The following is a 121,896-nucleotide window of genomic DNA, read 5'->3' on the forward strand; positions in this document are numbered from 1 at the left end:
TGTTGGGCGACCCGCGCCTGCGAGGCGCCGAGTCCGATGCCAGCGCCGTCGGGGGCGGCAGCCTGGCAGCCCGACGCCCGGTGCAGGTGGCCGCCACCATCCTGGGCTCCACCACCAGCGCGTTCCTGGGCGTGCTGGCCGACGACCTGGTGCTTCAGGATCTGGCCCGCGGCCTGAGGAAGTCCAGTTCCTTCAGCAAGTTCCTGGGCGCCTCGCCCATGGCTCCGCGCAAGAAGGCCAAGGTCCGTGCGGGGCTGCCAGCCTTCGCGGACGCCGCTCGCCGCCCAGCCCCGGGGCTGTTGGCAGGCCTCGTGCCCAGCGTGCCACCCACCACCTGACGGCCGCCGGGGGCTTGGGCCTGGCCCAGTCCGAGGCCCCACTTGACACCGTGGCCCCTACCGGCACCCTTCCCAACTTGGTCCAGCAGGGCCCAGCCACGTTGTCCGCCTAGAGGGGCCTCCGCCCCCCGGGACTCGTGAGAACCTTCTCCACAGAAACCCACAGTCCGTTCCCGCCTATTTTGACTTCCGGGTCGAGGGTCAGGGGCAGCAGCTGGTCTGGTCCCTGAAGGCGGGAATTCCTGACTCCCCCTCCCCCGCGCGCCGGAAGTTGGCCAGGGTCGCGAGATGTCAGGCTGGCAACTTCCGGATTCGGAAGGTTTTTATTTTTGGTTTTTTTATTTTTCGGTAATGTGATGCTTTTATTGTGCTTTGCACATTAAAATGAGGTACAGTCACTTTCATAATTACCTTTCGGGATTCTATTTTTTCATTCTTAGGCCAAGTGCTCTTTCTCAATATTTTGCTAAGTAGTTTGGAATCCTACTTTCCAAAAAGAGCAATCTACAGGTCCGCTCCGGCCATTGCGGCCGCCTGGGGAGTGAATCAAGGGACAGATCTTCCTCTCTATGTATCTGACTTTCCAATAAAAAAATAAAATTCTTTTAAAAATAAATAAATGAAAGCGATCTGAAGGAAATTAGCCCCAGTCAACAAAACTCTTTTTAAGAAAATGTATCTACCTCATTTTAGGTAATCACAATTCTGTAAAAATCTTGAGCCCACAGAATAACCGTTGTGACCCCAACGAATGTAAAGAATTTAAATAATAGGAAACGAGCACATCTTGGGGCAGCGGTTCACAAGGAGAGGGAAGAGAGATTTTAGCCAAATTTGCTCTGCGGTGGACTTTGTGCTGTTTGGGCACTCATGGCTGTTTTGATCTGACATGAATTATGTAAACATCAGGAGTTGTGAATGGCCCCTGGGTGCTGTTTCCAAACCTGTGGTTTTTACACCTGAGCCTTGGTACCGCAAGTGGGTTGATCGAAGATTCAGTTTAACTCCCTGATTAAATAGTAGTGCACCCATCCAGAAGCGAGTGTTTCATGTGAAAGTTCTGCAGAGGCAAGAGGCACCTTACCCGAGCATTCCCAGCCAGCTGCTGCAGAGTCACCTGTGAGCAGCTCAGTGGGCTAGCCTGGCCTCTCTGCGCCTTGCTGCCCACGTGCACAGCTGGGTGGCTGTTGCTCAAATCACCCTGGTCCTGCACAATGTGGTTGTAACAGCTTTTTTTTTTTTTTTTATCTGTTTCAGAAATGTGAAAAGGTATTATTGGTTCAGCTAACATGTTTATTTCATGTGATAATCCTCTGCTTTTGCAAATTACGTTTGCATGTCATTAGTTCCACCAGTTTTTATTGCACAGGGTAATGGGGCTTCCCCTCCCTCCGGTATTATCAAGTGAGCTTGAAATTTATGAAATGTTTCAATTTAAGCAATGAAATAAACATCCCCTGTTTCTGTCTTAGTGACTTTACTTCCCTGCCAGTGTTTTCTGTTTTTCTTTTCTTACTGCATATTCTCCTCTTTCAAGCACTGGCATAAGGAAGGAGGCTGGAGTGAGCCACACCTGGAAACCCTAGCCGAGAAACTAGAGACATATAGGCCTGGCTCTGACCCTTCCTCAAAACTCCAGCTTGTCTGCATAAATTATTTTAAAATGCAAATGACATCTTCTGCTTCAGGGGAAAAATTGTGGGAGGCTATAATTATAGCCATGTGAGGAGCTGAAGATCCAGGAGACAGAATGAAATGCTAGAGATTTTCAGTGTGAAAGGGGCGGCCTGCTTGAGGCAGGACCACACGGTGTGCAGACGCAGGCGCGACCTGCCCTGAGTAAAATGTGCTCCAGCGAGGTGTGATGACAGTAACTGACCTCAAGGGCCAGCACAGTGCGAGCCTTTAGCCCAAGTGGCAGGTCAGTCAGCCTGCAGGCCAGGTGTTAGAAGCTGCTGTTAAGGGTTGGGCACTGTGGCATGCAAGTTCAGCTACTGCTTATGACACCTGCAAGCTACATTCAAGTCACCATCTTCGCTTTCCAGCCAGCTCTCTGTCAGCTCCTGCCACCTATATAACAGACAGGGATGGAGCTCCGTCGAGGCTTATGGCTGTTGCAGTCATTTGGAGAGTGAGCCTCCAAAAGCCAAGGGGTGGGTGATGCAGCTTTGGCTGTTGAGGATATTTCTGGAATGAAACAGTGGCTGGAAAAGTGACTCCCACTCCCCCTTCCCCTTTTTCCTCTCACTCTCTCTCCCTTCCGCCTCCTTCTAGGTCATTCTACCTTTCGAATAAATCTTTGCTCTATCCCTGGGTTCTGTGTGCGACGCCCCTTACTTAAAGCAGCAGCAGCCACATCTTTCAGGACCAACATCCTGGGCCCATCACAGAGACCTAAGCCCCTGCCATGATAAAGTGGAGCCTGCCCAAGACCCATATCCCCCCACTGTGTTTTTGGTCCTTTCCTTGAAGACACTGTTTGGCCATTCAAGATGGCCTCTGCCTTGGTGTGCCAGCTGCCACGCAGCGCCCCAAACTGGGGCCTGCAAAGCAGGAGTGGGTGGTCTTCTGGGAGAGACAGAGATCCAGACCTTGCCTAAGCTGGAGGTAAAGCTCCCACTATGGGGTCTTTATAATGACTTGCATTCACTTATGATTTGAGACAGTGTTAGTTCACTCCCTGAATGCCAGCCACGGCTGGCTGGCTGGCTGGCTGGCTGGCTATCCTATCGAGCTGGGTTGGAATGCAATCAAATTCTCCCGCGTTGGTGGCAGGAACCCAAATTCCTTCAGCTGTCACCTGCTGCCTCCCAGGAGGCTGCAGGCCACAGCCAGAGCAGGGCTGCGAACGCCGCACCCCCCTTTCCTGAACAGGGCTCTGGGGAGAGACTGCTGTGTAACACGTGCCCACCACCACCACCACCACCACCGGCCTTGGGCCTGAATTCCCTGAAGCGGGCACGCACCGACCGCAGGGCACTTTGTTCCTGACCCGGGATGCTCGGTACCGGCAGGATGTTCAAGCTGCGGTGTGGGGAACAGTGCTTTCCCTCTTCTGGTTCCAAGTCACAGTCGGAAGGTAAAAGGTACACTAATTACACCCGCGTTCCCGAACGCCGCGGGGGCGGCCGCGAGCCGCGGGGAGGAGGCTGCGCAGTTCTCCTGCCGGTTACCCGGCAACGCGCGATCCGGTAAAGGAGTTGGGGGAAGATGGAGGTGGAGGAGAAAAGGGGTGGCTGAAGGAGCTGGAGGGGGCACAAGCCCCTAATCAAGACATCCTTTCAATTCTGTTTTCCACCCCCTGCCCCTCCACCCCGCAAGGCTCTTTGTGACCCTACTGCCTGAGAAAGGGGCACCGGGAGGCCCTGCCCTGCCGTCCTCATCAGCCCACCAACAAGCAAGTGAGCCTCTCGCCCACTCACCCCCCCCCCAGCCCCCAGAATTTCTTTCCAGCGGAAGCGAAAAGCTCAGCTTCAACCGGGGCGCTGCTCGGCACGTGCGTGGGGCTTGTGCCGGGGGGTCCTGGCTGCAGCGAGGTGGGCCGCACGGACAGCAGTGCCCCCTGCTGGCAGTGCCTCGGACCCCCGGCCGGGCGAAGGTGCCCGCATGAACAGCTGTGAGGAGCTCGCCCTTGCTTGGGCTGGGGGCGATGGGCAGAGAATGACCTTTAAGGAAGTGGGCAGCGGCTCCCCGCAGGAGCCTCACCCTACTATTCAATCAGCTCAGAGCGATGCAAAGCCCTGCTAATCCGGAAGATAGCAGAGGCGCCCGGGCCCCTAACCCCAACACAGATCAGGACTGGAATGTGCCTGTTCTGCCAGTCAATTCCCACTGGCCGAAGGGACAACCCTCCGCGTGCCTCTGGGATGATCTTTAACTGGACAAGTAAGAGTGGCGGTGATTGCACGGGGCAGAAAGCCAGCAAAGTGCACTGTAAGGGAGTCGACCTGGGAGGCAGGCCTGGCCCGGGCACAGGACGCACAGAAGCTCAGCGCCCTGGAACCCGCTTCCAGGGGCGCAGCAGGAACCTCCTGAGCAATCTTTCTTAAAGGACACAATGCGGGCATTGTTCGATGCTCAGCAGCGCCACTGTCCCCACGAATGCTTCTCGCCTGAATGCCGCCAACGCTAATGCCCAACCAGTTGTATGTACTTGGTGACAGAACGTGTCAGGAAAGCAGTCCCTTCTCACTCTGGCACCCGCCGGTGTGACACATCCGCGTGCCTTTCACTGTGCCCAGCACCAGTGGAAACACTGCCCGTCTACAGGAGGGTGCTGCTCCCTGGTGTTTGCTGATGCAAGTACCCAAGCCCATTGTCTTATGTTTACCCAGGTACCCAGGGCTCATGCACAAATGGAGGAAGAAGGCCGCCTGTCTGCTAGTGCTCATCAGCCTTTGGGGGCACCCACCCACACCTTCCTGTCTAGGCCCTCTCCCACCCCAGTAGGGTCTCCTAAAGGGAGTAGCAATACACTCAAGGCTAGGTGTTCAAGTATATGTCGGACACCCATGGCAAGGCAGGACTCCCACATTCACTGCTGAAGCTGGACCTCTGGTCAAGACCAGCTCAGGTGACCTGCACCCTGCTGGTGGCCACAAGGTGGGCACCAAACGAGGGAGGGATCAGCAGGCCAGGGGGGCTGAGGGCCCCTCCCTCTTCCAGCCAGGCCCTCTTCCACCTGCAGACAGGACTGAAGCCTCCATATTGTCAACAAGGCCCCGCCCCCGGCTTCCCTTCTTGTGCCGCACACAACACCTCTCTGATCATTTTTATTGGAAAAGTAAACCACATTCCGCACCTGCACTGCTCCTCTGACTTCTGTCCCAGGAAAGAGGCAGGCAGCAGTTTCAAAGAATGATAAGTTAATTACCCAAAGACACACATCACTCGCCTGAGGATCCTGGGAAGCCCCATCTGGGTCCACCCCACCCCTAGAGGGAAAAAAAAAAACACCGAATATTCCTGCATTGCCCCAGCCCCATGGGGGAGAGGTGTGGCGGTGCTCCCCACACTGGAAGGTAACTAGACCAGGGGCCGGGGGGAGGGCGGTGGGTCCCAAGTATAGGTCCCAGAAAGCCAAGCCAGTCTGGGAGACAGGGGACAACGGCCAAGGTCTCTCCCGATGGCTTCCAGCTGGTCCTGAAGGAAGCGGATGCGCTCGTCCAGGCTGCGCTGCTGGGCCAGCACAGCAGCCTTGCCTGCCAGCAGGGCACGGTAGGAGCACAGGTGCTCAGCAGGCAGTGCCTGCTGTAGCAGTTCACGCAGGGCCCGCTCCCGCCGTGCCACGTGGTCCTTCAGCTCCTTGGCATCCTCTTGCTGCCGCTGCAGGAGCCGCAGGCGCTGCAGCACCGAGGCCTGGAAGGGGCAGGGAGAGTACCCGGTGATCACAGCCAGTGCCACTCAGATCTCCCACCCAGCACTCCCCCAATAGGAAGGCCCACCACCCCACCCGCCTTACATGCTCTTCAGGGTCGCCACTGGAGCCTGAACGGGACAGGGCACAGTGCACGCGGGCCAGGCGACTGCCCAGCAGCAGCAGCAGACCCAGCACACGCTCCAGGTCAGCCATGAACCGGCGGAAACGCTCAAGCTCCCGAGGAGCACAGGCCTGGCCCACCATGGCCTCCAGGGCCGCCTGGCTGCTGGCCCACTGGTCAGCCACCTGCTGCAGCCGCTCCTGCTCGGCGCGAAGTTCTTCAAGCATGCTTTGGAGGAGGTCAGCTAGCTCCGCCTGCAGGGAGGGTCCAGGACTTGTGGGCAGAGGTGCCTGGCTCTTGCCCTAGCAGTCTCTACCAGCTAGCCTCACTTCCCCCGGCACTCACTTTCTTGGCCTGAACACTGCTGTGGGGTGCAGGTAGGGCCTGGTCACAGAGCTGGTCAGGCACAGGTGGTGCCTCCTGCTGGGAGGCTGGCAGGAGCTCCATGAAGCAGATTTGATTGGACCTGGGGAGCGAGCCGGAGTGCCCTAAGTGATCCCTGCCACACCATGCAGGGGCTTAGAGCCACACACTCCCCATGCACCCCCCAAGTCCCTGGCGCCCCTCACTCACCCTGAGTCAGAAGCCTGCCGCTCAGTCTCCCCAGCTGTGGACCTCATGGCAGCCCAGATCTCAGCCACGGGGATCAGCCCATCCAGCAGGCCCAGGGGTGGCTCGGGGCTGGGCTGGGAGGCCAGAGTGTCGCTCAGAGAGGGATCCAGCCTGGCCAGCTCCTGAGCCAGCTCCTCGAGGCGCTGATTGGGCCATGTGGGCCCAGAACCAGGCCGGTCAATAGCCCAGGCTAGGGCACCATGCTGCTGATGAGGCCTTTGGGAATCACCGTCTCTGGGGCTGCCAGTGGGGAAGGGCTTGAGGGGATCACTCCCCACGGCTGCGGGGGGCTCCGGGGGCAATAGTTCAGGCATGTCACCAGCTGAGATGTCACCGTTTGCAGTCCCAGTGGTGCCATCGTCTGTGGTCCTGGGGACGTCCCTGGAGCAGTTCACCACTTGCTGGGACTCGTCTGCTCTTATAGGCTCTGGGCACAGGTGCAGGGAATGCTCTGCGGGAGCTGTCGCCAGGGCACTTCCATCCTGCTCATCAGAGGCACCAACCCTGGAAGCAGAAAGAGCTCAGGCCATATAGACAAGCAATGGCCTCCAAGGCCTGCCTACTGCCAGCCCAGGCCCTGGGCCCCAGGCTCCTCCTGAGAGAGGGTTCCTTGCCGTTCCCCTGTTCCCTCCAACCGCCAGCATTTCCCAGATGACCCTCACTCTGCTGGGAACCAAGGAGAGTTCACCTGGTTGAGAGCCGCTTAGGGCTGTGGTAGCCCAGAGGTGACGTCACTTTGACGAGCATGGCATCCTCCAGGAAGACCTCGTCATCGGGAAGGGAGGGGAGCTGGGAGGATGCAGCGCAGGTCTCCAAGTCAGCAGTGCTGCTGGGGCGCACCTCCACTGGAGAGGTGGCTGCAGGCTCCTTCTGAGGGGAGAACCTGGGGGCAGGGGCTTCGCACCCACCATGGTGACTGGGAAGGTTCTTCGAGCTACACCAGGGAGACAAGCAAGCTCAAGGTTTGCAAGAGGGAAGGCTGGCACCTGCTCCTTCCTGGAGCTGCGAAGGCTGCCTTGCCCAGCTTGGTCCCCAGGGTGGGTTCTGATCTCTTACCTGGAGACTGTAGTCTGAGACAGCAGCCTAGGGGTTTCTGCTCCTGGGGGAACAGTCTAGAAAGGTGGACAGCAGGAATCTTCAACATCCCACGAGCTCAGTCCCCAACCAACCCGTGTCCCTGTATCTACCATACCTGGATGACGGACATGGTCCCTCCTGGACCTCCCCAGGGACCCAAGACTTCGCCTGAAGTACTCCGACTGTGACTAGTAGGCCGGTAGGCCAGGGCCAGCTTCTGGGACCCCGAATCAGCTGGACCTTCTTGCTGCACCTCGGGTCGCCCAGTGCATGCAGTCAGCTCAGGCCCAGTGAGGTGGGCCTCACCTAAGCACTCCCTGGACGCCCCGCCGGCCCGTCCCAGGTGATCCAGCTTCCCGGGTTCCGAGAAGCACCACTTCCGCTGCTGGCTGGCAAGGCGCTCCGGAGTGGCGGGTCGCGGCGTGGAGGGAGCTGGCCAGCGTGGCCGCTCCGCCTCCCCACCAGGGTGGCTGAGCGAGGCGGAGCGCGAGTGGGCAGTGGGCGACTGTGCAGGGGCCGCGGGCCGCAGGCGGGCGGGCAGGCTCATGCGCAGCTCCTTGCGCTGGAAGGACGTCTCCCGCAGCACCCGCCGCTGCGCACCCTGCAGACGCTGGCGGTAGGCGGCCCGCGAGGCCGGTGGGCTGGGCGGCTCCACCGCACGCGCCGCGGCCTCCGCCTCGGCCGCCAGTGCATACAGCAGCGGCGTGGCCTGCCTGCTGAGAGGCCCTAGCGGCCCCTGCCCTTCCGGGGGTCGCAGCCCACTGCGCGCCGCAACTGCGGGTCGAGGCCGCGAGGCAGGGCGCAGGCCGGCATCGGGAGGGCTGGGGCCCGGGCTGCCCCACACCACTCGCACGTAGTCCCAGTCCAGGTAAGGGAGCGGACTGGGCCCGGGTGATGGTGTGCGTGGCTCGGGGCCGCCTGAGGCCGCGGAGAAAGAGCTATAGGCAGAGTCGGCGTGCGCAGATAGCCGCAGATCCAGGCTTCCAGTGGGTGAGGCTGGGGAGGCACGGTCATCCCCAGGGCTCAAGGTCTCCATCCGTGAGCAGATAAGTGCTGGAACTAGCAGGCTCCGAGGGCCCTAGAAAGACAGCAACCGGCTGGTGAGTTAGGATGGCCTGCTGGGCTCTGCACCACCAGTCAGGCCCAGCATTGTGGCTGAGTCACCACAGCCTGGGAAGTCAGCAAGACAAAGCCGCAAGGAGCAACTTTGCTGGGAGGGATCTTAGCAATGCACTGTTAGCAGAGCAGTGGGGCCTCTACCCTGCTGACCCCCTGCAGTGCCCAGGGCCTGCCCAGGCTGCTTCCTGGCAGCCCTGCCAGCTTCACCCTGGGATCTTGCCTTGGTAAACAATGGTGGAGGAACCTTTTGAAGTGCCAGAGTGCCAAGGAGGGGGTTGGTGGTGGCGAAGCTCCTCCCGCCCAGGGCCAGCTCTGCAGCCCACCCCCTCAGCCCCTGCAGCCTCGCAGGCATTTATTTCATCTACAGAGCTGCCTGGATGTTCACAGTGCTGCCCGCCTTTGGCAGGCAAGGACCCTGAGGTGCGGGAGGCGTTGTGGTGGGCCTGACTTGTGCGGGAGCTCACCGCTAAGCACCTGGAATCAGCAGCTGCGCACTTCTGCACTGGAACCGCTGTGAGAAAGTTGGCCTCTGTCTCCCTGCAGGTTCCAGAACAATGTGGGGGTGACCTGCTGCCACCTCCCCTTTTCGCTGCTTCTCCTACAGGACTCTGCTTAGAGGTCTGCTGGCCTTCTGAGATCTCCACCGGGCACAGAGCTTGTCCGGTTCGGTTCCAGCATCGCTGACCCTGGAAGGTCCTAGCTGGCCTGCCTGGGAGTCCCTCTGCCCACCCTCAGCCCTGGCCTGTCCAAGGTTGGGCTTCTATACACCAGTGTACACTCCATGCTGACCCAGCACTGGCATGTGGTGAGAAAGTGTTTGCTGGGTAGTAAGGGAAGGAAAAGACTTAGAGGGAGTGAGGCAGGGGTGGCATTTTGGGAGAGAGGGTGAAGGTTCCCCATCAGCTGCCACCCTCTGCCATCCCTATTAGTAATCTTTTCTGGGGAACAGGATGGGTCAGGCACCAGTTATGCATCCAACGTGGGGACAGACAGAGCAGGGAAGCACAGCGGGGAGATGGGGTCAGTGTGAGAGCAGCTGCGAGCGCCCCCTGACCTGTGGGGAGGATGGCATGCTCTCCCTAAGCTGCTTGCAGGACAGCATGGAAGGTGGGGACCAAAGGGCCCAGCCTCCTGGACCCTGGGGCTCGTGTCCATACAGTCCGGTTGTACCAGAAAGACAGAGCATTTCCTAAAAAGGAGAGGCGGTGGGACTGGTGCTGTGGCACAGCGAGCAAAGCCTCTGCTTGCAGAAGGGCAGACAGGCGTCCCTCCATTTCCAAAGCAACTCCCTGCTAATGCACTTGGGAAAACAGTAGGGCGTGGCTCAGGTCTCATAGGTTTTTTGTTTGTTTGTTTTTATTACAAAGTCAGATATACAGAGAGGAGGAAAGACAGAGAGGAAGATCTTCCGGTCTGATCATTCACTACCCAAGGGAGTGCAATGGCCGGTGCTGTGCTGATCCAAAGCCAGGTGCCAGGAACTTCCTCCAGGTCTCTCACATGGGTGCAGGGTCCCAAGGCCACAAGCAGGAAGGTGGATGGGAAGTGGAGCTGCTGGGACTAGAACCGTGTCCACATGGGATCCTGGGCATTCAAGGTGAGGACTTTAGCCGGTAGGCCACCGCCCAGAAGGGATTCATCTTGACCTCCCCTCCCCCAGGGCGGTGGCCCTTGCAGGAAGGCTGGGAGCCTCTGGAAAGTGTCCCTACTCTCCAGACTTCCAGAGAGCCAGTGAGCAGCAGCTCTGCAGGTCATCACCCAGGAGGGAGGTTGCCCATCTGCGCAGACACCAGCCTTCTCTGTCTAGGCCTTCTGGGCCTGCCCTTGGAGCACCTCTTCCCAGGCTGCCCGTGCTGGGTTGCCGCAGCTTCGGGCAGCAGTGACCAGAGACACAGATGCTTGGGAGACTTTGGAAAGCGTGGCTGTGAGTCACAGTAACCTCAGACAGCTGTCTCTTTATCTACCCTGACGTGTGTTAGGAATCCCAGCACAAAGAACCACAAGTTCTCAGACTGCTGTTGTGCACCTCCAGCCCTGCCCCCGCAGGGCACAGCTCACTGGACAGCAAGCCCTGGTGGCTGCAGGCTGCATGCCCTAGCCTTAGTGGGCCAGACTACAGCCCTTTGGAAAAGCTCTTTAGGGAACTGGCACCGTGGCACAGTGGATTAGGCAACAGGAGTTGCTGGGATCCTATATGAGTCCAGGTTGCTCCACACCCATCCAGCCATCCAAGCTCCCTGCTCAAGTGCCTGGGAAAGTAGTGGAGGAAGGCCAAGTGATGGGAAACCAGGTTGAAATTCCTGGCTTCAGTCTGACCCAACACTGACAGCTAATTGGGGAATGAGCCAGTAGATGGAAAGTTTCTGTCTCTAACTTTCAAACAAAAAATAGCTTAAAAAAAAAAAAAAAACCTCTGCAGGGGCAGCCTGGAGCCCCAGTTAACAAACCAGACGGGGGTGCTCAGGCTGGGGGTTGTGCTCCCCAGGCACCTGTCACTGCAGTGAAGGAGCAGCCAGGATGAGGAGACAAAGCTTAGGTTCAAACAGTCCAGAACTATGAGTCTGGCGAGAGAGCTGTGACCTGGGACTGGCGAGGGTTAGCCGTGTGCCCCTGACAAGCTGGGGGAGATGCAAGCCAGTTTCTGGTGGATAGCTTCCCCGCCCTCCAGGGCTCTAGGAGCACGGCCAGGTGTGAAATCTGGAGGGCAACAAGCAGCTTCAGATGCTGCGGAACCAGCTCGAACCTCCATCCAACCACCACTCACACCTGACCCCTCTGCGGGCGGTCCGGTTCCACTGCCCCACCCGCGGGGTCTTTTCGCATCCCTGGCCTCCCAGGGGAGCCATCCGGAATCTCAGCTCCTTATGAGCGGCTGGTTTGCGGGTTCCCGCGGACCGCGCAGAGGTGCGGGTCTGGCGGCGCTGGGCAGGGGCGCCCGCGGGTGGACGGACCGCGGCCGTGGGGCCTGAAGCTGCTGGAGCCGGGGGCGCGAGCCAGTAGAACGCCGCAGGCCTTGGCGACCGCAGGGGGCGGCAGAGTCGCGCGGAGCCCGGAGAGCGCGGGTGGCCGCGGACCCGCGCTTTTCTCGGCCTTTCCTGTTGAATTCACCGTCGGGGGAAGGAGGGCTCAGCACGGGAGGGAGGGTCTCGCCTCTCCCGCTGCTCCGCGACCGAAGGGTAGGAGCAGGGACACACGCTGGAAACCCCAGTGCGCGGTGGCCCCAAGCGGCTCCCCTGCAGCGGCGCCAGCTGGGTGGGTCGGTGTGGTCCCCCGGTCCCGCAGCAAGAGTAAAGGAGCGCACGGCGCAGTCACACTCGGCGGGGAGTCAGACCCCGGGCCGGACGGCACACCCGCCGCCCGGCTCCCCAGGGCGGCCCTTTTTCCTCCTCCCGGGAAGCGTGGACCCCGCCCTGCGCCCCGGCTCCCGACCCCGCCGCGTACCTGAGGCTCCAGCTGCAGCCGCGCTCCCGGGCGCCGCAGCCAAGTGGTGACATCAGAACCCACGGCTCCGGCTCCCGACCCCACCTCCAGACCCGGGCCGCCGCGGCAGGGGAGGCGCCACGTCCGACCCTAGGGGCGGGAGCGTCTGCCCGCCGGCCACCGGCGGGAGGCTGGGGGAGGGAGAGGTGCACCCTTTGTCTGCCCGCTGGGCACAAGCCCGTGGCCCCAGGCCTGAGAAGCAGGAGCGCCGGGGGTGGGAGGGCCGGCGGCCCCGGGGACCGCCCACCGGGGACCGCGCGCCTCCGCAGCGCGGGCCCGGGTCTCCGGAGGCCCTGACACCGCCCCTTCTCCGGAAAGTCCACGCTGGGAACTCGGGAACACCAGGTCTCTCTTTCCCTTTCCAATGCCACTAAGCCAGGATCCTCGCGCCCCTGGACCAACTTTCTTTCCAGACCCTCTCACTTCCCGAGCCTTCCCAGCTCCTGGAATCCCACCTCGGGCGTTTATCCCTGGTTCTTGCCGGCTTTTCTTCCCGTTTCTGCCGTGGTCCAGGGCTAAAGGCCCTGCCTGGGGGAAGGGAGTCTGCGGACTTGCGGGTTCACTCCGCTGGCCTGGGAGCGGCTCCTTTGAGACCTGCGCACAGGCCCCGCGGCTGGAATCTCTCGAGCCTTTCCCTCCCCCGACCTCCGAGCTCCAAAGACTGGCTCGGCTGTCTGTGCTGCTGTGCCCTGTCCCTTGCCCTGACACCAGGCTCGCTGCTTTCCAAAACCACGATCTGTAAGTCAGACCCTGTCGAGACCGGCGCCATTTCTGCAAGGATTTACAGGGGTCCCTCGCCGCGCTCCCCGAACCCCGCCCACTGGGTCCCTCTGTCCTGTGCTGCCCTTAATCACTCCCTGGATCTACTTGCCTGTGTGGCTGCCCTTCTGTCCCTAAAGGAAAAATGAAGGGCCACTCATACTCAGATGTATCTATTTCCTTTGCTTGTTTTGTCTTAGAGTATTGCCTCCTTGCTGACCTGTAAGATTTGTCTATACATTAAGGAATTCACACTTTCTCTGACATGTGGCATATGTTTTCCAAAGTTTGAGCCTTTTTATTTACGTACTTTCTGTTTTAAGATCTATTTATTTGAAAGGCAGAGTTAGAATCTTCCAGTCACAGGTTCACTGTCAAGCTAGTTGCAACAGCTAGAGGTCAGCTAGACAAAACCAGGAGCCAGGAGCACACGGGGTTGCATGGCTCTGAGCATTCGGCCTGTCTTCCATTGCTTTTCCATTAGCGGGGAGCTGAATTGGAAGTGGTGCAAGCAGGACTTGAACCAGCGCCCATAAGGGAGAACTTTACCTGCTATCCCACAATTCGGCCCCTATTATTTCCTTTTATTTGAAAAGCAGACAGATGTGGGGAGTAGGCCAGACTGTGTGGATGGCACCACTTGCCTTCCAGGTACTCATTAGCCACAAGCTGGAATCAGAGGTGGAGCCACAGGTTGAACCTAGAGACTCATAATGGCATGCAGGTATCTTAGCCACTCTACCAAGGAGCCAGCCTGTCTGGAAGATGTGCTAGCAAACCATTTCCAGAGACAGCAGCCCAAACTCTCCCCGCATGCACTTGCCAGCCTGGAACCAACTCTTTCCTAAGTCCAGCACAGGCAGTTGCTGTGTGCAACCCTGGGCATAGGCTGATGGGGGGAGGGGGGACTCCTCAGCAAGCAGGGGCCTGAGAGGGTTAGCTCAGAGGGCACTCCTAGGAGAGGGGGTTTCTGGGAGACCGCCTTACCCCTTTTAAGAGTGTGTGCACAGCAGATCCTCTCCAGGCTATGCTGTTGGGGTCAGACTTGGCTTCTGTTCTGGAGGACCAAGGCAGGAGCCTGGGGGACATGTGTCATCCTATGCTGGGACAGCAGCAAAGCAAAGCGTGAGGCTAGAAGCACACATGGCGTGTGTGGGGACATCTGAGTGGGGGTACACCGATGCTCGTGACCAGAGCCAACAGAGGCTGCGTCACCCAGTGTGTGAAGGGAAGAGATAAGACCAGGGCTCTGCAGAAAGAGATGGAAAATGCAGTGACAAACTCCAGCTTATTTTTGGTGTAAAAAAGGTTGAAATTCATATATATGAAGGATCTTCAACAACTCCATGGAAAATATGTACCAGGAAAAAGCTATGTGAGGGTTTCAGCAATTTTTTTTTTTTTTGGCATTGAAACAAACTCATCTTTCCCTTTTTTTTCAGAATTAAAAGATGAGTTTATTTTGGTGCATAAGTTTTTGAAACCCATGCATATAAAGGGGTCTTAAAAAGCTCATGAAAAACACATGGTATGGAAAAATAATGCATGCATTTCTTTCTTTTTTAAATACATACATTTTTAAATTAATTACATTGCATTATGTGACAAACTCATCTTTCAATTGTGTTTTCCATGACCTGCTGCAAGTGCCTTTGTCCGGTGTACTCAGTAGGGATGGGACAGCCTGGCGTTCTCAGCGAGTGCTGGCTGGAAGGGAAATGCTGCTTCAGTCCCTGGGACAGCTGGCCCTCCCGCAGCCTCCCCAGAGGCCTGGCCCATGAGGACCCTCACAGCTTTTCCCTGTACTTTCTTTTTGTGGCTACCTTCCTATACAGCCCGATCTTTGGCCAATTGCAGTGATTTAGTGCATAATGAAAAAGCTCAGAAGTTTGACTCCAAGGAATATTTACAAGTAGGCCTTGTGGGTACAAGCAGTGACTGGTGCTTTGTTGGATTTCCAAAAGATGCCAACTTGATCTTGCTCAGAGATGTACAGTCCGTGATGTGCTGGAACCAAAGACACAGTGTCTGTGACAGCTGTGTGGCTACTGCCTGGATCAAGGCTACGACTGCAGGTCCACTGGACACATATATGAAAGAGTGAAAAACTGGGTTGCGCTCTCAGCTCCTGTTGTTACAGGCGTGTGGGGGAGGGAAACAGCAGATGGAAAATCGCTCTTTTAAAATGTAAGCTCACATACATGAAAACCTTCCTCATTCTAACTGGTGTGCCTGGTTACACGCAGAGGGAGGAGGCTTTGTGCAGCACCTGCAGGGCGCAGGGTGTCTGGCCCTCATCACGGCCAATGCCTGAACACACTCGTGGGGGCAGGTTAGCAGCTCTCTCCACTCTGAGGGAAGTAGAGAAAATCAAGCAAGGACGTGACTTCTGAGTCTCCTAGCAAGATGAAGAGGGAGTACGGGCATGTTTATGAGCTGGAACAAACAGCATTTGCTTGCAAGTGGCACAGTTGGGTTCAGAGGCTGGCTCAGTGCCCAGCCCTGACTGCTGAAAGTGGCACAGGGACACACGGGAAGGTGTTGGCCTGCCTGGAGTATGGACAAACCGGTGCAGCAAGAAAAAGTGCAGGTTCCAAAGTCCAGCAGACTTAAATCTCAATGTCAGCAGCTATGTGACCCCAAAGATAGCCCAACCTTCCTGAAGCTCCACTTCCACCACTTCCACTGGGGAAGAAGGGGTTCTGTCCCACACCTGCCGGTAAAGCCCACAGCCTCACTGGGCACACTGGACGCCAGGCTCGTGCAGCCGTCGGTAAACTGTGCCAGTCACAGGGCACTCCCTCGGTTGGCTTCTCCTGTGAGCCTTGCACTAAGATGTCAGCCCCCCTTGATCTCTAAGGGTGGTTCTGATGTCAGGGGTCTCCCATGGCTTCTGTGATGGCTGTTGGTAGTAGCTCCTCTCGGAAGCTCCACGCTCACCACTCCCTCAGAGCAGCTTTGTTTTGGGGGGAGCCCCACAGAGAGCAGGTCTTGGGCGGGGGCATGGTGAGGGGGAAACACACAGCCACTTTTCCCACTGTGAAAGCCAGAGCAGCCAGTCGTCTTCATAAACAGCCCAGCAACCCAGCAGAGACCAGGCCAGAGACCTGGAAGGAAGTCATCGGACACTCCCTCCTGCTGGAATCCTGCTGCCCTCCCAGGAGTGACACACCCTGGCGTGCCTCCACCTCCTGCAGCCAGGGGTTCTCCAGAATTCCAGCATAGTCTGTCAACCCCAGCTCTGCCTGAGTCGGGCAGATCTCACGACTCCTGCCTGAAATGCAGACGTTTCTGATAAGGAGCCCCAGATGCCAGCATGCCAGCAGCAGGCTGACTGTGTGGAGCTGGGCCTTCCCTGGGAGGAGGGCAGCTCCGTGGAGGGGCTCAGGAAGGGGGTGTGCTCTGTGCCCTCTCTCGTGTTGGTGTGCACAATCTCACCACTGGTCACCAGGAAACAGATCAAGCAGGCCAGCTCCTGGGGCAAAGTTACATACGTGCTGTCCAAGTAAGAACTAGATTTCCCTTGATAAACACAGAATCAAAGGCAAGGACATGGGAAACAGGCTGCTTTTTCCTATTCCTGTACTGAGGAGGCCTGAGTCCTGAGAGGTTCACCCTTTCTGTTCACAGCAGCTGGGCCCAAACACTGAAGCCAGGCCCGGGTGCACCTGCCTGGAGAGCCACAGCCAGCCTCCCTCTCACAGGTGCTCCTCTCATTTGTTTCCCCTCCCTCACTAGCCAATGTTGAGCCTCACAACCTCTGAATCAAGCAGTACCTCCTCCAGGGAACCCTTCCTTGATTTTTCCATATAGAGTTTATTATTCCCTGTGCTCCCAAATGTGCTATAATGGAGATAAATGCGGCCATTTAACTGTCTGCCTGCCGTATTAGAACAGACAATGAGTGCTTGCAAGGAACAGTGCTGGGCTCAGAACAAATACAGGTAGAAGATTTGAACCGCAGAGACGACAGTGCTAAGCCCTTCATTCTGTCTGGTCCCAGGAGAGCCTTGGCCTCCAGGAGCCAGTGATGAGCACAGCCACCTGTGTGTGTGTGAGAGAGAGAGAGAGAGAAAGAAAGAGAGAGAGAGGGGGGCTGGGGGAGGGACACAGACAAGGCCATGCACCAAGCAGCCCTTGAATAATGTAGCAAGGCATTACCATGCACCTGTGTGTGAACTGGCCCCGACCAGGGCAGATGACTTGTGTCTGGGAGCCACTGTGGGGCTTAGCAGCTCTCGTCCCTCCACTGAAAGCTGTTGCCAGCAACCCCTCTCCAGCCTGGCATCAGACATTCTCCAAGAGCCTGGCTCTGTGCCCAGGGCAGACTCTGGGCCAGCCCTCCTCTGCCCCCGGAGACACTAAAGGCAGCTCAGGAGGGGCCCAGACTGGCCATTTCCTACGGATCTGCGCAACTCCTCTGCCCTTCCTCCTGTGGTCGTCTTAACAGAAAGGCATCACTTAGCACCCTTCCTTCCAGAACACATGGCCTGGCTCACTGGGGCACTGGCACAGCAGGGCACGGCAGGGCCCGCCTCAGCCTGCATTCCCACATCCTCTCCATGAGTTCTTGGGACTGGATTAACGACCTTCAATAGGAATGGCAGGGGGACCTGGGTCACAACTTTTCTGTGAACAAGGGCTCTTTTCAAAAACTCGGGAAATGCCTAAAAAGGATTAAAAATAAAGTCAAGCTTCAACCCCTCCCAGTGTTCCGGAAGTGCTGGGTACTTTTCCTGAGTTTGATTTGTCCTAATAAGCTTAGCTACAGTTCCACATCAAAAAGACAAACCATCCAATTCTTAAAAACAGGCTAAGGTTCTGAACAGCAATCTGAATTTTTCCCCAGGAAGATACGCAAATGGCCAAAAAGCACTTGGAAAAAACATTGAACATCAAGCGCAGATCACAGCAGAGCAGGAGAGGCCCCCCCAGGCGAGCAGGTGAAGCAGCCCCCAGCAGCCCCCTGGGTGCAGCAGCTCCAGTTCCTGGTTCCTTGCTTTGGCCTGGCCCAGCCTGAGCTGTCACCGGCATTTGGGGAGGGAGGCAGTGGATGGACGATCTCTTTGCCTTTCAAATACATAAAAACAAGGCAAGAATGTAATCATCTTTTTTTTTTTTTTTTTTTTTTTCGGTCTAAGTGATTTATTTGGCAGGCAGAATGACAGAGAGAAGGGTTCTGGAACTCTGTCAGAGCTGCCCCCATGGTGGCAGGAGCCCACACAGCAGGGCCACCCGCTGCTCCTTTCTCAAGCACATCAGCAGGGAACCAGATAGTAAGTGGAACTTCTGAGACTTCATTCAATACTCCGATATGAGAGGCCAGTGACATGGGTGTTGGTTTAACTAGCTGTGCCACAGCACCTGCACTCCCCACCCCACCCGAAACTTAAAACAATTACCCTTAATGGTGAATTAAAGTCTACTAGTTGCTTGCAGAGGAGACTCTAGCAGTAATACAAAAATAGTCTGTTTCAAAGCATACAGCATGCTGTGACCAGCTAGCCAATTTTGATGTACTAAAATCATGCTGTGAAAACCAAAGCACAAGGCCTGTCAAGTTGAGGCATATCCCAAACCCTGACACCATAGAGTACTTACGCGGTAGTCCTCGGCTTTGCGTCAGGAGGTTAAGAAGGGACAACAGCTAGGCCCGGACCTGTTGCTGGGCATGCCATTGGCTGTGTCCTGCCACTTCCTTTGCCTTGGATGGGGCAGATAAGGCCATGGCCTGAGGGGTGGACTCCAAGGGCAGCAGCAGCACAGGCAGGCTAGTCCCAAGGTTTTAACTGTTGTCACCTCTGCACTTCATGTCACCCATCCTCTGTGACTCGCCATGTATAAGGTGGGTCAGTAACAGAAAAGAAGCACATTTGGGGACTGGTGCCCAGAAACGTGCCATCAAAGGCCAGGAAGGAAGTGGATTCAACACCAAATACACAACCTGCACTTCTCCCAAGCTCCCTAAGCTCGACCTCGGGGTAGTGGCAGGTGCACACTAAAGGTGTATTTACTGATCTGAAAAGAACACTGACAGAGACCTCTCCCATCTTCCAGGTCACTCCCCAGTCTGGGCCAGGCTGAAGCCAGAGCCCAGAACGCAATTCTGGATTTCCATACGAATGGCCTAAGTACTTGGGCACTCACACAGTAACTTCCCACGTGTTGGAAGCTGACTAACAGGGACTCAAGCTGGCACTCTGATACGGTTGCTAGGGTTGTAAAGCAGCAGCTTAACCCACTGTGCCATGATGCCAGACCCCGCCCCGAAGGAGTTCAGAATGAAAGTCTATAAAGGAAACATTGCACCACCCACCAGAAACACAATGTGAGCCACAAATGTAGTTCTGAGTGATCTAACAGCCCCCACTTCAAAAGTGAAGGGAGGCGTGGGTGTTGTGGCATTGCAGGTTAAGCCACCATAAGCAGCACTAGCACATAGATGCCAGTTTGTGTCCTGGCTATTCCACTTGCAATTCAGCTCTCTGCTAATGGCCTTGGAAAGGCAGTAGAACGTGGCCCGAGTACTTGGGCCCCCACAACCACATGGGAGAGCTGGTGAAGCTGCTGGCTTAGGTCAGTCCCAGGCTGGCTGCTGTGGCCATCTAGGGAGTGAGCCAGCAGGTGGAATGTCTTTCTACTTCTCCTGCTCTTTGCACAATTCTTTCAAATAAATAAATCTTTAAAAAATTAAACAGGTAAAAATTTAAAATATATAGACATTGAATATGTCCAAATGGTTCAGATAAATCAAAATATCACCTTAACAAATAATTATGTTAGAGACTTTTCACTTTATTCAAATTTAAAAATCTGTTTAGAGGCGAGTGGCTGATCTTCATGGTTAAGATGCACATATCCCGCAACCTGGCGCGGATAGCCTGGTGGTTAAAGCCCTCATGTTGGGCTGGGATTCCATATGGGCGCCAGTTTGTCTCCCTGTGGCCCTGCTTCCCATCCAGATCCCTGCTTGTGGTCTGGGAAAGCAGTCGAGGATGGCCCAAAGCCTTGGGACCCTGCATCCATGTAGGAGATCTGGAGGAGGGTCCTGGCTCCTGGCTTTGGATCGGCTCAGCTCTGGCCATTGCAGCCACTTGGGAAGTGAAATCAGTGGATAAAAGATCTTTCTGCCTCTCTTCCTCTCTGTATATCTGACTTTCCAATAAAAATTAAAATAAATCTTAAAAAAAAAAGATGCATATATACTGGGGCTGGTGCTGTGGCATAGCAACATAAGCTTCCACCTGCAGTGCCCATATCTCCATAATGGGTGCTGGTTCGAGTCCTACCTGCTGCACTTCCCATCCAGCTCCCTGCTATTGTGTGTAGAGTAGCCAAAGATGGTTCAAGTCCTTGGGCCCCTGCATCCACATGGCAGACCTAGAAGAAACTCATGGCTCCTGATTGGCTCTGCTGTGGCTTGGGCCATCTGCATGGGAGACCTGGAAGAGCCTTCAGGCTCCTGGTTTCGGATTGGTGTAGCTCCAGCCGTTGCAGCTGCATGGGGAGTGAATCAGCAGACAGAAGATCTTCCTCTCTTTCTCTCTTCCTCTCTGTATATCTTACTTTCCAATAAAAATGAAAAACCAAATCTTTTTTTAAAATGTATGTATTTCACATCTGAGGATCAGGTTGGATACTGGGCTCCCGGTCCTGACTGCCTGGTACACAGGGGTACTGGCTGCAGTAGCTGAGTGCCTGCACCCAGGGGAGCCCTGGATGGCACTGCTGCCTTTAGGCGTCTGCCCAGCCAGGTGCTGCTGTGTGGGCCGGGATGGACGCCGAGCATCCGAGTTACTACAGATGTTAGCTGCGGCACTTGCCGATGGTCCAGCTGAGAAGTGTTGCTCTAAGCTCCTCCCCTGAGCTCCCTGGATCCTCAGGCCCCCTCTGCCACGATTGTGGGTGTTGTTGCCCCGTTCTGCAGAGCAGGGCCTGGGGCTCCTGAGAGCTTGGCTATCTGCTTGGAGTCATAGCCACAGTGCTTCCAGAACTTGTGTTTTTAACTCTTTTACTGCTCCTGGGGGCTGGTCTGCCTCTTCTCTGTTTTGCTCTCACTCACTCTAGTATGACGGTGGCAAGTGCTGCTCTGTTGGAATACTCTGTACTCCTTTCACATCTGGTTTTACTGGAGAATGAACTGGTGACATGGGTCCTTCAGACCCATGAAATGCTCAACCCAGGGCATCAATAGACAAAGAGCTCTTCATTTCCCATGGCCCTGCTACAGCCCTCTGCAAATATTTCACAAGCTGCCCATGGTCAAGGGCATGGTCACAATGGAAATTTGTGACGTTGGTCACTTTCTCCTGCACTCATGCAATGGCTTGCAAAGTTCACTGCACAGTTTCTCCAGGATGATGATGCAATGAAAGCTGGGCACGTTCACATCTCCTTTTGACTCAGTAGATTATGAACACCGTCCCTTCATTAAAGGGACAGGCAGACTCCGATTTCCTACATTTAGACAACTTCAGATTATTATTGTCAAGTGTTTTGGTCCTGTTAGGTAATAATACCTGATGAGGCACTTTTTCTTTACTTTAAAATTTTATTTAGTTGAGGAGGGAGGACAGAGAGAGCAGGAGAGGCAGGCAGACACATCTGCTGATTCATTCCCCAGATGCCCACAATGGCCAGCGTGGCACCAGGCCAGGCCAAAGCCCAGAGTTCTCCCATGAGGCTGACAGGCAGCCAGTGACCTGAGCCACTGCTGCTGCTTTCCAGGGCCTGCACTGACGGGAAGATCAAGTTAGGAGCTGCAACTGGCAACCCAATCTAGGTCCTCTGACGTGGGACATGGCTACCTTGACAGCTGGGCCAAGTGCCAGCTCCTAATGAAGTCCCTTTTAAGGTGAAATACGGAATCCAGGTACTCACCTTAGAGATGCCCTCTGCTTTCCTTACCCTAAAGACTGGCTGGGAGGAAACGGCGAGGGTTCAGGAAGCCCAGCAGATGAAGGGTACAAGGGATTACAATTTCCTGGAACCTTCCTCACCCACCATCTCTAAGCAGAGGTTTAAGCAAGGACTTGGTGCGGTGCCTGATCCCTATGGACCCAGAGGACTGAGCACATGCAGGTCTCTCCGGTCCCTCTCACCAACAGGAACGCAAATGAGCAGCAGAGACATCCACAGGGGCAACAAGCAGGGCGGGGAGGAAGGCAGTGAGACGTGGACCGCGGTTTAGAACTAGAGACCGGCTGAGAGTGCAGAGCAAGGAAAAACGCAGCCCAGACCTGCTGGGGACGAGCTGCTAGTAACAGACCAGCTGCAATGGGCGAAGACGCCATGGGGGTGCCTGCTGCAGCTGCAGGTGGCCACTGTACCCCCAGGATGTACCTCCTCCAGGGCAGCCTAGGAATCAGTCCCTTCCCAACTAGCAGAGCCTGGGAGCTGGTCCTGGGCCAGGGTTTCTGAGCACTCCGATCCCAGTGGAGGTGGTTGGTGGTGGGGGAGCAGTGGGGAGTCATTCAGGGCAAGTATACATGGTGAGTGATTTGCTCAAAGCCCTCTGCTTTGTTGGGCCCTAAACCCACTAGCAACCAAGTCTGTATCTTCACCCCTCTCTCTTTCCAACAGAAGACTAGATCATCCTTCTGTGGAGAAAGCAAAGGAAGCCTAGAGGTGCTCCAGGCGAAGGGTGTGCTAGGGAACACATCCCACCGAGTTTCTAACAGCTTCATGGGGCCTCGTGCTTACAAACGGGCAGTACACGGCTTTCTGCGGGAGCCTCTGACATGCCAGGGAAAGGCTGGAGCAAAACAACCAACTCCAGACGACACAATGCCAGACTTGAACAGATATGAGAAAACTCCGCAGAGCAGAGAGGCCCTCCTCCGACGAACACACGCAGTTGGGGAAATGCAGGCATCTCAACCTGACGGAAGAGCTTGCATTTCTTCTCTTGCTGGATGCTATTCAACAAGCTCACAGAGTTGACTCAAATGACCAGTAGGAAAGCCACAAAAATTGCAATAAGGGGAAAATGGTGGTGGGGGAGGAGGGTAAATGAGGAAAGAGGAAGGGGAAACCCTTGAGTCTATGGAACTGTATCATGAAAAATAAAAACTAAAAAAATTTTTTTTTTAAATTAGAAATTAGGAAAAAAATTTAAACTGTTCTTACCTATGGGGACTCCTCTGTACCACTATATCCCAAACTAGCACCACTCTCGTCTGAGCCAGGAAAACAGCCCCTCCCAAGTCTTCCTGCTTCAGAATACGCTGTGTTAACACTGCTGCGTAGGCAACTGAGGATTTAAAAACACCCACCCGATCTATCGGAAAGGTACACTTACAGAGAGAGAGACAAAGATCCCCCTTGGCGGGTCACTCCCTAAATGGCTGCCCTGACTGGGGCTAGGCCAGGCTGAAGCCAAGAGTTTCCTCCACGTTTCTCTAACGTGTGTTGAAGGGGCCCGAGAGCTTAAGTCATCTTTCCCTGCTTCCCTAGGCACGTTAGCAGGGACATGGACGGGAAGTGGAGCAGATGGGATTCAAATTGGTACTCCTTTGTGATGCTGGCACAATAGATGGTGGCCTAACCCACTGCACCACAGTGTTGGCCCCAAGAAAAATCTTCCTTAAAAAAAAAAGTTTCAACTCGGATGGATGTCTGGACTAGCATCTGAAATGTAGACTGAGTGCCCCATCTCCCACCAGAGACTGAGGGTTAGCTCCCAGCTCTGGCTCCTGACTCCTGGCGGATGAAGCAGGCCCTCAGGAGTAGCAGTGATGGCTCTAACAACTGGGTTCCTCCCATCAATCTAGACACCCGGATGGAGCTCCGAGTTTCTGCCCTGAGACTCGCTGCTGTTACAGGCATTTGAGTGTGAATCAACACACAGGAATCTTGCCTCTATAAAGAATAATAAAACAACAAAATCCACTCTAACAAGGCTCTGATTAAACATTCCCAGTGAGTGCCCGCTGACCTGGCAGAGGCCAATAAGGTTTTGTTTCCCTGGGTCTGTAACGACTGCTCCTTCCACCGCATTCCCATCCCAGCCACCCCTCCCTCCCATGTGTCACGCACATCCAGCTCTTTGTTCCTAGGACACAGGTCTGCTCCCGTAGAAGGCTGTTGGCTTGGTCTGTTATCGTCTGTCTCGGATGCCATAAGCCCCAACTACTGCACTGACCATGTTGGCCACCATTATCAACGATAAGACCACATGACACACAGCTGAAAAAGGGAAAAATGATTCAATCGTTGAGTAATGGCCCTTGAGAGATGTAAAAAGCGATCGGTCTACCTCCCCTGGGCCCAACTAGGTTTAAAAGTCAGAGATCTTATTCCATCAGGGATGGTCAGATGGCCAGTTGTAGTCCCAGCTGCTCTGCTTCTGATGCAGCTCCCCAGACAGCAGCCAGGCAGCGGAGGAGGGCCCAGAGAGCAGGCCTCAGTCTCCACGTGGGAGACCTGCATGGACTTTCCGTCCAGCCTGGCTGCTATGGCCACCGAGGGGATGAATTAGTAGATGGATGACCTCTCTGTGTATTTCAAGTAAATATATATTTTTAAGAATATTTTATTGGAGAGGCAGATTCACAGAGAGGAGAGACAGACAAAGATCTTCAGCCCACTGGTTCACTCCCCAAGTGACCTCAACAGCTGGAGCGGAGCCAATCTGAAGCCAGGAGCTTCTTCTGGGTCTCCCATGTGAGTGCAGAGTCCCAAGGCTTTGGGCCATCCTCGACTGCTTTCCCAGGCCACAGGCAGGGAGCTGGATGGGAAGTGGAGCAGCTGGTACACAAACCGGCACCCATATGGGATCCTGGCCCTTGCAAGGTGAGTACTTCAGCCACTAGGCTACTGCATTGGTGCCAGGATCCCATACGGGTGCCAGTTTGTATCCTGGCAGCAGTAGGAAAAACAGTAGAGGATGACCCAAAGTCTGGGGGCCCTGCACTTGCATGGGAGACCCAGAAGAAGCTCCTTGCTCCTGACTTCAGATTGGTGCAGCTCTGGTTGTTGCAACAACTTAGGGAGTGAATCAACAGACTGAAGATCTTCCTGTCTCTCCTCCTCTCTGTAAAATAAATCTTTTTTTTTTTTTAAAGATTTATTTTTATTATTTTTTCATTGGAAAGGCGGATATACAGAGAGGAGAGACAGAGAGGAAGATCTTCCGTCTGATGATTCACTCCCCAAGTGAGCGCAACGGCCAATGCTATGCCAATCCGAAGCCAGGAGCCTCTTCCGGGTCTCCCACACAGGTGCAGGGTCCCAAAGCTTTGGGCTGTCCTTGACTGCTTTCCCAGGCCACAGACAGGGAGCTGGATGGGAAGTGGGGCTGCCGGGATTAGAACCGGCGCCCATATGGGATCCTGGGCGTGCAAGGCGAGGACCTTTAACCACTTGCGCCACCGCGCCGGGCCCAAAAATAAATCTTTTTAAAAAAATCTTAAAAAAACCAAAATTCTTCTGGGTCTGTCACAATGGTTCAGTTGCTAAATACTCGCCTTGCATGAGCTGGAATTCTATATGGGCAATGGTTCATGTCCCGGATGCTCCATTTTCCTTCAAATTCCTTGCTTGTGGCCTGGGAAAGCAGCAGCGGATAGCCCAAAGCTTTCGGAATAGGCACAGTGGATCGAAGATCTTTCTCTCTGTATCTCCTTCTTTCTGTAGATTTGCCTTCCCAATAAAAAGAAATCTTTTTAAAAATTCTACTGTAAAAGATGTCAGTATTCAGCCTGCATATGTAGTAGCACATTGCAATCATCAGCTCCACAGAATGTTTTCCAGGGCCAAACTCCCTGATGGAACTTAAGGTGACCCATGAAATGTCCATTTCTGCTCTGTGATGGACTTCTCTCATTCTGAGAACAGCAAACTCTGTTCTCAGCCAAACAGTACCTGGCTTATAGTCAGTGTTAAATATTTATTCAATGAGCTAACTATTTCTGAGAAGGCGCAAATCACAAGCAAGCACAGGCTGTGAACTCCTAACACTCTCTTGGAGCATTGCAGCCCAGAAAGGCGCCAGCACCGAGGCCACGTCTGAACAACTGACGATTGCTCACAAAGCACCTGTCTCAGGAAGATGCCACGGGTACAGTTCTCCCTCATCCACATGCCTCACCACTCAGTGCCCTGACACAAACTGCATTCCACACTAAGATAGGGTAAACAAATACTCCACCCGCATACCTATATAATCCTATTTTTAAACAGATACTAAACGGGACCTGGTCTTATTTGCCATTTCCAAAAGTGACTGAGGTTTCACAGACAGAAGATGTTCGGTTTTCACATAGATTTTAGCAGGCTCAATTTCCAATCTCTTACGAAGCTGAGACCTTGTACCTTTTCACCCACAGTACTGGCTGGTCCCTAATTCCCTGTGGTGTTGCTCTTATTCTTCAGGGCATTACCAAGTGCAGTGACGGTGACCCCAACACAAGCAGAAACACTCCCTACAGTCCACCTCTTAATGGAGTCCGGAGGCCAAGATATTTTCTGAGAGAAACGCCATTCTTGTTTAACTTTCACTAGTTTGTTATAATAGCTTTATTTTTCTATTTCTGTTCATCTCGTATCTCACATATAACTTTATCATAGGCATTTGTAAACAAAGAAACAGTGTGTACTTAGCGGTAGCGTGAGCCAAAGAGCCAGGCTCCCACCAGTCTTGGGAATGCATCCCATGTGGATAAGGGGGGATGAGGGGATTGTGTGGGCCAGGAAGATTCACTGCTGAGCTCAGGATCTGCCAAGAGACCAAGGGCACGCGCATCCCAACCTGCAGCTCTTTTTCCCTTCTGTTTAGGGAACAGTTGATGCCTGAAGCAGTAAACTATTCTAATCCATTCTTTTGGTCAACCTATAGATCTAAGAAATATTTGGGGGACTGGTATCTCATAAAGAAAACTTTGAACATTTCAGGTTCACTTATCAGTTTTTTTGTTTGTCTTTAGATTTCTTTATTTTTATTGCAAAGTCAGATATAGAGAGAAGGAGAGACAGAGAAGAGGATCTTCCCTCCGATGATTCACTCCCCAAGCAGCCACAACGGTGAGAGCTGCACTGATCCGAAGCTAGGAGCCAGAAGCCTCTTCCGGGCCTCCCACATAGGCACAGGGTCCCAGAGCTTTGGGTCATCCTGGACTGCTTTCCCAGGCTATAAGCAGGGAGCTGGATGGGAAGTGGGGCTTCCAGGGCTAGAACCGGCACCCATATGGGATCCCAGCACATGCAAGGCAAGAACTTTAGCTGCTAGGTTACTGCGCCAGGCCCTTTTATCAGTGTTTTTAAGTAACAATTCACACTAGGTTGAAAATGCAAGTTGGCAGGCCCAGCATGGTAGCCTAGTGGCTAAAGTCCTCATCTTGCATATGCCAGGATCCCTTATGACTACCTGCTTGTGTCTTGGATGCTCCACTTCTCTCCCAGCTCTCTGCTTGTGGCCTGGGAAAGCAGAAGAAGACAGCCCGAAACCATGGGACCCTGCACCCATGTGGGAGACCCAGAAGAGGCTCCTGGCTTCAGATTGGCTCAGCTCCGGCCATTGTGGCCACTTGGGTAATGGACCAGCAGATGGAAGGTCTCTGTTTCTCATTCTTTATGTAAATTTGGCCTTCCAATGAAAAATATTTTTTAGATTTATTTTTATTGGACAGTTAGATATACAGAAAGAAGGAGAGACAGAGGAAGATCTTCCGTGCGTTGATTCATTCCCCAAGCGGTCACAACAGCCAGAAGCCTCTTTTGGGTCTCCCACACCGGTGCAGGATCCCAAGGCTTTGGGCCATCCTCGACTGCTTTCCCAGGCCACAAGCAGGGAGCTGAATGGGAAGTGGAGCTGCTAGGACTAGAACTGACGCCCATATGAGATCCCAGTGCATGCAAGGGAAAGACTTTAGCCATTAGGCTATCACACCAAGCACAGAAAAAAAATAAACCTTAAAAAGAAAAAAAAGGTAAATTGGCCAGCTAAGGTTTTGTAATACTTGTACCTTTCTTGTGGGACCTTGAATACTCTCTCCTTCACCCCATGAAAGAGCAGCTTTATCTGCCCCCGCACTGTCTACACAGAGCCTGAAACCAAGCGCTTGCCTGCCACGGCTCTTGAAACCCGCAGGTCTAGCAGGAGGTATTCAGGGTAACACGGGAGCTGATTTAAACCGATAAAAGAGCAGGAAATTGGGAGCTGAAGGAAAAGCAGCTCCTGACTTACCTCATTGTTTCTCCCGAGGTGAGCTGAGCTGCCCACTATCTCATCTGCTCTAAATACCGAAGCTCAATGTGCCCATTTAAGGCAGACGGCCTCGGCCTTGACTTTCCAGATTCCAATCACTCTTGTCCTTTCTCATCTATCTTCTGAAGTGACAGCTTTTGTAAGACGAACTCAAGGACAATAGGCTTCCTCTGGAGAGGGAGCTGCGGGACGGGCAGAGTCCCCTCTGCAGTGTGGAAGCCCATCTGTCCGGTCAAGCTCAGCAGGTGGGTCAGCCCTGGAACACTGACCCCCTCCTGGGATCTAGCATGCCAAGCCTGCTTCTCAGAGCAGCACGTCAGAACACCACGCCAGGGAGCACAGCTGAGAGCTCGCCTGTAATAACCACCAGTCATTCTGGGGGTCCTAATTTTGGTACTAATGTTTAACACCCACCAAAACTACCCCTTTGATGTTCTTTTTTCCAACCTTCAGATATCAGATGTGGTGCCTTCCATACTTAGTCACTGAATCACAATACAACCAATTCCTTATTCTGGCAGGAAAAAATAATTCATATGAAAACTTGCTTACAAAGATGCGTGCATGCAAATTCACTGAAATGTAATCAAAACACACTTTACATTTTCCACTGACTTTTTTTTTAAAGATTTTTTTTTTTTTTTTTTTTTTTTATCGCAAAGTCAGCTATACAGAGAGGAAAATCTTCAGTCCACTGATTTACTCAAGTGGCTGCAACTGCTGGAGCTGAGCCGATCCCAAGCCAGGAGCCAGGAGCTTCTTCCGGGTCTCCCACACGGGTTCAGGGTCCCAAGGCCTTGGGTCGTCCTTGACTGCTTTCCCAGGCCACAAGCAGGAAGCTAGATGAGAAGTGGAGCTGCCGGGATACAAACTAGTGCCCATATGGGATCCCGGGGCATGTTCAAGGCTAGGACTTTAGCCGCTAGGTTACTGCGCTGGGCTCTTCTGTTGACTTTTGAAGACTTCACAGACACATTACTTTTGTGTGTAAATCCATGTATAAAAGAATCCCTTCTATCAATATAGGTTTGATGACATCTATTTGAAAGCCATCACATGAGCTCAACTGCGCATCAGCACCAAGAACTGTGCCTTTACAATTCCAGGTGGCTTTTACCCTTAAGAATGGCACGAGATAGGGCTGGTGTGGCAGAACAGTGGGCTAATCCTCCACCTGTAGCATTGGCACCCCATATGGGCACTCTTTGAGTTCTGGCTGCTCCACTTTCAATCCAGCTCCCAGTAAATGACCTGGGAAAGCAGAAGAGGATGGCACCTGTACCCAAGTGAGAGACCTGAAGAGGCTCTCAGCTCTTGGCTTTTATCAATTCAGCTACAGTCATTGCAGCCCTCTGGGGAGTGAACCAGCAGAAAAAAGGGCCTCTTATCTCTTTCAAATAAGATAAGTCAATCTTAAGAAAAATATTTATTTAAAAGGCAGGGTTTTACAGAGAGAGGAGAAACAGAGAGGTCTTCCATCCTCTGGCTTACTCCCTAAAATGGCCAGAGCTGAGCTGAACTTGACCCAAAGCTGGAATTCAGGACTTCTTCCCAGCCTCTCACGTGGCTTCAGGGGACCAAGGACTTGGGTCATCCTCTGTTGCTTTCCCAGGTTGTTCGTAGGTAACTAATTCGAAGTAGAGCAGTCAGAACTGGAACTGGCACCCATATGGCGTGTTGGTGCTTACGAGCAGATTAGCCCAATATGTCACGTTGCCGGCCCCAATAAATCTTTTAAAAATGACAGGGGCCAGTGCAATGGGCTCAACCAGCTAATCCTCTATCTCCAAGCGCCTGCATCCCATGTGGGTGTCAGCCTGTGTCCCAGCTCCACCTCCCAGCCAGCTCCCTGCTTGCAGCCTACAAAAGCAGTCGAGGATGACCCAGAGCCTTGGGACCCTGCACCTGCATGAGAAGCCTGGAAGAAGCTCCTAGATTTGGATTCAGTCAATTGCAGCTTTTGTGGAAATTTAGGGAGTGAACCAGTGATGGAAGATCTTTGTTCCTTCTTCTCTCTGTAAATCTACCTTTCAAATGAAAATAAGTAAATCTTTAAAAATCTGATAGATGACAAAAATTCTTTGAATTATCAGTTATTGGGCCTGGCACGGTGGCTAAAGTCCTAGCCTTGAATACGCCAGGATCCCATATGGATGCCGCTTATAATCCTGGCAGCTATGCTTCCCATCCAGTTCCCTGACTGTGGCCTGGGAAAGCAGTCGAGGATGGCCCAAAGCCTTGGGATCCTGCACCCATGTGGGAGTCCTGGAAGAGGCTCCCGGCTCCTGGCTGGCTTCAGATTGGCTCAGCTCTGATCATTGTGGACACTTGAGGAGTAAACCATCGGATAGAGGAGCTGTTTCTCCTTTATGTATGTCTGACTTTCCAATAGAAAATATTTAAATAACAAATTAAAATATACCTCGAAAATCATAAAATATTGGTAGGATAAAAGATTATCTAAATAAGCGCCCAGCATAGTGGCCTAGAGGCTTAAGTCTTCACCTTGCACGCACTGGGATCCCATATGGGCTGCAGTTCTTGTCCTGGCAGCCTCATTTTCCATCCAGTTCCCTGCTTGTGGCCTGGGAAAGCAGTCGAGGACGGCCCAAAGCTTTGGGATTCTACACCTGTGTGGGAGACCTGGAAGAAGCTCCTGGCTTCGGACTGGCTCAGCTCCAGCTGTGGTGGCCGCTTGGGGAGTGAACCATCAGAAGAATATCTTCCTCTCTCTCCTCTCTGTATATCTGACTTTCCAATAAAAATATATATATTTTTAAAGATTTATTTTTTATTTTCATTACAAAGTCAGATATATGGAGAGGAGGAGAGACAGAGAGGACTATCTTCCATCCAATGATTCACTCTCTAAGTGACCGCAACGGCTGGTGCTGTGCCAATCTGGAGCCAGGAGCCAGGAACTTCTTCTAGGTTTCCCATGCGGGTGCAGGGCCCCAAGGCCTTGGACCATCCTCGACTGCTTTCCCACACCACAAGCAGGGAGCTGGATGGGAAGTGGAGCTGCTGGGATTAGAACCGGTGCCCATATGGGATCCTGGGGCATGTTCAAGGCGAGGACTTTAGCCGCTAGCCCATGGCGCTGGGCTGCCCCCACCAAAAAAAATATATGTATATATTTATTTAAAAATTACATAAGTGGGCCCGGCGTGGTGGCGCAAGTGGTTAAAGTCCTCGCCTTGCACGCCCGGGATCCCATATGGGCTGCAGTTCTAATCCCGGCAGCCCCACTTCCCATCCAGCTCCCTGCCTGTGGCCCGGGAAAGCAGTCGAGGATGGCCCAAAGCTTTGGGACCCTGCACCCGCGTGGGAGACCCAGAAGAGGCTCCTGGCTTTGGATCGGCATAGTATTGGCAGTTGCGCTCACTTGGGGAGTGAATCATTGGAAGGAAGATCTTCCTCTCTGTCTCTCTCTGTATATCCGCCTTTCCAATAAAACATAATAAAAAAATAAATCTTTAAAAAAAATTACATAAGTAAGAGGAACAAGCCCATGTTCTTTACTGGAAGACTCAGCAATGTTAACATAGCAAATATGCCCTAACTACTCAGTTTCAACAATTTCTGTCAGTATCCCAGCGAATATCTTTGCAGAAATTGACCAACTACTTCCCAAACTGACATGGCAAACAAAGAGATCATGAACAACATTCATCTGAAACATGAAGGATTCCTAGACCTCAAAACAAAACAAACAAAAAAACCCCCAATAATCCAGCAAGTCAAAGGATCCTGACAGACACCTCCGCATAGAAACACAAGTGGCTAGGGTAGGCGTTGTGGCGTGGCAGGTCAAGTGGGTGACTGGGCACTCCTGCGATCTAAACCCGAGTGTTGACTAGTGCCTCAGCCTCCCCTTGCAATCGCACCCTGCTAGTGTGGCAGGCAAGGCAGAGTGTGGCTCCAGGCATTCTGTCCCTGACCTCAGATGGAGTTCCTGCCTTGTGGCATTGACCTCGTGCAGCCCTAGTTATTGCTGGCATTTAGGCAGTAAACCTCTGCATTAAAAACCTTTCTCGTCCCTTCTCCCTAGTTCTCTGGCCTTCTGCCTTTGAAGTCAATCCACCTCTCCACAGATACAAATGGTTGACTAACTCACTGAAAGAAAGCACACTGTTCCTCCGCCCTGAACAGGCACCAGTATCCGTATGATACCAGTTCAAATTCTGGCTGCTCCAGCCCAGTCCAGCTCCCTGCTTAGGCCAACTTGTGCTGCTTTCCCAGGCCCTAAGTCCACATGGGAGACTGTGGATTAGCTCAGCTTTGGCAGTTGTGTCCACATGGGACGTGAACAAGCAATTGGCAAACCTGAGTTTTGCCTCAAATAAATAAATTTTAAGCAAATCAGAATCCTTATTCACCATTGGTGAGGATTTACAACAGTTGTAAGTATCTGGGAAAATAGAATGGCAGCTCTGATCCTCCAAGGTAGCTATCATATGTCTCAGCAGTTCTAGTCACAATAGACACACACAGAAAAACACAAACTTGTTCAGATTCTTGCACCGGTATTATTCACAACAGTCAGTTTCCAACAGCAGACGGATGGATAAGTAAAGCTTGGTCCAGCCCTACAAAGGAACACTTGTGAGCCACCAGAACATCAAATTTGATATATGCTACTGTGTGAAAGAACCTGGAGCATATGCTGCCTGCAAGCCAGAGCAGGAGGCCACAAAACGGTATGATCTCATTCAAACCAAAGTCCACAGTAAGGAGACCTAGCTGGCTTAGTGATTGCACAGAGGGTGGGGTGGGCCAGGACAGGGCGTATATGGGGAGGCACACAGCTAAAGGCTTTCCTTTTCAGATGACATAAACATTCCAAAATTCATGGTGATAGTGGTGTCCTGCTTGTAACTGTATTACAAGCTGCTGAACCATACAGTCTAAATAGGCCTGGTAATGTTGGTTATATCTAAGAAAGCTAAAAGCTAGCATCAAAAAAAGATCATTTATATGAAATGGCAATTATTCCTGGTATTTAGAGGTTACTTTTGGGCTGCAGATTAGCATTCCAGAAACCAAACTAGAGCCACTGCCACGCCTAACTCGGCTGAAGGTAGGACATACATTATAACTCACATCAAGATGCTTCCCAAACATTCATGCGAAGATAAGATGCAAACCCACATGTACTTTGTCCCAACAGATCCCTGACAACCATGAACAGCTTCTCCATCAGTCTCCTGAAGGCTCCTCCAAGAGTACCACCAGGCACTGCCAGCTCAGTGTGGCAGCAATGAGCCCAAGCCCACCTGGAAGGCAACTTGTGCAGATAAGCCACCGAAATCCCCAAATTCTCTCAGGTCAGAGGTTTCAAACAGATGGAGACAACATGTTTTACTAAGTTTTAAACTCAGCTTTTCTCTCAACAATCTGCAGAACAGTTTCTTTCAAATGAGTAGGATAAATGCTATTTTCTATGGGTGGGTTGATTTGTGCAAGGTGGTTAATGAGTCGAGTTGCTTACTGTGCGTCAAGCACACCAGACAACGGAAGCAGTTACGCTGTGTGTTCTAGCCCTGGCAAGTCTCACTTCATCAGGATGCGGCATAAAAGCTAGCCTGCCTCGTTTTCTGGCAAGAAAAAACAAACAAGACCGAAGATTCAGCTAAGGCTAGCTTGAGCGCCTCTCTTGAATTATCACGGAAGAGCCATCTTCAATAAGACACACATGCATAAAAACACCAAAGTTGTGCCACTCAAGGAATTTATTTTCCTACTAAATAGGACTCCTGTGTTCAGGGCTAATTAGAGCTGCCGTTCCAACCAAGATTTCTGTAAGATTTCCTTTTCTCATCAAAATTAAGATTTCTATGGAAAGAAAACAAAACAAAAATACTCTCTCAAGGGGTGTGAGTGGGGGGGAAAAAAAAAAATCAAACCTCTACAGAACAGTTACAATTCAGTCGCGTCTGGAAAGGGTCACCAGCACCAACTACGGACACCCTCAGCACTGACCAGTGCCAGGGCAGGCCTGCCCCGGGTGGGCTCCTCCTCATGTGACACACAGGTTGAGGGGTCTGACACAGGGAGCTTTCCCCAAGGGGTCTGAACAGGCCCAGAGCGCGTCACTCAACAGGCTGCGCGAGGACACGCCTAGCGACAGGTGCACTTGGTCGCTATCATGTCTTCATACTCCTTGTAGGCAATCGAGCTGTCGGGCTCGATGGTCAGGACGCTCAGGGGGCTGTATCTGGCGGGGACACATGACGGTCTTGGCACCGAGGAGTCCAGCTTCTCATAGATGATGTTCTGCACCATTGTGTGGACCGGGGAGCCGTAGCGATGCCCGACAGCCCGGGGGCAGTCCCCTTTGCAGTAGCGAGGGTTGTACCTGTGTGGAGCCACAATCCAGTTGTGCCACTTCAGCTGACTAAAACTCAGTCGAAAGTCATGGAGCTCACACTCGTTCTGGGGAAAAACAAACTTTTTGAAGTATTCACTCAGATTCAGGGAAGCTGGAGCAGGGGGCTGCTTCAATCGAGGGCCCGTCGGCTGCCGCAGGGACCGGCCCACCCTGGCAGCCTGCCCTCCTGTCGGGCGAGCGGGCATGCCTTGCTGGTGGAGACCTTGCGAAGGTTTGCTTTTGTAGGGGAGGGAATACCATGGGTGATGGGCCTGGGCACTTGTGTCATTCAGATATAAGATCAGTGATGGGGACGCCAGCACAGTCATGTTGAGGGGACCCTCACGTGCAGCAGGGTGCTGCTGCTGGGCTGCCACGCAGGTGCAGTTGCCGGACAGGTGGACATGTCTCTCACTGGAGGCCATCAGAGGCTGAAGCAGGGGAGTCACATCAATTTCAGCCCATTTGTATTTCTTCCGAAATTCAAACTGTGAGTTCAAGGTAAGTGGGCGGAGAGTCTTGCCGGAAGGCCTTGGCTCCCTGACCAGCAGGCTGCACGTGCATCTGACCGTGCTGGAGACCACGCTGGTGAGGGTATACAACAAGACAGACTTGACCGGGAGTTCCACGGCGGTCACACGATCCAGCTTGAACAGCACGTCCACCGAGAGAGCCCACTGAGGCAGCCCTGAGGAGAGAGACACAGGGAGCGCCTGAGTGGCCCTCGAGCACACGGGGCGGCAGGGAGCTGGGGTGTGGAGGGGAGGATGGGCAGAAACAACGGCTGAGTTTGGGGCAAGGAGAATGGAAATCCGTGTAGTTTTGAGCACATTTTCTACAAACTTTCTGAAGATCCCTGCTAATTTGAATTATGCTCTGTCTCTCCTCTACCCCACTCCCTCTAGTCTCAAAAACATGGTGGGGAAGGGTTAACAAGGAAAACGTGGGCGGGCCCACTGGTACCACCGCTAAAGCCCAGCATCCCGACAGTTTATCTCCAGAAACTCGTAACAGCCTTGGTGCTGAACTGACGTTAACAGGGAATCATCAAATCCTGAGATTTCAGTCTGAACAATTTGCTCCAAACACAGAGGAAACTAATCAGGAAAGTTTCTTCCCCCCTCCTTGGAGAGCCTCGAGAGGGAAAAAAATGGAGGAACACCAACAGCCTTTTTCAAAAGATGCCTTCGGCACACGTGAATGAAGTCTACTGGAATTTCAGTTGTGCAAGTTAGAACACTCAGGACGGAAACCAGAGGACCTAAAGCCGCTGCAGAGAGTGAGGGAAGCAGGCTGGCTCTTCAGCCGCCAGAGCCCCACCAACCCCTGAGCTGTTCCTCTTCCCTTGCAGCAGTGCCTTCAACTAGCTGACCAGCACTGTCTCCTCACGGGGCAAACACGGAGAACACACCCTGTTTGATGCACACCAACAGGTGGGCACACAAACTTGTGGGTCAGCAGCTCGGCGGAACAGAAAATGATGGCAACCCTCCCTGCCAGTTCCTGTCTCCTTTTAAGTCAGCAAAGTCTGCTCTGGCTGCGACACTCTACCACGTAAACCCATCCTGACAATGAAGGAGAGCATTATGAACAAGTGGAAGGCCAAGTGCCTGGCTTGCTTGGATTGTGACTCTCATTCAAAGTAAAAGGCAATTCAAGAAGCAGGGCCCAACTCCCTTCCGTTGTCAAACTGCACAAACTTGTTACATGCTCCTGTACCCAATGACCCCCACCCCCCAAGCCGCTTACACACCTGTCACCTGGTGTCCAGGAGCCTTCTGCTGGACCCAGGGGGTAAAAAGCCGAACTGTGTTGTAGAGGTGTCTTCTGTTGGCTTTAGGAATACCCTCCTTGGTAGCGTATGCCTTGTAGAGTTTCTTCATGTAGTGCAACGCGCTCGAGTCTGGCTGCAGCCTGGGGGCCGCCCCTCGCCTGACAGACAGCACTCTGAAGAGAGGCGGAAGCAGGCCAGAGTGCTCTCCCCCACCCACGGGCTGCAGCAAGGACCAGGGCTCAGCCACAGACTCCGAGGCGGCGTTGGCGGCGACCCATGGCGCTCCTCTAGGAGGCTGAGAATCAGAACTAATTGGAAAGCACACGCAGGCAAAACAGCAAAACCAGGGGAGGAATCTGCGGGGCGGCGGCGCCATGGCTTGGGAGAACTGAGGAGGAAAACATTTCCCCCCGCCGGTCGGCTTCCTGAAGCTCGGGGAGGCCCCGGCTTGCTTTCTTAAACCAATTTTAGTTGTGTGCGTGGACTAGCCTTTCTTCTGTAATCAGACCTCAAGGACGCCTAGCTGAAGCTGATTTTTATCAGCTGGACGACACACAGCTGATGCCACCCTTAACCGACCCTCATTAGATCAGATTGATTTCATTATTTTGAATTGTTCTTATTTTTCCCTAACCACCCCCTGACAACACATTTACTGAAAATTTCTCATTATAGTAAGGCTAGTTATGCAACTGAGTCTAGAAAAATTAGGGAACGATCTAAAAATTAAATCTCTCAGGGCTTGTGCCATGCCACAGTAAGCGAAGCTTCCACCTCCAGCTCCAGTCTCCACATGGGTGCTGGTTCTATTCCTGGCTGCTCCACTGCTGATCCAGCTCCCTGCTTATGGGCCAGGAAGTCAGTGAAGGATGGCCCAAAGCCTTGGGTCCCTGCACCCACAAGGGACACCCAAAAGAAGCTCCTGGTTTAGGATTAGCCCAGTTCTGGTTGTTGTGGCCACTGGGTGCTACGAACCAGTGGATGGAAGATATCTCTCTCCTTCTCTCTTTAACTCTGCCTTTCAAATAAAAATCTTAACTAGTGAAATAAATAAATATTAAAAAAAAACCCTAAATCTCTTTTTTTCAGGAGAGAAACCTTAGGACTCTTAAGATGCTGCTTACGCACTCGATGAAAGCTGCTGCAGAGCGCATGGAGAAGTTAACTATGCATGACAGTCAGCTGTGCTGGGACACAATTTACAGCGCTGGGCCGTGCCCTGACTCTGCTGCCCCCACCGCCAGGTGCCTGCAGTAAGTCATTCCTTCCTGCTTTGATCTGGAGGCGGAGCAGAAGTCTCAGTGGGCATGACCACTCCAGGGAGTAGAGAGTCGGCAGGCTGCTCAGTCCTGCCAGGCAACCTAGGATAAAATACAAATTGGGGCACTGCAACTACCCTGGCAGTGTACTTCAAAGAGACAGAAGTTCCCTTAAGTCTTGACTGACTTTTAAATCTAGCTCTTAAAGAAACCTTCAAGATCAAGTGGCCTTTCTTTGACCAGTCTTTTTGTACATAAACATTATGTTGCAAAGGTTTTGAGAAATTCGCAGATGCTGAAAAAATTTTAACTAGCCATGCAAATTGTGGCTGAATTCACTCCAGCATTTTTTCTCCTTGCCTTTTCTATTTTATAATCTTGCCTTGGGGCTGAGGCACGGCTGGTTGAAATGTTTTAGGAAAAGAGGTGAGGATGTGTCAAAAAAAGCTGATTCCCAGGACTGGCAGGGGAAATACGACGTACACGGTTGCTGGCAGAAACCCAACTTCCAGTCAGACACAAAACCGGTCTGTGCAGTGTCCAGGTTAATAAAGCTGATGGATGCTTGCAAATTAGGAGTGTACTGTTGGCCAAGCTCCCCTGGCTAGAGGCTGGTAAGCAAGGTTAAAAACTGCAAGGATAATCTCACACTCTCTCACACACATACACACACACACACACACACTACCTACCTACCTACCTACCTACCTACCTACCAGGATGGGAGCTTAGTTTTAGATTCCCCTTGACCAGCAAACTTGCTAACACAACATGTACACACTTTGCACGCAGAAACAGAAGTCAGGGAGACGCATGCTCAGCCCCTGTCTTCCCCTGGTGCCCCTAGCCACTCCCAGGCCAGACCTCGGCCGCATGGTCGAGGCAGCCTCTTCCTCTACCACTGCCACCGAGGGGACTTACTGAGCACTTGGCCAAGATTCCACACTTTCTGAGGTTGCATTTGAGGAGATACTTTCTTTTTTTAATTAAAAAATATTTTTTCAACAGACATGAACATTGTGGATAGTTTTGGTGTTATATGTCTACATTGTTATAGCCAATTGGGATAAACAACTTTATCCTTCTAAGCATTTAACATTTCTTTACAATGAAAGCATCCAAATGTTATCTTTTAGGTTTTTTGTTATTAAACAGGGAACTACACAGTACATTATTGACACTTACCCAGCATACAAGAATCCCAGAACTTGTTATTCTATCCAGCTATGATCCCATACCATTAATCATCCTTTCCTATGCCTTCCCCCATCTCCTTTTTTGGCCTCTGGTAATGATTATATTTTTAACTTCTACAAGATCACCCACTTTTTAGATTCCATTATTAATGAGATCAAATGGCATTTGCCTTTCTGTGCTTGGCTTATTTACTTAACACGATGTCCTCCAGTTCTGTCCATGTTGTTGCAAATGACAAGATATCATCCTTCTTCATGGCCGAGTAATATTCTATCGTGTATATACCATGTTTTCTCTAGCCATTCATCAATTCATGGACACTTGGGTCTTTTCCAATGTAGTATAATAAAGACCATATGTATAAAACCAACAGCTAACACTGAATGCAGGACAGTTGAAGGCTTTCTCAGATCTGGAACAAGACAAGCAAGTCCTAGTAGGGCAGCTGGGCCAAAGAAACGAAGGACATTCAAATTGAAAAAGGGTGAGTTATGTTGTCACTGTTTATAGATGACATGCTCTTTTATACAGAAAACCCCAAGTGTCTATCAAAAACCTGTTAGAATTAACGGGTTTATTAGTCAAAGTGGCAGGATACAAAGCCACTCCACACAAATCAGTAGCAGGGGGTGGGGTGGCACTGTGATGCACACGGTTAGGTTGCCTTTGGGATGGCAGGTCGGTATCCCAGCTACACAGCATCCAATCCAGCTTCTACTAACACACCCAGAAAGGCACTGGGTGGCAGCCCAAGTCTGTGGAAACCACAGTTTCTGGCTTTTGACTGTTGTGGCCACTGAGGAAGTGAGCCAATAGATCCAAGATCTATGTCACTCTGTTTTTTAAACAAATCAGTTTGCAAAAATCAGTGGTTGAGGGCTAGTGTGATGGCTCAATGGGTTAATCCTCTGCCTGCAAGGCCCACCATCCTATGTGGACGCCAGTTCATGTGCTGGTTGCTCCAGTTCTCATCCAGCTCCCTGCCTGTGGCCTGGGAAAGCAGTCAAGGATGACCCAAAGCCTTGGGACCCTGCACCCACGTGGGAAACCACGGAGAAGCTCCAGGCTCCTGGCTTCATATCGGCTTAGCTCTGGCATTTACAGCCACTTGAGGAGTGAACCAGCAGATGGCAGATCTTTCTCTCTGTCTCTCCTCCACTCTGTATATCTAACTTTCCTATAAGAAAATAAATCTTAAAAAAGTAAATATTTTTAAAGAAAATGAGATTTAAAAAAAAAGAATACTAAAAGCATTGCTCATTCACATGTAGAAGAATGAAACTATCTCACTGTGTACAAAAGTCAACTCAAACGAATGAAAAGACTTAGACAGTGAAATCATCCACTTATTCAGAGGCAAAAAACAGCTCAGGACTCTGGACGGTCAACGATTTTCCAGATACCTGATAGCACAGAAAATAAAAGCATGTAAGCTAACAAAACAAGAAGTGCGATTTCATCCAACAATTGAAGGTTTTGTACAGAAAGCCACAGAAACAACACTTGCAAGCTGTACGCCTGACAAGGAGGTAATATCCAGAACACGTAAGGAACTCAGCAGCCAACCAACAATCCAATGAAAATCTCGGCAGCTCTTCATAGGCAAGCCTAAGGAAGGTGTACAACCGGCCAACAGGGGTGCCCAACAACGGCCAACCCCACCACGGGAACTGCTGCTGGGGATGGCAAAACAAACAGCACTGGAGGTGCCTCAAAAGAGCTACAACCAGAGCTCCCTGGAGATCGAGCAAGTCCAACCCGACTTTGCATTCCCAGGGCACTGGAAATCCGAGCGTGTGAGGCGGGCCGAGACCCGGCGCCTCCGCGCCTGCTGAGACCGCGTCACGGCGTGGGGGAAGGCGGCAGCCCGCGTGCGGAGCCCTGGCAGAGCCTACCGAGGCCCTGGGACCCTGGCGTCGGCGACCCTCACGTTCTCCTTGCCCTCCCTGTCCGGGTTCCCGGCACCCTGGCCGCCTCCTGGCCGGGACCCCACAGACGCGCCGCGCTCCCGGGACACAACCAGGCGCAAACGCCGACGCACCCGGAGGACTCGCCCACCCAGCGGCCCAGCGCCCAGCGCCCGGCCACTTCCCTGAAAGACAGGGGACGAAGGCGTCTTCCCCTGGAAACATCTAGAACATGGTACCCTCCGGAAGTGACTTCAGGGCCTCCGCGAGAGCCGTCGCCTATCCTGCCGGAAGTGACGCAAGGCGGCGACAGCGGCGTCCGGCTCGTAGGATTTGGAGGGCGAGCTGACCCCGGTGCGGCGGTCGGGGGGCACGGGCGGCTGGTGGCGGGGGTCCCGGGAGGGTGAGGGGCTGTGGCGCGTCCCGAGGCTGAGCCAACGCTCCCTGTCCGCCTTGGGTTCCGTAGGGCCGCCGCGACGATGGGCCGCGAGTTCGGGAACCTGGCGCGGGTGCGGCATGTCATCAGCTACAGCCTGTCGCCCTTCGAACAGCGCGCCTTCCCGCACTTCTTAAGCAAGGGCATCCCCAACGTGCTGCGCCGCTCCCGGGCGTCCGTGCTTCGCGTGGTGCCGCGTGAGTGCGCGGGGCGGGGGGCTGGACGCGCGGGAGCTTGTCCCGAGCTGCCCCGGGTTGCCCCCACGGACCTACTTGTAGGGCTGGGCTGGCCTGAGGTCACTTAGGGGCGCCCCTGCAGGTCACGGCCGTTCACCTGCCCTTAGCGCTGATGCAAGGGTGTCTTGCGTGTTGGGATGTGCAGCAGAACGTCCTGAGCGGGGCGAGGTGGCAGCGACCCTGTGGCACATCTTCCTGGGAAGGAGGGTCCCCCCCAGCCCCCGGCTTTGTTTGGGTCACCCTTACTGTGGATGCGGGCAGCTCCTGTCTGGAGGCCGGTGTCCAGGAGGCCGGCGTGGCGTGTCGGCCCTGTGCTGACTGTGTTCCCCGCTCTGGGTCCTCCCAGCGTTCGTGGTGTTCTATCTGGTCTACACCTGGGGAAATGAGGAGTTTGCCAAGTCCAAGAGGAAGAACCCAGCTGACTTCGAACATGACAAGTGAGCAGCTCTGGGGCCGGCAACGTGGAGGCCTGAAGGTGCATCCGGCGTTTCTGTGAGCAGACTCTGGTGTGACCCTGATTCCTGCAGCTCCGCTCCTCAGCGTGAACCCCGACGGCATCCCGGTGGTGGAGGGGGGTGTAGGTGTCACCTTCTGATCCCATGATAATAAACTCTGACAAGTGTGTTGTAACTCTCATAACGTCCTCAGGCCCCTTCTTGGTGACACAAATGAACTTGTACGTCTCACACCTGCCTGGCACTGAGAAGTAGTTTGCCCATAGTTACACACGGTGGAGTGTGGCCCCCGAGGGTGTGTTCTTAGCGCGAAGCTGTGAGCACTTCTGCTGAGGTGAGCCGGAGCTGGAGGAGGAAGGCAGCTGACAAGGGAGGCGACCACTGACGGGCAGCAGGGTCAGAAAGCCTCGGCATTGACTCTGGCCCTTTGTCAGAAAACTTTGCACCTGCTGTGGGCAGTGTGGTGCAACTGCTGAGGACAGTACATGGTGGCCACCGTCCTGGGCCAGGGCACTGGTTCAAGTCCCAGCTGCTCAGCTTCGGCTCCAGCTTCCTGCTAGTATCCGTGGGAAGGCCTGGGGTGGTGGCCCAAGGTCTGGGCCTCCTGCCAGCGCTGTGGATCCTGGCTTATGCCTGGTGAATGGAAAAGAAGGGGTACTGTCCCAGGAGGTGGGTGAATCCCTGTGGTCCACAGCACTGGTTCCCATAATCTTGAAGAAGAAAGATTTTTTGAAAAAGAACCTTTGGGTGATCTTTTTAGTAGAACAACGCCATGTTATGTTCACCAGGAGATGGTGGTGTCTCACACTGTTCCTTTGTGGGAGAAGCTCCAAGAACACTTCCTGCTGGTTAGCTACAGCTTCCACAGGTTGACTTAGCTTCTGGCTCAGACTCTTCTTTCCTTTTTATTTATTTATTTTTTAAAGATCATTTTAAGCAGTTTGGAGAGGAAGCTGGTTCACTGGCTACAATGTCTGGGATTGGGCCGGGCAGGAGCCAGGAGCTCCAGCCCATTCTCCCTCATGGTGCTAGGAGTCCAAGCACTTGGGCTAGCTCGCACTGCTTTTCTGGCATATTAGCAGGGAGTGGGACTGGAAGTGCAACGGCTGAAACCACCCTTCAGGGTGTGCGTTGTCCATGTTGCAGGGGGCAGCCTAACGTGTTGTGCCACAACAAATAGGTATATGGCCCCATGTTTTCCCTTACCCTAATGATGGATGCTGCTTTCTAAGAAACAAAAGAGTAGGTGCTTCATCTAGAGACTAAGATGTTGGTTTAGACCTACCTGCCCTCAGCTCCCATTCCTGGGTTGACACCTGACCCTGCCTGCCTGCCAATGTTGCCCTTCAGAGATACCAGTGATGGCTCAAGGGATTGGATTCTTGTTGCCCAGGTGCTGGGGACAGGGAACTCTGTGTCAAGTTTTAGGACAGTGTTAGGAAAAGGCCCAATGTTGAAATACTTTGAAAGTAAAATCCATGAAAAACCACTGATGGTGAGAAAGGGAGTTGGGCCCAAGCCTTAAATGGTCCCTTCAGGGCCAGAGTCATGGTAGAGGGGGCTGAGTTGTTGCCTAGAGTGCTAGCATCCCATATTGGCCCTGGTTCAAACCTCTGCTGCTCCCTTTTGGATCCAGCTCCTTGCTAGTGGCCTAGGAGAGCAACAGAAGATGGCCCACGTGCTTGAACCCCGAGCCCATGTGGGCTGAAGCACCTAGAAGCTCCTGGCTTTGGGCCAGATGTGGCTGTGGTGGCCATTTGGGGAATGAACCACAAGGTGGAGCATCTCCATTTCTCTCTCATTCCCTGTAACTCTGCCTCTTTTCAAGGATTTATTTTCATTGCAAAGGCAGATGTACAGAGAGAAACAAGATACATCCACTAAATGGCTGCGATAGCTAGAGCTGAGCCAAACAGGAGCAGGAGCCAGGAGCCTCTTCCTGGTCTCCCACTCAGGTGCAAGGTCCCAAGGCTTTGAGCCTTCACTTCTTTCTCAGGCCACAAGCAGGGAGACTAACTGGTGCCCATATGGGATGCCAGTGCTTGGAAGTGAAGGATTAGCCAGATGAGCCATTGCACTGGCCCCAATTCTGCCTTTCAAGTCAGTCAGTCTTAAACAAACAAAAACGCCCAGCCACTTCCACACAGTGGACCAGCAAGCAGTCTGCAGTCCACAGCTGCGGGAATGTCTCATTGACAGCTGGCTCACATAAAGGCCTTGGGAGGTGGCAATGATCAAATGAATGACAGCGGTCTGACAAGGTGGCACAGGCTTCACAGGAGCAGTTGTCAGGAAACCTTGCCGCCTCCCCCTCCCAGACATGTGCCAATCCTTTCTCGGCTCGTTGTTCAGATTTATTCACAAGTATTGCAACATGTTTGAGAACTGATGAGAGCTGCAGAACTGAACAAGTGGTGCAGTTACCCTCCTCACCCTGCAGATTGGGCAACCTCGCTTGCTGGTGGTCCTGCCCTGGCAGGCAGCCCTGAGCTCCCCCTGCAGCTGGCCAGCCTCGCGTCCTCCTCCTGGCCTCGTTGAGTCTCTGGCCGTTCAGGAAGGATTGACTCTGACATCTTTGGAGACACCAGCTCAGGAGAATCATCCTTACCCTTGCTCTTCAGCTGCGACCAGGCACTGTACTTGCTAGACTGAATCCTCTGTATCCCTAATGCTGCTTAGCTCAAGTGTTCAAGGCTGCCCTAACCTGTCTCGCTCAGGGGCTTCCCTAAGCTGGGGCCTAGCCCGGGGCCTGAGGCCGCTGGGGGTGCAGAAGGTGGGGAGCTGCTGTAGCTTGGTGTTTCTGATGCTAATAGGGGATGTGTCATTTATCAGGGACTCTCGATGACCCCTGGGCCTGGAGCCCCCAGCCCCGAGTGGACTCCCTCTCCTGCTGCTGGGCTGGGGCCACCAGCTCCTGTTCGGCCTTTGGCTACATGGCTCTGCATGTAGGGCTCTGCGATACCTAAGGCTCTGTGTCATGGGCCAGCACAAGTCCCCAAGCCACTGAGCTACCTGAAGCAGGCCCACAAGTCTAGGGGAGGGGGTGTGGGGGAGGAGAGGGGAGCAAATACTTTGCCCCAGCACTGAAATTTTACCTGGAAAAGTTTTCCCATTTCAGTCTTTCATCTTTTATTAAACTCCTCCTGTTCAGGAACAACAGAAGTTTCTGGTTACCACCAGGCCCTAATGATCTGCCCTCTGCCTGGAATGTGTTTCACACTGTGGCTCAGGTGACCTTGGCCTGGTTCTCGCCTTACATCCCAGGCCACCAAGTCTCTATGAGCTGAGTCCAGAGTGGCCAAACTCTTATTCTCTTCCTGTCACGGATCATTCCAGCATGCAAATGTCAGTCCCAGAGAGGCACAGAGTCTGCTCCTGTCTCACTGACTGAGCCACAGACTAAACCCTAAGTGGGCAGGGCTGGCCTCGCTCAGCCCCCATGCAGACTCCAGGGTCCTATAGTCGCGCATGCCTTCCCCGCAACTCATATTGTAGAGGAGTGTTTAAGCCCTGGCACAGGAAGAAGGGGCACGCTGTTAATCCAGTCACTCGGCCAAGAGCCCATGCATTTAAAAGCTCCAGTACTTTAGCTTCAGAAATAGGCTTTCCCTCAATCTGGAGGCGAATGGGAAAGCTGTGGACAGTTGCTGCTGCTTTGCCTCTGCATTTGATATAAACAAAATGAGAGTTCACATACATGGATACGTCCACAATCACCAGGAAGTCGCGTCTTGTGGAAGAGGGTGGCCAGCAAGGCAGAGTTTCCAGCCATAAATGTTTCGTGGCCTTGTTGCTCTCTGGGGAGGGAGTCCAGGGCTGCCCACTCTGGAATGGGGCACAGCCATTACAGATAAACCTACAGGCTTCTTGGGTTGTGCTTGGAGTACAAAGGCAGAAACGGAGGGCTAGCAGAAATCCTATCTCCAGATGCCATTTGGCATGTCACGTAGGTTGCGGGGCTGATTGAGGGAAGGCTGGCACCGAGTCCTCCAACCCAGCTGGCTGCAGGGACAGCACGTTGCCGGTCTTTTGCTTATCTAATCGGCTTTGTGTTCTTTACCCAATGTTCACTAGGTCATCACAGCTTCTTTCCAACCCCATAAGCTCCTTCACGGGCCTTATATCTCAATCTATTTAGTGGCCAAGTTCAGGGTGAAGGGAGCAACCCACTTGTGTTCCACGTGTAGAACGGTCAGCTGGACTTGCTAGGTTCCCCCAAGGTGTAGGCAGTGGCTGCATGGTCCTGAGAACTGGAAGCAAGACAGATCTGTGGAGTCACATTCTGCCCAATCCCAGCTCTGGTCCCACTATCCCCTCCCATCGCAAGAAGCACCTGCTGCTGGCCTGGCTGCCAAGACTGGTGCCCATCCTGCTGTACTTCCACATGTCCTGTGTCTCCTTGGCCAAGTCTTCAGTGGGATGCCACATGAGCTGCCTTGCTACGGGTCTTTTTTGGCCTATCATTCCGGGCCATGGGAAGCTCTTGGCTTGGTTGGCTTGGTTGCAGATAGCTCAGCCTTACTGTGCCTGCTGCCCTGCAGCTGCCAGGAAGGGGAGCTCCACCAAAGCCTAAAGGTGGTCCTAGAAGAAAGCCTGTTCACTCAAAGCTCTCAGTGCTATTTGCCATTGCACAAGTTCAGCCGCTCTCTGAGGCTAGGGGCTCCAGCTCCCCTCCCCAGCCATATGTTTTAACAAAACACCCAGCAGCCTGCAAGAGGGCAGGTTGGCCTAACTTTTCAGTTTCCCACAGCTGGGTCTTCGGTCCACAAGGATATTGAACTGGCACAGGTCGCTGGGTTGGTAGCTCACAGATACAGCAGAGGGGCCAGGGCACCATAAATCCTGTGGGCTGGTGCTACCCAGCTGACCGCTTCACACCATAACCAGTGCTCCCTTCCCGGACAAGGCCCAAAGAGGTCAATGGTATCTTTGAAGACTTCATTGTTAGAGTTCTGTATTGATGGGCGTGATCTCACTGAGCTATTTCGGTACAGAAATCTGGCCAAGTTCCTAGGCTCCCTCGGTGGTTTCAGGTGGCTTTCAGAGGGAGGGAACAGCAGTCAGTGCTGACTTTGGGTAAAACAGATGAAAAAGTCCAGATGTGCAACACAACCACTCAAAGTCCAGATGACAGATCAGTCAATACAACGTGCCTGAAAGGCAACCCCTGAGCACAGTCCTCTGGTAGACATTAACTTATTAAACTGATCCTGATTACAAATAGAAACTTTGCCCCATCTCACCTGGCAACCACGCCAGGGCAGACACCAGTCTATAAAAGGAAGTGGGAACTCTCCGTGGTCCTCAGGCGCCCACACCCTGCCTTCAGCAAGATGTGGCACCTCAAGCTGTTGGCGGTGCTCATGATCTGCCTGCTGCTTGTGGGCCAGGTAAGGCAGGGGCCAGCTGGAGCAGGCAGTGGGGGTGGAACTCAAGCGCAGCTGATCAGTGGCACCCTGCTTCAGTGCCCAGGAGCTCGGCAATGGCCTGCTCCTCCCCTCAGGTGGTGAATTTGCTTCTGCTCTACAGATTGGGGGCTCCCCAGTACCAGAGCTGAGCTTGGCAAAGAGGCGGCTGCGGAGGATGACCCCGTTTTGGAGAGGGGTCTCCCTGAGGCCCATTGGAGCCTCGTGTCGGGACAGTGCCGAATGCATCACCAGGCTGTGCAGGTGAGGCACACTGGGAAGGAGTGACTGGGAGGACGGAGGCTTCCACCAGGGCTGGGAAGGGAGCGCGGTCAGAGAGTGGGAGGTTCCCATCTCCTGTCCCCTTCAATTGCATCCACTGAGCAGAGAGGAATGAAGCCCAGCAGAAGTGCTCTGGGCACTCCAGACTCCATGTCTTAAAAAAAATGTTTTCTCTTCCCCTAGAAAAAGACGTTGCTCCCTAAGTGTGGCCCAGGAATGATGGATACTCTAGGGAACAGGCCAGCCGTCCCCTCCGACAAGACTCCATCCTATGGGATGTTGGTTAATGATGCTCTGGCGGGAGATCCCCAGGTGAAGCAACCTGGGTGTTTTAATATTCAAAGACAGATGTTTTAAATTGGTCTCCATCTCTTTTTACAATGTTGTTGTGTGGATGAGTGTTAAATAAGCTTTGCACTTTAGAGTTTATTTTTCTACAAATATTATTAAATGTCTCATTGAAACTGGAAGTCTGAAATCCTAGCTCCTGAAGGATTCAATGTGTACATGATAGCAAAAATCCAGCATTGTCCGATAACAAAAGGGGCAGAGTGTGGTGAGATGACTGTCCCAAAAACCTGCCCCGAGAATCACACGGAGAACACAACGGCAGCTTAAGGGCAAAGCCAGGCCGCAGCTGTGTCATCACGCTGGGCAAGGCCCCAGCCTGTGGCTCTGGCTCCCGGCCCCTTCACCTTCCTGCAGGAACTGTCAGAGACATGTCAGACAGGTTGGGCCCAACTTTGTCTATGACTGCATGAACCTAAGACAGAACTGGGAGAAAAATCTAGTTTCATGAATTCATAAAGGCCCAGGCAACTAGGAACACCAAAGAATATCTGAGGTTTCTCCTGGGCAGGGTGAATTTTGATCCATACCCCGAGGACGCACAGTTGGCAGGTTCAGAATTGCTGTGGCCACGGTATGTGAGACCCAAGCTGGCAGGGTCTCCTGTGGAACACAGGTACTGGATGCTGAAATACAGCACTGGAACCGCACAGAAACGGAGTGAGAGCTGAGAAAGAGCACAGTGTACACAAACTTTAATACAGAAAATCTATTTGATATTTATTAAACTTAGTCTCTCCAGCTATGGTTTGGCATTATACAAAGCATCTTAATGACACAGTAGAGTTAAAAAGATCTTTACAAATTGAAATGTGATACCCTTGTCTCCAAATATTTTAATTGCCATAAATTTGTTTAAAAATACACATTAAACGCATGTTTGACACTCTAAACTTTCTATAATCTCAATACCACAAAATACATATAATATACTATACAGATGTGGAAAAATCTAGTTAGTATTATAATACTTTGCTCACCATTAACAGCTTTATTATGTGAAATGCACATACTGACTTAGAAATTCTAGCTTTAGAACCCCAAAGTACCTCTGAAATTTTAATGTATTGCAACAAAGAAAAAAAAACCCCACAGTATATAATTGAAATTTTGGTTGAGAATGTCAGATGCCTTAATATTTGGGATAAAAGAATGTAACAAAAACAGCTGGGTCCTGTACAAAACAAGGGCACCCCCCTCACTAACAGTACCTTGCTGCAGAAGCAACGGCTTTAAGATTTCTCAGCGGCGTCATTTCCCCTCCAAAACCCTCCCCAAATATCAAACCGTTATTTACCAAATAATTTTAATTTCAAATAAAAGAACTTTTAATAAATATATAAGCATTTCCACCCTCCATATACAAAATTTCTTAAAACCACTCAAAACGGAGGCTAGATAGAAAGTTTTCATGTTCATACCTGTGCTTACCAAGCCCACGTCCGGCCCTCCCGAGGTGGTGCCTTTCTAGGTACTGCCAGTCGGGCCAGCTCTGTCCGTGAGCCTCCCACACCCCTCCCCCGTACCCCAGTACTGCTGAATGCTCAGGTCGGTGATTTGCCAGGTGCGTGCAAAAAGTTGTATAAAGGGGACACTTCTTGAACAGCAACAACAAACTCAACAATATAGATAACCATGGCACTGATTGGAAAGGCAGTATTTTCAAATAGCTCATCTCCAGAAAGGAACACAGAAAACTCCAATGACTAAAAGCTGCAAGGACACCTCACACGGAAACAGTAAGACCCAAACTCGGGGTGACGGGAGTTTCTGGGCAGAAGCTTTCCCGCTCTCGTTCAGGAAGCTCTGTGCTCAGAGCGGCAGTTCATGCTCAGCGGCACGGTGGTGGCAAGGACAGACCAACGCTCGCGATCCTCAAAGCCAACTCCCTTGCATGGCGATGTCTGAAGCTACAGGTTTAGGCTGCCCCTAAGAGTGATACGACTTCAGACAACGCAGACACCTTATCCTGTGACCACATTGCATTAAGATACAGCTATTCTTAGTATTCCCTTTTCTGGAGACGAGTTTACTATTAATCACAGGGTTCATGTCAATAGGAACTAAGACCAGCTTCCGCTTTACTGATAGCACTCTTCCTGTCGCTTGGTTTTAGGGTTAAGGTCTCAAAGCAGAATTCTCCATTACTGAGCATGCTCACAAACCTGACCCATTTGGCCTCTTGTCCCTGTATATTTCAAGCCACCCAAGCTTTTCTGTTGATTTCCTGAAGAGCAACCTTCCATATGCAGTTTATTGGAAGAAAAGTTGCCTCTTCAACACACTGATATGTGACACTGAAGTCTGGGTTCCATTCATTTGGGAGGATGAGTTACACGAGTCTGTATGGATTTCAAATGCACTGGCTCCCCAGGTCACTTGGATTTTTTGTTTTTTAAACCCAAGGCATCACAATCTTTCTAGAACAGTCACCCCCCCAACCCCAAATGATGTTCCTGGGGACCAGACACAAACCCCTATAAATCAACATACACAATGAAGCCATTTTGCTCAAACAGCAATTGGAAAAGTAAAATTCTTCCCCCCTCCCCACCCCATGAGAGCCCTATTACACTACAGAAGGGCTCAAATATATTTTAAAAGTTAATTTACTACAAATCATAGTAATTAAGCTTTAACAATCTAAAGGAATACACATTGCACCCTTGAACATTAAAATTCAAGGTGTCAACAAGAAAGTGTCTTAGATCAATTTAATAAATAATGTGGAAATAGCTGCACTAAGCTAAAATACTAAACACACACATTTTGACGAACTAATTTCATGTTTCCATACATACATACATACATATATATATAAGTGTGTATGTGTACATAATCTTAAGATCCAACATTGCATACCCTCATGCTGAGAGGAGTGCACCGGGCGCCCTCCCCTGCACAACGAAGCATCACTCTGTGGAGTGCTCACCGGCTGCTCTGAGACTCCACTGAGCCCTGGCCGCTGGGGCCAGCACTTCCGTCCTAACAGGTGCCTTCTGTAGGCTCTTGCTGCGCAACGCAAGCTCATCCACTACGAGTTAATGTACCAAAGTTTCTGTCAATTTTGCACAAAATGCTTTCTGGGCTAGCTGATTCAACCGTGAATGAAAGGAAACAAACAACAATTAAAACAGAAACAGTGAATCTAATAAAGCCACAAGTGTGTCACTCCAAGTGCAGCCCAGGCCCCTGCGGAGTCTCTGATGTGAGAGCTCCCCTAGAAGGACAGGTGTGGGCGTGGGCGTGGGCGTGCATCATCACCCTAAGCTGCGTGGATACCGGAGAAGGCAATCAGTGGTGGCTGGTCTTCTCCACTCTTCAGCAACTACAACTATGAATTTCTCGGAAGTACTCACTGCTCGAAAAGTCACTTTCTTGGCTCCCTGCTCAGGAAAAGGTGGCACTGAGGCAAGGGAAGGGCTGGACTCTTTGCAGACTGGAGCTCGGGCTGGGCTGGGGGAGCCTGAATCGCCTGGAGGGCGCGCTCCCCACTGCGCAGCTAGGCCTGGCAAGGCTGCTGAGACAGCTTTGTCCACCACAAGCGGGTCGCTGGTGGCCTGTAAAGGGTCCAGTGGTGTGGGCTGCTGCCTCCAGGCAAACAAGTGTGGGCTAACAAGAGCAGTCCACAGAGGAATTGTAGAAATAGGTGCTATTTCTATAATTTCTACATATGAAGTGTCAGTCTCGAACAAAAAGTTTTTCTGCCACTTGTCAAAATTGAGTTCTAAATGGTGAGGAGACACGGAGGACACGTACTGTGGGGGAAGGAGTGGTCGCCTTTAAGGAGACCCGAGTATGCGCCAGAGCAGAGGACGACACGGAACGCTGCAGCAGACAGACATGCAAGAGAGGAAGTAGCATTTCCACAGACTAGGAGGGTGAAGATTCAGCTGTTTGGGAGGCAATTTTGATGTATTGCCCATTACCACCTGCTGGGAAAAACCTTCCACAATGAAAAGCTTGAACAATTCATTTTCTAAGAATGAACACTTTTAAGGAGAATATATCTGTGGAGCAGCACCATAAGACATCCGGAAACTGCTTTCACAAAGCATCAGTGGGGCCCGAGAAGTGCTCTGGTTGCCTGTCAGGGCACACAGCAAGCCGGAACACATCAGGGCGCAGAGGGCTCCTGCTGACTGCGGCTGCTGAGAAGGCCAGGAGCCCAGCAGGCATGGATTCCATTCCGAAGACATCACAGCGAGTGGCAGGCTTGGCGTCAGACACGGCAGACGGACAGGGCACGTGCGTGACTGGATTCACAAGGTGTTTCTCACTAATTTACGATTCTGAGCACTGGGAGAAGTTGTCCTCTTAAGAAAAATTGTTCCTAGGACACACTAAGGTTCAATCAGAAAGATTTAAGAGGCAATTTCTCCAAGAGAAAAAGGTTAAATCCAACATAATTTACAGATCTCAACTGTTAATGATACATTAAAAAAAAAACAAACAAACGTGGTACAGAGCAGGTCACAGGACGATGCGAGTTCACTAGTTTCAGAAAGAAGTGTAAAAGAGACTCGGAGACAAAAAAAGATTCACTGCACCATTGAATGTTGAGATTTTCCGCCCATCTTCTCCCTTTCCAATTTCAGGCCTCAGCCACCATCTACGTGCAGTAGGGCCATGTTTTTTTTTTTTTCCTTCTCTCCTGGGTTGGACGGATTCATTTTTGGAATGAGAAGAAGGACAAATTATTTTTTGAAGCAGCATTATCCAACTAGTTAGACTAAGTCATGTACAAAAGCGTTAGATTGACTGGAAAAACAGATGTGGCCCTAAAAGAAGATTTGAAAGGAAAGAGAATTTAATATTACTATAGAAGACCAACTACGTATGGGCGGTATGCTTCTAGTGTAAAACTTCATCTGTAAACAATCCATAGAGTTTTCATTGAAAGGTAAGATTTAAGGCACACGAGACAAGAGAGGGGTGTCACAAATAAAATATGGAAGGTCCATCTGTCACCCTTGATTCCTACATGCATGTGACAGGGAAAGGAACCTGGAGACACAGTTCTTACAGAGCTGGTTCCCAAGCTTGGCCCCTGCTCCCTCTGCTTCCCCAGAGAGCTCAGCACGAACCGAGTGATGTGTTTTTCTAGCGCAAATTTTCTGATACCATCAGAAACATACATCATTGATGAGGGCCTTCGCAATACAAAGGGAGTAAATACAAGATATGTTTAAAAAGGAGAAAAACTCATCATCTCCCCATTGGGCATTAGAACTGTAAGCTGAACAGCAAAAGCACACCCCTCGAAGCTCCAGCCCACGCCACAGCACTCGCCGCAGGCTCTTGTCAGAACAGTACAATCTAGTACGAGACAAGGAAACTGGCAGAGAGATTTGTAACCTTCAAATATCAATTCAAGAGACACCGGCAACAACCCTCAGGAGATGGACCATCTTTTGCTTTTTTTCCCCATAGTAATTTACTCTGCTTCAATTAAGTGTCAAATGATTGACAGCAAAAAAGAACACACGGTTTTATAATAAAACCCCTATAGTTCAAGATTGTCCTTTTATGAAACCATTCAGTATGCTATCACTCTCCCGGGAAGCTGCCTTTTCTCTTCTGTAATGCATTAAATGCAAGTCCTAGACACCTTGTGATTGTTCTAGTGTTATAAACACACATTCACAGTTTCTGAAGTAATGCATACCAAATCAGACACATTTCATTTCACATCCACATAGAATGACATCTCATATTTAAGTGATTTTTCATGTGTATAATATCCTTAATACTAAGCATCAATTCTACAATAATAAAATTGTAGTTAAGATTTGAAATAATATTCAGGTAGTAGGAATAGACACACAGGTCCATGTTCTAGATGAACCAACTCTTAACTCTTAGAAGAGCTACCACAAAAAGACATTATTAGGTAACAAACTTCCCAAAGTATATAAATAAAAATGTTTACATTAAATTTATGCTAAATATTCAATAGAGTAAATTTATAGGCAGAAATAATTAACGTTTCAAACAAGCCCCAATCTGGGAACTTAGAAAAATTAAAATAAATAGAATTTCATTTCCTTAGTTATGAATCACAACTGGTATTTCGATCTTATTATAAAGCATCTTGCAACTGTGCTGCATTTAAATAATTTTTCACATTGGACATGTTGAAAGGGTCAACTGAAACGATGGTTTTGGGTTATTAAAAACAACACACGGACCAAGGAGGAGAAAATCGTTCCTCATTCTTAGTGTCAACTAGGTGGCATGGTTATGGCAGTTTCCTTTGTGATGTGACACAGTGTTGTGGAGAAAAATCAGAGGCATCAAGAATATGTTCAGTTCAAGACATCAACTTGGTATCCTGGCGGAGCCAGTGCAGTCCCTGCCGGGTGTAACGGACCAGATCTGTCATGATGCTCGCGTTAAAGATGAGTGGGCCCATCACCTTATCCAGTTCAGCAAAGAATTCTAGAAACAAACACATTGATTAAGTAATATTCTTTTGAATCACTGCTTTAAAACTCTGAATCTAGACCATGAAATAATATTCATGGGAAGTAAAAAATATCACTCCCCATCCTAAAATATTACTTTTATCTTTTAGAACAAATTACCTTAAATTCTGAAGTTATATTTGCTTCCTAATTATACAACATCTTCCACAGAATGCACTGTGAGGAATTAAAGTGATTTATACACAAACAAAATCTACTGACAGAAATTATAGATTGCTACTATATACAACAAACACCATTAAATAAAGACCTAGAGCAACAACATATTATATTACTTCAAAATATGATCTGTTTTTGTGTAAAAAAAAAAGCCCGAGACAGAAAAAGGAAGATTATTCTGGTGTATTTGCCCTAACAATCTACGTGTCATTTTCCTGCTCTGACCAGGTGCATACACCATTCACATAACAAATGCCACTTTTGTTTTTTAAAGATTTGCTTTAATTGAATGGCAGAGTTTCAGAGAAAAGAAGAGACAGAGAAAAAGAGAGAGCTATTTTCCATCCATTGGTTCACTCCCCAAATGACTGCAGGGCCAGAGCTGAGCCAATCTGAAGCAAGCAGCTTCTAGCTCTCCCACATGTGTGCAGGGGCCCAAGGAACTGAGCCACCCTCTGTTGCTTTCCAAGGCAATAAGAGGGAGCTGGATTGGAAGCGGAGCATCTCAGACTTGAACTGGCATCCATATAGAATGCCAGCACCATAGGTGGAAGTTTAACCTACTGTGCCACAGCACTAGTACTCACATGCCACGTTTTCAGATGATTTTTTAAAACAGGCGATTGAAATAAGGGAATTCTTCCGACATAAACAACTACAGGTCGTTATATAAAACCAGTGGGGTAGAGAGAGAAAGAGCGAGGACAGTATCCTGAGGTTGGAGCCCAGTGTAATCACTTGTTTAATAATGAAACGTGACACCAAACCCGTCAGTGTGACACCACCAGATTGAATCCACTGGCCAATCTTATTATCACCAAAAAGGGGCCTCGCTACACGCTTCCTAATTAAAAACAAGAGCACCTTCTATGAAGCACGCTTATCTGAAACACTGAACTTGAATTAAGTCTCAAGAGGAAACTACTGTATAAGGGAAGTGAATGGGCAGAGGAAGCTAAGCAGCATCCTGAGGAAAGGATCAATGAAATCCACAATCTGACACATTTTCTGGCCTGGCTTCTCAGCATCCATTGCCCAAACCAAATCAAACGACTTTTTAAAGGTGCATTGACACAATGAGAAAAACTGATATAGACAGGAACAACATGACATAAAGCAGTTATGGCTAACTTCAGTAGCTGTTGTTACAGTGTGGACAGGAGCAGTCACCATGGCATAGCAGACTTAGGAATCCTCAGCCTGTGGCTCCTGCATCCTGTATTGGTACAGGTTTGAGTCCCGGCGACTCCACTTCCGAGTCAGCTCCCTGCTAATGGCTGGGAATGCAGCAGAGGGGGCCAAATGCTTCGGTTCCTGCACCCATGTGGGAAACCCAGAGGAGGCTCCTGGTTCCTGGCTTCAGGCTGGCTCGGCTACTTGGGGAGTGAATCAGCAGAAATCTCTCTCTCAATCTGTAATTCTGACTTTCAAGTAAAAATAAATCAATCTTGAAAAAACATACTGGATTCTGCCAGCTCTGCCTTCAGACCAGAGATGGTCTCTCCAAGAAACCATTGAATTTATCTGTACAATAAGATGCTGGACTCTATGCTTGCAATGAAAGAATCTTGACTGAATTTGAACTGTAATATTGCACCAAGGTGGAGGAATCCACCATGGGGGGAGGGTATGGAGAGCGGTTGGGGGAGTCCCAGAGCCTATGAAACAGTGTCACAAAATGCAATGTGATTAATAATAATAAAAATTCACACACACACAAAAAAAATGGAAGATCACTCTGTCTCTCTGTAACTGTGAGTTTCCAATAAAGATAAAGAAAATTTCAATAAATAAATAAATAAACAAATAAATAAATAAATAAACAAACAAACATACTGGGATCAAATATCCTGGCTACTTCACTTCCCATCCAGCTCCCTGCTTGTGGCTTGGGAAAGAAGTGGAAGATGGCCCAAAGCCTTGGGACCCTGCATCTGCGTGGGAGACCAAGAAGAGGCTCCTGGTTCCTGGCTTCGGATCAGCTTAGCTCCAGCCATTGCAGCCACCTGGGGAGTGAATCAATGGAGGGAAGATCTTCCTCTGTATCTCCCCTTCTCTGTATATCTGACTTTCCATTAAAGATGAATAAATCTTAAAACAAAACAAACAAAAACTAGCACCCATATGGGATCCTGGTACAGGCAAGGTGAGGACTTCAGGCACTAGACTACCATACCGGGCCCCAAATCAGGTTTTTTAAAACCCAACTTTAGTTTTCTCTTTTTGTAAAGATTTGTTTATTTTTATTGGAAAGTCAGATATAGAGAGAGGAAGCTCTTCTATCCGGTGATTCACTCCCCAAGTGGTCGGAACAGGTCACTGCCGGGACACAAACCGGCACCCATATGGGATTGCGGCATGTGCCAAGGTGAGGATTTCAGCCACTCGGCAACCTTGCCGGACTCCTAACTTTAGGTTTAATTTGGGGTTTGTCTTCTATCTTGCTCTCACCATTATTCCTCTTTAGGATATGAATCTTGGATTTACTTCTGGCTGTCAGTAGTTGAAGTACGTGAATGTTCTCTGGGACAACAGAGCACAGATTGCTGGGCTAATTCAGTATTCTGCAGAGCTGTGTGGCTTGATACAAGGTTTTAGGTACTTTCTTGGATACTAAATATTACAGGTGCACAGATAACTAGATGTAAGCCTAAGCCTGTAACCAACTTCAGGCCATCATCCTCAAACACAAGACAAATTTTATCACTTTTACAGTAAGACTGCACTTCAATGTGGCAGAAGAGCGGCCTATTTGTCTTTGGCCAAAAAACAACTTAGTGTGAGTTATCTGTGTCATGAGTTGTAATTTTTAAACAGAATTAATTAGATTTAGTGGAGATGAGTAGAAAACTGATTAGACTGTTAGCTCTAAATTAGGCCACAATTTAAACACGGAACAGCCCTCTGAACGACTCCATCCCTCCTTGGCATACCCACGCACCTTTCTGCTCTTTGGAAAGCTGTTCAGCTTGGTCCCAAATTTCGGTGGCATAGAGGAAGTTGGATGTAACCTGCACATAGATGGCTGCCATCTGGTGGATCTTCTGTGAAATGGTCACTGACGAGCCACTTGCTGAAGCACTACTGGCCCCAGAGGAGTAACTTCCTGAATTGCCTGGCGACAGCTTGGGAGAAACAGGGGAGGGCATCCCAACAGCTTTGCTGCACAGAGAGAAAGAGGAGGCAGGTTCACATGGACGCGGTGAGCCTTCTCAATCAACACACTCCCGACGGACGCCACATGAAGTCTTTGACAATTGGATTCTTTTAACTAGAAGGAACTTCAGAAGCACAATTTCTCCCACTAAAGGTCACTATGTTTAATTATAATCCTCTAGATCCTTTGTTATAATGAATAACATCAGAACAGGAGATGGTCAATTGAAGACGCAACACACCCTGCTAGCGGCGGCTCAAGGGCTTCGAAGCCGCGTGCCCTCTCTCTGGCCCAGCACAAGTCCCCACCTAGGCAGGCTTGCGATGGCCTCTTGTTCATATTGCTTTGAATCCTACAAATACTGCACTTTTCCGGGTCAGCTCAATTATTCAGAGGTGACAAAAGGTACAAGTATGCAGAACGTCAGTTCTTTCAAGAATAAATGAACCGAATAAAGAATAAAACTACTAAAGAAAAGAGACTTCGTGTTTATTTCCCTCCCTCTGGGTGAGGGAGTGAAGTGGGGCTGGGGGACAAACCGCAACTATGCCACTAACAGATGCTGGTGATGCCAAGACCCGAGGAAGATGAGCCCACTGTGGCAAATTCACGTCATGGGAATCAACTGAGAGAAGAGCTGAGGTGCAGCGAAAAACTCAAAATTTCCCCAAGTAAAAATATCCCATCTTTAATCTTTCAGGATGATTTCTCTTATCAACTCTTACTTTATTAGAAATGGTTTTCATTTTTAAAGTAGTAATTTTTTCCCAGTTTTGAGAGCTGGACCCTATCCATCCCGCTTTTACATTACAAATAAACTTGTCACAAATCATGCTTTGTCGGATAAAATTATACCTACCTTCCCAAACCGGGGGATGGTGCTTGAGAATTATTGTAGGAATTCTGTGGAAAAAGAAAATGTACTTGAAAAAACCCTTATTACTTAAAAAGTACTAGATACACCCAACTCTGGCTCTGAGCCAGAGCTGGTGTTAGGCTTTATAAATTTAAGATACCGAAGCCTACGTGTGTGCATTTGTGAATACACAACAGAAAGAAGTTACTAGGTGAGAGCTGGGATCTGGAAGACTTCACAGTCGGCAAGGAAAGAATGAGTCACATCCAGACAGATAACATGGAGCCGGGAGGGCAGAGGGCCGAGTCATACTATGTACCAAGAATGTACATGACCCATATAATGTACGTAAAACAGGTTTGAACAAGAAACACAAGACCGTAAGGGACTTACAGACCAGGGTTAAGAGTTTGGATTGAGGCTGTAGGCTCTGGCTAACCTACTGAGGGGTTCCAAGTAATCACAGAAAGATTCTAGGAGGATTTATGTAGTACTGATTTGAAAAAGCACAAAGATGTTTTAGGAAGCTAAGACAACAGTCTAAAGAATGGCTGTGTAAACAAAATGTCATTAATTGGCGGGGGGTGGGAGGGTATGTCAGGCACAATGGTTCAACTGCTAATCCTCTGCCTGCAAATGCCAGCATCCCATATGGGTGCTGGTTCATGTCCTGGCTGTTTCACTTCCCATCCAACTTGCTTCTCGTGGCCTGGGAAAGGATGGCCCAAAGCCTTGGGACCCTGCATCTGTACAGCAGACAGGAAGATACTCCTGGCTCCTGGCTTTAGATTGGCTCAGCTCCGGCTCTTGAGGCCATTTGGGGAACAAACCAATGAAAGGGAGGTCTCTCTCTGTGTGTAAATGTACTTTCCAATAAAAACAAATACATATTTTAAAAAAGGAAGAGATTGCTATTGAAGTACATACAACTGCTGAAATTCTACAAGGAGCTATATGTGCATCTAGATACACCCCAAGAAATCTCAAACCTATCTAAAAGCGCCCACACAGTGGCCCCTGTCCTGCTATCTTACCTAAACACAGGGCAGTTCTGGGCTGGCAATGAGAGCCTGCAAACTCTGCCTCCGGGGAACAGAATGGTCCCCTGGCGCACTGACCTTTAGGTGCTCCGTGAGTGTCTTCGAGTATTTCAGAGCATTTTCCTTCTTCAGCTTAAACAGCCTCAGGTACAGCAGAGACTGGCAGCGCAGGCTGGCAAATGGAAAAGGGCAGTTTGTTTAAGCAGGACAGCTGGTCATATCGGCACAGGCAATCTTTGCATTTAGTAAGAGTACAAGACTAGTGCATGATAACAAACACTGGCTTAAGGTGAATAACATTCACCCTGAAACAAAACCAAAAAATGTGCTGTAATTGTGGTATAAATCCTGGGGTGGGGGATGGGAATGTCTAAAATTCAGCACTAACTCTCATCATTTGCTGCTATTCAAAATCAAAAGCTCATTCATCCAATGTATCCAAGTAATGCTTGCACTGAAACAAATGATTGAGGGGCTGGACAATGGCTCAACTGGCTAACCCTCCACCTCCAAGTGCCAGGATCCCACATTGATGCTGCTTCATGTCCTAGCTGCTCCACTTCCCATCCAGCTCCTTGCTTGTGGACTGGGAAGGCAATGGAGAATGGCCCAAGTTTTTGGGACCGTGCACCTGTGTGGGAGACTCAGAAGAACATCCTGGTTTCTGGCTCAGCTTACCTTCAGCCATTGCAGCTATTTGATAAGTAAGCCAGAGGAGGGAAGATCAATTTCTCTTTCCCTTCCTTTCTGATCATATCTTTTAAACAAATAAGGAAGGAAAGAAAAAACAGAGAAAAAAGAAAGAAAAATGAAATATAAAATGAAACTGTTAAGGTAAAGAACCTCCAAATCAAATTACAAATAATCTGAAGCTAAAAAAAACCAACAACAACAAATGCTAACAACTTTGGACACTCAACTATGAACAACATAACTCCAACACTGCAAAAATCTGACCACGCAGCACAGGGGTCCAGCATGATCACCCTGCCCCAGCCAGTCATGCTCTTCGCTCAGTGTCTCCGATGCGCATGCTTCTTGCCATCCCTCTGTGTCCTCTGCCTAGTAGGTCTTCTTGTCTCCAAGTCTTTATCTTTTTAAAATATATACATATTTAGGGATCAGTGTGTGGCACAGTGAAGTAGGCCCCTTCACTTCGCCTACAATGCTGTCATCCCACATGGGCTGTGGTTCCAATCCTGGTTGCTCCATTTCCAATTCACTTCATGACTCTGGGCTTTGGCTTGGCCCAGTTCTGGCTGTTGCAGCCTTTGAGGAATAAACCAATGGCTGGAGGACCTCTTTGTCTCTCCTACTTCTCTGTAACTAATTTTCAAATAAATAAAAATAAATCTTAAAATTGAGAGGCAGGACGAGAGAGAGAGAGAGAGAGAGAGAGAGAGAGAGAGAGAGAGAGAGAGAGACTGCCTGCCTGTTGGTGCACGCTCTGAATGCCCAGAGCAGCAGCAGGAACAAGGTGGGCAGGGGAATCCAGAAGCGAGACCGCTGGAAGGCTGGTGTCAGGAACTCTCAGGAGGGTCACTGTCACTGTGCCTGGGGGAGCACATTGGCAGGAAGCAGGCTCTGGGAGCTGGGACAGGAACCCAGGCACTCGGATGTGGGCTGTGGGTGTCTTCAGCACCGACCTAATGTCTGCTCCCATTCTTGCTTCTCAGACTCAGGGCTGCGCTGACTTTCCTTTCAATGGATTTCACTCACACAGCTGAATGAGTATTTGACACTTGCTGTTTTTACATTATAACAATAAACTCCATGACAAACAGGACTGTTGTCAGTTTTATTCATAGTTGTGTTCCCCACTTTAAACATGGGACCAGGCCAAGAAAATGTCTACTAATAATTAAACTCATCTATTTGTCTCATTTATTTTGGGACTAAGCAAAAAAAAAATAATAATAAATAATAACAAAATAATGCTTTCTGTATTCGGCGCAAGCTAGAGGCTGTTCCCCAAACAAGGTACATTTGTAAAAGGAGAGGAGAGGTACTTAAAACAGTGGGGGGAGAGGGCATGCCTTTGCCTTGGTGACGAAGATGTCATTTGAAACAACCACTTCCAGTAGCCAAGTGCCTGTGTTGGAGTCTCGGCTCCAGTTCCCAGCCCAGCTTCCTGCTAATGTATACCTCGGAAGGCAGCGGCTCAGAATGCAAGTCCTCGGGTCCCTGTCACCTACACTGGAGACTGAGTTCTCACCTTCCAGCTTTGGCCTGGCCTGGTCAGCTCTTTGGGCAATGAGTCAGTAGATGCAAGATCTTTCTGACTCCGTGCTTTTCAAATAAATAAAATGAATAAAAACACAACCCAGAACATTCTGGAAAAACTGCCATTTACAAAGAATGGGGTGCCCTAGCCCATCGGAACCTGCAAAGGCTACCTGACACCACAAGAGAGGATAGAACAAACCAATCAACTACTCTACCCATATGTTGACAGTGAAAAAAACAGACAAATGGAAACTCTAAGGATGGACTATGTCAATCAGTGGATTCTGCAATGACTTTATCGTGCTTGGAATGGCCAGATTGGCAGCAATTCATAGCTGCTGAACTATCAAAACCACTTGAGCAAGACCCTTGGAGCATGCCCCACATCAGGGACCTGGTGTTGGTGGGAGGCCAGGTGGGGCGACTTCCTTTATCCTAGGCACAGGAAAAAAAAAAAAAAAAGAGAGAGAATGTGGAAATAATAGTCTTACCCAATTTCCTGAAGCCCTTGAACCTTTGTGCCCTAATTAACCATGTAAAAATTGTCAAAAAACCCAAAAAATTAAAAAAAAAAAAAGGAAGAATGGAGTGCCCTAGTAAAGCCTCACCCCATAGAGGCGAGGGGTCGGAGTGACGACAACTAAAAGCTTTCACAACCTCTCAGTAGGAACTGTTATTTCCTGCTTGACTCAGAACTGGGTCAGAGTCACAGAACTCGGATTCCAGGCTAACATTCAGCTCAGAGCACACAGGGTTGATCAGAAGCTGCTGGCGGCCTGGCGGAAGCCGCGAGGGCGACACTCACCAGAGGACTGTGAGCCTTTTGTCTGCAGCTGTAGCATCTGGTGCCAGGTAACTCTTCAGCTTCATAGTGTACCTGTGAGTGAGCAACAACAGATACGTGTCTAACACAACATACATTCTCAACTCAATCTCACAGCTTCTGTTGTCCTTCAAGAACCAAAACCAAACACAGAGGCAAAAACACCAACTCGATCACCTAGCGCCCCCTATCCAAGGGAAATAAGGCAGTAAGCACCCCACTGAGTTCACTGTGATGTCAGCTCCTTCCCAGACAGGCTGGGACACCGCACTGCCAAGGACACAATGCAATTCTCCACTTACTTGATGAGTTCCACTGTCTCTGAATACATAGGAAACGGGGATTTGGATTCCTGAGCATTCTTCTCCAACGCGTTCCCACATTCAATAAAAGACACCACAGCATCAAGATAGTACACGGCTTTCTCAAACCTATCCGACTGCAGAAATGAGAATAAAACAGTGAGTAGGGATTTACAACAAGCACAAGCAACAAATGAAGTAAAGTTAGGCTGATTAATACAAACTGTGAGGACAATCTTGACATACCAATGCATCTGCATTGTGCTTTAGCTTCTTTGCTTCTTGTAAATAGTGGTCGGCTGAGTAACTTCTGCAATGGAAATTTTCAGTGTAACTCACAGGGTAACATAATTGTGCTATATTTTCAGTTTTGCTGTCCAAAAGTACAGAAACTAAGCTTTTATTAGGCAATTATCTCACTTATTTTCTCAAAAATGTATTGATTGGATTATGAACATGAATCCTTTTGGCCAAATCATGACAAACCAAGCTCCTAAGTATTTATTACTTATTTTTTTAACTTGCTTGAAAAATTAACAGAAAAGATGTGAGCAGGAGAAAATCTTTTATCAAAGTAGGGGTGAAAAATCCACATTACAAAAACACTGCTCTTCCTTCTACAAGACAATCTCCAGCCTAGGCAGTGGCGCCAGCAGCAGCCAAGCCTTCCAGGAGAGAACATTTACTCTGCATATCAGATCACAGTGCTAGGTTAAAGGAGCAGTCCTTGGCCTAGTCGGAACCTTTAAGTTAAAACCCAAACATTTTAGGGTTCACACATGAATCCTGGCTGTTGATAGAAATTAAAATGAACGTTTGATTTGCTGGAATGATTTCCTTAGGAAATAAAACAATCATATTGCTCTCACCTGTCATCAAAGGCAAGCTTTGTTCTCCGAGGCTTAGACGTGTCAGGAGTCGGTGTAGACGGAGGACAGTTAGAGGCACTATTTGGAGCCTTTTCCTGACCGACAAAATATATAACCACATTGAAAACTGAGAGATTAAAAAGTAAACTTATAGTGTATCTCCAGCCACTGGTTAAAAAAATTCCATTGCCTTTGGTAATCAATTTTCTTGCTTTAAAACTTGTATTAGCTTTTCATGTCAACTATTTTCCACAGAACAGGTTATAACCAAAACATTCTCTTATTGAGGAAGGGACTACTATGTGCCAGGCATAGGTTTATGTACTTGTTAAAACAGAAACAGAAAACCAACTTCGAAATGGCAATCCGACTTATGGCAAAATTGATCGGTCACTACTGACTGATGAAGTAATACAGGCATCCTGTGCTTACTACATCCTTGGCACTGTCAAAGCACTTCATAAACTCATTAACCCTCCAACAATCCTAAGTACTGCTATTATATTAAATTAAAAAAAGGTAATGTCAAGAAAGTTTAGTAATTTACCCTAGGTCAAACAACTTTTAAATGGCATTGTTAGAATTTTTAATATGATATCTAGATCTGCTTAATTTAAAAAATTTAACCACCTTCTTAAAATTTTTTTAAAAGTTTTTTTTTTTTAAGATTTATCTATTTTTATTGGAAAGGTAGATAATACAGAGAAGAGAAGAGACAGAGAGGAAGATCTTTCATCTGATGATTCACTCCCCAGGTGCTGTCAACGGCTGGTGCTATGCTGATCCAAAACCAGGAGCCAAGAACTTCCTCCACATCTCCCATGTGGGTGTAAGGTCCCCAGGTTTGGGCCGTCCTCAACTGCTTTCCCAGGTCACAAGCAGGGAGCTGGATGGGAAGTGGAGCTGCCGGGATTAGAACCGGCGCCCATACAGGATCTTGGCACATTCAAGACAAGGACTTTAGCCACTAGGCCACGGCGCTGGGCCCAGCCTTCTTAAAATTTATCCTCTCAACAGCATGAATATTCTTCTCCCTGTCAACATGGCCTTTTATGTCCATTGTTTAAAATTTATTTTTAATATTTGTACAATTGAGAAGGATGCACATGTATGTGAGCCTCTGATCAGAGTGGGGAGGACCCCTTTTTTTCCCCCAATGTCTTTCCTCTCCTGCATCCAGGATGGGGAGAGGGTTGTTCCTTGGTGTCAAACCACTCCAGCACCTGGGAACAGATGAAGCCCTGGAGACCCAGATGTAGAGCAGAGTGCACCAAGGGTCACACCTGAGTGGCTTGGAGAGCCCAGATACCATGGTTCTCACTGCTCCAAGGCTTAGAAAATCCCTCCAATGTGTACTGGCTGGCAAAGTCCACCCCAGTGTATCCACAGACCCAACTGCCCTCCCTCAACTCTTTCATAAGATGAAAAATATTTACGTACCAAAAAGGAAGGAAGGAAGGAAGGAAGGAAGGAAGGAAAGTACTACAGCATGTCTTTTATGGCTGTTGTACCGACATAAACCTGACAAATAGTGTCTTACAACTTGAGCTTAACATTCATTTATAATACTCCTGCACTCAATTTTTTGGCTTTTCTGACTGGCTTTTCAGTTCATCCATTCCTTATTTCAAGGGAAAAAATTTAGAGATCAGAGGAAATTCCAACTTTTTTTTTAGGGAAAAAATTTTGAGTTTATGAAGTAGCTTTTTGAATTTTATATTTTGGTAGGTACATTTCTAGGATAGTTTTCCTCTGTTTCACAGAATCCAAAGTGCCTGGATGTAAGGGCCAACATTGTGGCATAGTAAGTAAAGCTTCCTGCCTGCAATGTTGGCATCCCATATGGGCACCAGCTCCTGTCCTGGTCGCTCCACTTCCAATCAGTCCCTGCTAACAGCCTGGGAAAGCAGTAAAGACTGCCCCAATGTTTGGGTCCATGTGACCCACATGAGAAATCGGGAAGGAGCTTCTGGCAGGTGCAAGAGCTCTCTCATTTCCTCATTTTCAAATAAATAAATAAATAAACAAATAAATAAATAAGTAAAATATTTTAAATGTCTTTCATCTGTTGGCTCACCCTCAAAGGGCTGCAACAGTTGGAGCTGGGTCAGAATGAAGCCAGGAGTTTCTTCCAGCTCTTCCATGTGAGTGCAGGGACCCAACACTTGGGGCTTCCTGCACTGTTTTTCCCAGCCCCTAAACAGGGAGCTGGATCTGCAGTGAAGTAGCCAGAACTGGAACTGGTAACCATGTGGGAAGCTAGCTCCACAGTGCCACTTCACCAGCACAGTATTCTAATTATTCAACTCTGAGATCTTCGCTTTACTAACTAACAAATAATTGGCACGGCATGGTAGCCTAGCAGCTAAAGTCCTCACCTTGCAGGCGCCAGGATTCCATATGGGTGTTGGTTCTAATCCTGGCATCTCTGCTTCCCATCCAGCTCCCTGCTTGTGGCCTGGGAAAGCAGTCCAGGATAGCCCCAACACCTTGGTATCCTGCACCCATGTGGGAGACTCAGAAGCTCTTAGCTTCGGATCAGTTCAGCACCTGCTATTGTGGTCACTTGGGGAGCGAATCATCGCATGGAAGATCTTCCTCTCTGTCTCTCCTCCTCTCTGTATACCTGACTTTCCAATAAAAATAAATAAATCTTTGAAAAACAAAAATAAGCTATGTTCTTTAAGATTCGGATATTTTCTTAAATTTCATTGCATGCTCTGATTTCATGGAGTTCTAATTACAATAATTTAAAAACAATGCCAACAATGTAGTAGTCTATTAAAGTACAGAACTGAGGATGTTACTCTGATTCAGATCTCCACTGATAAATGTGGAGACTATTTCCCAGCATAATGAGCACGCTATAACAACGAGGAATAATTTCAAAGCTAAACTGAAAAGATTTTTCTCTATTTCATGAGTCTAGGCAAAATAGTTGCTTTGTCATTTCTTATTATAAAACTTGTTCCTACAGTCTAATTGTATAAAACCTAAAGCTCGTTTCAAACTTCAACAATCAGAGTCATTTAAAGATTATTTTAAAAACCCGCATGGTAAGCAATTGGCTCAGTGGTTAAGATGCAGCTCGGGACACAGCCACCTCATCCACAGTGCTTGGTTTCAGTCTTTGCTCTGCTCTGGTCCAGGTCCCTCCTGGGAGTCAGCAAGTGATGGCCCAACTCACCCTGCATAGACCAGACTTAGCTATGACAAGCATTTGCAGAGTCAATCAAAAGACAGATTTCTCTCACTTGGTATGTCACTCTATCTCTCTGCTTTTCAAGTAGAAATAACTAAAACTTAGAATCAAAAACTTGTATAATTAATGTAATCAATATTGGGTTTCTATGTTAATATTTCTTTTAAAAGAGGTTTATTTACTTTTATTGGAAAGTCAGAGAGGCAGAGGTTTTCCACATACTTGTTTACTCCCCAGCGGCTGCACAACTGCAGCCGAACCAGGAGGCGGCCAGGAGCCCGGGGTTCCATCCAGGTCTTTTGTTGAGGGGAGCAGGGACCCCAAGGGATGACCTTCTACAACTATAGAAAACAGCTGGATGGGAAGCAGAGCAGCCAGGACTCGAAGTGGCACTCCTGGGGGATGCTGGTGTGCCCGGGGGTCGGAGGGCAGACGCCAGCACCGTACCTTCACCTCCTTGGAGCTGCTGGAAGTCTTCCCTTCAGTCTTCTTCTGCTTTGACGTGGAGGAGCTGCTCTTGCTGCTGCCACTGTTCTCCTTGTGGCTGTTGCTGCTGGACTTGAGGGACGAAGACTGACTGATAGTCCTCTTCCGAGAGCTGTGCTCTGATTTGGGATCTTTCGAAGGCACAGGCCCAGCAGGGGAAGGCAACAAGTCCTTTTCTTTCGCAGCACTTTGCTTAGATGACCTACCAAACCAAACCAAAAAATTCTCATTGCTCCATACACTGGTACAGGTTGATAGAACCTTCTGCTTCTCATTGCCCGCTTTCAGGACAAGGAGGTTACTCCCACAGTTGATTACCAGCGCACATTTATTTCTACAAAACAAGGCTCAACTCTGCAGAATTGGGACTCTTGTCAAGTTCTCTCCATAGCTGCACGGCTGATGCCTGAAATGGCCCACTAGGCACTCAGTACATATTGGCTGAATGGATGGACACACCAGTCATGAATGGAGAAATCAACATTTCTGAGCCAGCAATTACAGACAGGGTGCCACACAAGTTTATCACTCTATAATTACCTCGGAACCATTACGAGGAAGCAGTAATCCAATCTCAAATGCTTTCTATTACTTAAAAATCAGAATCTCCCAGTATGTGAGGAGTACTTGTATATGATACAAACTTACTACAAGGAACACACTCAGAAAACATTAGAAAGAACCCATCACCAAAACAGACATGCTAACAACACTGATATGTGGCGTGTTTGGGGGACATACTCTCTGTTGCTGGATGGCTTGTGGCTTGTTGAATTCTTATCTTCTGTTTTAGGTTTCTTGCTCTCATTGGCTCGGTTATCATCATCACTCTGGATGGGAAACAGAAAATTTTCATTCATCTAACTTCAACATCCGGTACTGTCATTCTCAGACCATTTATCACAGAGAAATGTCAGAAGTAAGACCAATGGGGAGCCAGCATGTGGCACAGTGTGGTAAGCTGCCACTTGGGACATGATTATTCCCTATCAGTTGCCAGTTCAAGCCCTGGCTACTCCAGCTTCTGCTAAGGCACTTAGTCAATACAGTGCCCAGGTGCTTGACCCACGCCACCAAGGTGGGACAAGTTCCTTGCCTGTGGCTTTGGCCTTGGCTAAAACTTGCACCTGCTGCCATTTGGGAAGTGAGCCAGCAAACGGAAGATCTCTTTTCCTTGCCTCTGTCTTTCCATAACTCTGTTGTTCTGCTTTTCAAATCAATCAAGGCTCCCTCCTTGTTTTTAAAGATAATACTAAAGAGACATCCAAGAGCTCATGTATGCAATTTTCTGTCAATTTAGTATTTTCTTTAAAGATTTATTTACTTTTATTGCAAAGGCAGATATACAGAGAGGAGGAGAGACAGAGAGGAAGATCTTCTGTTAAATGATTCACTCCCCCAAGTAACCTCAACCACTGGAGTTGAGCCAATCCAAAGCCAGAAGCCAGGAGCTTCTTCTGGTTCTCACACGCGGGTGCAGGGTCCCAAGGCTCTGGGCCGTCCTCAACTGCTTTCCTGGGCCACAGGCAGGGAGCTGGATGGAAAGTGGAGCAGGACTGCCGCAATTAGAAATGGTGCCCATGGGCCCGGCATGGTGGCCTAGCGGCTAAAGTCCTCGCCTTGAACACGCCGGGATCCCACATGGGCGTCGGTTCTAATCCCGGCAGCTCCATTTCCCATCCAGCTCCCTGCTTGTAGCCTGGGAAAGCAGCTGAGGATGGCCTGAGGCTTTGGGACCCTGCACCCGTGTGGGAGACCTGGAAGAAGTTCCCGGATCCTGGCTTCAGACTGGCATAGCATCGGCTGTTGTGGTCACTTGGGGAGTGACTCAGTAGATGGAAGATCTTCCTCTCTGTCTCTCCTCCTCTCTGCACATCTGACTTTCCAATAAATAAATCAATCTTTAAAAAAAAAAAAAAAAAAAAAGAAATGGTGCCCATATGGGATCCCCGCGCTTTCAAGGCAAGGACTTTAACCATTATGCTATTGCACCGGGCCCTAAACATGACATTAAAAAAAAATGGTTTATTTGAAAGGCAGAATCATAGCGAGCAAAGGATAAACATAAAGAGACAGATTGCTCATCTGCGGGTTCGCTCTGAAAAATGGCGGTAACAGCCAGAACTGGGCAAGGCTGAAGCCAGGAACCTGGAACTGTACTCCCTTTAGGTGGCAGGGATCTTCTGGAGAGCCAGATGTGACTGGCACAGCTGAGACACCAACTAGTGACCACACCGGAAGCTGCCATCACAGGTGCAGAAATGCCAGGCCCTACATCTGGTTTTGAGGTTGAAAAGTAGTCTTCTGTTGTAGATCTACACAACACAAATACTGCAACAAGCTTTCAGTATTTAGATGGTAATACAATGACTTTGGGGATGGGTGATAGTCACAAAAATAAAATGAAAATACAACTCATACACCATAAAATTCACTGTGTACAAAAGCACCATTCCATAGCATTAGTACATGCACACAACTGTACAACTATCACCATAATCAGTTGTAGAACATTCCCATCATCCAAAAAAAGACATCCTATACCCATTAACAGTCATTCTTCATTCTGCTCTCCCCAAGTCCTGCAGTCACCACACAGCCTGTCTCCATGGACAGCTTATTCTAGCCATTTCCTCTAAATGGATCATAAAACATGTGTGGCATTTCTAGGTGGTTCTTTTCATTTTGCATAATAATCTTTTTAAAGATTTATTTAGGTCTCGGTGCTGTGGCTCAGTGGCTAAAGTCCTCGCTTTGAATGCGCTAAGATCCCATATGGGCGCCGGTTCTAATCCCGGCAGCTCCACTTCCCTTCCAGCTCCCTGCTTGTGGCCTGGGAAAGCAGTCGAGGACGGCCCAAAGCTTTGGGACCCTGCACCCGCGTGGGAGACCCGGAAGAGGATCTGGGCTCCTCTCTTGGGAACAGCTCAGCACCGGCCGTTGATGGCACTTGGGGAGTGAATCATCGGACGGAAGATCTTCCTCTCTGTCTCTCATCTTGTCTGTATATCCGCCTTTCCAATAAAAATAAATAAATCTTAAAAAAAATTAACTGTTTAGTTGAAAGGCCAACTTACATATTATAGAACAGTTGCTTCACTTTTCTAGAAATTCAAGTAAGATGAACAATTTAACTCCATTAAGTTAAAAAAAAAAAGAAAGAAAAGGAAGCAATGGGGCAAATTATTCTCCTTTGTTGGAATACCTGGTACCTGCACTGCGGTTTTAATAAAAGGGCAGAAAAACGTCTCTGGCTGACTGTATTTAAGGATGTGTTCTCTGTTCTCAGCTCAGCCTGAGTGGGGTTTGTATCCTGGCTTTATTGATAAGGCCATTCTGGTCCTTGTCTTTTACTTGCTGAAGTTCAACTTTCAGCCTTTTACAATCACATTCACAGATGCGGATGAGGGAATCATTCTTCAGCACAGACTATTGTGAAAAGTTTTCTTTTCCTTAAAAATTCTTCCCTGCACAAGAAAAGAGCTCAAAAGCTGCCCCTCCCCAATGCAGTCACTGCTGTGTAATTGACTTGTCTTTTCCTTCCATGACTATTACTGTTTGATGATTTTTACATTTCCTGTGACTACAATAAACTGACTGTAAATATATATCAAGCATTTCCTCCAAACTATTTTGGAAACATGTAGAGATGAGGGTCATCTATGTACCAGTAGATATTTTTATTTCTAATTTCTATTTAATAAAAAATAGGGCACAAACATGTACAAGGTGGTCATTAAATTGTTAAACATGTCAAAACTAGTGAATCAATTTTAGCTAGAACTAGTTAAAGAAAAAAAAAAAATCTGGGCCTGGTGCAGTGGCCTAGCAGTTAAAGTCCTCAATTTACACATGCTGGGATCCCATATGGGCGCTGGTTCCAATCCTGGAAGCCCCGCTTCCCATCCAGCTCCCTGCTAGAGGCCTGGAAGGCAGTCGAGGATGGCCTAAAGCCTTGGGACCCTGCACCCAGGTTGGAGACCAGGAAGAAGCTCCTGTTTCCTGGTTCCGGATCGGCTCAGCTCTGGCTGTTGGTGGGGAGTTGTTTGCAGAGTGAATCAATGGATAGAAGATTTTCCTCTCTATCTCTCCTCCCTTTTGTATATGTGACTTCCCAATTAAATCAGGTGTAAGATAAAAAAGCAAGCCAGGGGCAGGTGTTTGGCTAAGCAGCGGGGGTCAAGGCTGGGACACCTATGTTTCATGACTGAGTGCCTTGCTCCATTTCAGGTTCCAGCGTCCTGCCGCTGACCAACATGGGAGGCATCAGGTCCTGACTCAGTGGTCTCACTCCTGCCACCCAGCTGGAGGACCTGGATTGAGGTCCCGACTCCTGGCTCCGGCTGGATGAGCCATGATCATGGCAGGCACTTGGGGAAGAAATCAGTGGACAGGAGTTATCTTTCCTCCTTTTCAAATGAATAAAACTAAAACAAACAAACAAATCCAGAAAATAGTAGAAAATTGTGACATCCCAGAGGGAAGAAGCATACACCCTAATTTTAAAAAAACCATCTATAAACAAGATTTTAAGACTGTTGCAAGGTCAGTTAGCACTCTTTCTTCTAATGTCACTTCTACATTGGCCAACACATATTTCAAATTCACTTGATGTAAACTATGCTGCTTTGCACAGGGGTCCAACAGACTGCCCCATAGCTGGCCTGCGATTCACGCTTTCCTTCACAGCCTTGAGCCAATTTATCAATCTGTGGCTTACTGAGATCCTCCTAGCATTTCAAATCATGTTGTTCAAAAAAAAAAACAGCAGAAAGACAGGCCTTGGCTTAGCCATCTCCAAGCCTGTGTCCCCTGCCAGTGCAACGGTGTTGGACATCCTAACTCCAGCTTCTTGTGACTGCAGATCCCAGGAAACAGGAGTGATGGCTCAAGCCGCAGGCTTCCTGCCATCCTGGCCAGAGACCTCCAAGGGTTGGCCTAGTCTAGACTCGGCAATTGCAGGTATCTGGTGGAGTGAAGCAACAAGCGGGAGTTCTCTATTGCACACACTCTCTCTCTCTCAAAAAAAAAAAGTATGATGTTAACAACAAAAGCTCTCCACATACCTTGTGTTTCCTCTTGCCCTTGTTGGAGCCCTTCTCTGAGGTTTGCTTCTGGGCCTCCCGTGTGTGCTTCTCTGGCACATTTTTCTTCTCCCCCTTGGGTGGCTCTGTTTCTTTGTAAGGCTTCCCTGGTATTCTAGTCAAGAGATTCAGGTCAATCTTCACAATAAGAGGATACCTGTCATCAGGCTCACTGAGGGGTGACAGAAGTTCCTTCTCTTCCATAGGAGAGAACATTCGGTTCCTAAAAAAGCTATCTTCTTCCTCCACTGAGGAGGGTTTCACTGGAGTCCTGCTGCTGTCAGGGTACTTGGGCGTCTGCGAGGAAGGAGGCAGGCTCTCACTTTCATCTGAATCCGAGGATGAGGTATCTGTCTCTATGATTTCCCGGGATTTCTGGGAAGATTTACTTGCCGTCTTGTATTTCTTTTTCTCTGCTGGAGGCCGAGGGGAAGATTTAGACTCCTTCTTTATATTGGGTTTCCTTGAGCCCTTGGTGGCTGCTTTGTGCCTGCTGGACGGCAGGCTGGCAGCCATGTCCACCGGGGTCTCACTCTCTATCTTCAGGCCTCCTCGGGGTTCTTCAACAGCTGCCTTCTCAGCCTTTTTAGGTTGCTTTTTGCCTACAGTTCTCCTCTGTGTTGTGCTGTCACCCTGTGCAGGAGACTTCTGCCTGCCGCGCCCACTCTCTGACCCCTTCTGGATGGTTTTGGAGTCCCGCCCGGGAGTAGCAGAACTCGTCTCTTTCGGCGCGCTGGTGTCAGTGTAGCCACTCCCAGGGCCCTGATCTCGGCTCTCCTTTTTGTAGCCTTGAGATGATGGGATGTTACTATCCACAGAAGATGCTGGAGACACTTTATGGGGGTTCACTTTATTCAACCAATTATCAAGCTGCCATTTGTTTGTTGGTGGTGGTTCAGGCTGAAAAACCAAAATATATACGCTTTTTCAATGCTGGGACTTTTTGTCTCCTTCAGTCACAGGAAGAGGAAGACACAATGCCTAAAACAATAAAAGTATCTGCTTTTCCTAGTTCTGACTGAGCAAAACCCATACAGCTGAATACTATCAGCTTTAAACATTGAGTCAAAACACAAACTTAGTGTTACATATGGAAAATAATATTAAAAGGTCAGTTATTATGGTGCAAACATTTTTCCTATCTGTGCAGAAAACACATTTCCTGTGAATGACTCGAAGTTCCCCAAGTGTGACCTTCAAATAGCAAATAATACTGCTAGGAATCCAACTTTCAAGGCATTATGACAAATTACCATCAAGTATACTTATTTCTAGAAAGTAAACAAATAGTGTATGTGGCAAGATTTTTATCTGCATTTTATTGAGCCACAGTGAAATTAACATGACTTATTTTATCCACAGTTACTACAACACGAGTTACCCTGCTGCAATACAAAAGTGAATTCAGTAGCTTAATAACTTGCAAGCAGTCCCTAATCTAGACCAAATGACTATTCAAAGAAAACTGAAAGTAAAGTACCTAGGTTTTTTCTAAAATGCCACGACTCAATTTTCTTTCTTTGGAATATGTAACCTCCTTTGCTTCCCCTCCTGTACAGGAGTGGGATCTAAAGCAAGCGTCACTAAGGGCCTCCCTGCAAGGGCTAAGCAAGGTGGCTCCTGAACTGTCTCACCTCGGGCGACGCGCTCTGGGACGGCTCATTCGCCTCACTGTCACTGGAACTGCTTTCACTCTCGGAGTCAGATCCAGAGCTGCTTTCTGATCCACTGTGGCTGCTAGAATCATCTCTGGAGTTATCTGCCCCTTCACTATTATGATGGGAGGGTTCAGAATTACTAAAAGAGATTAAAAATGAGCATGTTATACATAGTGACAACAGGAAAACAAACATGTCTGACAATCAACTTTACTTAAAATATTTGCTATTTAATTTGTTTTTTTAATTTATTTGCGAGATGGAGAAGTAGAAAAACAGACAGAGCTCTAAGGGAGTTTCTACTCTCGGTTCACTCCCCACATGCCTGCAATAGCCACAACTGGGCCAGTGCAAACACTGGGAGCCAGTCTGCCACAGGACAGTAGGAAGTCAGTTGCTGGAGCCACTGCCTCCCGGGATCTGCATCAGCACAAGGCTGAAGGCTGGAGCTCAGAGACGGACATCAAACCCAAGTTCTCATGCTGGGACTCAGGCATTATACCCACTGGACTACAGCGCTGCTTCCTAAAAGGTTTACTCCTATTTAGACTGTAAAACCAGAACTCAGATACAATGAAGCAAGTAAAGCAAGTGTTAAAAATAATTTGAGATACTACTTATATATAAAATTCATCTACTTTAAGAATATAACAATTTTTAATTTACACCATGACAACTGATAATACACATTTTAGAAGGGTACTTATTGTATCGCCTCAATGTTACCAGGCTGACCTTATCCCTTCAATGAAACAAAAAACACAAGAATGTCTACCTTCCGGGTGTACTCCTGGGCATTGTTTTGTCACAATCCTAAAATGAAAGCATAGGAAGTAAATCTGTAAATGAATAACTAGTACTCTGTTTGCTTAATGAGAACAATATCTGAATTTCTGAAGAACAAAATGACTTCTCTAATGTATGCATCAAGGCTTACTTAGCATATACAGTTTTATGCATCTAAAGAGTAACAGAATTGCCAGCATAAGCATCAATGTTTTATTAAGAGTTCTTATCAATAATCTGCTTCGTGAATATCCTCTAATTCATAACAAATACGAAAGCAAAGTCAGTACTGTAAAAGTAATAAAAAATGGAGGCTGAAACAGAGCACAAAAACAACATTTGATTGTCAGAAAGCCTATAAGAAGAAATTCATTTTAAATAACTGATCACTAAGTATTAAGTCAATTATACCAAAAAAAACCCACACAAATACTAGATGATACTGGCAAAAATATCATAAACATACCTGTTCGCCATCACTGTCCTCACTGCTGCTGAGTTTTAAGTCATCTTTTAGCATTCTAGAAGGGAAAGACAAAAAGGATTATTAGTTCTGAACCAATTTAACATGGCATGCTAGAACAATCTAGACAAGGAACACTATAGTAGCCAAAGATTTACTTTAAAAATAAAACAAAGAAAAAAGTGTAAGTCTACTCTTCAGTACTCCCATTTAGAATAAAGACAGAAATTTAACCATTTCATAAACTCTACCCTTTCCATGAGTGAAATGGTTACTTTTCTAACAAAATAAGATGTACTTTCTGAAGACTCTCAAACTCATTTGTTATCTCTAACTTTCTCTAAGTGCACACCCACACACATTATATCACCATTAAAACAAACTAACACAGCCATACCAAACCATCCACTAGGAAGACATAACTCCTAAAAAGAAGGAAGATAAAATGAATGCATCAAGCAATTCTTTTTTTGTCTTCAGTGTTCCATGAAAAGAGGTTTGTGCAACCAGAAGAACACAATAAAAAAAGAACACAATACCCTAAGCCAAAGCTGCGGCTCACAAACATTCCACTGTGACAGGAAAGAGCCCTAGGTAGAAGCAAATATTTGGGATGACATCCTTGGGTATATGAAAGAAATGACCACGTACGAGCCTTTAAAATTCAGGCTCCAAATTTTCCTCAAAATTCAAATTAATTTAAAAAAAAAATCAGAGAACTAATACTATATGCTAACAGTTTCTAAAAATCATCTTTCAAAGTAAAATTAAAAATTTAAATTTTCCATTTCCCTTAAGGTCACAAAATCAAAAACAAAAACAAAAAACAAACTTGCAATACCACTAACAATCCAAGAGTATTTATTACAGGAGAGGAAAAATTAAAATGCAACCTAAGGAGAACACCAAGTAGCACACGTTTAATTTCTCAGTAGTAGTCCCATTGTCTTTCTTCTTAAAATTTCATGGCCATCTCCCATCAGTGTGAAGAAAATGCTCAAAGTGGGCCCGGCGCGGTGGCGCAAGTGGTTAAGTCCTCGCCTTGCACGCCCGGGATCCCATATGGGCGCCGGTTCTAATCCCGGCAGCCCCACTTCCCTTCCAGCTCCCTGCCTGTGGCCTGGGAAAGCAGTTGAGGACGGCCCAAAGCTTTGGGACACTGCGCCCGCGTGGGAGACCCGGAAGAGGCTCCTGGCTTCGGATCGGCATAGTATCGGCCCGTTGCGGCTCACTTGGGGAGTGAATCATCGGACGGAAGATCTTCCTCTCTGTCTCTCCTCTCTGTATATCCGCCTTTCCAATGAAAAAATAATAAAAATAAATCTTTAAAAAAAAAAAAAAAAAAAGAAAATGCTCAAAGTATTATATAAAAGATTACCTTAAATGAAGTAAGTAATTACAGAATTATGAAGCATTTTAAAACTGATCCAATATGTGATGTGGACAAATTTTCTTTAGTATATGGGCTTAGTTCATCTCTACGCAGGGAAATGTACTTATTTTGAATTCTGTCAATCCTCTCATTTAATCCAACTCAGTGAACCTGCTTACCATGTGAACATGTCCAAAGTTTACCAGACTGGTCATGCTGTGGTTTCTTCAACAACCAAAATGATATGCACATTTACAGTAATACTGAACGCTTTTGTGCGTGTGTGCATCAAAAAAATATAATTTCAATTCTTCAGAAGTGGAAGTAGAGAGCCTATACTTACATATTTTCACTTCCACTTGGTCCTCTCTGTGCTGACTGCAGGGGTCCTGGGAAGGTCACCAGCAGTTTGTGGCTATGGCATAGGGAGCTAGTACTATGGCCACAATTTAATCAGAATTTTATTTTAGAATTCTGAATAATATAGAATATTTTATTGGCTCAGGAATTCAGTTCACTTTTTTTAAAAAAGAATTTTTAATTCTTTTTTTATTGGAAAGTCAGATATACAGAGAGGATGAAAGACAGGAAGATCTTCCGTCCCAAGTGGCTGCAACGGTCGAAGCTGAGCAGAGCTGAAACCAGGAGCCAGGAATCTCCTCCATGTCTCCCACACAGATGCAGGGTCCCAAGGCTTTGGGCTGTCCTTGACTGCTTTCCCAGGCCACAAGCAGGGAGCTGAATGGGAAGTGGAGCTGCCAGGATATGAACCAGCACCAATAAGGGATCCCAGTGCATGCAAAGCGAGGATTTTAGCCGCTAGGTTACCACACCAGGGCCCAAGAATTCAGTTCACTCTTTAACGTGAAATGTATGACCCTAAAGTTATTCACCTTACCATATTTTGATACACCTATCTGCTTCTAGCTACAAAAAATTGAAAAATCTTCAGAAGACAGTACTATGTTAATTCTTGCATTTAATCTTATTATTTATTAAATATGAGCTATGAACACACACACAGATGAAGGAAAAAATGTATCTCGAGGCAGAGGCAGGCAAACTATAGCCCGAAAGCCAAATCCAGCCTCCCCCGCTGCCCCCCCCCACACACACACTGTAGGGCAGATAGTTTTATTGGAGCACAGCCCTGGTCTCTGGCTGCTCTCATACCAAAGCGGCTACAATGAAGTAGACAGGACAAAGAGAATGGCCTGGGACATCTAAAACATGCCACTATCAGGGCCTTTATGTGACAGTTTGCCTACTCTTGTCTTAAAATATTAAGCAAATATTTCTAACTACTGTCCAAAATGTTCACATTTCATAGATTAGCTTTCGCAAAAAAGTGATAAACATTAAACTAATAAGCAATAAACTTACGATTTAGGCTGGTGCCCATTTGAAGATTTTGAAGAAGGGTTATATCTTTCTAGAATAAAAAGAATGCATAAGTAAGCAACGATTGACTATTCACATTATAAAATATCTACCCTGAAAGAAATTAAGCCAAAACAACAAAATTTAACTCTTCAATCATTAAAGAGCAACACATTCAAGCTCAGTAATGACAATGGTAAATACTCAGGAAACAGGCAAGTCTACAAGCTTCTGGCAGGACTGCAGACTTGCATCACCCTTCTGCTCCGAAGTCGGGCAACATTACTTTATCGATACTTTGTACAGTTCCAATTACAGAAACTTACCTTATACATAAATCTGGAGAAAAACACACACATATGACTATCCATAGTTCTTAATAGTAGAAACCAGAAACAAATTAAATATCCATCAGTAAGTGACTAAATTATGATACTTTCATGTGACATGGCACAATTTGAATATTAAAAAGCATCAACTGGAGCTTTATACTGAAACAGTTCTAAAATAACAAGCCAAAAAAAAAAAAAAAAGATAGGGTTTAAACAGCACATACAGCTATGATCCCACTTGCCATGTTAGCTATGGGGAAAGAGAATGAGGAAGCAGTAAGGATAAGATGTTCTTTAAAAACGAAAAATTTAAATTTCCTGGCCTTTAGCTAGCTATTTTCTGCATACCAAAAATGTCATGCACTTTTTGCATTATGCACATACTCCAAGAACTTCTTGAAGTACCTCCACAAAGAAAATTTAGAATTAAAAGACATCTTAAGGGCTGGCACGGTGGCACAGCAGACTAATTCTCTATCCTGTGGCACCAGTATCCCATACGGATGTCAGTTTGTGCCCAGCTGCTTCACTTTTGATCTGGCTTCCTGCTGATGGCCTGGGAAAGTGACATAGCATGGTTCAAGCCCTTGAGCCACTGCAGCCACGTGGGAGATGTGGAGGAAGCTCCTGCCTCTGGCTTTGGATCGGATCGGCTCAGCTCCGGGCAGTGCGGCGGCTTGGGGCGAGAACCAGTGAATGGAGGACCTTATCTCTCTCGTCTCTTTTCTCTCTGTAGAAGTCTGTCATTCAAATAAAAATAAATAAATCTTAAAATAAAAAATTACTGTGGTTTCATCTCTTTAAGATCACTAAAAGTAATTAGCAAGTGATTAAAAAGTTCCAACGCTCTTGAATCTTACCACTACTCATCTACACAACCAGTATCCCTTAGGGTGACATTGGAGCTCCCTACAGTTCTCTTCCAGTCAAGATTTTCTGAGAGGCCAGGAGAGAAGAGGAGAATGTAGCAGACAGTAGACCAGACTTCTCACCCAGAGTAGGAGACCTGGGAAGCCTAAGTTGGCAACATAGAGACTTGGGAAGAAAACAGCCACAGTCAGCTATACTGACTCTTTCCTGGGTAAGGTTTTACCATCACAAAACCAAGCCTCTTCCTAAAGGAAAGTCAGAATGACTTTTGAGTTATGAGGTACCCATAAAATTGAATCTATGAACTTTTGGGCTATTCCAAGTAATAAAGCTTATTTTGATTTCTAATGATGAACAGTCCAGCATACCAAGATTCAGTTAACCCATTATTCAGTTAAACCCATTACTACTTATCAAAGTAGTATATGGTGAGACCAAGAGAATCAAATACTCAATAAATGTATTACTTGAAAACCAAGAACAGAGTAAAAACATACTTACTTTGATCTCCAGGGCCAAAATTGGACTGCTGTGACTCCTAAGAAAAAGGGACATAAAATTATACAAAATGATATGGAGAGGGAAAAGCTCCTTAGTGGAAAATGTTTCAAATTACATAAAAGAAAAGGGAAAGAAAGAATGTTATGATGCTGCCTCGTCATCTCCAACAATCTGTGGTCATGGGCTTTCCAGGACGCAGCAAGAGCACGAGGTTAGCCAATCATCTCATCATCTCCTTCCTGTCTGCAGCCTTCATGGCTCTCATCTTAATTTAGAGCCCTGAAGAGAAAACAATTCCAACTTGAGAGTTTTGTTATTTAGAAAACGCTACCCCAGACGCACGCAACTGCCTAGCTTACCTGTACAGAGACAGGCGCTAATCTGCTGAGAGAAAAGCAGCCAACAGCTGGCAGGCACTCTGGGTCTAGTTAATGCCAAATCTGTGTTAACTAAACCAGTGAGCCAGCAGAGTTGTCTATTCCATTATTTTTTTTCAAAGATATGTGGGGATGGCAGAGACTGCTGGGATGAGACACACTACCTTGGCCCCCAGATGGAGGAGCTGCAAATTGTCCAGGGAAGGGAGTTTGGGGACATATTGGAGTAGGACACCTGAGGGCATGTCTGAAAGGGGAAGAATGACTTCTGCAGCCTTCCATGGACTGGCCGCTGCACTCACAGGTAAGTGAGGCGGCTGCCAAAGAGGGAACTAGAAGTTATGTCTCCACCAGGCCAAAGCACCCACCCACATGGGTGACCTAGACTGGGTTAGATAGAATCACCTGCTACCTACTGCTGCAAACAAAATGGGCTGAGGGACATGACAGGCTAGGCTAAGTGCAGTACCCGCTCACAGATGTCAGAGCAGATGATGGGCTGTGTCAGGATGGGCTGCAGCACCCAACAGAATGCAAAAGAACTAGATCTGGGGAAAGATTCTGTAGAGGGCTTGTGGGTTCACCTCTATGGAACTGCAACCCCTGTTGGTTTATACCGAAAACTGGGGTGGGGTGGTGGTGGTGACAGGCTGAACCAGACTGCACTAAGAATTTACCTGAAATCTGTGGGAGCCAGGGCTAGGAGGGGCCAAGCTGGGTCAGACTGCAGCACATGCCAACACATGCAAAGATCACAACTGCGGGCAGAACATGCCAAGTAGAGCCATGACACCTGCATGAGACCTGGAGCTGGGAGTAGGCAAGGCAGGACAACTCGGGAATCCCTTCTAGGATGCAGCTCTCACTGGGGAGCACAAAGCTGCAGCTGGGGGTGGGAAGGCCAAGTTGGCTGGGCTGTAGTACCAGCTGGTATGCAAGAGTGCCAAGACAGGGTGTAGGCTATACCCAGCTGATCTAGGCTGCAACACCCACCAGCCAGAGCTGAAGCCAAAATGGGTGTGGAGGGGCTGGGCTAGGCCACAGCACACACTGGTAAGAGCCGACCTGGCCTTGACAGGTTAGGTCACAGCATGTACTGCCAGTGATGCTTGAACTGGGTTGAGCTGCAGCACCACTGGCACATGAAAGAGTTGGGGCTGGGAGCAGGCCTGGTAGGGGAACTTGGGACACTCGCCTGCTAGGTTGCAGCTCCTTCTGATGAGCCTGAGAGCCAGTGCTGGGGACAGGCCAGGAAAGGGTAGACCGCAGTATGAGTTGGCATATGCGAGCCAGGTCTGGAGGTGTGCTGGGCTGGGCCATTCTGGATTGGATCACACAACACCTGCCAGTTCACATGAAGATTGGAAGTAGGGCCCGGCGCCGTGGCCTAGCGGCTAAAGTCCTCGCCTTGAACGCCCTGGGATCCCATATGGGCTGCAGTTTGTATCCCGGCTGCTTCACTTCCCATTCAGATCCCTGCTTGTGACCTGGGAAAGCAGTCGAGGACGGGCCAAAGCCTTGGGACCCTGCACCCACGTGGGAGACCTGGAGAACGTTCCTGGCTCCTGGCTTTGGATCAGCACAGCACCGGCCATTGCAGTCACTCGGGGAATGAATCATCGATGGAAGATCTTCCTATCTATCTCTCCTCCTCTCTGTATATCTGCCTTTGTAATAAAAACAAATAGATCTTAAAAAAAAGAAAAAAAAAAAAGGAAGTAGTCCAGGCTGGGTTAGGTCGCTGTACTCACTGACAAGAGTTGTGACTGTGGGTGGGCCGTGCTGAAACAGAATGTAGCACCAGCTGGCAAATGCTGGGGATGGGCCATCTCAGACTGGGCCACAGCACCCACTGGCAAGCACAAGACCCAGGACTGGGAATGGGCCTGGTATAGAAACTGTGGGCACTTGCAGCTCTCACGGGTGATCATGACAGTCAGTGTAGGGGGTGGGCCAGGCTGGTCAAGATAGCAGCATTCGTTGGGTTATGTGTAAGCTGGGTCTGGAATGGAAAGGCTAAGTAAAGCTGCAGCACCCAAGGGTGGCACTAGAGCCAGGGTGACAAGGCTAGGCTAGGCTACAACATGTGCTAGCACTTGTAAAAACTGGTGCTGGCATTGGGTCTGGTGGGCTAACAGGGGTTGCCCCAACTAAACTGTACCATCTGCTGGTGTGCATGAAGAGCTGGCCTGGAACAGGCTGGGTTGGGCTAGGCTGAGCACCCATCAGAAAAAGATGGAGCTAGGGCCAAAACTGATCAAGCAGCTGCAACCACTGGGTATGTGCATTGGCTGGGCTAGGTGACAGACCAAACCTGCTGCACTGACTGGCATGCACAAGAGTCAAGCCTAATGTCACCCCAGCAAGGTTTCTTGGGGCACTCCACAACTGGATGGTTGGACTCAAAGCCCAGCCACAGGGAAAAGCACAATACGTGTGATACAACTTTAGAGTGCACATATTCAGAATGGGCCTCAGTTGTTGATGCCTGTGCAATGGTCAGCAAGCCCAGATGCCCATAGTGGACATGACAGTCAACTCATCTAGGCTAGCAAGAGATGTCAAGTGCCTTACCAGAAGTTGGAAAGCAGAACAGGTTGGACCACTGTCCTGGCCAAGCTTTACATGTTCCTGAGTCTATGGATGCACTAAGGTGAACCTGGTTAGCCAATCAACCTTGGAAAGATTTTCTCAACCCTGGTGCAAGGAAGCTGACGAGTCAAAACTATCAAAACAACTCAAGTAACACTCTCAGAGCACTCTGCCCCACATCAGAGTCTCTCAGGCGCATCAAAGGACTGTCCTCAGTCCCCAGGTTCTAAAGTAGTTGCACAAATAGAAGTGGCCCTCTCTCCTAACCCCTGCAACTATGGACACAGGAGAAAAAAATTAAAACATGTGTCCTTCCTTCCCACCCTCCTCCACACATGATTCTCCCCAACCTAATCAAAAACCCAAATTGGCAGCCATCTCAGCTATGTAAACAATATTAAATATAAAATAAAAATAAGTTTTAAAAAGAAAATGCTTACTTTAAAAAGAAAAAAAAATAGAGCCAGGTGCAATAACCTAGTGGCTAAAGCCCTTGCCTTCCATGCGCCAGGATCCCATATCGGCACTGGTTCGTACTCAGCTATTCCACTTCCCTTCCAGCTCCCTGCTTTGTGACCTGGGAAAGCAGTGAAGAACAGCCTAATGGCTTGGGACACTGGACCTGTGTAGGAGACCTGGAAGAAGCTCCTGGCTCCTGCCTTCAGATTGGCACAGTTCTGGCCACTGCACCCACTCAGGGAATGAATTAGTGGATGGAAGACCTTTCGCTCTCTCTTTTCTATAAGTTTGACTTTCCAATAAAAATAAATAAATCTTTCAAAAAAAAAGTAAGCACTAAAACAATACTTAGGCAAAAATTAGCTATACAATCTATGCACTTTTAGAATATTCTACCTTTATGAACTAAAAAAGATTCCAGAAGGGAATGTTCATGTCATGTGATTGACTCCCTTTCTCTGCTCCCAACAGGTCATACATAAGTGGCAGCCTGAGGAAAGGACTGTCACACATTTTGGTAAGCACTCAGGGAACACCAATGGAATGGAAGCTAAAATGTCACCATCACTACCAAAACACGGCTTTACGAACTTAACATTCCTGACCAGAACAGCTGTGTCATATATGAAAACATGTACCTTCCTAGATAAAGTCTGTGTTGCAAGATGTTACACAAACATCCCCTAAATGACTACTTAAAAATGATCTTGTTCTGTGACAGAATTATCTGCAAAAGAGCAATCTAAACAGTAAGAGAGGTAAAAAAAACAAAACAAAACTGTAAACATACATTTATTCTCCAGGTGACTTTTTAAGAGTGCCAAGATCACCCAATAGGAAAAGAACAGTCTTTTCAAAATTGTAATAAATAACCAAATGCAAAAGAATAAAGCTGCTCCTTTATGTCACACACCATGGAAAAGTTAACTCAAAATCAATCAAAGAAATTAAGGTAAAAGCTAAAGTTATTAAACTTGAAAAACACAGTGCCATATCTTAATGATCAAGGACTAGGCAAAGACTTTTTATATAGATATGGTATCAAAAGTATGAAATATGAAAAGAAGATTAATTGAACTTTGTGAAAAGTAAGAATTTTTGTGTTTCAAACAATACCATCGGGGGAAAAAAAAGGAACTCATAAAATAGGAAAAAATATTTGCAACCCGACAAAGGATTTGCATCTACAACATATAAAGAATGCTTATAATTCAAGGATAACAAGACAGTCTAACTAGAAAAATCGGGAAAGAATCTGAACAGATATTTCTCCAAGAAATATGTATAAAGGGCCAGTAAGTGTCTGAGAAGATGCCAACAGGGAAACGAAGTCAAGCCCATGAAGATACCCAGCATTTCATTCTAAGATTGCTAGAATCAAAAAGATAGCAACAAATGTGGACAAACATGAGGAGAAACTGTCATCTAGGCGGAGATGTAAAATGGTAGGGCTGCTTTGGAAACATCAGGATTTCCTCAGCTGACTAAATAGAAAGTTACCAAGGGATCCAGAAATTCTACTTTCAGGAATACAACCAAGTGAAATGAACACACACCCACATAAATACCTCCGCATGAACACTGAAAGCACCATTCTTTACAATCTACAAAACGACAAATGACTGAAACACCAATTATTACACAAAATGAGATATACATCCACCCTGTGGAATGAAATTTGGCCACAAAAAGGAATGATATAGTGATTCCTTGGATAAGCCTTGAAAATATGATGCTAAATCAAAGAACCTAGCCATAAAAAGGCTGTTTATAGGATTCGCCTACATGTAACGGCTAGAATAGGAAAGTCGGTAGAGACAGCAGCGGAGGGGTTCCTAGGGGCTGCGAGGAGAGAAGGGGGCTACAGGGAATGCGAAAGGTAAAGTTTCTTTCTGTAGTGATGACTGCACAGATCTACAGACTCCTAAGTGCTCGAATGTGCACTTCTATTACTATTTTCTAAAGATTTACTTTATCTGAAAGTTAGTTAGAGAGAGAAGCAGATTTTCATTTGTTAGTCTACTTCACTCTCTCCCAAAATGACCTCAACGGCTGAGGCTGGGCCAAAATGAAGACTGGAGCGAGGAGTTCCAGTCTGGTCTCTCACGTGGGTGGCAGGGCCCGGGCACTTGCGAAGGGAGCTGGACGGGAAGTGGAGCAGCTAGAATTCACAGGTACTTTGAGAAAGGAACATCAGTGTTGGAAGTGGCAGCTTAATTTGCTACATCATAATCTGACACCCTGTAAGATATGCTTTTTTAAAAATTTAGTTTTATTTAGAAGGCAAATTTACAAAGAGAAAAGGACAGAGAGCTGACTCACTCCCCCAAACAGCCACAGTGACTGGAACTGGGTTGATCTGAGGTCCCAAGGTTCTTTTGCATCTTCCAAGTGGGTGCAGGGTCCCAAGGCTTTGGTCCGTCTTTTGCTGCTCTCTCAGAAATATTAGCAAGGAGCTAGACATGAGTGAGGCAGCTGGTACTTCAACTGGTCCCTATATGAGATGCTGGTGCTACGGCTGGAGGATTAGCTTGCTGCGCCACTGTGCTGCTGGCTCTGAGGTTCCACTTTAAATGGCAAAAGTCACAGCACAGATGTTATGGCTGCTGCTCAAGCTGCCAGCATCCCATATGGGTGCAGGTTTAAATTCCAACTGCTCCATTTCCAATCCAGCTCCGTGGTTAATGTTCTGGAAAAGCAAAAAAAGATGTTCCAAGTACTTGGGCCCTTGCCACCCTGCTAGGAGACCTGGAATATGCTCCTGGCTTTGGATCGACTCAGCTCTAGCTGTTGTGGCCATTTGGAGAGTGAACCAGTGGAAGAAAGATCTTTCTGTCACTCCTTTTCTCTGCCTTTCCTTCTCTCGGCAAATCTGTCTTTCTAATAAAAAGGAATAAATCTTAAAAATATAAATAAATAGGGCATGGTGTGGTGGCCTAGTGGCTAAAGTCTTCACCTTGCAGACACCAGGATTCCATATGGGCACTGGTTTTAATCCCAGAGGCCTCACTCCCCATCTGGCTCCCTGCTTGTGGCTTGGGAAAGCGGTTAAGGATGGTCCAAAGCCTGTGCAGCTTCCAAGGACTCTGCACCTGTGTGGGAGACCTGGCAAAAGCTCCTGGCTTTGGATTGGCTCAGTTCCGGCCACTGCAGCCACCTGAGGAGAAACTAGCAGATGGAGAAGATCTTCCTCTCTGTCTCTCCTCCTCCTCCTCTCTATCTGACTTTCCAATAAAAATTAAAACAAAAAATTTAATTTAAAAATAAATAAATAAATAAATGGGTGAAGTCACATGGCAAGTAAATTGTATCTCAATACCACTGCTTAAAAAATTGTAAAAACGGGCCCAGCGCAGTGGCGCAGTGGTTAAGGTCCTTGCCTTGCACACCCGGGATCCCATATGGGCGCCGGTTCTATCCCGGCAGCCCCGCTTCCCTTCCAGCTCCCTGCCTGTGGCCCGGGAAAGCAGTCGAGGACAGCCCAAAGCTTTGGGACCCTGCACCCGCATGGGAGAGGCTCCTGGCTTTGGATCGACATAGCATTGGCCGTTGCGCTCACTTGGGGAGTGAATCATCAGACGGAAGATCTTCCTCTCTGCCTCTCCTCTCTGTATATCCGCCTTTCCAATAAAAAAAATAATAAAAATAAATCTTTAAAAAAAAATTGTAAATACAAAAATGGCCAAAAGGTCACTCTTACTGTTTTAGGAATTGTATAGTGAGTTAAACCACCATTTGCACTACCAGTATCAAATACTAGAGTGTTGGCTCAAGTCCCAGATCCTGCCTCTGATCCACCTTCTGTTAATGTATCTGGGAAAGCAGTGGACGATGGCTCAAGTACTGTGGTCCCTGCCGCCCGCCTGGAAGACCTGGAGAAAGCTGCATGCTCCTGCTTTCTGGCTTCCCACATGAGCAGCAGGGCCCAGGTACTGGGACTGATTTCCTCTGCTTTCTCAGGTGCATTAGCCGGGAGTTCAATCACAAGAGGAGTAGCCAGAACTCAAACAGGCGCTAGCACGATGGCAGCCACACAGGCTGCTGGTTAACTTGCTGAGTCACAGTGCCAGCCCCCTTCCAAGCCTTTTAACTGCTTGCTGTCCTATACTCACTGCTTAAATGGCCCAGGAGTTATTGGCCCTGAGACCAACACTGTGATACGGCAAGTCAAACCACTGCTTGTAACACTGGCATCATATCTTGGAGTGCCGGTTCTAGTCCTGGTTTTTCGACTTCTGATCTGGGATTCTGATAATGTACTTGGGTCACCTAGTTAGGAGATTAGAATGTTTGTTGGTTCTGGCTCCTGGCTTCAGCTTAGCACAATCTTGGCTGTTGAAATCATTTGAAGAATAAATGAGTAGCCATTCTCTCTCTTTCCTTGTCCCTCTCCCTCCTTTCCTCCTCCTCTCTTTCTTTACCATTCAAACATGTCTCCTTTTTAAAGAAAAAAAACGCAAGCCCTCAAATAATCGGAGAACTTTCCCTCATCTCTGACAAGAGTCAGATGGCCACCAGGTTACTATAGGATTATACTCTAAATAACCGACTCCAACGTCACTCCGCCAGCTACAGTGCAGATGCTAGTTCCTCACTTCTTCGCATCTACAATGCGTCTTCAGGACTTCGGACTTGCTCCTACTCAGCCAGTCTCTGATTTGCTTTTCAAAAACCCTAGTATCACTCTGCATCACCACAGCTATCCAATTTTTTTCACAGGAACTCAAAAAGGTTCTTTGATTCTCCTATGGATGAAACCCAAACTCTGCAGCATCACATTCACTCCCTGGAACACAGACTGACAGGCAAAGATAGACAAGGGACTTGCCATCACAGCTGGGTACCTGTTTGAGTAAGGCAAAGGATGACTATCTTTGCAAGTACTCAAGCAAATAGAGGTAAAATGGCAACTTTGATCAGCGCAACAAAGGGCAAGAGGCACACACAGAGTCCCAACTGCGTGCATGTGAGAGGGAGAGCCAGAGAAGCGGGCAGGACAATGAGCAGAGGTGCTCATCCAGAGGGAGCACCGTTCACTCCGAGATCTGAACCACGCACAGGTGAGTACTCAGGAGAGAAAGAACAACATATGCAAAGGCCAACAAGCGAAGAGCACAGATTCTCAGAGGAACTTAACAGGCAGCACCAAGGAGGAAAAAGCAGAGGCAGAGGAACAGCGAGACACGGAGATGGACAATCTAACACGTTATATCAGATCAAAGACGTGGGTGGCACAGTTTACTAAGCGGAAGAATTACACAACCATGTAGACAAACTAGAAAGATCATCTTAGCTGTCATACTGACAACAGCCTTGAGAAAATCAGAATGGAAGTCAATGTATCTGCTAAGAGACTGATCAAGTGGTACAGGTGGACGACTGGAGCAGAAGCAAACCAGCCTCCAAGTTCTGACCACACACTCCATCCCCAAGACATGTTTGTTCTACCTCCTATGTAATTAATAGACTTGTTATAGTAAGACTGTAAAGGCATGAGCTCAAAATGAAGTAATATATTGCAGTCATTTTGAAAGTCCTTTTACTACTGGAAACAGAACTGTTTTTACACAAGAAAATACAGTTTGGAAGGCCCGACAGCAGATGGTCTTACTCCGACATCTGGTTTCCTTGGACCCACAGACACTCTCACACAGATGGTGTTTATAACTACTTGCCAAAAAACACTAACATATAACTTTTCTGTTTCTCTCATGTACTGTACTTCCACAACCAAATATTTGACACACTGATATAAAGCACATTTCTACTTTTGTACTTCCTTATAGTACCCAGCAAAATGCTGTGAAACCATTAATAACAGAGGCAGAAGTAGAGAGGAAAGAAAAAAAGGAGCAACCTGGATGAGCAATATACCATGGGATACAGGGAAGAAACAGATTAAAACAACTTTCAAGTTGGTTGTATAGAGGGTTAAGCTGCTGAGACACTCGCATCCATAGAGGTACCAGTTCATAACTCAGCTGCCCTACTACCGATCCAATTCCCTGATAATACAACTGCAAAAGCAGTAAAAGATGGGGGCAAGTGCTTGGGTTCCTGCATCCATGTGAGAGACAACTTAAAAAATGATTAGTAAGTATAAAAATAATACAGAATATAAAAAAAGATAAAATGATATATTTAAACCCAGTACTATTGAGTCTAAAGCCACACTCTGCAGTTGCTAAGCTGTGTTCAGGGCTCAGACCGGCCTTTGCACATAGTGAGCTGTCCTGCCCCGAAGTGTATGCAAAGGGTAAACTAATCTAACAATGCAATCTTTTCAGGGCTAGTGTCACCACCAGGCAGCAGGTTCGAGTCCTGAACACTACTCTTGATCCAGCTCCCTGATAATGCACCTGGGAAAGCAGTGGAAGATGGCCTAAATATTTGGGCCCCTGCTTCCCTGTAGAAAACCCAGGTCAAACCACCTGCTCCTGGCTTAGCCCCAATCTAGCATGCGCCACTGCAGCTATCTAGGGAATGGACAAGCAGATCTCTCTTTCTCCCTGCCTCTCTCTCACCATATCTTAAAAAAATTTTTTTTTTAATTTGGGAGTCCTAAAAGCAAAACAAAAAAACCTTGAAAACAAAAAAACAAGGCTTTTTCTTTATACTAAGTAGCTGAATCCTAGCTAATCACAGGCAAATGCAATCGCCACCAATCAGGCTGCTTCTGCATATCACTTGGTTTTCAATGAGAGTCCTACAGCTTGTGTGAGAGCACAGAGGTGGGGCAGGGTGGAGATGAGTAGGGCACTGTGAGTCACCTTTAGAATGATATTCAGATTTAGAACTTTGTTTTTGCTCAGGCAGAACTCGAATTTAAGACATCACATCTTTTTCTTTTAAAAACAGTAATGATTACACTGAAGAGGGACAGTTGAGAGAACTATTGGCCTTGCAGTTAAGGCCTTCAAGCCCCAGACTGGAGTGCCTGGATTTGATTCTAGACTGGATTTGTCCCCAGCACGGATCCTGGGGGCAGTGACTCAAGGGACTGGCCTTCTGCCCTGCAGGGGAGGTGGAGATTGTGTTCCCAACTTGTGGCCTCATCTGAGCCAGGGACAGCTGTTCTGAATACCTAAGCACTGAAAAACCAGGAATTTTCTTTGTTTATGAAGAAACATCTTTGAGGTAAACATTTAAAACATGCTTTTCCCACCATTAATATGGGTTTTTTTCTTCCTTTTCCTCCTGCCACTATGGCAAAAGACTAGGATCTCTTTTTTCCACTTTTCTTCCTGCCACTATGGCAGGGGGTAAGGGTCCTTTCTATCTCAGAGCCCCCTCCTGTCACTAGGACAGGATTCTCCTTTCTCAACTTGTCTAACAAATCTTGCTTTAAAACTAAACTGTTTCCGCACGAAAATTCTTCTTTCCTGCGAGACAAGAAGTGAGGTTGCTGCTGTACTCGGGGTCAAAAACCCTACAACATCCTCACATCACACACAGAAGTAAAATGACCTAAAGATAGACATCACAAATAAAAAGGTAGTTTATGAACCTTGGTTCACAAGAATAAGGTAAAGGAAGAGGATATATTTTATTTATCAAAATTAAAATATCACAAAACTTTAAAAAAGACATGATGCTAACCAAGAGATATATTTGCAACATTACTAGAATTGAGAATTCTTACTAAATAAATTATACAAAACAAAAAACCCCTGTAAAGTCATTAGATAGAAGTTACAAGTCAAACAGCAGGAGCAACAGTCACACTGATATAAGAAGTAGTCATGAGGGTGACAAAGGTGAACTTCATCAGTGATCTAGGAAATGGAATGTCATTTTCCTTCAGAAAATTGACAATACTATCAACTGGCCGTGTTCATGGAAGAAACAGGGGTAATGCAAATGGAAGTACTAACTGGTGAGTGTATTGTGATGGCACTCGAGAGGGAATTTGAGAGTATGCATGATAAACACTCCTAGCACCTGGCAATTCCACCAGCTTTTTATTCTGCAGAAATTTATATGCACACAAGAAAGGCAGGCGCAAAGATATCCACTAAAGAAATGGTTACAGAAATGGAAACTTAATGTACCACAGAGAAATGGTTAAACAAAGTCAGATGGATTCACCCTATGGGTACAGTTACAGACGTGAAAACACCTCAGTATATAATAGTATGGCAAGATCTTCAACAAACCCACTGCTAGCTAATTAAAGATACACAACAATGTATCTGTGTACAAACAATAAATGGAAAAGTCTTATGGGTAATGATTATACAAATATATAGAAATGCATTAAAAAGGCCTGCAGAGGTATATATGAATGGAGCTTTTATGAAAAAGGGGCAGGGCAGCATGGGAACGGCTTATTTACTATAAGGGATCCAGGCCAAACTTCCTAAAGGAGATATATTTCTGTATTATATTTTAAGAACCAACTAATGCTAGAAAAAAAATGCATTGATTTTAGATGAGCTTGGAAGCATTTCCTGAAGAAGCCCTTCCCACAGGCCGCAGGTCTGGGTGCCATGTCCTGTGAGAAGGGTTTCCTCAATCTATGGTTTGAGAATCATGTATCACCTCTGGCCTCAAATACATCATAAGAGCTTGCAATAAACACCAATGCCTTTAAGTCTCTCCCCATATTGCCTTCCAAGATTTCTTAAGTTCCTCTCAATCCAAGATGCTCACAATTCCATCATCCTGTTTATTTTCTTCAAATAGCAGTATTACTATCTCAACTTACCTAGTTATTCACTTACTTATTGCCTATCTCCCACTAGAATCGAAATGGCAAGACAATTTTTAATTCATATGATTAGTCAAGCCATTTAGAATTTTCTTACAGTATCAAAGATATTTTATTTACTTACCTTGGTTGGAAAAGGAAATTTGGAAGGTTCTGTTTTGCATGGAGTATGAATAGCCGTTAGAGGGGGAGGCCATGAATGCGTCATCTCCTGAAATGTAATTATTACAGTTTGTTTTCAACCAAGTTAAGGATAAAAATATACAGCTAAAAACCAGATTTGTATTTATAAATGCTGGTTTTATGACGGCTCCTCCAAAATTATACATAATTAGTCAAGTATTTATCAAGCACAATTGTGTGCAAGGCACTATGGGGTTGGTAAAAGGAATATAAATAATAACCATTCCCTGGTTTCAAAGAATTCACAGTTAGGATGAGGAAACCTGCTAATAGTTAAGAAATCAGCTTGACATGAGATATATGGCACACACTAAGTGCCATCGGGGGGAGCCTGTGGCGGGGGTGCGAGGAGAGGATAATGATACGGAAAGCAGCTAACATTTATTATGTACCTTTAATGGGCCAGACACTAGGCTAAGTATTTACATGTCTGTTACTCATTTAGTACTCACAATGCCATTATGAGGTAGACATGATTATTATCCTAACTCAGGATGAAACTAAAGTATACAGGTAAAGTCACTTTCTCAAAGTCACACGGTAAGCAGTGGACACAGAATTTCAACCTAGGAAAGTCTGACTACAACAGACTTCTCAGGTGAGAAAATGAAAAAAATTTCAAAAGGAAGTAAGAAGAAAAACAGATAAGGAGGGCCATCAGCCTTCTTTTTATGTAATCCTGTACCAATTGTGGTTGAGCGGGAGCTGAGCAAATTCACAGTGTGTATGTTAGAGGGGAGATGTAGATATTAAACTTAGAATAATTTACAAAAATAAATTAAACTTTATTTTAGGCATTTTGTTCCAAGTAACGCCAGCGGGTGAATCAAAAGTGGTACAGAACTTAGAAATATATTCCAAAGCTACATCCACAGTTAAGATATATATTCATGGGGCTCACACTTAAAAACTAGAAACTTATGTCCCCAAAGCACTGTGTTGATTAAATCAATTGCCAGGCAGCCATGCAATGGAACACCAAGCCGACAACAAAACAAGAAATTTAACTGTTCACATGAAATGATGTCTACAGTATGTTAAGTGACAAATACAAATCAGTCTATGTCCTAGTAAACGTTTATACATGAAAACAAAATCTCTGGAAAGACAGTTATGATTAGCAACCTCTGGGAAAAAGAACAGAAGGGAGACAGACAAGGTCACTTGATTTAGACTCTACTAACTGAAACTCTTAGAGAGTAACCTGCACATAATTGCCCTTTATCTCTTATTTATTTTTAATAGCGTCTGTTTCCCATTGCCTGCTACAGAAGGTGAAACTACTGTCACTATCCAGTGTTAGACACAGAGTAGGTGCTCAATTAAGCATCTTAAAATTGATATTAATTAATTAAGTATAATATTAATATTACACTTAATTTTAGAAAATATTTTAAGTTTATCAATAAATTTCTGCAAACAGTATGACTAGATATGAAGAAAACACAAAAAGGAAATGAAGTACCCCACCCATGGCTTACAGGGAAGGAGAAGGAAGCAGAATCCCATGTCTCAGGGTTTGGGATCAGCATTTTGCATCTCCAATGCTAAAATATTCTCAATGGAAAAAAACTTATCGAACTCCTGAATGTATCATGACATGATTCAAGGACATGTACCAAGCTCTGTATATATAAAATACAGAGTAAATGACCAGTACTATCAAAGAAATAATTTAAGAAAATGTTGCAGCTAAAATTTCACGTGTTGTTGAAGGTTCAGGGAGATAAATATCTGCTCTTGGAATTTTAATACAAGTGGGTAACTACAAAAGGTGAGTTATGTCACTGTAGTCTGCCTGGTACAGGAAACTGAGATTTTAAGAATAAAGGGGCGAGCATGGTAGCTTAGCGGCTAAAGTCTTTGCATTACATGTCAGGATCCCATATGGATGCTGGTTCGTATCACAGCTGCTCCACTTCCCACCCAGCTTCCTGTTTCTGGCCTGGGAAAGCAGTACAGGACAGCCCAAAGCTTTGGGACCCTGCACCTGCGAGCAAGACCCGGAAGAAGTTCCTGGCTCCTGGCTTTGGATCAGCTCAGCCCTGGGCTATTGCAGCCACTAGGGCAATGAATCAGTGGACAGGAAAATCTTTCTCTCTGTCTCTCCTTTTCTTAGTAAATCTGAGTTTCCAATAAAAAGAAATAAATCCTTTATATAAATCTTTAAAATAATAATAATAAAGTGATTCTAACATGTAACTGAAGAGGAAAGAGAAATACATTCCAAGAAAGATTACTTCAAGGAAGTAAAAGAGCAAAATAAAAGTATGGGTTGGGAAACCAGTTGGGTAAAAGCACTGAGGGAGCGTAGAGTCAGGAAAGCCTGTGGAAGGGCTGGAACATAACACTTAGACACTACTCACTCTTTCAATGGCTCCTACAGAGTTGCTGAAATTTTCTTAAGTGAAAGAATTATGAAGTCTGGAGAGTGAATTAAAGAAGCTGGTAATAACACAGAAGACAGGTAAGCAGGTAGAGACAAGCACACTGAGGTCCCTGCTACAATTACAGAAGCTTAAAGGTCACAGAAATGGGAAGAATGGATATTTCAAAGGAAATTTCAAAGTCTATATATCTCATTCTTTATACTAATTAGATTCTGTACCTAAAAGGAAGTCTGATAGCATAGCATTAGACATGTTACATTTGAGCAAGCAAAGAAAAATCCAAATGGAATCCAGCTAAGAAGCAATTAAGAGAAATAAACCAAAACACAAAGGAGGCCAACCACTGAACAGATAAAGCCAAGACTAGCAGGAACAGGAGTCAAAACGCAGAAAGAAAACACAGGGGGCTAGGTAAAAAGCACCACACTTAATAGAGAACAGAATACACAAGGCAAGGCTTCCCAAACGGTAAGGAGCGAGATCAAGGAAAGTGCCAGGAAAATAATAACAATGAAGCCTTAGAATAGTCAAGGAAAGAAATGATCGTTCCAGAAGCACAAACTTTAAATTCCTAAATCAGCAGAGAGGGAAAAAAGTATAAACCCAAAGGAAGCTCCTAGATGAAGGAGGAGAAAGTGTCTGAGAGGAACAGGTTCAGCAAAAGGGAGGTGACAGGGGGCTCCAGGAAGGTATGCGGGAGAACAGGGAAAATCAAATAGAGACACACAATTTAAGAGCTTACAAGGAAAAAAGTACAAGTAACAGGAGACTGCGTTTTCTCCACGGAGTGAAACACAGTCAGGGTCACTCATTTAGTATCTGGACTTTCTCTTTTTCCAACATTTTCCTTTTCTTCTAACAAAAGAATGCACATTTTGGCCATGTGTGGGTTTTAAATGCATTGCTTTAAATACCCAAAAAGTGCAGTACTTAGAGGTCTGTTACTACCAGATTTCTAACCAGAAGGTACAGATGGATTACAAAGCCAGCTATCTGCAAGGTGAAGATCTGAATACTGAGTTTTTTAAAGCATTTCAAAGTATTAACTGTACGATAAGTTGAAAAAGCATGGTTATATTGTATTTCTTCCTTTCAAGGCACATTGCTAGGACTGAAATTTATTTTACTTAAAACAAAAAACAAAATCAGCTCTTTGAAGGCAAACAGTAAAACAAAAAAGCCACGTGATTCAGAACATAGGGAGAAGCGGAACAGTCATTTATGATGAATATAATCAAGTTACACATATAAGCAATCTGTTGCTGTGGCTCCTGTGCGAAATTCTGTAAGCTTGCAGAGGACCATTATCCAATAAATAAATACATAAACAAAACTTACTTTAAGGATTTCATCCACACAGCTCACATCACCAGAAGCTGAAGCCTTAAGAAAAAGAAACACACATTTGAAGTATGATTAGCTTTGTGTACAGTACCTATAAAGATTTTTAGAAACTATTATAAATGAAGTAGAATTTAAGTAAATCTTCATGGGGGGGAGGGTGCTGTTAGAGTGCATCTGGTTCAGCCACAGCAAATGACACCAGCATCCCAAACAGGAATGCTGCTGGGAATCCTGGCTGCTCCATTTCCAATCCAGCTCCCTAATACAACTGGGAAAGCAGTTAATGACTTCAAGTGCTGGTCCCAGTCTTCCACAGAACCATTCCACAGAATGGTTCCTGTTCCTGGCTGTGGCCTAGCCCAGCCTTGGATGTTGCAGGCATTCAGGAACCAGGAAATGGATGATTTCTCTCTCTGTTTCTGTCATAATGCCTTTCAAATGAACAAACCTTAAATGAAAAAAAAAAAAAAAAAGTATTGATGATTCTACCAGTATATTAAATCAGAAAACTAGTTAGAAAGCACAGTTTGGGGAAATCTGTATTTTTCAATGGTTTTTATAATTGTGTATTTTTTTATACTTCAGATGAGAAATAATTTTTAAGACATGATATTTCAAGTAAGCAGCTTGTGCAAAATTGAAGTTTCCTTGTATACAGAATATATCATGATACTAAGGTAAACCACTTCATATAAACCAACAGAGGAAGACAAGTACTACTAAGCATTATTAAAAGTATTACTGTCACATAATACAATGTAATTAAAAAAAACAAAAGTATTACTAAGAGTATTGGCTTGGAACATGATGGGCACAGTCCTTTATTTTTAAATCACAGATGTAAGTTGCTTATTTTAAAGCACAAACATGAATTAGAAAGCTCAAATCCAGACAAACACTAAGGATCAACAATTCAGTTTGCCTTGGAGGCATAATTAGATGATAAATACCACCAAGAGAAGTTCCTTCTTATTTTGACTATCCCTGATCCTTAATCCCATTCATCATGCAGGAACATCAACTGAGAGTTTTGGATAATGATGTCATGTCAGTATTTTTTATTCCGTGAACTGCATTAAAAAAGAAAATCTCACCTAATTCAAAATAAATGTTCACTTCCCTGACTATTCTGAAGTCATGTTTCAGTATCAGGCGATAAAGAGGTAACAAACACAATAAATTTCAAATTACCCCTAGAAATTTAGAGCAACTTGTCCAATCCTTTAAGTATAACCAAAGGGGAAAAACTCACTACATAACCACTATACAACATTCATTTCCATAAACTGCAATGCCCCAGTATGTGGTACCACAAACCATGACTCCCATTTCATTCTCCAGTACCACTACAATGAAGATGTTGCAGTGCTGGCTCTGCGTCCCTCTAGCTTCCAGCTCCACTGGCAGCTGCTGCAGATCCTGGGCGGCAGCAGGGATGGCTCAAGTAACTGGGCTTCTGTCCTCCCCACCCCACCTCATGAGAGACCTGACTGTCTTCTCAGGCCCTGGTTTCAACACTCAGGGTGAGAGAGTGAACCAGTGGACAGAACTCCCTTTCTGCCTTTCACTTAAAAAAAAAAAGGGGGGCCCGGCAAGGTGGCACAAGTGGTTAAAGGTCCTCGCCTTGCACGCCCGGGATCCCATATGGGCGCCGGTTCTAATCCCAGCAGCCCCGCTTCCCTTCCAGCTCCCTGCCTGTGGCCTGGGAAAGCAGTCGAGGACGGCCCAAAGCTTTGGGACCCTGCACCCGCGTGGGAGACCCAGAAGAGGCTCCTGGCTTTGGATCGGCATAGTATCGGCCCGTTGCGCTCACTTGGGGAGTGAATCATCAGACGGAAGATCTTCCTCTCTGTCTCTCCTCTCTGTATATCCGCCTTTCCAATGAAAAAATAATAAAAATAAATCTTTAAAAAAAAAAAGCAGCAAAATAAAATTTAAAAATAGAAAAACTGATTTCTAGACAAAAGCAAGCAAGCTATGTATCATGCCATGCCATCAACAGTGAGAGAGATGGCACTGATAGGTCAGGCTTCCCCCAGCTGACTGGTCATTTTCACATCTGAAATCAGTGAAGCACATTTTTCTACTTCCCAGGAGGGAAAGCTAACAGTCCCTAGATCCATTTGGGAGTCACTTGCAAATTTTTCTTTGGACCTCTTTTTTCAGCCTTTAAATTTGCATATTCTTTATCATTAGGGCAAAGCTGCAGCTCAGGTTCAATTATAATTCAAGGTCAACAGGTTAACACATCACAGTGTGAACAGCTCTGAACTGGAGACTTACATCCAGTGGTTGGGAAGGGATTTTCAGCTTGGTGAGATGGGCTTTGCTGCTGGGCTTCAGTTCGGTTGTGCTGTTGCCATGGGATTGGCTGCTGTAGTGCTCAGAGGACAGTTTGGGTTCCATGGACTCCTGTCCATCCATGGGCCGCACATAGGCAGTGGGTTTCTGTAACATGGAACTGGACTTTGACATCAATGAAGGTGGGAAAGCCTGATTTGAATGCTGCCCACTTGAAAACGGTACGCGAGAGGGAGAGTCCCAGTTCGCATCAGGGTCCCGAGGAGATTTGGAACGCTGATGTTCCTTGCTATGGTGATCATTCCCATGAGATCTGGAATGACTAGAGCTTAATGAAGAAACAGCCTGGGGCTTTCCAGGGCTAGACGAACGTGATTTGGAGTGTTCTGATCCATGCTGGCCTTTTTTCCGGCTACTGCTCCCACTGCTGCTGTATGAGTCACGGTCATGCCTCTGGCCACTGCTGTTGGTGCTACTGCTGCTGCTCGCACTGGTCCGCTGGCTACTATGTCCACTTTGCAAGCCAGACGACCGTTTCTGAGACTGAGAAGTGCTGGGTGCAGGTCCTACTGGAGTCCATTTGCTACTCTGATGAGAACCTCCATGTCTCTGTTCAAAGAAATTTGGATTTGATTTTTCATCTGTGGTTGGCGGTACTGTAGGCTTGGGAATTGCTACAAGCTTTGGTATAGCTCTATCTCCTATGAAATCCTGCATTTCATCGTAGTCTCCAAGCATACTCTGAATGCGACTTGATAATTTATCTTCTTTGCTAGTCTAAAAAAAAAATGCAAAATAAAGGTATAAAATTAGCATGCTCAGCAATAAAATATTCTTCAAAACTTATTTATTAACTTTCAAATACAAAGAGAACTTTTAAAGGAAGGCTACATATTTCAGAGTTAACACTTAGAGGCAATGATAAATACATAACTTTCATAGCAACACAAAACAAAACAAAAAACAAAAACTAACACTAATGCTAAAATAGAAATATTGCAGGGGCTGCTATTGTGACATAGCAGATAAAACCACCACCAGTGATGCCAGCACCCCATAAGGGTGCCAGTTTGAGTTCCAGATGCTCCCACTTTCGACCCACCTCTCTGCTATTGCCCTAAGAAAGTAGCAGAAGATGGCCCAAGTTAATGAATTCCTAGAAGTTCCAGGACCTTGGCTTTGGCCCAGCACAGTCCCACCTGCTGCAGCCAGATCAAAGATCTCTGATTCTCCATCCCTAGCCCTGCTTTCAAAAATAAATATGCCCTTATATATATTAACTGTTAGGCCAGCATGGTAGCTAGCACTCATATTTTGTTAATCCATGAACAATTTTATTCCTCTTAATTCAGTGTTATGGTCAGAAGCAAAAACAAAAAATTTAGTGAAACAAGTTATACCCAGATTGTTTTTTGTAACTCCCCCTGTTAATTCACCATAATAAAAGTCTCAAACAAACTAAACAATGAAAATTTCTTGAAAAAGTTTCAAATCCTGAATATTTTCCCTGACCAATGAATTTTTCAACTTTTGAAGTCAACAGTAAGTTGTAAAAATATCATTCAAAAGTGATAAAAGATCTAAGATGTCTGATGTCTATAGGTTTTAGAACTCTCGAATTTTCATAATCAAAGAAAAAACTGACTGCATTGAATAGACATAAAAAACAACACACCAATATTTATCTATGAGATTGGCAAGAATCAAGTGAGTTTAGGTTATTAACATTAATATAATCCAAATCATAATGGTAACCTTATGGCTAAAGTCCTCACTTGCATGCCATAGGACCCCACATGGGTGCCAGTTCTAATCCCAGCAGCCCTGCTTCCCATCCAGCTCCCTGCTTGTGGCCTGGGAAAGCAGGTGAGGATGGCCCAAAGCCTTGGGACTCTGCACCTGCGTGGGAGACCTGGAGGAAGCTCCTGGCTCTAACTGCAGATCAGCTCAGCTCCAGCCACAGCGGCCACTTGGGGAGTAAATCAGCAGACTTAAGATCTTCCTTTCTGTCTCTCCTCTTCTCTATATATCTGACTTTCCAATAAAAATAAATAAATCTTTCAAAAAATGAATAAATAAATTAGAAAATGTTTGATAGCTCTAGCTAACAGACTTTTTAAAAGGTAGAACATATAAGTAACTTCCATAAGAACCAAATGTAATAGAAGTAAACTAAACTTTGAATATGTTGTTACTTTTAATATTTCATTAGAAAAACGACCACTCTCACCCTCATACTGTAGTCATTACTGCATAACACATGGTGTACTGCAATTCAAAACGCTCACGGAAAAATAAACTTAGCCCTTACTTTCATTTTCCCATGTACCTCTAAGCTCACCTTCATATTTTTACTGTTACATACATAATACAAGTCTTTAAAATGTAAAGAACAATTCAAACACAATCCAAGGCCAAATCAAATGTCACTAAAGGTACATTCACAAACAGAAACTGTATTATTTAGCGACTCGCAAACCATATAGCTAGTAGTAATAGAAACCGATCCATTTATTACTACAGCTTGTTTTAATATTAATTTGATACTGTTAATCAAGTACTGAAAGGAAAGCAACTGGAAGCATTAGAAGGAAAATGAAAGAGGTTAGTATCACACAAAGAGCCAAACACTAAAGATATGCTCATTTAAACTTACTAATAATTATTACAACTCAGTGAATTAAGCATGTGAATATCAACCGTGTGGATAGGAGAAATAAAATCATCTACAAAATGTTAAACTCACTTGATTCATAAAACTGAAGAATAAAACTTTTCAAAAGCGTACTCACTATGCCACATACTGGCCTCCCCAGGCTGCTCCACAGAGGGTCATGAGCTGAAAGCAGTGGACAGTCCAAGGGCCTGGCCACTGCACCCGTGTGCAGACCCACAGGAAGCGCTGGCTTTCACCTTCACCTGGCCTAGCCTTTGGGGATGTCAACTAGCAGAGGGAAGGTTCTCTAACTCTACCTCCATTACTGTAACTCTGCCTTTGAAAGAAAATACACCTAAGTCCTCGCCTTGAACGCCCCGGGATCCCATATGGGCACCGGTTTTAATTCCAGCGGCTCCACTTCCAACCAGCTCCCTGCTTGTGGCCTGGGAAAGCAGTCAAGGACGGCCCAAAGCTTTGGGACCCTGCACCTGTGTGGGAGACCTGCAAGAGGTTCCTGATTCCAGGCTTCAGATTGGCGCAGCACCGACCGTTGCGCTCACTTGGGGAATGAATCGTCGGACGGAAGATCTTCCTCTCTGTCTCTCCTCCTCTCTGTATATCTGCCTTTGTAATAAAAATTAATAAATCTTAAAAAATAAATAAATAAAATAAAATAAAGTAAAAAAAAATAAAATAAAATACACCTCAAACAAAACAAACAACTTACAACTTTGTAAGGCTCAGCAAAGAGAGGAGAGCTGGGTGGGAAGGCGTCTTCGCCCTGCTGAATTTCCTGATTCCGCCTTTCCCGTTCTTTCATACGCAGCACATTCCGGTCTTCACGGTTCATGTTGCTACGAAGAGACACAAGTCAGACATCACACACGCACAGACAAAATTAAATTCTTAGTACTTTTTTGTCAGTGTAATATTCACTTGCATATTTCCTTCTAATTTTCAATTAATAACTGCCATTAGAGCAAAAGCTGGGTCTTGGTAAGGTTAATCAACATCAATAGCATCTCCACAACCACCCAGAGGAAAAACCCCAGTGCAGAATGAGAACCCAGCCAGGAATACACGTCGCCCAGCCGGTTTTCAAAGTGCTCAGTTAGCTACATAGGAGGTACAGCTTGTGCAGTGCTAAAACCCCAAGCTTCAGTTTGTGTAATCACCACTGCCTCCTGAGAAGCCCAACTATTCTCTGTTCTGAAAGACAGAGAACCGGGCCAGCTAATGCCTAATCTTCTCATTGCAAGCATTGGGGATCCCACATGGGTGCCAGTTCGTGCCCCCAGCTGCTCCACTTCTCATCCAGCTCCCTGCTTGTGGCCTGGGAAACAGTAGAATCGGAGACCTGGAAGAAGCTCCTGGCTTTGAGTCAGCCCAGTTCCGGCTGTTGCCACTTGGGAGTGAACCAGTGAACTGAAAACCTTTCTCACTGTCTCTCCTTCCCTCTGTAAATCTGTCATTCCAACATAAATAAATAACTCTTTTAAAAAAACAAACAACAAAAGAGTAGAAAACCCATTTGCTTTTACCCCCCAGGGCCCAGCTCTGTTCTGTACTTTGCATCTCTACCTTAAATCAATTTCTTCTTGTCTCAAATACAGCCTCCTTGGTGTCCATCTGTGTGGCAGTTTGATCTCAGCTTTGCTGTTGCTCTAGATCCCCCCCGCAAAATGACATTTCTCCTCTAAAGACACTAACATTTCGAGTAACACCTCAAAAATATGGCCAAACTGAGGTTTTCAATAACCATCTTTGGTTAATTTCGGTTAGTAAAGAAATTGAACTGAAACAGTCTTGTGGGATAGGTGAGAAAATGGAAGTGCCACTTCTGTAATTGTGACACTATGTTGTTTTTTAAAACTTGTTTATTTTTATTGAGAAGTCAGATTTACAGAGAGAAGAGAGAAAGATCTTTCATCTGCTGGTTCACTCCCCAAGTGACCACAATGGCCAGAGCTGAGCTGATCTGAAACCAGGAGCCAGGAGTTTCTTCTGGATCTCCCACGTGGATGCAGGGTCCCAAGGCTTAGAGCCGTCCTCCACTGCTTTCCCAGCCCATATCAGGGAGCTGGATGGGAAGAGGAACAGCCAGGACACGAACTGGCATCTGTCTATATGGGATCCAGGCAGGTGCAAGGCATGCATTTAGCCAGTGAGTCATCACACCAGTTCCTATGTTGTTCTTTTTACTCAAACAAACCAAGAAGGACAGTTAATTGGTAATAGAAGGAATTTTAGTTAAACAGATTAGGAGAAAAAAGATGTCAAACCCCTTGGACAAGGGATTACCAGGGACCCTGTGACACTCTTTTCTGGAATCAAATTATAAAGTATCTGTTCTGGTTTTATCAGAAAAAAAAAAAAAAGAAAGGTCTGTTGGAGGCACAAAGAAATATCAAGTTATGCCCTTGGAGTATTCTAATTCACAAAGCAAATCAGAAAACTGAAGTAAATCAATATCAGGGGAAATTATTAATTAGGATGTCAAAGCCAATACGTTCTTGAAAGAGGACATTTATCACAGTGAACGTGGGAAGGTGCCATGGTAGAAGAGGCTAATCCTCCGCCCCGAGCACCAGCATCCCATACGGACACAGGTTCTAATCCTATCTGCTGCACTTCCAATCCAGAGCTCTGCTTGTGGTCTGGGAAAGCAGCAGAGGATGATCCAGGTGGTTAGGGGCCTACAACCATGTGAGAGACCAAGAAGAAGCTCCTGGCTCCTGGCACTGCAGAGACTCAGTTATGGCCATTAGGCCATTTAGGGAGTAAACCAGCAGTTGGAAGGTAATGCACACTCTCTCTCTCTCTCCTTCTCTATGTAAATCAGCCTTTCAAATGAAAGTAAAATTTTTAAGTAAAAAAGAACAATGAAAGCTAACATCCCAAAACAAAATTTCTCAAGTACCAACAGTGTTATGCAAACAAAACAACGTGATGTACAAAAAAGGACATTCTTAAGTGTTCACATTCAAATATAAGATGTTTCGTACTTACACAATATTCTAATACATTTAGACTGGAATATAAACCTATTGCAGGGTATAGAAGTAATGTGTGGGGCCCAGCATGGTAGCCTAGAGGCTAAAGTCTTAGCCTTGAAAGCACTGGCATCCCAGATGGGTGCTAGTTCTAATCCTGGCAGCTCCACTTCCCATCTAGCTCCCTGCCTGTGGCCTGAGAAAGCAGTCGACGGACCGGCCCAAGCTGGGATCCTGTACCCATGTGGGAGACTTGGAAGAGCTCCTGGTTCCTAGCTTCAGATTGGCTCAGCACCAGCCACTGTGGTCACTTGCAGAATGAATCATCAGACAGAAGATCTTCCTCTCTGTCTCTCCTCCTTTCTGTATATCTGACCTTGCAATAAAAATAAATAAATCTTAAAAAAAAAAGTAATGTGTAATTTCTTTGGTTTCTCTAGTACTAAGCACTCTACCAAACCACAGGAAGTATCTGAATCTTTCCTTAATGACTTTTTTAAAAAAGATTTATTTATTTTTATTGCAAAGGTGGATATACAGAGAGGAGGAGAGACAGAGAGGAAGATCCTCCACCAACTGGCTTACTCCCCAAGTGGCCATAACAGCCATCACTCGGCCATTCCAAAGCCAGCAGCCAGAAGCTTCTTTGAGGTCTCCCATGTGGATGCAGAGTCCCAAGGCCTTGGGCTGTCCTCTACTGTCTTTCCAGGCCACAAGCAGCAAGCTGGAGGAAAAGTGGGGCAGCCAGGGTACACACCAGCACCTATGTGGGATCTCAGCAAGGCAAGGACTTGATAACCACACCAGGCCCTCCTTAACAATTACTATACAACATCTGTACTTAAGTACTCAGAGATCCTATGTTGAAAGAAAATATATTTTTCTCCTGTACATTTAACCAACAAATTACATCATACTCCATACAAGAAACCTGTAGGTAGAGTTTTGAACTATAATGTTGGCATTTCACAAAGCAGTATTTATCTGATAGGGCTAATGAGGCATATTAGTTTATCAGTAACCATAAATATCCTAAATTGAAATTGTCAGTGGCCAGAAAATTTCTTTAAAATGACACACTTTCATGTATGCAACAGCCATAAAATAATCACTCAAGAAATACTGTTAAATGTATTGCAAAAACAGGTATGACTCCTGAGGCCAGTGCTGGGCATTGCAAAAAGCCACTATCTCCAAAGTTCCAGGTCAACTCCCAGCTGCTCTTCTTCCAATCTAGCTCCCTGCCAACGCAGGAAAGTACCAGAAGAGGGGTCAAGTCTTTGGTGAAACCCCCGCTGGAATCCTGGACTCCTGGTTTTAGTGGGGGACCAGCAAAACAGAATATTCTCTCTCTCACTCTCACCTCCTCTTCTTAATTGCCTTTCATTCAAATAAATAAACAAGACTTTTAAACACACAATTTCCACAATACAATTCTCTCTCTGATTCACTGCCAAAGAAATCCTGTTTTGGAAAATAAAACAGTGAGCAGAAATGACATACAGCAGAGATTTCAATGTGGGAGACCTACACTGCAGCCTGGCACTGGCCTCACGTCCAGCAAGTCCAGCCTGGCCATTTCAGGCATGAGGGGGGAAGTAGTGGAGGGCAGGGGCAGTCTCAGGATTTCTGCCTCTTAAATAATTAAAAATAAAAAAGCCAGAAATATTGAAAACACTACATTTACTTAAGTAAAAACTTCACACCAATAATGGGACACAATGGCGTCACACATCTCATCATGCAAGTCACTGAAGATACATCACTGCATATTTTTCCTCTTAGAAATATTCAACCTGAATCTAATCACCTAAAGCAAACCTGAGGTGAAGATCATTCTACAAAATTAGTCTGAAATATCTAGAAAATGTCCAAAGGTGAGTAGAAGACTAAAAATTACTTCTACGATTGAGGACTTTTAAATGCAACACATGGTCCTTCGCTTTCCTGATCCGAGAATGAAGTAGTGGATATGCTTGTCAGGTTTATTACTGGGAAACTTAAATACAGACAGCATTTCAGATAACAATATAAATGTTAAGTTTCTCAACTCTGTATAATGACTAATGGATGCAAATTTTCTTTTCTTTTTTTTTTTAAGATTTATTTTATTTTTATTGGAAAGGCAGATATACAGAGAGGAGAGAGAGAGGACGATCTTCCATCCAATGATTCACTCCCCAAGTGAGCGCTACGGCCGGTGCTGCGCCAATCTGAAGCCGGGAACCAGGAACTTCTTCCAGGTCTCCCACACGGGTGCAGGGTCCCAAAGCTTTGGGCCATCCTGCTTTCCCGGGCCACAGGCAGGGAGCTGGATGGGAAGCGGGACTGCTGGGATTAGAACCGGTTCCCATATGGGGTCCCGGGCGTGCAAGGTGAGGACCTTAACCACTGCGCCATCGCGCAGGGGCTGGATGTAAATTTTCAATAAGAGGTGTCCTGGGCCCTGCACAATGGCTTAACAGCTAAATCCTCGCCTTGCAAGCAGAAAACAGCTCTGGGGATTGGACCCCTGCAGCCACGCAGGAAACCCAGATGAAGCTCCTGCCTCCCGACTTTGGCCTGGCCCAGCCTCAACCTAGTCCTAGCTGACATAACCATTTGAGAAGTGAAACACTGGATGAAAGACATTTATCTCTGTCTCTCCTCCTCCTCTCTAATCATGACATTTGAATACATAAATAAACATTTTTTTAAAAAGAAGAAGCGTTAGCACTAATTTTCAAGATGATCCCTTGTCTCCCTATGCTGTTGCTCAAATCACAGGTGGCTTAGTGACAGCTAAGCACTATCACTAGCTGCTATGGATCATCTTGACGCAGTGCAGTATCCTTGCTAATAAAACAACTCAAGAATAAAATAAATGCACAACCAACCAAAAAAGCAAATCAACCAGCCAAAAACAAAAACAAAAACCAAAAAAACAAACAAATAATCATTTTCTCTATCTTCTGTAAGGTCCAAACCTCAAACTATAAATAGCTAGTATGGTACATATAATAATTAAACACTTAATCTCCAATTCTGATTACATAACATACTAAATACATGACAAGAAATTCAGGTAAATCTGTTTTATCTTTTATGAAGAATTCATATTACTTAATCTGATGCTAAGGACTACAGGACTTGAACACGTTATAATTAGTTTTCCAGGATTTGAAATGCTGAACACGAACAACACTACAATAAAGTAAACCTAACAGATGGTTATATTACACTTCATGCAAACAGCAGAATACACAGCCTACTCGGACACACCTGGAGTGTTTCCAAGACAGATTATATTCGATTACATCTAAATAAACTGAAACGGAATCAAATTATATAAAATATCTTCTCTAACAATGGAATGAAAAACAACATCAGACAATATAATGAAAATTGGCAAGTTCACACTTGCCATCCAGCTCCCTGCTTGTGGCCTGGGAAAGCAGTCGAGGACGGCCCAGAGCCTTGGGATGCACGTGGGAGACCCAGCAGAAGCTCCAGCCATTATGGCCACTGAGTGAATCAGCGGATGGAAGATCTTCCTCTCTGTCTTACCTCCTCTCAGTGTATCTGACCTTTCAATAAAATAAATAAATAAATCTTTGAAAAAATTTTAAAAGAATTTAAACATATCAAAAGATACTCTGTGTTCATGGATAAGGTTCTGTACTAGTAAATGGCAATACTTGGGTCCAGAGCTGTAGCACAGGAGACAAAGCTATTAGCCAAAGTGTGAGCATTGGATATGAAAACCAGTTTTAGTTCCAGGTACTCCACTTCCAATTCAGCTTCGTATTTACACGTTTCAGAAAGCAGTGGAAGACACCCCAAGAACTAAGCACCGGTGAGTACATAGCAAACCTGGAGGAAGGTCTAGGCTACTGGCTGCTGGATTCAGACCAGTCCAGCTCTGGCCATTACACCCGTCTGAGATCTCTCTAACATCTCTACTACTCTTTCCAACTTTGCCTTTCAAATAAATACATAAATGTTAAAAAAAAAAAAAGCCAAAACTGATGATTAGATTCAACATACTCCCCATCAAAATTGCAGCTGATATTTTGCAGAAATTCACAACCTGATGCTAAAATTCACACCAAGATTCTACGAGTCAAAATAATCTTACAAATAAGAAAGGTGGAAGCTGCACACTTCCCGACATCAAAAAGTAGTACAAACTTACAGGCCAATAAAACACACCTCACAGTCACAACTGACTGTCCACAAGAGTGCCAAGCCGGCAACTACAAATTGCCCAAAGACTAGAATCAACATTTCTCCAGCATGTTTCAATAAGCATATGAAAAGATAACTCACATCTTTAGTCAACAGAGAAACACAAATGAAACCAGGATAAGGCACATCTGCACACCAATTAGGATATTCACTAACAAATTGTAAAAAGTGACAGATAAAATATGATATATACATAGTGAAATATTATTTGGTCATAGAAAGTAATGGAATTCTGATATATAATATGACATGGATGAAACTTAAAAATTTTATGTGAAACAAGCCAGATACGAACAGACACATATTATAAGATTCACTTACTGGATTAGACAAATTAGTGGAAACTGAAGATAAAACAAAGTTGGGACAATGGGCAGATATTCATGGAACATCTGTGATGGTAAAAAGAAAGCTTCATAAAGACAGTGGTGACAGTTGTATAACATTGTGAATACACTTAATATCACCAAACTGTATCTAAAATAACAAAATTTTGTTATGTCATTTCACAATTAAAATATTGACACATACCAACACCATTTAAATGTAAAATCCCAGTGAACTAGAAATTGTATTTATATAAAACATATTTCATAATTTGGCCCAGCGCAACAGCCTAGTGGCTCAATCCTTGTCTTGCATGCACAGGGATCCCATATGGGCACCTGTTCCTGTCCCAGCTTCTCCACTTTCTATCCAGCTCCCTGATGCGGCCTGGCTGGAAAAGCAGTAGAGGACGGCCCAAGGCATTGGGACCCTGCACCTGTGTGGGAGAGCCGGAAGAGGTTCCTGGCTTCAGGTTGGCTCAGCTATGGCCATTGTAGCCACTTGGGGAGTGAATCGGGGGACAGAAGATCTTTTTCTCTAACTCTTGTTCTCTCTATATATTGGCCATTCCAAGAAAAAAAGATAAATCTTAAATTGCAGGTCCGGTGCGTGGCCTAGAGGCTAAAGTCCTCGCCTTGAATGCCAGAATCCCATATTAGCACCAGTTCTAATCCTGGCAGATCCACTTTCCATGCAGTTCCCTGCTTGTAGTCTGGGAAAAGCAGTTGAGGATGGCCCAAAGCCACGTGGGAGACCTGGAGGAAGTTCCTGGCTCCTGGGTTCGGATCAGCACAGCACCAGCCATTGTGGTCACCTGGGGAGTATATCATCGGACATATCTTCCTTTCTGTCTCTCCTCCTCTCTGTATATCTGATTTTGCAATAAAATCTAAATAAATCTGAAAAAAATATATATAGTATCTAAAGGCCCAGCGCAGTAGCCTAATTGTTAACACCCCTGCCTTGCATGCACTGGGATCGCATAAGGGCACCGGTTTATGTCCCAGCCACTCCTTTTCCCATCCAGTTCCTGCTTGGCTGTGGTCTAGGAAAGCAGCAGAGGACAGCCCAAAGCCTTGGGACTCTGCACCCACAGGAGAGAGCTGGAGTATGTTCCTGGCTCCTGGCTTCAAGTTGGCTCACCTCTGGCCATCTGGGGAGTGAACCAGCAGATGGCAGATCTTTCTGTCTCTCCTTCTCTCTGTAAATCTGCCTTTCCAATAAAAATGGTAAAATCCTTTTTTAAAAAAGTAGCTATAACCTAAAGGGTATCTTACTGAAATATTCATAACGTATGCATTGATAGTTATTTTTATAAAATTATAAACCAGAGCTAACTAACACACTGTTCCACTTTAAAATGATCAATAACTCCAAGCTCTACAGAAAACTCTAAGCCCAAAATTTTCTTCCCAGGATTTGAAGCTATCAACAGATCAATTCTTAATTTCATGAAGCCTTAATATTACACAAATCTACAAATTCAGATCCCCAAACTAGTCCCTCTTTCTTCTTTCAATCCACTTTTAAAAACATCCTTTTCAAAGTTTATCATATATCCCACTTTCTTCAAGAAGACTTTCAAGGTTTCTCTGAAAGAAACATCAGAAAATCACTCATTCTCAGAAGCCCTTGCTCCTGCCTTGTGGTGCATACTACCGACTTACAGTAGGGTTATCTGATTGACTGCTACTTTCTTATCTCCACTCCCCACTTATCTGTCACTGCTTCTGGAACAAGAAACTCAGATAGGACTTACAGTCCCCTCTCTCCTCCAATGTTTAACATGATGACTGCCACACAACAGATACTCAAAATGCCCTATAAAATGTTATGAAGTTGTTTATAAGTTTGTAAAGTGCTAGTGTAACTGCCTCAAGAGTCAAGCCATGGGTCAGGCATGGTAGCCTAGTGGCTAATGTTCTCGCCTCAAATGCCCAGGGATCACACATGGGTCCTGGTTCATATCCCGGCTGCTCCACTTCCTTCCCAGGTCCTTGCTTGTAGCCTGGGAAAGCAGTAGAGGATGGTCCAAAGCCTTGGGACCCTGCACCTGCATGCGTCCTGGGTCCTGGAGTCCAGCTTCGGATTGGCTCAGCTCTGGCTTTGGATCAGCTCAGCTCGTTGTGGCTGCTTGGGGAGTGAACCACCAGATGGAAGGTCTTTCTCTCTGACTCTCCTTGTTTCTGTGAATCTGACTGTCCAATAAAAACAAATAAATTTTCAAAAGACAAACAAACAAACAGAGTCAAATTAAGACAATGGAAGTACTCACTGAAGGTTGGGTATCAGACTACAGTGCTGGGGCTGATGTAACGGTATAGAGGATTTAGCTGCCACCTGCTACGCTGGCATCCATGTGGGTGCAGGTTCAAATTCCAGTTGCTCCACTTCCCATCCAGCTCCCTGCTAATGTACCTGAGAAAGAGTAGAAGACATACGAAGTTGCTGGGCCCTGCCAGCCATGCAGGAGACCTGGATACGCTCCAGGCTTTTGGCCAGGTCACTGCAGACACTGGAGGAGTGAATCACCAACAGAGATCTCTCTCCCCTCCTTTCTCTCCTGTCTCTCTCCACTCCAAGGTCTCTCTTTGTAACTCTGCTTTTCAAAAAAAAAAAAAAAGAATATGATGCTGATACTATTCATCTTTTTCTCACCACTGATAGACTCCCACTTGCACTCTAAGGTTTTTGGTATATATTTTATAACATTAGCAAGGTAGGTTTGGGGACAAGGTTGTGGTCTAACATAACCTGCAATGTGTAACTCATATGTGTACTGGTTTTATAGTCCTGAATGTTCAGACCCCTGTTAAACCACCTTGGAAAGTGGTAGAGGATGGCCCAAGGCCATGGCCCTGCACGCACACAGAGGACACAGACAAAGCCCTGGGCACTGGCCTCAGCCTGGACCAGCCCTGGTCACTGCGGCCATTTGCGGAGTAAGCCAGCACAAGAAGGACTTCTCCATGTATGTCAATTCCTTCTCCTTTTTGTTTCTGTATTTTTCCTTTTCTTTCTGGATTTGTGTCTTTAAATAATTAAATAAATATTTTAAAATAAGAAAGTAAGTAAGCCTTTTTCTGTCAATACATATTATATACATGTGAAGTACTACGTTATATAATCCATTATTAATAATTAATTGAAAGCAATGACACCAAGAATTTACCATTTCTAAAGTACTATTCCTAAAGGGCTATAAGAGAGAAACAAAATATATAAGAAAAATGTACAGAAATGCTCCATTTCTTTTTTTTTAATTTTATATATTTTTATTTTGAATTATGTGGTACAATTTCATATAGACTGGGATTTCCCCCCAAACTCCTACCCCCCGACAGATTTTCCCCATTTTACAATGGTATAGTCCTTCATAAGGAATCACAATCCCATCCGTCTCATTTAAGTGGACCCTGACATTGCGGGTACAATGTCAGATGAAACTGCTGGAAATGTGTAGACAATGGGATGCTGGACTGTCTGACATTGTCTAGAAATGCTCCATTTCTATACTCACGTAAACCCTGCATTTTTGTCAAAGTTTGTCCACCATAAATATCATAAATATCTTAGGCCCAGCTGCTCCACTGCTGATCCTGCTCCCTATTAACAGCCTGGGAAACAGGAGAGGATGGCACAAGGCTTTAAGACCCTGCACCCACATGGGAGACCTTAAAGAAGCTCCTGGCTCCCAGCTTCAAACCAGCTCAGCTCTGGTAGCTGTGGCCATTTTAGGGAGTGATCTAGTGAATGCAAGATCTCTTTGTCTCTCTCTCTCTCTAACTCAGACTTTCAAGTAAAATAAATAAATCAGCTGGTGTGGTAGCCTAGTGGCAAAAGTCCCTGCCTTCAACGCTCCGGGATCCCATATGGGCACTGGTTTGTATCCTAGTTGCTCCACTTCCCATCCAGCTCCCTGTTTGTGGCATGGGAAAGCACTAGAAGATGGGTCAAAGCCTTGGAACCCTGCAGCTGTACAGGAGACTGGGAAGAAGCTCCTGGTTTCTGACTTCAGATCAACTACAGATGTTGCAGCCACTTGGGGAGTAAACCAGCACAAGGAAGATCTTTTTTTTTTTTTCTCTCTGTCTCTCCTTCTCTCTATAAATCTTACTTTCCAATGAAAATGAATACATTTTAAAGAAACAAACAAAAAACAATTGGGCCTGGCGTGGTAGCCTAGTAGCTGAAGTTCTCGCCTTGCACGCACCAGGATCCCATAAGGGCACCAGTTTATGTCCCCACTTCCCACTCAGCTCTCTGCTTGAGGCCTGGGAACGCAGTCAAGGACAGCCCAAAACCTTGAGCCCCTGCACCCACAGAGGAGATCCAGAAGAGCTCCTGACACCTGGCTTCAGATCAATTCAGCTCTGGGTATGGCGGCCACTTGGGGAGTGAAAACAGACGCAAGATCTATCTCTGTCTCTCTTCCTTTTTGTACATCTGCTTTTTAAATAAAAATAAAATAATTCTTAAAGAAAAACAAATAAATATTTGGAAAAAAGACTTCAAAGACACAAAAGAAAATGTAAGGTAACATCAATGCAACACATGATGTTGCTTCACAAAAGGTAGATGAAGGCTGCATTTCATTGTGGAAATATGTAGTCTCTTGCCTGGGTCTATATTTTTAAGCCATTTGACTTCAATAAATATTAAAGTAGAAAATGTATACCAAGTATGTCATACCAAGTGGATCTGACAACTGCAAACCTTTACATGCTGAATCAGAGAAATGCAACCTTACACTACCATACCAGTTGGCAGTTCTTAAAAGCTGACTTTAAACCTGTTAACTCTGGCAGCCTGTCTTGTACATTTATAGCTAAGCACCTTCCTGAAGTCTGCTTCGTATGTGCATCTCCTATTACCACCACTGAGGCTAGCAACGAAACACACACAGCAAACTCCACTGCTGACTAAGCGCAGCGGTGGGCTCCACAAGACAGAACGCACAGTGAACAGGCAATCTGGAATACTGTGCCAGAGTTCTTCCAGGGTTGGCATGTCTGTACTAACACATATCCATGACATGACTCAACTTTCCCCCACCATCTTTGCCTGTATGGACCACTGTGTCCTCACTAATACACTGTAAGTTATCAAAACTACAAGAAATAACATCTCAGCACAGCAACCTGGGTCCCAAGGCAGAATCTGGCTCCAAAGTCGCCTTCAAATGCTGCGAAAAACTCATTAATGCCCAAGAATCCCCAAGTGCAGAACAAAACCAGGAGAAAAAAAATAATACTTCTAAGAAATTTTTAGCAACAAATTTTCCATTTCAAGGGAAAAATCACTTTGGAACTTTATTATCGGTCACAAATGAAAATACTATTAAAATAAGCCAGGTGAGAAATCAAGGCATGAATTAAGGCAGAAACAGTAGAAATGTCAGTAATGTCAAGAAAGGATTTATACTCAAAAATGTTAAGTTGTTAGAATTATTGAGTGTCAGCTACATCTGAGAAGTAAAAGAGTAATCAAGAACCATCTGCAGATTTCTCTGTGTTGACCTCAGATGACGAACAGGTTAGGTCTTGGTGGAGCAGTTAAGCTGCCACGGGGAACACTTGCACACCGAGGTCTCCTCCCTCAGCCCTCAGCCCCACTGCCTGCTAACGCACCACCTGCGAGGCCGCAGATGAGGGCTTGTGTGCTCAGATCCCTGCTACTCCCTGCGGAGACTGTGACTGAGTTCCTAACTTCAGGGGTCAGCCTGGCCAAGCCCTGGCTACTGCGCATATTTGGAGAATGAACTAGAACCCAGGCAAGCTCTGTGTCTCAAATAAGAGTATTGATGAAGAAGATAAAGGAGGAGGAAGAGAAAGAAAAAGACAATGGATAAAAAAAAAAAATCTCATGGCGGACAGAGTCAAAACTTTCACTTGGCTGACCAAAGAATCCACCACATTGGCAAGGAAGCTAACTAGCAAATGGAAGAGCATGCAAAGGATTGGGTCCATCACTGACCTACTGTGTCTGTCCAGACGGATCTGGTGTAAGTTTTAGGACAATGATTCATTCTGCTTGCCCAACTTGTGTGTATCAGCAGTTAGAGAAGCTCACATCCAGTCCAATCAAGCCTATCTAGGCCACACCAACAGAGGATATTACCTTTAGAATTTTCAATTTAAGGGAACAGCACCATGGCATATCATGCTATGCATCAAATACAGATGCCAGTTCAAGTCCCAGCAGCTCCACTTCCAATCCAGCTGCTTCACTTCCAGTCCAGCTCCTCTAACAACCTGGGAAAGCAGCAGAGAATGGCCCAAGTACTTGGTCCTTGCACCCATATGGGAGACCTGAAGAAGCTCCTGGCTCCTTGCTCAGACCCTGCCCAGCTTCAGCCATTGCAGCCATTCAGGAACTTGACCAGCAGATGGAAGCTCTCCCTATCTCTCCTTCTCTTCTCTGTGTATTCTGTCTTTCAAATAAAAACAAATAAATATGGAATTTGGAATTTAAGAACTGTGACCTCCAGGTGTAGTTGCAGAATATGAAAATGGGTTAGCTTTCAAAGAAGAAAAGAGCATGCTTACTAGCGTTTTTGGATAATGGTAAACAAATATTTACTACCTCTGGAAGAAGGCAGGGCTACGGATGTGCACTAACTAGCCCCGGGGTGACACAGGGGGACAAGGCTACTTTCGAGTGTCCTTTACTCTACATTCCCTGGGATGTCACAGCTAGGGCAGATCACTGTAATGTAGGCTCCTAACCAAAGTTGACAGGGCAATCTTTCTCTGATGAGAAGATTAGCAAGTGTTAAAATCTATTTGCAGCAAAAAAGAACTGAACACTATATCTCAGATGACAGACACACACACACAGTCCTAACCCAATGTCGAGCCCCTGGTTGCAGCTGCTCCCGAGTTCTGGTTATCCTCTGCTGGCTGGGTCACAAATTCATCCTTTTGCTTAAGTTAGATGTGGGTCTCACCTAACTAAAACACAGTGCCTAATGGATAACCTTTAAGGGGTACTCAAGGGTTCCACACTGGAATTAATAAGAGTTAATGACTACCTTCAAAGCCAATACCCATATGGGTGCCAATTCAAGTCCTGGCTGTTCCACTTACTATCTAGTACACTGCTAATGGGCCTGGCAAAGTAGCAAAAGATGGTCCCAAATTCTTGGGGCCCTGCCACCTATGTGAGAACTGATGGAGTTCCAGGCTCCTGTTTCAGCCTGGTTCAGCCCTGGCTGCGGCAGCTATTTGGGGAGTGAATCCGTGAATGGAAGATCTAACTCTAGCTTTCAAATAAACAAAGAGAAAAAAGAAGAGGTACTCAGTTAGATAAAGGAGTTTGGCTGCTCACCAAATACTTAGACCTGGTAGCTGAAGCAACAGACCAAGAAGAGAAAAAGAGAAGGCCCAGGCTAAAATCCAGAACTACAATATCAAGGGATCAGGAGGGAACCAAGAATAGCCACTAGAACAAGAGGCAACAAAGCAGCCGTCATCAGGAAGACAATAGCACCACGGAGAAGCAACTAACAAAATAAACCACAGACAAGGAAAGAAAGTGTGGTGACCACATGCTTCGGCCAAATGGAGGTGCTGGGCAGCCTCCATCAGGGCACTGGCATTGGCATGACCGATGGAGGAGCCAGGCTGAAGATTCAGGAGTAAACAAAAGTGCACAACACTACCTAATCAGTGTTTTCCCTTAAAAAAAAAAAACAATTCAAGGGGCTGTCATAGAAGGGTTAAGCCACCGCCTACAATGCTGTCATCTATGGTACTGGTTCTAGTCCCAGCTGCTCCAATTCCAGTCTAGCTCCCTGCTAACGTGCCTGGGAAGGAGTGGCAGTGGGCACAAGTTCTTGGGCCCCTTCACTAACATGGGAGGCCTGGAGAAAACTGCAGGTTCCTGCCTGCCTAGCAAGGGGCTCCACCTGTTCTCCTGACATGGTAACTATCTGAGGAGTGAACCATCCGATGGAGTATCTCTGTCTCTCCCTGCCTCTAACTTAAATAAATAAACCCAAAAAATCAGTGATGAGCACTGGCTAATCCTCCTCCTGTGGCACTAGCACCCCTCTGGATGTTGGTGTCCCACCAGCTTCGCTTCCAATCCTGATCCCTGCCTACAGACTGGGAAAGCAGCCCAGGATGGCTCAAGTCTTGGAGCCTCTGCACCCACATAGGAAACCATGTAAAAGCTTAAGGTTCCAGGTTCAGCCACTCTGGCCATTTGGGGAATGAGTTAGGATATGGAAGATCTCTCAGTGTGTCTCTCTTCTTGCTGAGAACTGCCTTTCAAATAAAAATAAAATAAATATTTAAAACAAACCAAAACAAAAATCATGAAAGAATGTGTCAAATTTCTAGACATGGGCTGGCATGATGGCTAAACTAGCTAATCCTCCAACGGTAAGCCCCAGGGTCCCATATGGTCACCAGTTCATGCCACAATTGCTCCACTTCCCATCCAGCTCCCTGCTTGTGGCCTTGGAAAGCAGTTGGGGATGGTCCAAAGCCTTAGGACTCTGTACATACATGGGAGACCAGCAAGAGGTTCTTGGCTCCTGGCTTCAGACTGGTTCAGTTCTGGCTATCACAGCCATTTGAACAGTGAATCAGCAGATGGAAAATCTCTCTGAATTTCCCTCTCTCTGTAAATCTGCCTAATAGAAATGTCCTTTTTTTTAATTAGAGATTTTTTTAAGGTTTTTTTTTTTGTTTATTTATTTATTGGAAAGTCAGATATACAGAGAGGAGGAGAGACAGAGAGGAAGATCTTCCGTCCGATGATTCACTCCCCAAGTGAGTGCAATGACTGGTGCTATGCTGATCCGAAGCCAGGATCCAGGAACTTCTGGATATCCCATACGGGTGCAGGGTCCCAAAGCTTTGGGTCGTCCTGACTACTTTCCCAGGCCACAAGCAGGGAGCTAGAAGGGAAGTGGAGCTGCTGGGATTAAAACCAGCGCCCATATGGGATCCTGGCAGTTCAAGGCGAGGACTTTAGCCGCTAGGCCACCTTGCCAGGCCCAAGTTTTTCTCTTTATTGCAAAGTCAGATATACAGAGAGGAATATCTTCCATTTGTTGATTCACTCCCCAAGCAGCCACAATGGCCAGAACTGAGCTGATAGAAAGCCAGAAGTCAGGAGTCCTTTCTGGGTCTCCCACGTGGGTGCAGGGTCCCAAGGCTTTGGGCCATCCTTGATTGCTTTCCAAGGCCACAAACAGGGAGTCAGATGGGAAACGGGGCTGCTGGAATTAGAATTGACACCTATGTGGGATCCTGGCACATTCAAGGCGAGGTTTTTAGCCACTAGGCTACCGTGCAGGGCCCAGAAATAAATCTTTTAAAAAATATTTTTTAGTGTATAAAATTGGGATAACTGGGGCTGGCACTGTGTCATAGCAGGCTAAGCCTCTACCTGCAGCACCAACATCCCCTGCAGACACTGTTTCTAGCCCTGGCTGCTCCACTTCCAAAGCAGCTCCTGGAAAAGCAGTGGAGAATGGCTTTTAAGTCCTTGCCATTTGTGGAAGACCCAGAAGAAGTTCCTGGCTTCAGACTGGCCCAGCTCCACTATTGCAGCCATTTGAGGTGTGAACCAGTGGATAGAGCATCTCTTTCTTTCTATCTCTCCTTGTCTCTGTAACTCTGCTTTTCAAGTAAAAATGAAAATATATCTCTCTCAAAAAAAAAAAAAATTGGGGTTGCTGTTAAAATCCTTACGCTTAGAGATCCATAATGAAACACTGCAATACAATCTTTCCTTTATTAATGTGCCTTTCCTGACACACTGGGCTTGATGTACCCGAGCAAGCCCCACTTGCTCGGCAGTTGCATAAGAATTCATTATAATCAACATAAAGTGATAGAGTCCAAGAAAGTAGATCAGAGCTGCTACAGAATGAGCATTCACACACAACTTTAGGAAAACAACATCACCTTAAAAGATGGGGGAACTGGGCCAGCACATTAGATCAACTGGCTAATCTTCCAACTATACCCGTCTCACCCTTTATGGGCGCCGGTTCGTGTCCTGGCTGCTCCACTTCCATTCCAGCTCCCTGCTTGTAGTCTGGGAAAGCAGTAGAGGACGGCCCAAAGCCTTGGGACCCTGCACCCGTGTGAGAGTCTGGGAACAATCTCCCAGCAACTGGCTCCTGGCTTTGGAGCAGCTCGGCTCTTGCCAATGCTGCCATTCAGGGAGTGAACCAGTGGATGGAAGATCTTTCTGTCTCTCCTTTTCTTTGTAAATCTGCCTTTCCAATAAAAAATAAATAAATCTAAAACTAAAGTATAATTGATACACCAGGTACATTTCAAATCTTTTCCCTTCAAAAATAGATTAGTGTATCACTTCTCGGACTTTTGGCTAAGATCCAAGTGTAAAACTAGACTAGTGATCCCAGTATTAAAATGTCTTGGAATACTTTGGAACTAAATTCAGTGGTTTAATATTTTCTGTGTGCTAGTGCCATCAAAATTCTCAAGATATGATGCCAGTGAAAAATGAGCATCAAGACAAAAAGGAATGCAAATGATCAGCCAAAATTTAATAACTTAGAATGTTACTGATCTTTTCCAAGCTCTAGAGTATCACTTCAAATAACCAAACGGGTGGGTGTGAGTGGGCAGTTAAAGCAGCAAGTGGTGCTTTCCTTAAACCCAAAGAAAACCTGGCGAGGGGCAGGTCAGGTGAGCCTTCAGCAGGCTTCAGTCAGTAACTACACCTTATTTCACAATAATTGAGATTGGTCAACATCCTCCCAGAAATCAAATACAATCATTCCAAATAATCAGACAAAATGAAAAACGAAATGAGTAAAACCTAATGAGGACAGCGAGAAGCTGGGGAGCCTGCATGATCCACAGGAAAGTTGTCAAAATGTCCGTACAACAGGGCTGACATAAAACATAAACTGCGGAAACACACTGTTCCTTGCCCAGCTGTGCTCTCTTCCTTAATTTTATGGAAAATACTACAAAGAAAAGGGAGACCTCATACATTTTGGACTCCATTCTAAACCAGCAGACGGCCACAGAAGAAGAAATACCTGTTTCTTTTGCTCCTGTAAGGCACACGTGAAATCACGACACTTGCCTTACCTTCTCAAAAAGGCTGAGACACGGAACTCCCAGCTGCTGAAGCAGACACTCTTTTGCGTTTCCCCCCTCCCCCCCAAGGCCAATCCCTGGCTCCTACTGCTTACTCTACCTGACTTTATCATGAATCTTAGATTAGATAACCTGATACAACAATAACTTCAAATTCAAAATAGCACCACCAATTAGCAATTATGTACAATATTGGGGCGGATAAAGAGAAATTAACACTTTGCTTGCTCTTGAGACCCTTCAGAATACATCAGCTGTTACAGTAAGTGAAGAACGGAGGAGATGCAGGACTGTGAATCGACAGACACAGAGTGAATGGCAACAAAAAGTCTCTGTCTTTCAGGACCCTTCACCACACAGCTTCAGCAGAGCCCTGCAGTCACCCCGACACCCCAGCACTGCGCCCCAGCTCACACAGCTAAGCACTTTTCTTCCAGCCTTTCCCATACGGTGGGAAGCAAAATAGGACTTAAGAGTAAAAACGTGCCTCCAACTCTATAGAGTTGATCAAAATCAAAGTCAGTCTGCAGACCCCTGGGAACTGAATGAAACTGTAAGATAATGCAAAAATCCATTAAATTAACCAAACACTATAATTTAAAACTTTTTCAGATTATTTTTTGGGTCTACCCTGAAAAACACAGTGCTGAATAAGGAAAGGAAGCCTGAGCGATTTAAAGATGCCTGCTTTGTGGAGAACCAAGTGGCCACCTGCCAACTCTGCTTATGCATATGTGACCAAAGATGATTCTAGGCAGACTCGCAGTCACAAAGGCCCCTTATCAAATCACGAATTAACAAAGTTCTCACAAACATTTCCACTGCGTTAAGTCGAGGGACGGTTAAATACCCCAATCACTTCACAAAGCTTTGCAGAATCAACACAGACACAAAGCTGGGAGCTTTTCACTTCTGAGTCTTAAAACACACACACACACACACACACACACATTTCGAACGTCACATTTACAAGCCGCCTGGTCAGACGCACCTAGCGCTTCTGTTCCATCAAGAACAACACTGCCCACTGCAAAAGGGACGTGCCTTGGTCTAAAATCTCCGATGGCCAGCAGGGGGGCTTAGGGAGGGAGGAAGGGAGGGGACCCTCATCATTCTGGATTGCAAGTGAAAAAAAAAAAAAAAAAACAACAGCAACAACTACGAGAACACGAAATAGAACCCCCCCCCCCGAACTCCATATCCACCCACGCATTTCGGATTTATTCTCTCCATTCCCGATAAAGGATGTTGTCTGTGAATGAAAAGGCAGTCAGGGACATTCCCCTAAACTCCTACACCCCACGATCCATCCTCCCAGAGTGGAAGGAACAGCAAAGTGGAAGGAACAAAGCCCTGACGTCAATTACGAGATTAACCCCGAGCTCAGGCAGCTGGAAGCTAGGCCTCGACAGCCAGATCCCGACGCAGCCCGGGGGCCAGCGGGGAGCGGGCCGCCCGCGAGGGGTGGGGGCGTCGACCCCGCACCCCCACATGCCCAGGTTTAGTCACCCCCTCCGTCAGTCAAAGGCGGAAATCCGCCCCCTCCCTTTTTTTTTTTCTTGCAGAAGAGCGGGGTGTGGGGGGGGAGGAGAGGGAGGCGCGCAGGATCGCGAGAGCGAGTTGGGGAACGATACCAGAATCCGGGCCCATTTTCTCTATTACCTAGAAATAACTTGAAATCGGAGTGGGGGGGATGACAAACTCACAAATCAGCCGCTGGAACGTCCGAGGGAAGGAATGGCTCAAGCCACGAAGGAAGGCGGCTGGGGGGAGGGGAGTGGGTGGTGAAAAGATGGATTTCGGGGAATGTTGGGTAGAACTGGGTTGCCTTTTCTTTATTATTTCTTTCTTTATTTTTTGCCAATTTGGCCGGCTGAAGGCATGCCAAGCCGAGGGCGCCCCCGGCCCCTCCCCCGCCCCGCCGGCGCTCCCTTCCTCACCTCCCGTCACGGCTCCGCTAGGCCCGAATCATCTCCCGGCTGCGGCAGCGGCGGCGCCGGGCCTGCACCTTCACCGGACGCGCCTTCGGGCCCGCCCAGGAGGCGGCGACAGGCTGCCAAGGGCGAGGGGCGCCGGGTGGAGACGGGGGGTTCCGGAGGCCTGGCCAAGCTGAGGCGGCGGTGGCGGCGGCGGCGGCGCACCTCAGGCGCTGGAGGCCGAGGTCCCGCCCCGCTCCATGACGGTCGGCCCTGCCGGGCACTGCTGACTGAGGCGGCGGGGGCGGCCGGACGAGGACCTGGCACCGCGATCCCCGCCCCGTCCGCTGGCGGCGGCGGCGGCTCGACTCCCGCAGCCAGGGCTGTGACTGACGCAGCGGCCGTGCCACCCATGTGACCGGGGCCGGGCGGGTGCGGGGTGTCACGTGACGCCTCCGCGCCCCGCCCCTCCGGCGGAGTCCGGGAGCTCCGGGCCTGCGGCGCCGGGAGGAGGCGACGCCGGGCGGTG

At 47.1% G+C, this 121,896-nt stretch overlaps 6 protein-coding genes across 9 annotated transcripts in view; 3 read left to right on the plus strand and 3 right to left on the minus strand.

Annotated features, from left to right (window-relative positions):
- SOWAHA (sosondowah ankyrin repeat domain family member A) overlaps window positions 1-338 on the plus strand; it is a 1,662-nt gene extending 1,324 nt beyond the window's left edge. The window contains exon 1 of the mRNA XM_040976556.1: window positions 1-338. This exon is cut by the window's left edge and continues 1,324 nt beyond it. Coding sequence (XP_040832490.1) covers window positions 1-338 — 338 coding nt within the window.
- A 5,025-nt stretch (window positions 339-5,363) lies between these two features.
- On the minus strand, window positions 5,364-8,576 carry SHROOM1 (shroom family member 1). The gene is made up of 7 exons (XM_040974614.1): window positions 7,623-8,576; window positions 7,487-7,542; window positions 7,119-7,364; window positions 6,392-6,934; window positions 6,164-6,284; window positions 5,800-6,072; window positions 5,364-5,696 (listed from the first exon to the last, which is right to left on the minus strand). Exons 1-7 carry the CDS (start codon window positions 8,541-8,543, stop codon window positions 5,364-5,366), a joined length of 2,493 nt encoding a protein of 830 aa, XP_040830548.1. The 5' UTR covers window positions 8,544-8,576.
- A 25,246-nt stretch (window positions 8,577-33,822) lies between these two features.
- Window positions 33,823-37,068, minus strand: GDF9 (growth differentiation factor 9). 2 transcript variants are annotated; one of them, XM_040971543.1, is made up of 2 exons: window positions 36,194-37,068; window positions 33,823-35,128 (listed from the first exon to the last, which is right to left on the minus strand). In XM_040971543.1, exons 1-2 carry the CDS (start codon window positions 36,588-36,590, stop codon window positions 34,191-34,193), a joined length of 1,335 nt encoding a protein of 444 aa, XP_040827477.1. In that variant the 5' UTR covers window positions 36,591-37,068; the 3' UTR covers window positions 33,823-34,190. The 2 variants fall into 2 exon arrangements, with proteins under 2 accessions (XP_040827477.1, XP_040827486.1); XM_040971552.1 differs by having other exon boundaries at window positions 33,823-35,117; window positions 36,192-37,068.
- Window positions 37,069-40,824: 3,756 nt separating this feature from the next.
- LOC121153821 (cytochrome b-c1 complex subunit 8) lies at window positions 40,825-41,885 on the plus strand. Its single transcript, XM_040976566.1, has 3 exons — window positions 40,825-40,931; window positions 41,044-41,210; window positions 41,596-41,885. Exons 2-3 carry the CDS (start codon window positions 41,057-41,059, stop codon window positions 41,688-41,690), a joined length of 249 nt encoding a protein of 82 aa, XP_040832500.1. The 5' UTR covers window positions 40,825-40,931; window positions 41,044-41,056; the 3' UTR covers window positions 41,691-41,885.
- Window positions 41,886-47,016: 5,131 nt separating this feature from the next.
- Window positions 47,017-47,861, plus strand: LEAP2 (liver enriched antimicrobial peptide 2). Its single transcript, XM_040971593.1, has 3 exons — window positions 47,017-47,094; window positions 47,234-47,373; window positions 47,575-47,861. The coding sequence occupies exons 1-3, from the start codon at window positions 47,038-47,040 to the stop codon at window positions 47,609-47,611; spliced, it is 234 nt and encodes a 77-aa protein (XP_040827527.1). The 5' UTR covers window positions 47,017-47,037; the 3' UTR covers window positions 47,612-47,861.
- A 4,208-nt stretch (window positions 47,862-52,069) lies between these two features.
- AFF4 (AF4/FMR2 family member 4) lies at window positions 52,070-121,646 on the minus strand. Of its 3 annotated transcripts, XM_040971561.1 has the most exons (22): window positions 121,392-121,646; window positions 110,631-110,773; window positions 101,536-101,662; window positions 98,132-98,926; window positions 95,843-95,887; window positions 92,056-92,142; window positions 79,794-79,830; window positions 78,094-78,142; window positions 75,342-75,396; window positions 74,865-74,902; window positions 74,066-74,228; window positions 72,414-73,331; window positions 68,089-68,177; window positions 67,309-67,549; window positions 63,660-63,754; window positions 63,037-63,100; window positions 62,791-62,927; window positions 62,471-62,542; window positions 59,518-59,611; window positions 58,403-58,446; window positions 57,328-57,548; window positions 52,070-54,180 (listed from the first exon to the last, which is right to left on the minus strand). In XM_040971561.1, exons 3-22 carry the CDS (start codon window positions 101,656-101,658, stop codon window positions 54,053-54,055), a joined length of 3,495 nt encoding a protein of 1,164 aa, XP_040827495.1. In that variant the 5' UTR covers window positions 101,659-101,662; window positions 110,631-110,773; window positions 121,392-121,646; the 3' UTR covers window positions 52,070-54,052. The 3 variants fall into 3 exon arrangements, with proteins under 3 accessions (XP_040827495.1, XP_040827504.1, XP_040827513.1); XM_040971570.1 differs by lacking the exon at window positions 110,631-110,773; XM_040971579.1 differs by lacking the exons at window positions 92,056-92,142; window positions 95,843-95,887; window positions 98,132-98,926; ... (1 more) ...; window positions 110,631-110,773; window positions 121,392-121,646 and having other exon boundaries at window positions 79,790-79,830.
- Between the last annotated feature and the right edge of the window lie 250 nt (window positions 121,647-121,896).

This window comes from Ochotona curzoniae, unplaced genomic scaffold (genome assembly GCF_017591425.1).
Source record: "Ochotona curzoniae isolate NIBS_2020 unplaced genomic scaffold, NIBS_Ocur_1.0 contig_1, whole genome shotgun sequence".
Taxonomy (NCBI): Eukaryota; Metazoa; Chordata; class Mammalia; order Lagomorpha; family Ochotonidae; genus Ochotona; species Ochotona curzoniae.

Excerpts from the sequence above, each read along its gene's own strand:
- SHROOM1 (XM_040974614.1), bottom strand. The coding sequence starts at position 8,543 with ATGGAGACCTTGAGCCCTGGGGATGACCGTGCCTCCCCAGCCTCACCC. Across the intron at positions 7,365-7,486 it reads TCTCAGACTACAGTCTCCAG|CTCGAAGAACCTTCCCAGTC; the intron begins GTAAGAGATCAG and ends TCCCTGGTGTAG. Across the intron at positions 6,935-7,118 it reads CCTAAGCGGCTCTCAACCAG|GGTTGGTGCCTCTGATGAGC; the intron begins GTGAACTCTCCT and ends TTCTGCTTCCAG.
- GDF9 (XM_040971543.1), bottom strand. The coding sequence starts at position 36,590 with ATGGCGCCGCCGCCCCGCAGATTCCTCCCCTGGTTTTGCTGTTTTGCC. Across the intron at positions 35,129-36,193 it reads TCCTGGACACCAGGTGACAG|GGCTGCCTCAGTGGGCTCTC; the intron begins GTGTGTAAGCGG and ends CTCTCTCCTCAG.
- LOC121153821 (XM_040976566.1), top strand. The coding sequence starts at position 41,057 with ATGGGCCGCGAGTTCGGGAACCTGGCGCGGGTGCGGCATGTCATCAGC. Across the intron at positions 41,211-41,595 it reads CGTGCTTCGCGTGGTGCCGC|CGTTCGTGGTGTTCTATCTG; the intron begins GTGAGTGCGCGG and ends GGGTCCTCCCAG.
- LEAP2 (XM_040971593.1), top strand. The coding sequence starts at position 47,038 with ATGTGGCACCTCAAGCTGTTGGCGGTGCTCATGATCTGCCTGCTGCTT. Across the intron at positions 47,095-47,233 it reads GCCTGCTGCTTGTGGGCCAG|ATTGGGGGCTCCCCAGTACC; the intron begins GTAAGGCAGGGG and ends TCTGCTCTACAG. Across the intron at positions 47,374-47,574 it reads TGCATCACCAGGCTGTGCAG|AAAAAGACGTTGCTCCCTAA; the intron begins GTGAGGCACACT and ends CTCTTCCCCTAG.
- AFF4 (XM_040971570.1), bottom strand. The coding sequence starts at position 101,658 with ATGAACCGTGAAGACCGGAATGTGCTGCGTATGAAAGAACGGGAAAGG. Across the intron at positions 98,927-101,535 it reads TTGCTGAGCCTTACAAAGTT|ACTAGCAAAGAAGATAAATT; the intron begins GTAAGTTGTTTG and ends TTTTTTTTTTAG. Across the intron at positions 59,612-62,470 it reads AAAAGGCTCACAGTCCTCTG|CCTGCGCTGCCAGTCTCTGC; the intron begins GTGAGTGTCGCC and ends TCCATTTGCCAG.